Raw genomic sequence first — 144,179 nt, forward strand, 5'->3', positions numbered from 1 at the left:
CTTGTACTTCCTTAAAAAAGAAGACTAGATTCTTATATTTTGTTGGTTCTATAACTTTCAAGATATTGAGAATTTGAGTTTCATCCTTTCATCAATATTGAAGATCTTTGTTTAATCTTTCTAATAATACAAGTTTCAATATTTTCTGGGTTTTTGACTTTGATCACCATGTATTGTTGTGAGTAGTTTCCTTAGGATCTTGAGGATGGGTTAGGATGGATTGATCTTGTGGTTTGTGTGACTTGGTCAAGCTTGATTGTTGTAGATCTCTTCTAGGGTAGATGATCTTAATGCTGATTCTATATCTGAGAGGGTAGAGTCTGATTTCAAGCTTCTTAGCATCACACCAATGTTTAGGAAGCATAGATAAGGCTAGATCTAGAGCTTACCATTAGGCTTGCTAAGAGATTAGAGGTCTTGTTTGGTTTGAGATGTATTGCTTAATGCCTGCTTGTGTAGATTCTTTACTGTGTGAGAACAAGTCTAGAATTGCATAGGTTTGATTGTTTCTTGACCATGAGAGTGGGAGAAACTTGTCTTAGATTAATATGTCTAGAGGTTAGCTCAAAGTTTGCTTGAGATTTGTTGACCAAGTTAGATAACCACAATGATTAGTCCATCCCATGAATCCATCCTCAGGACCTTCTTTGTTTATTGAAATCTTATTCTTAATCCTGTTGCTTGCTTGTTGTTTGATTGGATTTAGCATTACTCTGTTTTTATTGCATTGCTCTGTTTCTGTGTCTAGTCTAGCTCAACCACCCACTCGACCTACACTCGGTCGAGTGCTGCTCGAGTTCATCCCCAGAACTCTGTGTCTATGATTTGTGTTTGTCTTGTTTCATTCCTGTTTCATTCCAGTTGCATACATTTAGTTTTCAGTTCAATAATTATCTTGCATTAGTTCATTAGTAGTAGTCTTTGTTTCTGTTCTTGCTTTATCACTGTTTCAATCATTCAGTTTCATTTGCATCTAGTTGTTAGTTCTTGTAGTTTATTTTCTGCATTTTACATTTTCTTCCTAGGATTGTTAGTGACAAACAATCTTTACATTTGTCTTAACTTAGATTCATATGCATATCTTAATTGTTCACAAACACTCATTTAGGATTGATACCTCTTGTACTGCAATAGCATAAGGGGAATTGAAACACCCATCCATCATTCCATTCATATCTCACCATTGCATACATCATCATTCACACCACAATATAAATCGTGTTTCAATTTGGCGCCGTTGCCCATTTGAGTGTGTTTTTGTGACATTTAGGATCCATATTAGTCTAAGATTAAGTTCTTTTATACGCTTGTGAGGTTGCTGTACTCGAATCTTCTGTTTCTGGGTTGAAGTTCCATTTCAGGTACCACTCGACCAGTCACTCGACCACCACTCGACCGAGTCGTGATCGAGCACCTGCTCGAGCCAGAAGCCGGATCTCTATAACCATCATTTTCCAGTCGACTTGACCTCCTACTTGAGCCTGTGCTCAGTCGCTTGCCTAGCAAAAATCGTTTGTGTCTGTTAATGCACACAAGGTCTAAAGGAAAGGACAATCTTCTTAGGCCTATTGACAACATCAACAACAAGACCAAGAGTTTAGGAGCTAAGCAAAGGAGAGTTGTTTAGCAACAACAAGAGGTTATAGTAGCTATGGATCACCAGGATCAGATTCAGAGACCAAGGAACATTGGTGCTGGAGATGCACCCAACACTCACAACCAAAGAGCTGGCATTGTGCCACCAACTGTTGCCAACAACAACTTTGAGATCAAGAGTGGATTGATCTCAATGATTCAGGCCAATAAATTCCATGGATTGCCTATGGAGGATCCACTAGATCATCTTGATGAGTTTGACAGAATCTGTGGTCTTACCAAGATCAATGGAGTAAGTGAAGATGGTTTCAAGCTTAGGTTGTTCCCTTTCTCACTTGGGGACAAGGCTCATTTATGGGAAAAGACTCTCCCTACTGGTGCAATCACTACTTGGGATGCATGCAAAAAGGCTTTCTTGACCAAGTTTTTCTCCAATGCTAGGACAGCAAGACTAAGGAATGAGATCTCTGGATTTGCTCAAAGGAGTAATGAAAGCTTTTGTGAAGCTTGGGAGAGATTCAAGGGATACCAAACTCAGTGTCCTCACCATGGTTTCAGTGTGGAGTCTTTGTTGAGCACATTGTATAGAGGAGTGCTTCCCAAGTTCAGAATGCTTCTTGACACAGCCTCCAATGGAAACTTCCTCAACAAGAATGTGGAAGAAGGCTGGGAGTTAGTAGAGAACCTTGCACAGTCTGATGGGAACTACAATGAGGACTATGACAGAACCATAAGGTCATCATCAACTGATCAAGAAGACAAGTACAAGAAGGATCTGAAAATGGTGAATGAAAAGCTTGATAGGATCTTGCTAAGTCAGCAAAAGTCTATTCACTTTGTTAGTGAAGAGGAGCCTCCAGCTCAAGAGGGAGAGAATGAGTTTGCTGAGTTATGCTATATGCAAAACCAAGGAGGTTTCAAGGGTTATAACCAAGGAGGGTTTAGGAACAATAATCTGTCCTATAGGAGCACAAATGTGGCCAACCCACAAGATCAAGTCTACCCTCCTCAACAGCCTCAACAGCACCAAAACTATGTCCCCAAACAACAGCAACAGGTGTTCCAGCCCCAGTTGTGTCCCCCACCAGGGTTTCAGACTAACCAAGGCCAGGAACAAGAACTTAGAGCCATGGTACAACAGCTGTTGATTGGTCAAACACAAGGGAAGATAGAGGAAGCCAAACAGTTTGCTGAGCTAAACCAAAGGCTCACATCTCAATACAATGATCTGAATATGAAGTTTGAGGGTCTGAATTCCAGAGTTAAGTACATGGAGAGTAACATAGCCTCTTCTTCAGCTCCAAAACCCAACCAACTCCCTGGAAAAGCTGTCCAAAATCCAAGGGAGTTCACAGCCAAAGCCATTCAGGTTCATGAGGAAGAAGCCACTGAGGACAGTGCAGTTCAAGTTTGGGGGAATTCATTAGTTACTGAAGCCCCAAGTGATGTTTGTAACAAGCAATTGGAACTCGCACCTGAGCTCGACCATGGACTCGAGCAGCCACTCGACCGAGTGCGTGCTCGAGTGGTCGATCAAGCTGGACAGTCCGCGACTGACAAACCTGGCAAGTACATTCCTCCTGCCTACAAGCCTCCACTACCTTTCCCAGGATGTTTCAAAGCACAAAAGATTAAGGAGCTTAGGGAAATCATTGAGAGAAAGGAGATGATGGCTAGGCAACAAGAAGAAGAGAGGGTTTTAAAGGAAGAAGCTGTGGTTGAGGAAGTGTTGGCCATACAAGAGATCACCATTGCTTACCAAGAAGAAGAGAGAGGACCTGCCTTGGAACAGTATGATCCATATCCTCTCTACAAAGACTTTTTGCTTGATTTGTCAAAGAAGAAGGCTGAAGCTCAAGATGAGAAGGATCTTGAGGACCTTGGAGGAGTTATCATTCCAATCAAGCTTAAGGATCCAGGTCCATTCTATCTGCCTTGCACACTTAGCTATCTTCACTACAACCAATGCCTTTGTGATTTGGGAGCTTCAACAAGTGTCATGCCATATTTCATAGCTCAAAAGCTTGGGAGAACTGACTTCAAATCTACTAGACTCCATGTGTGCCTAGCTGATGGGACAAATAGAGAGGTAGTTGGGAGGTTAGAGAATGTCCCAATCAAGATAGGAAGAGCAAGGATCCACACTGACTTTGTGGTGATAGAGATGGACAAGGAGCCTGAAGATCCAATCTTACTAGGGAGGCCATTCTTAGCTACTGTTGGAGCAGTTATTGATGTCAAGGAAGGTCTTGTGACCTTGAACATTACTAAAGATATAGTTATGAAGTTCAATATCTACAATCCAACCAACCTTTCCACCATTGATGACCAGCCTTTTACTATCAAGGACAAAGGTGGTCAAGAAGGGTTAAGTGATAAGGCAACTCCAAAAGCTGAGCTCCCACTTCAAGAGGATTCTGTGGAAAAGTTTAAGAGGTCAGTTCAAGAGTTGACTAGTATGGTTGAGGATTTCAAGTAAAGCTGAACAAGAGGTCTTTGAGGAAAGCAAGACCAAGGCTCAAAATCAAGAAGAAATATGGTTTGTGTGCTAAGGGTGAGGTGATCAAGGATCAACTTCACAGTGACCAAGAGGTTCCAGGGAGGATTTCATCACCTCCTTGGTATCTAGATCAAGTCTAAGAAGGAAATCAAAGTCAAGCTTAGTGACTTTAAACAAGCTCACTAGGGAGGAAGTCCCTAAGGTATCCCTTGTAAATATGGTTTAATTTGTTAGTAGTTTTGATGTGTTTTCTTTTATGTTTTTGTTGGACAGGCTTTTTATTAAGAATGTAGTTGGGTAAGAAGAGATTTGGACTTGGGCAAGAGGTTCGCAAGCCCACTCGACCAGGCCACGAGAAGTACTCGATCGAGCTGGGTAAGGATTAAGGCCCATTTGGTTTCCAAAGCTTCTAGAACGATCGAGTGGAGGGAGAAAAGGAAGAAAAATTTTGAAACTTCAAATTGGTCAAGGAGCTCGACCACGTGCTGGTCGAGTGTGGGGTCGAGTGGTAGCCAAAAAGCAGGTCAAAGATTCACATTTCAAATTTGAATGGTATGGACGCTCCACCCTTGTCTCCTTGACCCCTTAGCTTCTTTATATACTCCTAGCACGAGATCATACCTCTCACACTCTCTCATTTGCTCAAAATATCTAAATTCAAGCTTTAAAGTCTCTCTCAAGTTCATCTTTTGCTCAAAGCTTAGTTCTTTCTAGTTTTTGGGTCACTAACCTATTAACTTTAAGCTTTGAGTTTATTCCTCTCAGTTTTTGTTCAAAAATGTCTTCCAAGATCACTAAGAAGTCCAAGCAAGCAGCTGCAATCACTAAGGGTCGTCATGATGTTGATTTAGAATCAAGAGAGGATGCTGGAAGGTCCACTCGACGTCCCACTCGAGCATGTACTCGACCGAGTGGCCGTCCGAGTGATCGACCGAGCCAGCGTGCGAGTTCCAGAAACCCAGCTGTTGAGGAAGATCCTGAGAGAACTGAATCAGAGGAGGAAAGGGAGCCAACACTCAATGAGTTTATGAGGAGAGCAAGGGCCAAAGGAAAGAGGCCAGCTGTTGAGGTTGAACAAGAGGGGAGTGAAAGTGAGAGTGAGGAAGAAGAAAGTGAGGAAGAAGAACTAATGGATGATGGAGAAGCTGAGTCTTGTGGATTGTCAAAGAAGCAGCTTTATGATGCTTTCATGAGGATGGAGTTCTTGGGAACCAGATATCCACATAAGGAGACCATGGAGAAGCTTGCCATTGATGAAGATGTGGAGTGTCTCTTTGAGAAGAGCAGCCTTACCAAGTTCATGGGGCTTTGTATGGAGGGGTATAGAGAGGAAAGCTGTGAGTTCCTAGCCACTGTCAAGCTGCACACATATGTGAGGAAGGATGCTGTAGTAGGAGCTGGTCACATTTCTTTCACAATCAAAGGGAAGAAGCATGAGCTCTCAATGAAGAAGCTGGCTGATGTGTTTGGTTTTGAGGTTGGGAGCAATAGGAGCTTGATGGTTCCAAGAGAAGAACTGTATGCTGTGTGGGAAACCATTGGGGATAACAAGCTCTACTCATCCTCCAACTCCAAGAGCTCAAGGATTAGGAGCCCAGTCTGGAGGTACTACCACAAAGCTCTTGCCAACACCTTCTTTGCTAGGAAGGAAACTGGAAACATCAATGAGGGAGAGCTAAAGATGATTGACTTGGCTCTCAATGGAGTTCTTCTTCAAGCAAGGAATGGAACCATCATCCTTGGTAGCACTGTGGAGACTGATCTTGCAATGGTGCTGATAGACCATATGATATATTTGAGAAGTTGGGTAGGCAAGCTTGAAAACAAGGGTTCAAGAGGAGCACTTACCATTGGAGGCATCATTACTCCAATTCTTCAAGCTGCTAACATTCCACTTAGAGGAGAAGGGGTCTCACCAAGATGGATTGATTCCAGCTACCTAACCTCTACACTCATCCTAGCCAAAGAGATGCATCAAGGAAACCATATCTTTAACTTTGAGCTGCCAACAGTTGGGAAGAAACAAGTGATCCTACCAAACAAAGAGCTTACTACCATTCAAGAAGGAGCAAACATTGATTTTTGGCCAGCTGATGAGTACTTATTTGATGGAGTAGTACAGCCTAGAGTTGATGCAGCTGGAGATGTAGAAATGGGTGATGGAGAGGAGCAGTTCTACTTTGAGAACTATGAGCCCAATCCAAGGGATAGTAGAGGAGTGAGAGAGCATAGCAAGAGGTTGACATTGCTGCAAAAGTGGAACAAATGGCATGGGAAGAGGTTTGACAAGCTCAAGAAGAAGGTGACCAACATGGCTAAGTCCATTAGAGGCCTGAAGAAGGAAGTTGCTGACTTGAAGAGTGGAAACTCTTCACCAACTCCATCAAGCCCTTTGAGGAGGAGTGGCTCAACTAGAGCACTTTCAAGAGTTGCAAACCCTGTGGAACCAGCTAGGGCTTCAATGTATGAGCCAAATCAGAGGAAGAGGAGCTCAAGTACCCGAGAACAACAGTTTTCGAGGCACTCGACCGGGTCACTCGAGCACCCACTCGACCGAGCACCTTGGAGCCACTCGACCGAGTTCCAGCCTAGACCACCATTTGGCTTCCCACCTCCAGCTGCTTATCCAGGCTATCCAGGTTACCCCCCATACCACCCCAATACTTTATGGATCCAGCACAATACCATCAGTACCAGCAGTACCAGACTCAAGATATGGAGACTCGCGGTCCAGCTCGACCCCCCCACTCGGACATGCACTCGACCGAGTCACGGTCGATTGGCATTGTCGAGCTGCCCCAATCACCTTCCTCCAGTCACCAGCAGGACCCCAGCTACAACTTTGATAGTATGCAGGAGGATGTGGACAGCTTCTTCTCCAATCGTTGAGGTAACATTATCACCTTACCATTGTATATACCATAGCATTTCATATGTTGTGTTTTGTTTTAAGTCTTGAATCCTCAAGCAAATTTCTTTCACACAAGGGACTGTGTGATTTAAGTTTGGGGGAGGGTTTGAGATAGCATTTGATGTTGTGTTTTGTTTTCTTATTTCAAATTTTTATCATCATCATGTTAGCACTTGCATAATCATCTAAGGCATAGGAAAACCATAAAAATTTGAAATTTTTTTGCAAAAATCTTTATAAAAAAGGAGTGTTCATGTAGTTTGCATTGCATAATTAAGTATTTTGTTTATCATATAGGACTGTTTGCATTAGGGATCTATGATGAGTTTTTCCTTGTTAGCTTGGTTAATTCACTAGACTAGGATCAATGCCCAAGTTAATAGTACTTTGATGCTAGTTGAGTGGTTAGAAGCATAAGATTGAACCAAGCCTTGAATTCCTGAATTGCATTTGGTCTAAATTGAAGCATGTTGTGATTTGATGCCATTTCCTATCTATAAGAACCTAATATTGACTTTCAATTATCAATGTGTGCATTGCTTTAAACTCATGGATACCATATACATATTTGGATCATCTTCTTCCTTTTTACCACTCTTGTTGATCCAAGTAGCTGATTTCACTTTTAAATCAGTTTCCCTACCCCTAACCAAACCTTCTTTCAAGCCATGTTTATTCTTGTGTGTGTGAGGCCTATTTTTGGGATTGAGCTTGGTAGAAAGTGTTAGGTTTGAACTGACAAGAGTAAAACCTTGTGTAGTTCTAGTTTGCATTTTTCAAACTAGATAGGACTAGGTGGTTCACTTGTTGGGTTTGGGACTTGGCTGTCATGAAAAGAAAAGAGGAAAAAGAGAAAGAAAAGGTTAGAGTCTTTAGGAGGGGAATGTGTTTAAGTAAATTTAAAGTCTAGTGAAAGAATGGGAAGAATAAGGTTATCTAAGATGGTTCTAGTTAAAGAAAAGAAAAGAAAGCAAAGTGAAGTTTAGCAAAAAGCTTATATGTCTTAAGAATAAGAAGAAAAGAGAACCATAGCAATAAGAAAAAAATTCCCATTCCACTAGAAAGATCAATTAAGAAACCTCTCCTAAGACTTTAAAACCAAAAGAGAAAAGGGTGAAAAAGAAGAAAAGAAGTTAAAGGGTAGCACTAGGATCATTTGGGTTTAGATTGATAGGATAAACACTTTGGGTACCTTTGGGTAGACAAGGCTTTATTCTTGTATGTGTCTAAGTGTTCTTACCTTTAGCATTCTTCTAAAGCTCTATCCATTTTTTATGAGAGAACCTTGATATTGATAAGCCCTACACTAAAAAGAGACCATCATTGTCTCTAAACCTTTTACTGCCAAGCCAAATGAGTTTAAGCATTGCATAGAATTGATTCATGTTCTTGATTAATGAATGTTAAAGGAAATGGTTGATTTGAATGCATGTGGATGTCTAAGGCTCAAATCAGTGAAGGTTGTGATATGCTTGTCTAAAGTCTTTAAGTATAGCTCATCCAACTTGCATCATAGTACTAGTAACTTGGACATTGATTCTAGATAGTCTATTTGCAAGCTTTAGGAGCTGAGATCCCACTTTCAAACCTCATCTACCTTCTTATGTCTTGTTTATTTGCTTGAGGGCAAGCAAAGACTAAGTTTGGGGGTGTTGATGTTCATATATTTTACCATGTTTTCCCTTAGTTTATTCACATCTTTTGCATCTTTTGCTAGCCATTTTCATCATTATTGTGTAGCTTTAGGACTAATCATGCATTAGAGTTTAGTTGCATTGCATTTGCATCTTTTCATACATAAACAGGTGATTTTGGAGCTTAAGGAGCATGGAAACAATCCTGAGGAGAAGTGAAGCAATCTTGAAGGGAAAGCAAGAGAGTTAAGGCTGAAGAACCAAGGTCCAGAGTCCAACTCGACCAAGCACTCGACCGAGTGGGTAGATGGACTCGACCAAGTGGGTAGATGGACTCGACCGAGTGGAGTGTGCACGAGAGAAGCCAGCTCGACCATGGACTCGACCGAGCACTGGTCGAGTTGACCGAGCCGTTGACTACTTTGACTTTTTCTATTTTTAGGGCTTCCACCTCCTCACCTATATAAGGCCTTGTACCTGCAGCCACCAAAGAGTGCAACTTTTTTAGATATTCCCTAAACCTAGTTTTTACCTTTTTTAGTTTTATTCCTTTTGCATTTTTATTTTTAAGATCTTGTACTTCCTTAAAAAAGAAGACTAGATTCTTATATTTTGTTGGTTCTATAACTTTCAAGATATTGAGAATTTGAGTTTCATCCTTTCATCAATATTGAAGATCTTTGTTTAATCTTTCTAATAATGCAAGTTTCAATATTTTCTGGGTTTTTGACTTTGATCACCATGTATTGTTGTGAGTAGTTTCCTTAGGATCTTGAGGATGGGTTAGGATGGATTGATCTTGTGGTTTGTGTGACTTGGTCAAGCTTGATTGTTGTAGATCTCTTCTAGGGTAGATGATCTTAATGCTGATTCTATATCTGAGAGGGTAGAGTCTGATTTCAAGCTTCTTAGCATCACACCAATGTTTAGGAAGCATAGATAAGGCTAGATCTAGAGCTTACCATTAGGCTTGCTAAGAGATTAGAGGTCTTGTTTGGTTTGAGATGTATTGCTTAATGCCTGCTTGTGTAGATTCTTTACTGTGTGAGAACAAGTCTAGAATTGCATAGGTTTGATTGTTTCTTGACCATGAGAGTGGGAGAAACTTGTCTTAGATTAATATGTCTAGAGGTTAGCTCAAAGTTTGCTTGAGATTTGTTGACCAAGTTAGATAACCACAATGATTAGTCCATCCCATGAATCCATCCTCAGGACCTTCTTTGTTTATTGAAATCTTAGTCTTAATCTTGTTGCTTGCTTGTTGTTTGATTGGATTTAGCATTACTCTGTTTTTATTGCATTGCTCTGTTTCTGCGTCTAGTCTAGCTCGACCACCCACTCGACCTACACTCGGTCGAGTGCTGCTCGAGTTCATCCCCAGAACTCTGTGTCTATGATTTGTGTTTGTCTTGTTTCATTCCTGTTTCATTCCAGTTGCATACATTTAGTTTTCAGTTCAATAATTATCTTGCATTAGTTCATTAGTAGTAGTCTCTGTTTCTGTTCTTGCTTTATCACTGTTTCAATCATTCAGTTTCATTTGCATCTAGTTGTTAGTTCTTGTAGTTTATTTTCTGCATTTTACATTTTCTTCCTAGGATTGTTAGTGACAAACAATCTTTACATTTGTCTTAACTTAGATTCATATGCATATCTTAATTGTTCACAAACACTCATTTAGGATTGATACCTCTTGTACTGCAATAGCATAAGGGGAATTGAAACACCCATCCATCATTCCATTCATATCTCACCATTGCATACATCATCATTCACACCACAATATAAATCTTGTTTCAGCAATGTTTTCCCACTTCTCAGCGTAATTGCATTTGCAAACTCCTTGGGGTTCTGAACAGTTTTCCCTGGGAATTGGCCAGACTTTGGTGCAGAAGTAGAGGCAGATTGGCCTTCCATATACCTTATCTTTGAGTTCAGAGCTTCAAATTTGACGTTCAGGTCATTGTAGGAACATTCCATCCTCTGACTAAGGTCAGCAAACTTCTTAGCAGTATCCATAGAACCGCTAGCTTGACCCTGAAGAAGTTGTTGCATCATTTGCTTTATTTCTTGATCTGGGGATATAGTAGGCTGAACTGGTTGAGGGCGGAATCCTGGAGGTGGTCCTAAAAGAGCTTGGTAACCCTGTTGGAACTGTTGTTTTGGAGCGAATCCCAGATTGTAAGGCACAAAAGGTTTTTGTTGACCTTGTTGTTGTTGTGTTGGAGGGTACACCTGATCTTGCGGATTAGCGACGTTGTTGCTTCTGTAAGACAAATTTGGGTTTGCCTTGTATTGGTTGTAACCTTTGTTGTATCAACCTTGATTTTGGACATAACTGATCTCTTCAGACTGCTCACCCTCCCCATCTGGAACTTGGAAAGGGTCATCCTCAGATACAAAGTGGACACTCCTCTGCTGACTTAGCAGGATACGGTCGAGCTTCTCATTGACGTTCTTGAGGTCTTTCTTGTACTTCTCCTCAGAACTGGCGTCACCTCTAACTGTGCGGTCATAATCTTCGTTGTAGTTGCCGTCAGACTGGGCAAGATTCTCAACCAGATGCCAACCTTCATCTACGTCCTTGTTTAGGAAGTTACCGTTAGAAGCAGTGTCAAGTAGCATACGTATCTTTGGAAGGACACCACGGTAAAGAGTGCTCAGTAGTGACTCGTTGCTGAAACCATGGTGGGGACACTGGCTGTGGTAACCCTTGAAACGCTCCCAGGCTTCACATAATGATTCTGAGCTCTTCTGAGTGAAGCTAGAAATCTCATTCCTGAGACGTGCTGTTCTGGAATTGGAGAAGAACTTGGCCAAGAATGTTTTCTTGCAACCATCCCAGGTGGTGATTGATCCCTTGGAAAGGTTTTTCTCCCATTGATGAGCTTTGTCTTCCAGGGAGAATGGGAAGAGGCGTAACTTGTAACCATCTTCATTCACGCCGTTGATCTTGGTTAGACTGCACAGACGGTCGAACTTGTCCAAGTGGTCGAGTGGATACTCCATAGGCAACCCGTGAAACTTGTTTCCTTGGATCATGGAGATCAGACCACTCTTGATTTCGAAGTTGTTGTTCCACACGGCGGGAGGGACGATTCCAGCACGCTGAGTATGAGTGTTTGGTGCATCCCCAACACCAATGTTTCGCGGTCCCGGATGTGGTCCATTCGGTTGTTCCATTGTGACGGGTGCGGGACAATCAGTAAGTTGACGAGCTTGTCGTGGTCTTTGTAACCAGTTGATATCATCGATAACAGGAAGGAGGTTCTAATGTCCTCTTGATCTGGTGTGCATGCAACGTTGCAATCAACAGGTTCCTGAGATGCAAAACAAACAAGCAGACAACCAAAACAAGTCAGTACTCAGAATGATAAGTGTAATAGAACTTAATCTTCCAAAACGTGAAATCTTAAATGTAGCAAAATGAATCCCAAATGGCAACAACCCAAATTGATACTAGGATTTTTGTGTGTCTATCCTACTACTGGGGGACTTTAATTCTCCTACTACTGCTATATTCTGAGACTTTGTGGCTTGAGAGTATGGTTGGTATATCGACTTCGGATGACGATCCAGGGACGCGATGTAGGGTGGCAACTGATACTAGGATTTTTGTATGTCCTAGCAGGTTCAATTAACCTTATGCATTTGTAATACTTAAGGTGTCAATCCAGTTGGGAAACTTTACTATCACTCAAGATGCAATCAAGGTATCACAAGTCAAGCCAATTCAAAGATAGTGTTTTTATCTAACAATCCTTGACTGATCAGAATGCAAAACGGAAATGTGTTCTAGAACTAGAAACGAGAATGTATGACAAGAAGCGAAAATGAATGAAAACACAAACGAGTCTAAGCATGAACTAAAAAAGCAAGAAACAAAACAGTCTCAGGAATGTAATAATAATCAGAAAGAAAGAGGTCCTAAAGATGGGAGTAATTGATGTCGGTGGAGTATCCTAGTCTATAGAGTGTTTAACATGCAACAAGCAAACTATCCCTAAACAATGAACATCACCACTTAGCTAATTCAATCTCTTGACAGAAGCTACTCAGACTCAACCACTTCCAAACCTAGCTCTTGCTAGAGAAACATGATCAAGCGTGGCATGACAAACAAGTTCATTCACGTCAACAAACATCCTAGACAACTAATCTCTTAGGCTAGGAACGTAAGTCTCTGGCACTAGTTGGTCGGACATTTCATCGAACACCTTTTGGGTGCGGAAATGTCTAAGACCTAGTTCCAATTGATCAGAGAGAAACTAGTATTTCTAACTCTAGTCCAGAAAGGATCATACAAATCAAAGCTTAAACACCCTACATCCTAAGATCCTCCACCTAATCTATCCCATCCTCAAGAACTACTACACTACTCAGATCTGAAAATCATCATCAACAATACAAACTCAGAAAACATTAAACAAACATTCTTAGATAGATTAGAAAAATGAAGAACAACTTGTAGAAGAAATGAAATGAAAATACTGAATAAACTCAAAGGTGTCGGATTACAAGTCCCAGAACGTTTTTTGGTGGCTAGGTTAACCTTAAGGAAAAGAAACAATACGGGATAAAAGATAAGATGTCTCAGCAAAGACTTGACAAGATGTATATATAGTAGTCCAACATGGAAAGCCCTAAAATTAAAACGACAAGGTAAAGCGTCAGTTCGGTAATCTCCTGAAGCGTGTGAAACCAAACGTTTTTCTTCCTGATATGTGCGATCGAGTCCGTGAGCGTCGAATGGAATGCAATGTCATAATTGCTCGGATGGACACTGGGGAGCATGGCTCGGACGGATGCTGGGGAGCATGGCTCGGACGGACGCTGGGGAGCATGGCTCGGACGGACGCTGGGGAGCATGGCTCGGACGGATGCGCTGGGGAGCATGGCTCGGACGGATGCGCTGGGGAGCATGGCTCGGACGGATGCGCTTCCAGTGTCTTCTCAATACCTGAAATACCCTGAAATGCATAATGTATGCAAGGATGATGCAAGAACTACCTAGACATGCAAAATGCAAAGAAAAGACTAGAAAATGATCCAAACCAATGAGTTATCCTAGCTAAATAAATGATAAATATATGCTAAGGAGAGACAAAATATAGACATATCAGCAATCCGAGAGACGAATATTGGACTTCCTTATATATTATGGCATGCGGGCATAGGCCCGATGAGGAGCCAACATTATGGCATGCAGGCTTAGGCATGATGAGGAGCCAATAAAAACTCAAGGTTAAGGCCTATGAGTAAAGGAAAGTCCAAAAGTCGAGAGCAAATAATGCATGGAATGTGAGCCTATCGCCTAGAGGTGACCTTCGTAGGTCAGTCAGAGGAATGCGGGCCATGGAGACGGTTGCACGGGAGTCCTTGGCTGATGGTTATTCGAGATTCGAGGACGAATGTATGTTGGTGGGGAGAATTGTAACATTCGCAAACCAAAATGTGTATTTTGGGGATGAGTGTCGATCGACACCAATAGTGGTGTCGGTCGACACCAATGGTGGTGTCGGTCGACACCAATGGTGGTGTCGATCGACACCAATAAATTCTTCTTCGACCAGATTGACTTAATTGTCGATTTGGGTCGGTTTGGTTTAAGAAAAACCATTGAACTGAGATATTTAAGTGGATTGTTGACGAAAAAGGGTTTTGGAAATTGTTTTTGGTCGTCGTTTCATTGCTTTGAGAGAAAAAGAGAGAAAAGGAGTGTTCTTGAGGTTTTGGGAGAGATTGTGAGATTTCTTGGCTGTTCTTGGGAGATCTGAAGCTAGGAGTGTGTTAGCAGCTTGCTAGGAGGGTTGGATTCGTTGCTGTTGGTCAGAATCTTCCTGCAAAGAGGTGAATTCATGACCATGACTGATCTAAGCCTGAGATTTCCTTTGTCTTGCTTGTTTGGTGTTGTTTGTGGTGTTTTCTTGCTTGTTATGGTTGCTATAGGGTTCCTACGGATTCATATGGCTTTGGGATTAAGTTTTGGACGGATTGGAGGTGATGAGAAGCGAGATTCGACTCTCGGCTTCGAGCGGATCGCGGTTGCAGAGTTAGTGTCAATCGACACCAAGAGGGTGTCGGTCGACACCAGTGAGCAGCATCGATCGACACTGTGAGGCAGTGTCGATCGACACCAAGTGCCAGTGTCGGTCGACACTTGGCTGGTGTCGACCACCTCCCTTCCAGCGAGCTGATACTTGCTTTCTGGTTTGTATGTATTGTTTGTTGATTGTTTTGGACATTGTTATCTCAGTTGCTTGTGTGTATAGCCCTGTAGATGGGTGGATTGTCTCACTGAGTGTTTATCAAATACTCATGCATCTCAATTTGTGTTTGTTGTGCAGGTAAAGGCAAAGTGTGATCGTGGAATCAAGGCAATGAAGAGGATGATGTTCTAGTGGCTCGATTGGTTGTTGTCTGACTTGCTAGGTTGCTAGGTTGCTAGAGTTGGGTCAATAGAACATTGTTAGGTTACTGTTTTTATGATTCATGTTGTTTGGATTACTGGTGTAAAATATATGTTTTAATATTAGATATTTATTGGATATTGGTATTGACTATTTTCCGCTGTTTGGTTTGGTTGTCGTTAGGTGACTAGTGGGTATGGGACATTGTGTGGGTTTCTCACAATATTTGCATAACTCTCCCACTTGGAAGAGAGAAATTAAGTCTTACAGAGGGGAAATATATAAAGGAGAGGAACACAGTCAAAATTAAATTAAAGACGTAAACAAACCTTACTTTCAACAGGGAAAAGAAAAGATTAAGAGAAGGAAACCAAATGAGGATGTACAAGAAGGGATTGAAACAGAGGCAACGTCTATATGAGAGAGACATTCACAGAGCATAATATGATTTTGCACTCATTGTTATACCAAGAGGAACAAGGTTCTCATAGACAACCTGAAGACTATAACTCCATTAAAGTAAAGAATGTCTCCTATGACAAAAGCATAAAGACATAATAATAAAACATTTTTTATTTTGTATTGATATTTAGGTCTTTGCATAGAGGCAGAGCGTCTATTATATATGCATGATATGAAAGTTAAAAACTGCGTCAAATGGACAGCTGAAGAAAGAGATGTGTAGATAGAAAATGATGTTGAAAACGATCAAATTATGGAAATAGTATTTGTGATGTCCAAATTTGTTTGTTTTAGACCAAAGTCAAAATAATATTGCGACTCGAATAACTTTGAGATATATAGTAGTGGATAAATTACAATACTATGCTTGGATCTGCTCAAGTTCGGACCAATATTTGTTAAAACAAAATGTACTATTTATTTATTAGCTAAATCACAAAATATATTAATTTATTTGTCTCAACAACAGTTTCGTTAGAATTATAATGGTGTCCTAAAAAAATGTATTAGCATTCTGCAATTCCATTCAGTTAGGTTTTCAAATTTTTCGGATGACAAGCCTCTTGGATTTTATAAGATATGCACAACATACAACAACAATTATTATTTTCCGTCTAAACATTTATCTCGATATAAATTCAAGTAGTTTAAACAATCGACGCGTAGGCTCGTATGTGTTAACACAAGTTGCTGTTTTTTATAAAAAAAACTTATAAATTTCATCTGGATTGTCACCTAGTATTTTTAAGATATTGAAATGGTTATAAGTATATAAGTACATCACAAGTAACTGGAACTATTTACTAAGTATCCTCTACAATACCAACTACCATATGATACAACTTTTCACTGTAAAGTACACTTTCCAAACCCCATGGCGACGCATGAAATCATGGAGAAAGCCCCAACACTTCACCTTGTCTTACAAAACTTAACATCTCAAACAAATTCACCTCAATCAGCTAGAACCAACTTAATTATTATTATGATGAAAGGCACAATTTTTTTAGCCTTTTCTCTATACAAAGAAATTCATTTTTTTTTTGCCCATATAACATGTTTTTTAAGACATCTTTATACATAAATTGGCCTTTTCACATTTTAAAAGAAAAGAATAATGAAAATGTAACCTATTATATAGATCTAGTATTAATTTTGGTCGGATATTATACTTGTTTTTTATAAGTAAAATGGACCCTTGGGCAACTGCCCCTCTGTCCACCCTAGCTGAGCCCGCCATGTTACCTTATTGGATACCAATTGACCAGCTTAGCTTTCCTATGAAGAATGCTCTGTTTTTATGTCTGTTTTCTCTTGCAAATTGGCTTATATCTCAGTAAAATCTCTAAATTAGAGTCAACTTGTAACTAAAGGGTCACCTTAACTGTAAAGTAGTTTTCTTTTCTTTTACAAAAAAATACATCACAAATAACTACGATAACAGTCATATTATTTTTTAGGAAACTTTTTATTAATTATTTTTAAAAAATGATAAATAAATATTAATAAGAATTTTTCGTGGTATGATAAGATATGTTCAGATAAAAAAAAATACTTGACAAATTTTTAGGCTAGCTGTGTTTTTATGTTTTCTGTTGATCTGGATTACTTTAATTCTTGGTTTTCAAAAAAAAACGCCAAAACTCAATATTTTTTTTTTACTTCACAGACATAAAACTTTCACTATGGCCTTGTTCGGTTTCCAGTCGCTGGCGACTATTTTGGGCGACAATAAATCAACAAAAAGGCAGTAATTACTCTATTGATAAGCAGATAATCATTATTTCACAATGCAGTGATTCCATTCAGCGTCATCATAGAAAGGAATTAAGGTCCCTGTAAATTTGAGCGATCACAGCGACCCTCTAAACAGTTGCCGGCGACAGCTTTTCTCTCACCATCATACTGTTTTATTTTCTTTCACTTTCATTTTTTCACTCTATTGTCTTTTAAATGTGTGTCGCTGGTCGCTAATGTAGTAATAAGAAAAAGAACAAGGCTTATATATACAGGGAAGTCACAAGAAAATTGCTAACATTTACTACATGGACCGTTTTTTTGTGTGGATTCTTTGTTTTTTTTGCCTTCTTCTTCCGCTGGTGCGCCTTCATCTCATCTCCCAGTGGTCTTATGTTTTTTCAAATTTTTTATTGAGTATAAGTGCAATTGCTTGTGGAAACAGACTTAAAAGTACATCGTATCATATATTTGGTCATAATTTGAAGCCCACGTCAACTAAGATTAGTTCTTAACAAATCATAAAAAGTCTATACACGTACCAAAAACCTAAGGATGAAAAATTATACCATAAGTAACCTAATTAGTTCTCTACAAAACAATACCAAAGGTAGAAATTATTATTCGGGACTATTATTATCTCAAGAAAATCCAATAAATCGAATTAATCTATTACAAAAGAAGAAGTGAAAGGGTTTATAGGACTACAGGTGGGCTACACACAAAAGAAACGTGTGAATGAAGCCATCTTTCTAAATCTGAAAACCCTACAAAATATATCTTCATGACTCTGTTTCGGAGTAGTAGGGATGGTCGTCAAAATCATCTTCAAGAAGAAGAATAGTGTGGCAGACAGGGCAAGAATTACTCTTACTTAACCACCTGTAGATACTGTAACACCCGTCCCATCTTATTGGCCAAGACAACTTGTTATTCAAATGGTCCCGCCAAAATGCTTCTTTCTTAAAAATAAAACTCTTCAATCATAAAACTTGTTCCACAACTCACAAAGCTTTTAACCTGAGGGAAAAGATAAAAGGGTGAACATAATGACGACATTATAATCACATTCAACAATCAGTGCATAGCATAGAATCAGACTCCACATTCTTGACATACATCCAACAAGCATAGCGGTTTCACCATAATACTTAATCTAGCATATTCATAATATTACTTAAACCATATCTAAACACCAACACATTCATTGATACACACATTCATCATCAATATCACGAAACAAATCCCATGTTCGTCCAATCGCCATGTACGAAACAAATCCCATGTTCGTCCAATTACGAGGTATGAAACAAATCCCATGCTCCACCCATCACGAGGCACAAAACAAATCCCATGTTTGTGTCCCCAACACACAATCTCATTTCATATCACCACACAACGATCATCATGTTACACATCAACTCATCATATCATGTCATCATTGATTGTAATCATACATCTAATCATCATATAAAATCATACAATATCAAACAATAGACATATCCAATCACATAGTTTCCAAGTCTATACAAGCAATTCATGAAGAACATGCTTAGAAATAATCATTGTGTTTTCGCGATTACCACCCTCACCTTTGCCACTTAAATGTTGAAACTCAATTCTCCTTTCCTATGTCAGACCCATACATGCTGCAGGCCCATCCAACCTCAGTTTGCCAACCAAACATTACAATGTCACCATTTATTCTATACAAACGAGCCTCATAAACACACGGGTAAAACCACAACTAACCATTAAAATCACAATCCCACCGTTGAATATTTAGATTATAGTACCGTGAAGCTCCCCGCAAAATCTCAGCTCGATCAGGTAAGTTTTGGACTACCGAACGCTGTTCCAAATAGACAACCTCGAATCCGATTTCTAGAGTTGCAGGTTCGGACTGGTTCACATATTTCTTGCGCAGGAAGCAACGAACATAACTTCTTGAATATAACTCCGATCAGACTTCCGTCAATTCCTACGAGCTCATGGCTTGATGATGATCCCGCTAGTGTTTTAAGATTGATAAACCAATGTCAAATCCGGCGTCCGACGAGCCTCCAAAGTCGCCTCTTCAAACTGCTATTATATCCTTCTTAACTCTTTCTTGTTCTTCTTTTCTCCACCTTTCAGTTACTCCGGCTTTGCTCCTCTACCACCATCGAAGCTCGCAACAGTCACAGTAATGATTATTAGATCCATCACCTCCGCGACGTCTCCTTCTCTCTCTCTTCTCCTCACGGCCCCGTCTTTTCTTCTTCCTTTCTCTTTTTTTTCCACGATCTCTCTTGCTCTCCCATACTCTCTCACGTCATAGGTTCTTAGGTTTTAATTCTCCTTTGTGCGGCCATGAAGATATAAACGCACATACACACAAGCACCCAAAACCCTATGTAGTTTACTAGATTTTAGACTAATGGGCTTTCACATGGGTAGAAAAACAGACCGGCCCAATTACGTAAAATTGGGGATGTTACAGATACAGTAATCATGGGGACAATACGCCATCTGCTGAAAGTTTTGTACCTCCTCTGATATATCCTCCAAACAAATAGCAGATGTCTCATTGTCTTGAGTTAGGAAGAGGAGAAGATGCTCCAATGAATCTCTGTGTGACGTGAAGGTACATGTTAAACGGTGCTGGAACTCGCTGGTATGCGAAAGCAATCTCGGTACAGAGGCGACCGCATAAGAGATTGTCTTGGAAAGTTGAATGGAGAACATCTTGGATCTTGTGCGGATCAAAGCTAACGACGTTGTTTAAGATCAGGTGAGTGTCTGGGAACGGAGGACCATCATCTCTCTCACGCTTGAGATCTATCTCCACTGTTGTCGATGCAAACTCGGAGGGACACAGAAAGACGTCAATATCAACCGTGACTTCTGGAAACATTCTTGTTTTCGGAATTAGGGCAAGACAAGGACCTAGACGAGAGTTAGAGACTTGGAATTGTGAGTTTTGCTTACTTGCTGAGATGATCTTGTGGTTCTTCCCGATCTTATCACTTATATATAATTACTTTAGTGAATGCTTTAATGAATGTAAAAGAGATGTTCTTTCGAATTGCAAGTCTTTACTTTTAGTTGGAGGATGAAAACTAGATCGATGCATGGTGATGAGCATAGAAAAATATTTAAGGACTATAGCTTGAATCCTTCGCTTAGCTCAAAAGGTTATGAGTCTCATTTTTAACCTCTTCCTCCTACTTCCTTGCTGGAGGACTATACTTTGGAGGTCTGATAACTCTCTAATTTACATATTTTAAGCATCCTTTTTTGTCCATATTTTGCATTGTATTTACACTAACCTTAGCATTTCTATGTCATTTACTGTAGGAATCCACATTTAGGCCATTTAGGGTGTTGCATTCTTGCATTTGCACTTTTTGGATGAAAACAGGTGCTTTAGAGCCTAAAATGGGAAGAAACAAGGTCAATCCGAGCATGTACCCGAAGGAGCTATGGAGTAGGAAGAATAGTCTGAACCTCAACCCAATCGAAGAGGATCCAAGGGCAGGAAAGACTAACCCGAGGACATATCCGAAGAGCCACCCGAGCTCATCCTCGAGCACCTCATCGAGCAGACATCGGGCATGACTGGGAAGCTAGGGTTAATGGGTTTCCATATATAAACCCCCCTCTTCTTCGTCTCGCCCTAGCACGCCGCAGACCCTCAGAACAGAGAGCGAGAGCTTCTGAGAGAGAAACTGAGCGATTCAAACTCTTTCTACACTTTGTTAGGATTTAATTTTCATTTCTTTTTGCTATTCTTTTAGATTTCTATTATGTATTCTTCTACTCTATTTTTATTCTCAATACAATGCAATTTTCGTTTATTAATGTTTTTTCTGTTTTCTGCAATGAGATCTGAGTAGTGAAACAAAGTTTCTAGGGATGGGATAGACGATTTTGTGTTCTTAATCGGTTAGGATGTCCAAGCTTAGTTCTTTGTATTTTATAGATTCCCTTCTAGATTGGTATTCTTAATGCTATCAACAGACGGAGAGGTTGAGATTAGATCTAGGGCATTTTACCACCGAGAGGTGTAGATGAAATGCTTGAATAAATCAAAGCTAGAGATTTACCCACTTAGCCTAAGAGATTAGATGAGTAAGGGGTTTATTGACAATAATGAATCGGTTTGTATTGCATGTTTGGTCATGTTTCTCCAACGAGAGTTGGGTAGAGGAGTGATTAAGGTTGATTGTTTCTATCACGAGAGTGTTTTAACAAGATTTTAGAGATTCATTGTCTAGAGAATATTTGCTTGAGGCATGTAGGACATCCATATTGGCCAGGAACACTTAGGAGTCGATTACCCCATCCTTAGGAGCTTTCGCATTTTGATTGTTTACATTTTATTTCATAACTCGATCACTTACCCGAACAAGTACACGATCACCTGCTTCGAGTATACCTTCGAGCTGTTCTTGCTTTTCTTCTTTACTCGATCACTCCACCCGATCCTGTACTCGAATGCTTGCATCGAGTGCTTAGGTCATGTGGTTCTTGTTTATTTACTTTCTTTTAATTATTTTCGGATTGTTAGATCAAACCCCAACTATTGCTTGGCTTGACTTGCATAGTTCTGATCAATCTCATCTGCTAGCATATCAACCATTTGGATTGATAACTCTTTGTACTACAACTGCATAGAGAATTGATACCCTGGGTAAAAATCAAACTATCAATTTGGCGCCGTTGCCATTTGGTTGTATTTAATTTGCTACGTTTAAGATTTCAGCACTTGCTAGATCAAGTTCTATCTTACATTTTGGTTCGGTACTGACTTGTTCACCTTCGTGTTCGTTTGTTTTGCATTTCAGGTACAACCCGAGTACCCACCTGACCCGTCACTCGATCACCTGGATCGAGTTGACCCTCGTGTACTTACTCGGTCAACTGTTTGTGCATGCAAACACGATCCAAGGGTAGTAAACACGTGAGTCCTTTCATCGACAACATCGACAGACCTAGGCTGTTACGTCAACAACAAGTCCATCAACTGCAACCACCAACAATTGAGGAGGAAATGAATAATCAGAATGGTCCACCAGCTCCTCAAGAGAGGACTAACATAGGAGCAGAAGATGCTCCATCTACTCACACTCAAAGACAAGGCATTGTTCCGCCTGCTGTCCAGAACAACAACTTTGAGATCAAGAGTAGTCTCATCTAGATGATACAAAACAACAAGTTTCATGGATTGCCAATGGAGGACCCATTGGATCATCTAGATGAGTTTGATAGGCTCTGTAACCAAGATAAATCGAGTTCGTGAAGATGGATTCAAACTCCGGCTTTTCTCATTCTCTTTGGGAGACAAAGCACACATCTAAGAGAAATTACTCCCCAAGGAGTCCATCACCACCTGGGAAACATGCAAGAAGGCATTTCAAGCCAAATTCTTCTCCAACTCTAGAACTGCAAGGCTGCGAAATGATATCTTCAGCTTTGTTCAGAAGAGCAATGAGATGTTCAGTGAAGCTTGGGAACGTTTCAAGGGATACACTACAAGATGCCCTCATCATGGATTCAGCAATGCTTCATTGCTAAGTACACTATACCGAGGAGTGGTCCCTAAGATACGAATGTTGCTGGACACTGCAAGCAATGGTAACTTCCTCAACAAGGATGTCGATGAAGGTTGAGATCTAGTGGAGAACTTAGCTCAATCTGATGGCCATTACAATGAAGAATATGATCGCACTGTGCGATCTAGTGGCGAGGATGATGCCAAGTACAAGAGAGACATGAAAGCCCTCAATGACAAGCTGGATAAACTCCGGAACCAGCAGCAGCATGTCCATACCATCTCAGAGAAAGAGCAGTTTCTGCAACAAGATGGGGAGAATGCTCAACTAGTGGATGTGAACTACATCAACAACCAAGGAGGTTAAAACAAGGGGTACAACAACTACAAACCAAACCAGAATCTATCCTACCGTAACCCAAATGTTGCTAATCCTCAAGACCAAGTCTACCCATCCGCAATCAAAGGGAACCAAGGGCAGCAAAAACCTTTTGTCCAATACAATCAAGGCTATGCTCCTAGGAAGCAGTACTCTGGAAACTACCACCAACCAATTGCACCACCTGGTTTCCAACAACAGAAAGGTCCGCAAAACCTATCTCAAGAAGCTGACTTACACGGCCTGATTCAGCAAATGATACAGAGTCAAGCCTCAGCTGCAATGGATAATGCCAAACGATTCACGGAGATGAGCAACAAGATCGATTCAGGGTATAATTACCTAACTGCCAAGTATGACTCTCTCAACACTAAGCTGAGATACCTAGAAGGCCACCACAACAACCAACCACTTCCAAAGATAAACCAGCTTCCAGGTAAAGCTGTTCAATACCCAAAAGACTATGCAACCGCCCAAGCCATCTTTCTTGATGATGACTTTGAGGACTACCTCACTGAAGACAGTGATGTTCAAGATGGGGAGGCTATGGATCATTATGGGATGAATGAGTACCAGTACTAGAATCATGAACCGAAGAACCACCCGAAGTTACACCCGATGTCACACCCGATGACTGTGATCGGATGATTCATCGGGTAGACGTTCAGATGACAGATCAACCTCAATTGCCTGTAGCAGAGAAGGGGAACTAGAGGAAAGGTTCAAAGCTTCTCTTGACATCCAATTAGAAGCTCTTTCAGTGCATATGGCCAAGCAAAAAGCCCCACCTCCTAAGCTCTTGCCCCCACACGAACCTCGAGAGGCGACCATTCTTGATCCTTGGTATGATCCTTGATATGGAAAAGTGGAAGTTCCTACCGATTTCATGATCCTTGATATGGATAAGGAACCAGACAATCCACTGATCCTAGGAAGACCATTCTTGGCAACAATAGGAGCAATGATTGATGTGAAACAAGGGAAGATCAGCATTGAGCATGGAGAACATTTCAAAATGGAATTTGGCATCAAGAAGGGAATTAGGAAGCCAACCATTGATGGTCAAGCTTTTTCCACCCAGACTAAACAAAGAAAGGCCAAGCATCACAAGCATCCCATTTTTAACCTTTTCCTCCTACTTCCTTGCTAGAGAACTAGCAAGATTTAAGTTTGGGGGTCTGATAACTCTCTAATTTACATGTTTTAAGCATCATTTTTTGTCCATATTTTACATTGTATTTACACTAACATTAGCATTTTTAGGTCATTTACTATAGGAATCCACATTTAGGCCATTTAGGGTGTTGCATTCTTGCATTTGCACTTTTTGGATGAAAACAGGTGCTTTAGAGCCTAAAATGGGAAGAAACCAGGTCAATCCGAGCATGTACCCGAAAGAGCTATGGAGCAGGAAGAACAGTCCGAACCTCAACCCGATCGAAGAGGATCCAAGGACAGGAAAGACTAACCCGAGGACCTATCCGAAGAGCCACCCGAGCTCATCCTCGAGCACCTCATCGAGCAGACCCTCGGGCAGGACTGGGAAGCTAGGGTTAATGGGTTTCCATATATAAACCCCCCTCTTCTTTCTCTCACCCTAGCACGCCGCAAACCCTTAGAACAGAGAGCGAGAGCTTCAGGGAGAGAAACTGAGAGATTCAAACTCTTTCTACACTTTTGGGCTGATGAATAGAGAGCGAGAGCTACAGGCCAAGACACGCGGGAGAGTCTTGGCCTGTAGATTTGCTTATCAGCCCAGTGGAGCTGTATGACATTATCTTGGGGATGGACTGGTTGCATCGGCATATGGTTCATCTGGATTCTCATCGGGGGTAGAGTGGAGTTTGAGCGTTCAGGAGGGAAGTTGGTTTTTCAGGGGATTAGACCGACTTCGGGGAGTCTAGTGATCTCGACCATTGAGGCTGGGAAGATGATCGAGAAGGGCCGTGAGGCTTATCTGGTCACCATATCTATGCCAGAGTCAGTAGGGAAGTCTACAGTTAGCGGTATTCAGGTTGTGGAGGAGTTTGAGGATGTGTTCCAGTCATTGCATAGATTACCACCATCTCGGTCTGATCCTTTTACGATTGAACTGGAACTAGGGACAACGCCGTTATCCAAGGCTCCTTATAGGATGGCTCCAGCAGAGATGGCAGAGCTGAAGAAGCAGTTAAAGGATTTGTTGAACAAGAGATTCATCCGTCCTAGTGTATCACTGTGGCGGGTGCCAGTGTTATTCGTTAAGAAGAAGGATGAGAGTTTCCGCTTGTGTATTGATTATAGGGGTCTCAACCGGGTCACTGTGAAGAACAAATACCCTCTTCCAAGGATCGATGAGTTGTTGGGTCAGTTGAGAGGTGCTACTTGGTTCTCCAAGATAGATCTGGCGTCGGGTTATCATCAGATCCTGATAGATGAGGCAGATGTGAGGAAGACTGCTTTCAGGATGAGGTATGGGCATTATGATTTTGTAGTGATGCCGTTTGGGTTGACTAACGCACCACCAGCATTTATGAGATTGATGAACAGCGTGTTTCAGGAGTTTATGGACGTGTCTGTCATCATTTTCATCGACGATATCCTGGTTTATTCTAAGAGTCCTGAAGAGCATGCAGTGCATTTGAGGGCAGTTCTGGAGAAGCTGCGGGAGCAGAAATTGTTTGCTAAGTTGAGCAAGTGCAGTTTTTAGCAGCGTGAGATGGGTTTTCTGGGTGATATTGCGTCTGCAGATGGGGTTTCTGTAGATCCGGAGAAGATTCAGGCTATCAGGGATTGGCCTAGACCGCAGAGTGCCACATAGATCAGGAGTTTCCTTGGTCTGGCAGGTTACTATAGGAGGTTTGTGCAGGGGTTTGCGAGCAGAGCACGTCAGTTGACTAAGTTGACAGGGAAGGATGTTCCTTTTGTTTGGTCATAGGAGTGTGAGGAAGGCTTTGCAAGCCTCAAGGAGATGTTGACTACTACTCCAGTGCTGGCTTTGCCTGAGCAGGGAGAACCCTATGTGGTTTATATAGATGCATCAAGAGTTGGTTTGGGGTGTGTGTTGATGCAGCATGGGAAGGTGATTGCCTATGCTTCGCGGAAGTTGCGGAAGCATGAGGACAACTATCCTACTCTTAACTTGGAGATGGGTGCTGTAGTTTTTGCCCTGAAAATTTAGAGATCTTATCTTTATGGTGCAAAGGTACAAGTGTTTACAGATCAAAAGAGTCTGAAGTATATATTCACTCAGCCCGAGCTGAATTTGTGGCAGAGGCGGTGGATGGAGCTGGTGGGGGATTATGATTTGGATATAGCCTATCACCCTGGTAAGGCTAACTTGGTTGCAGATGCCTTGAGTCGGAAGCGCGCGGCTTCGGCTCAGGAGTAGGATATGGAGTCTCTGGTAGGAGAGATCAGTGCGTTGAGTCTGTGTGCTGTTTCACAGGACTCGTTGGGTTTGGTGGCAGCTGATAGAGCATATCTATTGAGCAGAGTGTGGTTGGCTCAGGAGAAGGATTTGGGGCTGGTGAATTCCTCAAAGGATGTTGATTCAGAGTATCAGGTTTCGGCTAATGGTACTATTTTTGTGCATGAGCGGATTTGTGTACCTAAGGATGAGGAGTTGAGGCAGGAGATCCTGAGGGAGGCTCATGCGAGCATGTTTTCTGTTCATCCGGGAGCGACTAAGATGTACCGTGATCTCAAGAGGTACTATCACTGGGTCGGGATGAAGAAGGACGTGGCTAGTTGGGTTGCGAGGTGCGATGTGTGTCAGCTAGTGAAGGCTGAGCATCAGGTACCAGGTGGATTGCTGAAGAGTCTTTCCATTCCAGAGTGGAAGTGGGATATGATTACTATGGACTTCATGGGTGGTTTGCCAGTGTCCAGGAAGTTTGATGCTATCTGGGTCATTGTGGACCTGTTGACAGTCGGCACATTTTCTGGCCATTAAGAAGACTGATGGAGCAGCGGTCTTGGCTAAGAATTATGTGAAGGAGATAGTCAGGTTGCGTTGGGTGCCAGCGAGCATTGTGTCTGATAGGGATTCCAAGTTCACTTTGGTGTTCTGGAGGGCATTTCAGGCAGAGATGGGCACTAAGGTGCATATGAGTACAGCTTATCATCCCCAGACAGATGGGCAGTCAGAGAGGACGATCCAGATGTTGGAGGATTTGCTGAGGATGTGTGTGCTGGATTGGGGTGGCCATTGGGCAGATCACTTGAGCTTGGTAGAGTTTGCTTACAACAACAGTTACTAGGCGAGTATCGGGATGGCTCCTTATGAGGCTTTGTATGGAAGGTCGTGTCGTACACCGTTATGCTGTACTCAGGTGGGGGAGAGGAGCATGTACGGGACAGATTTTGTTCAGGAGACCTCAGAGAATATTCGGGTTCTCAAGCTGAACATGAAGGAAGCTCAGGATCGGCATAGGAGTTATGCCGATAGGAGGAGGAGAGATCTTGAGTTTCAGGTTGGAGATAGAGTGTACCTCAAGATGGCCATGTTGCGGGGTCCGAACAGGTCATTAACTGAGACTAAGTTGAGTCCGAGGTATATGGGTCCGTTCAAAGTGATTGAGCGAGTTGGACCAGTGGCATATAGAATGGAGTTACCTGAGGTTATGCGAGCTTTCCATAAGGTTTTCCATAAGGTTTTCCAAATGTCTCTGTGAGGATGATCAGTTGTTGGCTAAGATTCCTGAGGATCTACAGCCCAACATGACTTTGGAGGCGAGACCAGTGAGGGTGCTCGGGAGGAGGATCAAGGAACTTCGGAAGAAGAAGATTCCTTTGATGGGAGTCCTATGGGACTGTGATGATAGTGAGGAGCAGAATTGGGAGCCAGAGGCGACGATGAAGGCAAGGTTCAAGAAGTGGTTCGAGAAGAAGGTCGCGACTTGAACTTGTCTGGCCTGGTCCCAGTTGTAGTCCGTGGCTGGAGCGGGAATGGAGTATTCCAGCCCATCTATCTTGTTTACTTGGTCGCTTAGGGGTGGTTGGTTGTGCGACTAAGTAACAAAATGAGGTGGTGCTCGGGGTACGAAATTTCCGTGACGCGGTGGTTTAAGGGAAAGTTTTCCTGAATTAGAAGTTTCTAACAAAGGAAAGTTTCCATAAGTGGAAAGTCTAAAAACTGGAAAGTTTTATGTGAGTTAGATTTTTTCCATTTTTTAGTGATTGTGAGCCTTGGAGGGGCTTTTGTGGCCTTTGTGGAGGTTGTTTAACTGTTGTATGGCCTTTGTGGCGGAGAGTTTAGTCATTGTGTGGCCTTTGTGGCGGGTTGTTTAGTCGTTGTGTGCCCTTTGTGGCGGGCTGTTTTAGCCATGTGTGGCCTTTGTGGCGGGCTGTTTAGCCATTGAGTGGCCTTTGTGGCAGGCTGTTTAGCCAGAGTTGCCTGTTTAGGCGGTCCTACGGGACGAGTGATCTTTGTGACGGTCCTTCGGGACGAGTGGTCTTTGTGACGGTCCTTCGGTACGAGTGGTGTTTGTGACGGTTCATCGGGACGAGTGGCCTTGGTGGCGGTCCTGTTTAGGATATTTGGTTGGCCTTTGTGGCGGTCCTGTTTAGGACATTTGTTTGGCCTTTGTGGCAGTCCTGTTTAGGACATTTGTTGTCCTTTGTGGCGGCCCATGGGGCAGTGAGATGATGCTTGTGTGGTCATGAGGTATTCCAGTGAGGGGATATGTGGCTGGTAGGGCATTGTGTTGTTTTACGCGAGCCACAGGAAGGAAACCTGGTTAGGGATATGACTCAGACGTGTTCAGAATTATTTGCTTGTGACTCTTGGGGGACTTCGGTTCTCCTAGTACTGATATACTCTAAGACTTTGTGGCTTGAGAGTATAGTTGGTATATCGACTTCGGATGACGATCCGGGGGCGCGCTGTAGGGTGGCAACCCGAGAGACGAGTATCGGACTTCCTTATATATTATGGCATGCAGGCTTAGGCCCAATGAGGAGCCAATATTATGGCATGCAGGCTTCGGTTTGAAGAGGAGTCAATAAAAACTCATGGTTTAGGCCTGTGAGTAAAGGAAAGTCCAAAAGACGAGAGCAAATAATACCTCGAACGTGAGTCTATCGCCTAGAGGTGACCTTTCGTAGATCGGTCGGAGGAGTGCAGGCCGTGGAGACGGTTGCACGGGAGTCCTTGGCTGATGGTTTTTTGATATTCGAGGACTAATCTATGTTGGTGGGGTTGAATTGTAACGCCCGCGAACCGAAACTCTGCGTTTTGGGGGTGGGTGTGGATCGACACCAAGGGTGGTGTCAGTCGACACCAAGGTTTTCTGGCTCGACCAGATTGAGTTTTTGATCGTTTTGGTTTGGTTTGGTTCTGGGAAACCATTGAACCGGGTTACTTAAGTGTTTGCGACGAAAAGAAGGGTTTTGGGAATGTCTTTGTCGCCGTTTTGTGGTTTTTGAGAGAAAAGGGTGAAAACTTTGTTCTAGAGCTTTTGAGAGAGATTGGTGAGATTCCTTGCTGTTTCTTGGGAGATCCAAGGCTAGGAAGGTGCTAGGAGGGTTGGATTCGTTGCTGTGGTTCAGAAACTTCCTGCAAAGAGGTGAGTGCATGACCATGGCTGAACTAAGCCTGTGATTCCTTGTTCTTGCTTGTTTGTTGCTGTTTTTGGGTGTTTTTCTTGTCGGGATTGATTTCTACAGGTTCCTACGGATGTATATGGATTGGGTTTTAAGTATTGGGCGATTTGGTGGAGTTTTGGGAGCGAGATTTGACTCTTGGCTTTGTGCGGATCGCGGTTGCGGAGGTAGTGTCGATCAACACCACTTGGTGTCGGTTGACACCAGTGAAGCGACATCGATCGACACTGTAGGGTAGTGTCGGTCGACACCAAGGACAGTGTCGGTCGACACTTGGCTGGTGTCGGTCGACACCTCCCTTCCAGCGAGATGATGTTTGTTTTCCTGGTTTGTATGTTTGTTTGTGTTGATTGTTTGGACAATGGAATTACAGTAGCTTGTGTGTATAGCTCAGTAGATCAGAGGATTGCCTCATTGAGTGTTTATCAAATACTCATGCATCTCAATTTGTGTTTGTGATGCAGGTAAAGGCAAAGTGTGATCGTGGAATCAAGGCAATGAAGAGGAGGATGTTCTAGGGACTCGATTGGTTATTGTCTGGCATTGCTAGGTTGCTAGAGTTGGGTCATTAGAAACATTGCTAGGTTTCTGGTTTTGTGTTTCCTGTTGTTTGGTATTCGGATATTGTTTATGTTATATCATTGGTTTATTATTGGTTATTTATTAGTTATTGGTATTTTGCTATTTTTCTGCTGTTGGTTGTGATTGTGGTTAGATGGCTAGTGGGTATGAGACCACTAGTTGTAGTTTAGTTATTATTTTATTTATTATTATTATTTATTATTTAAAAAAATAGATCAGGTCGTTTTAATTACAAACCTCTTGGATTTTATAAGATATGTACAACATAGAACAACAATTATTATTTTCCGTCTAAACATTTATCTCGATATAAATTCAAATAATTTAAACAATTGACGCGTAGGCTCGTATGTGTTAACACAAGTTGTTGTTTTTTATTAAAAAACTTAACAATTTCATCCGGATTGTCACCTAGTATTTTTAAGGGGGATTTTCAAAAATACCCCTTTTCCTATGTCACTTTTTAAAAATACCCTTTCATGTTGGTTATTTTCAAAAATACCTTTTTTCTATGAATAAAATCACTAAATTCTAATCTCTAAACTCCAAATACTAAACTCTAACCCCTCAAAACTATATCCTAAATGTAAAATGAGAACCCAAACCTAAAAAAAAATTCTAAAAATTAATTTAACACAATGAAATTATCTAAAAGAGGGTAAAAATAAAAATGTTCAAAAAAGAGGGTATTTTAAAAAAGAGATATCTAAAAAAGGTTTTTTTAACAAATTCTCTATTTGAGGGTAAGATATTGAAATGGTTATAAGTATATAAGTACATCACAAGTAACTGGACTATTTACTAAGTCTCCTCTACAATACCAACTACAGTAGGATACAACTTTTCACTATAAAGTACACTTTCCAAAGCCCATGGCGATGCATGACTTCATGGAGAAAGCCCCAACACTTCACTTTGTCTTATAAAACTTAACATCTCAAACAATTTCAGCTCAATCAGCTAGAACCAACGTAATTATTATTATGATGAAGGGCACAATTTTTTTAGCCTTTTATCAAATTTATACAAAGAAATTTAATTTTTTTATTGCCCATATAACATGTTTTTTAAGACATCTTTATACATAAATTGGCATTTTCACATTTAAAAAAAAAAGAATAATGAAAATGTACCCTATTATATAGATCTAGTATTAATTTTGGTCGGATATTATATTTATTTTTTATAAGTAAAATGGACCCTTGGGCAACTGCCCCTCTGTCCACCCTAGCTGAGCCGGGCATGTCACCTTATTGGATACCAATTGACCACCTTAGCTTTCCTATGAAGAATGCTCTGTTTTTATCTCTGTTTTCTCTTGCAAATTGGCTTATATCTCAGTACAATCTCTAAATTAGAGTCAACTTGTAACTAAAGGGTCACCTTAACTGTAAAGTAGTTTTTTTTTTATTTTACAAAAAAATACATCATAAATAACTACGATAAGATAGTGCAACACTCAAATTATTTTTTAGGAAACTTTTTATTAATTATTTTTAAGAAATCATTTGAAAAAATATTAATAAGAATTTTTTCGTGGTATGATAAGATATCTTCAGATAAAAATATATATATATATTTGACAAATTTTTAGGCTAGCTGTGTTTTTATATTTTCTGTTGATCTGGATTACTTTATTTCTTTGTTTTCAAAAAAAAAAAAAAAAAAAAAAAAAAAGCGAAAACTCAACTTTTTTTGTTTTACTTCACAGACATAAAACTTTCACTATGGCCCTGTTCGGTTTCCAGTTTTGGGAGACAATAAATCAACAAAAAGGCAGCAATTACTCTATTGAAAAGCAGATAATCATTCTTTCACAATGCAGCGATTCCATTCAGCGATTCCATCATAGAAAGTAATTAAGGTCCCTGGAAATTTGAGCGATCACAACGACCCTCTAAACAGTCGATGGCGACTGCTTTCCTCTCGCCATCATACTGTTTTATTTTCTCTCACCTCCATTTTTTCACTCTATTGCCTTTTCAAAATTTGTGTCGCTGGTCGCTAATGTAGTAATAAAAAAAGAACAGGGTTTGTATATACAGGGAAGTCACAATAAAATTTCTAACATTTACTACATGGACCGTTTTTTTTGGTGGACTCTTTGTTTTTTTGCCTTCTTCTTCCGCTGGTGCGCCTTCATCTCATCTCCCAGTGGTCTTATGTTTTTTCAAAAATTTTATTGAGTGGAAGTACAATTGCTTGTGGAAATTGACGTAAAAGCACATCGTAACATAATTTGAAGCCCACGTCAACTAAGATTAGTTCTTAACAAATCTTAAAAAGTCTATACACGTACCAAAAAACCTAGAAATTAGGCTTTATAAAATCTCCTCAAGCGGTACAAGGGTTTTCTAGTTTATTAGGAAGAGAAATTATACCATAAGTTGTTATCAAAAAGAAATTATACCATAAGTAACCTAATTAGTTGTCTACATGCAAACAATACCAAAGGTAGAAATTATTTTTGGGGACTATTATCTCAAGAAAATAAATCGAATTAATCTATTACAAGTGGGCTGCAAACAAAAGAAACGTGTGAATGAAGCCATCTTTCTAAATCTGAAAACCATACAAAATAAATCTTCATGACTCTGTTTCGCAGTAGTAGGGATGGTCGTCAAAATCATCTTCAAGAAGAAGAACAGTGTGGCAGACAGGGCAAGAATTACTCTTACTTAACCACCTGTAGATACAGTAATCATGAAACTCATGGGGACAATACGCCATCTGCTGAAAGTTTTGTACCTCCTCTGATATATCCTCCAAACAAATAGCACATGTCTCATTGTCTTGAGTAGGAAGAGGAGAAGATGCTCCAATGATTCTCTGTGTGACGTGAAGGTACATGTTAAACGGTGCTGGAACTCGCTGGGATGCGAAAGCAATCTCGGTACAGAGGTGACCGCATAAGAGATTATCTTGGAAAGTTGAATGGAGAACATCTTGGATCTTGTGCGGATCAAAGCTAACCACGTTGTTTAAGATCAGGTGAGTGTCTGGGAACGGAGGACCATCATCTCTCTCACGCTTGAGATCTATCTCCACTGTAGTCGATGCAGACTCGGAGTGACAAGGAAAGACGTCAATATCAACCGTGACTTCTGGAAACATTCTTGTTTTTGGAATTAGGGCAAGACAAGGACCTAGACGAGTGTTAGAGACTTGGAATTGTGAGTTTTGCTTACTTGCTGAGATGATCTTGTGGTTCTTCCCGATCTTATAACTTATATATAATTACTTTAGTCGGCGTAGGACTCTTGTATGGTTTGTTCTCAAATTGGAGAGACATTGAAGTTGCAGGTTTTTTAGCACGTGTTAAAAGGTTCTTAAGTGCTGCTCTGATTCAGATTCTCAAAAAAGGAATCAAGTTTGGTTTGTACAATCAAGGTGGAGTTTTGTGTTCCCTTTGTGGTGAAACAAAAATCTTATAGCCGAAGGGTTTTTACCGTGACAAATGTATAAAGTTTGGCTTTATAAAGAAAGTCTAAACTGAGTTTGGAATTAAACAGAGGATTGATTTTAAAGGTATTATCTATCTGAAAGTGTGTGCTCTTTGGCTTGATCATCTTTGCCTAGGTGGAGATTTGTGAAGATGAGTAAGAAAATGGTGATAAGACAAAATCAAAGAAAACCTCAAAATTAGGATCAACCATTGCAGGCATACATGTGCTGAACCTTGGGACCATCAGAACCACCACGCTAAAGAGAGGGTGAGATAGCGAAGTAGAAAAAATTGATTTTAACATTGAGAAATCGATTTTGACAGTAAAAAGTGACAATGATGTGTCCAGGTAGGCAAACAAAAAACTAATGTATATTAATGTTATAATTTTATTGGTTATATATTTTAACTGATCTGTCAACTTTTCCTTCAACTAAAAAGCTGAGGTGTCAATACTAGAGAAAAATACATCTTATTTTTATTGTATTGATAATTTATATATTAAGCAGTTACTAATAGTTCGTAAGATAACTTTAAGCTCCTAATCCTATATTCCGGTATTCTTTCATATTATATAAGTTTATAATCAATATATGGATAGGGTGATTCATTAAAATGTTCAAATAAAAACCATTAAAATGTTAAAAACTTAAGAACTATAATTTTTGTTATTTTATCCAAAAAAAGTTTATTGTATTAATCTATTCTGAACTTTTTCATATGGTTCTCCTAAATCTACATAGATTCCTTTCAGATATCGGGATAATTCCTATGCACACAAATTATCCCAATTTTTTTTTAAATAAATTATCCCAATTTATTTTCACCATAGATCTCATAGGAGTCACAAGTCTACTAGGAAACAAAATTTAAAATAATTATATGTTGCCGTGTAAGAAGAAATGCCACCAAATAAGCAAAAACAAGTGTGGATAAAACGTGTTCACCACCCGCCAATCAAATTTCATCAAAATCTCAATCTTTCTCATTACACATATCTCTAGATTACCAACCAATCAAAATCCATAATTTCCGGTTAGACTAAACCGGTTTTGACTCGATTTGATTCAGCCTCAAATCATATTCACAATCACAACGATCTCCTTCTTCCACATCACACAACCCCATCTCTCTCTCTGTCTCTGCCTCTCGATTCCTTGATCTCTCTCTTTTGGGTTTTGAGAGATTGAGATTTGGGTTTCAATGGCGGTCTCAAGTGCTTTCGTTGGTTGTCCAAAGCTTGAGACTTTATTGAATCACCACACTCTATCTTCTTCTTCTTCTTCGTCGTCTTCGTCTTCTGTTTCACAGACAACATTGGGTCTTAATGGGGTTCGTGCTCTTCCGAGGAACAATAGAACCAGACGAGGTTTGATTCAGAGAGCTCGTTGTGAGCTTGATTCTGCTGCGTCTAATGCAGCTAGCATCTCTGCCCTTGAACAGCTCAAGAACTCTGCAGCTGATAGTATGAGTTTCTCTTTCTTAGCCACTTAAAGTTTGAATCTTTTTGTGTGTCAATTTCAATTTGTCGAGTTATGGTTATGTTTTTGATCTGAAAGCAATGTTTTTTAAGTGATGTGAATGCAATTTTGTGGTTGTTAGGGTATACAAAGGAAAGAAGCAGTATTGTTGTGATTGGACTAAGTATTCACACAGCTCCTGTGGAGATGCGTGAGAAGCTTGCTATACCAGAAGCTGAATGGCCAAGAGCTATTGCTGAGTTGTGCGGTTTGAATCATATCGAAGAAGCTGCTGTGCTTAGTACCTGTAACCGTATGGAGATTTATGTCTTAGCTTTGTCTCAGCATCGTGGAGTGAAAGAAGTTACTGAATGGATGTCAAAGGTGTGACCTTTTTTTCTTCCCTATAGTGTTCTTCTTTGTGGTACTTTGGAGTGTGACTAATGCTTTGGAACATGTTAGTGTTGTAGTACTGCATTGAAGTTGTAATTTTGCGCTTTCTACTTTAGATTGATCATATCATCTGTAGTGACATTGATCTGTTCATATATTATATTGCTTGTCATGGTTGTGTTAACAGATTCTTTTTCTTTTGTCAGACGAGTGGGATCCCTGTTTCGGAGATTTGTCAACACCGTTTTCTGTTGTACAACAAGGATGCTACACAGCATATATTTGAAGTCTCAGCTGGACTTGACTCTCTTGTACTAGGAGAAGGTCAGATCCTTGCACAGGTGAAGCAAGTTGTTAAAGTTGGTCAAGGAGTGAATGGCTTTGGGAGGAATATCAGCGGACTGTTTAAACATGCGATAACTGTTGGGAAGCGTGTCAGGACAGAGACAAACATTGCTTCTGGGGCGGTTTCGGTCAGCTCAGCTGCTGTGGAACTTGCTCTGATGAAGCTTCCGCAATCTTCACAATCGTCCGCTAGGATGTGTGTAATTGGCGCAGGCAAAATGGGGAAGCTTGTGATAAAGCATTTGATGGCCAAGGGTTGTGCTAAAGTGGTGGTGGTCAACAGAAGTGAAGAGAGAGTTTCAGCTATCCGTGAGGAGATGTCTGGTATTGAGATTATATATCAACCTCTTGATGAGATGCTAGCTTGTGCTGCAGAAGCGGATGTCGTGTTTACCAGCACAGCCTCTGAGACGCCATTGTTCTTAAAGGAGCACGTAGAGAATCTTCCTCAAGCTTGTTCTGAGGTTGGAGGACTGAGGCTTTTTGTTGACATCTCTGTCCCGAGGAATGTGGGGTCTTGTGTTAATGAAGTAGAAACCGCACGGGTTTACAACGTGGACGATCTCAAGGAAGTTGTTGCTGCCAACAAAGAAGACAGGTTGAGGAAAGCAATGGAAGCTCAAACCATAATCACAGAGGAATCCACACAGTTTGAAGCATGGAGGGATTCACTGGAGACGGTTCCAACGATCAAGAAGTTAAGAGCTTATGCAGAGAGAATCAGAGTGGCGGAGCTCGAGAAGTGCATGTCCAAAATGGGAGATGACCTCAACAAGAAAACAACTAGAGCGGTTGATGACTTAAGCCGAGGCATCGTGAACAGGTTCTTGCATGGTCCAATGCAACATTTGAGATGTGACGGGAGTGACAGTAGAACACTGAGCGAGACCCTTGAGAATATGCATGCTTTGAACAGGATGTACGGGCTTGAGAAAGACATTTTGGAAGAGAAGATTAAGGCAATGGTGGGACAACAACAACAAAAGTAAAAGAGGATGTTCATCCCTTTTGACAGACAAGATTAGCTTCCGCAAACCTCCCCAAGTAAATTGCATAGATCCTAAAGCCATGGATCTATTTGATTCATTTAATTTTATGTGCAAGAGACTAACATTTCTATCGTCAAGTGTAAGTGTTGTGAAGCTAAAGCGAGCATGTTGCATGTTTTTTTGCTTCAGAGACACTCGGAGTGTAATGGTATTGATCCAAAAGTACCGTTACATATTTGTAATAATGTATAAACTTTGATTCGTGTGGTATAGAGAAATGTTTTCAGCCATCGTCTTATCTTGCTTGTGATGTTGCTTTCTTGACTGGTCTTTTATGCCAAGAATTTGATTCGTTTGAGATTTAATCAACGTATTGATGATCCAAATCTCACACTTATATTAGATAATATCACGTAAAACAAAATATCGTATGATTTATCAGATAAAAACAATCATTCTATCCGTGTTGTTTTCAGAAATAAAATTACTCTGATTTCATGTTAAAAAAAATCACAATATGGAAAGAACAGAGATTATTTGTGGACTCATTGGCTTTTTATTAGTAACATTACATAATCCAATAATGACATAAATCAATAATGACACATTTAGGAGTGGTCTCGATAAGATATGGATCCCATATAACAATTTTGCTTCAATTCAATAATAATAAAAAAGAAAACAAAAAACAGGAACAAACACACACATAAAAATAACAATGATAAGTTTAGCCATATTTGCTACCTTAAGCTTTATAAATTTAATGACTTATTGTTATAATATGAAAAAATGTTATCATATTTGTTATTTCAAAATCACGTATTGTCAGAAGTTTATAAGCTATTGAAAACTCAAACATAACTATCCAAACACATGTTAAAGTTCATAACTAATTAAGAACACAATTTGTCTTTTATCATCAACTTTAGAAATTAAGAACAAAAATATACATATCTTCTAAGTAGACATTTACCCTCTCAAAATCATGCGCATTTTAGGTACAAATGACATTTCAGATGTATTTGATATAATCTTTTTTTGTTTGAACTTGTTTTAAAATTTAGAATAATTAACTTTAACTCACATATAATATTATAGCCATAATTAACCATTATGTTGTTCACATATCCGACGAAAACATCACTTGGTTATAAAGCATCTTTGTAAATATACTCATCTAATTCCAACAATTGATAATTTCTCTTGGAAATACATTTGAGCATCTCTAATAGTTTAAAACCCAAAATGTAAAGAGCAAACTAATTTTTTTTGTGAGTAATATACATAGCAATAATATAATTAATATGATACTATTGGTTGCTATCTTGGTGAATAAATGATGTGATAAACATACAAATGAAATTTGAGAAATCATTGTTATAATTTAAAGTATATATTTGTTATTAACTTTTAATTTAGGGGCATTTACCATTTTTCTATGCCCATTTTTTAAAATACACTATGTTGATATCTATTTTCAAAAATATCTTTTTTTTCTGTACAAAATGATTAAATTACTCTATTTTTATTAACATTCTATATATATTGAACAAGATATTTGTAAAAAATGTTTTTTTTATCATAAAACTTATTTTAAAAAGAATCATATATCGAGTAACTCGTGTATCACACGGGTAATAATTATATATAAATTAACATCAATATATATTCTACATCATTATATAAGTAATTTGGCTTGCAATTTTTCTAGGTTAGCTTAACATAATTTATTACGCATAATAGTGCATGAGTCTTTGGCTTGGTGTAATTTTTTTTTTTTTGGCTTGTTGTAATATTACTAAAAGTATTTATATTCTAGAACTAAATTACCTAAATAACTAAGGATTTTTTATTTGTTGGAAACTAACCATGAGCCAAGTTTTAGAAAGAGTCAATTAACAATTTCACTTTTCTTTTTTTCTAGCATGTTGCATTTAGGGAGAGAAACATCCAATGCAAAAAGATACTTTCATGTAATTTTAAAAAAATAACGTGTAATATATAAAAATAATTTTTCATAATAAAATAAATAGCTATAATTTATTAAAATAATTTATTTTTTGAAAATAAAAAATGTGTTTATGAGAAAAGATAGCAAAGGTTTTGGAAATAATATTTTAGATATAGTTATTTCGTTTCTCTCTTTTTTTTGTCATCACATTAATTCAAGTCAAACAGAACCACAACAAAGTTTTTGGGACTTTTGGAATATTCCGAAGTTATACTCGTGTAATGGACAAAAGATATAAAAGGAAAGTTAGTAAAGTAAAAGAGTAATTAAAGAAAAGCAAGAAAAAGCTGGCCACGGGATCTCTATGATTCACCAATCATCAATGACCTCAAATCTTTCATTTTACATTTCCTCTGTTTCTCTTTCTCCTCTTCCTTCGATTCGTCGCCTCTCTTCTCTTCGTTGTTGCAGCTCTCCTCTTCCTTCTCACGGTAAGCCTCTCCTTGTCTCTTGATGATGTGAGACGCTAAAATCTTGACTTCATCATTATATAGTCAACGCTAAATTGGTTTTATGTTTCGCTGATCTGTTTTTCTTGTCTGATGAATAAAAAATTATAGATATGGAGGCTAAACCAAGCCAAGGTCTTTACCCACTACACCGTTGCAAAACTATACATCTGGTTTGTTTGTTCCCACAATTCGGATTAGGCTATGTTGTTGTTTCTCAGATTCTGATTGAGCTTCTTGTGTTTTAGGTGAGGCATGCTCAAGGGATTCACAATGTAGAAGGAGAGAAGAATCATGATGCTTACTTATCTGAGGATCTCTTTGATGCTCATCTTACACCTCTTGGATGGCAACAAGTAAGTCAATCTACCCATCATTGTTTATTGTTTTTATCATTATCACTAAAAAAATATGAATGATCTGTTGTTGTAATGCTACATATAGAGGTTTTTGTGGTTTTTTGAAAAAGGTTAGTAATGTGAACTCTGTTATTGTAGGTTGATAATTTGCAGAAACATGGTAAGGCAAGTGGGATTTCTAAAAGAATTGAGTTGGTTGTTGTGTCACCTCTCCTCAGGTAATATACTAAACCCGTAAAGGTAAAGCTTACTGATATGATTTTAATGATCTTTTCATATGGTTGGATTCTTACTTGAACATACTTCACGATTTATGTTCTGCTGTATAGCTTCTTTAAGGGTACCTTTATATTTTAACTCAATACTTGTTTTTCATTTAGGACATTACAAACTGCGGTTGGAACTTTCGGTGGGGAACGTGACAAAAATGGTGTTGATGCACCTCTGCTTATGGTGGCAGGTGCAGGAAACAGCGACCGCCCCGCTATATCAAGCTTAAATTGTCCACCGTTCATTGCGGTCGAATCCTGCCGTGAACATTTGGTATGTTTACTTTTCCATCTTTTGCATATAACTGACATTTTCTTGATATTAAACCATTTTCAATTTAATGTTCTTGTTTTGGTTTTAGGGTGTTCATCCTTGTGACAGAAGAAGCAATATCACCAAGTACCGTGAATTATTCCCTGCAATTGATTTTTCACTGGCAAGTACCGTAATCTTTACCTCGAACCAGCCTTTTCTTTTGTTTCACATTTTCACATATTCCATATACAGATAGAAACTGATGAAGATGTCTTGTGGAAGCCTAATGTTAGAGAGGAGAACAAAGAAATTGCGGCCAGAGGCGTGAAGTTCATGAACTGGTGAATATATACAGTTGTTGTTAACATCACTATGTGTCTGATGCTTTTATTTATAGTCTTGGTATGATCTTTTCTTTTGATTGATATATCAACTGAATTCAGGTTGAGTACAAGGAAAGAAAAAGAGATCGCGGTTGTTACTCATAGTGGGTTCTTGTATCAAACATTAAACTCATTTGGAAACGATTGTGATCCAGCTGTGAAAAACGAGATTTCTACAAAGTAAGAGTTCTTCCTGATCTCTCTTTGACCATTTGCCATTTATCTTAAAATTTGTCACTTTTGATTGTTACAGATTTGCCAACTGTGAGCTCCGTTCGATTGTTCTCGTAGATAAATGGTAAGTTTGTGTTTATATTAGCAAGTGCTCACATTTGATACATTCACAAAGTCTTATGCCTTCTTCTCTCTTTCGTTTGCAGTATGAATAGTTCAAACCCTTCAGTGACCAACTATCCCGGAAAAATACCTGCCGGAGAAGATCTTCCTAGTGATATTGCTGCTCACAAGTAGTTATTGAGACAAGAGTGTCGTACAAGTTAATGTGTTTTCATTGAGCATTTGTCCCCATTTCAATTTGATTTTTATGTTTACCAAATTAATTGCTACACGAAAGGCAGACTTCAGATGTTGTACACTATGCGAAAAAAATGATAATTTATCAAAAGTGAAATTTGAAATTATAGAAACGGGCATAGCATTCAACATAAAACCTTGGCATCACCACAAAAAAAAAGAAAAAAAAAACTGAAATTCAGAGTTCAAGAGATCACTTAGGGCATGTGCATCGATGTTTCTCACAAAAGTTTCTCACTTAAAAAAAAATATAGTATAATATTTTTTTTTTATTTTTTTTGGTAAGAAAACAGGGAAACCTCGATATTATTAAACTGAAACTAAAGTATTACATGAAACAAAACGTGAACGCGACGGTCCATCAATATCCGCTCTTAGCAGTGGAACAAGCTCCACTGGTAGAGTATCAAAAGAGTGAAAACCCAACGGTAAAGAGAATGCATAGTTTGCCAACCCGTTCGCAAGATAATTGGCCTCCCTATACACATGAGAAATTCGGACTATCCAGTCCTTTGAAAGCAAGCCATGGCACAATCATACCAGGAAAGACAACAGGTGAGACTCACAAATCCCCGATGTCAAAAACCCGACCACCAACTCCGAGTCTACTTCTAACTCCAACCGCATAGCCCTCTTCTCCCAAGCAATATGAAGACCATAATACACTCCCCAAAGTTCAGCTAGAGGCGCCGAACACCGTCCAATATTCAAAGCAAAGCCTGCACACCAATCCCCTGAACCATCGCGCAACACACCACCTGCAGTTGCTGGGCCCGGATTCCCATGTGAAGCACCGTCTGTATTAACCTTAAACCATCCACCTGTTGGTAGAACCCACCATATCTATCTCTCCACTCTATCCCGATTACCAGCGCAACTCCCAGCTACCGCAGTGGTCCGAGTTACCTCACTCGCCTGATCTTTAAGAAATCGAATTCTATACTTCCATAATCTGTTTTCTCCAAAAATATTACCACAACGCCACTTCCAACCCCACCAAACCGCAAGAGCAAAAATTGTAGCCCACGATCCCCTTTCACCCAAACCCCCATATATCCATTCAAGCAGCGATTGAGAAAAGAAAGCTGGAAGAAGACGAGTCCATATACCCGCCATAGCCGGACAATCACGGAGGATATGGAGAATGGACTCCACTCCACCTTTACAAATCTGACATATCGTTGTGTCACAAAGATGTCTTCTATACCTCTCCTCATTGGTCATAAGCACTTGGTTACCTACCAACCAGAGAAACACCCTCAGTCGTTCCGGTGCAACCACTTTCCACACCCGTTTATAGAACAAGTCGACATTCTGTGTTGGGACATCGTCTCTCGCCAACAGAGAATACGCAGACTTGACAGTGAACCTACCATCCAACGTGTCACTCCAGGACAACCTGTCCTTAGCCCCAGTCACACTATCAAGAACCATTGACACCAGCTCTAAACTCTGATTTGTAGTTACAAAGGGTGATATTCTTTGATAATCCCACCCGACTCCTTCTACTCATAAATCTCTGGCCGTTAAACCCTTGATAGCATCAGGAATCTCACCATGAACCATTTCCATAAGCGGTCTTCTTCACAACCACTTATCAGACCAAAACTTAATCTGTCTCCCGTTCCCGAGGATCCAACTCTATCCCTTGGGAACCACTTCACGCAACCCAATTCCCACACTCCGCCAAGTCAAAGACCAATTACTCTTAACGTTCATCCAGGAGTGGTCATGAATATCTCCTACTTTATACTTGCTCCTCACAACCTTGGCCCATAAACTCGATTGATCATGAATAAGTCTTCATCCGATTTTAGCTAACAACGCTTTGTTCATATCACAAGCTTTCCTGATCCCAAGACCGCCTTCTGCTTTCGGTAGGCAGACTTTTTCCCAAACTACCAAGTGTTGTTTTCTTTTCTCCAAAGTGCTTCCCCAAACAAAATCACGGAACATTCGATCCAACTGAGTCAAAGTACTCATCAGTATTTTAATTCTACTCATTGAATGTACATGAATGGAAGCGAGAACTGCCTTAGTTAACGTAATCCGTCCTGCAAAGCTTAGCATACGCCCCTTCCATCCAGATAGCCGTGAGGAGACCCGTTCAAGTACCTCTTTAAAAGTCTCTTTATTAATCCTTTTTTGGAGAACTGGCATCCCTAAATACTTGCCAAGTGCTCGTGATGCCTGAATGCCACTCACATCACTAATCAAACCACGCAACTCTCTCGAGACATTATTTGAAAAGAAGATTTTAGACTTTTCAAGGCTCAGTTTTTGTCCAGAAGCGTGACAAAACCTCTCTAGAAGACTACGTATCACTCGAACTTGTGACACCGATGCTTCAGCAAACAATATCCAGTCATCAGCAAAACAAATATGAGACAGCTTTGGACCTCCTCTTGACAAACTGATCGGTTTCCATTTCTTCTCCTCAATTGATCCTTCTATAAGATGACATAATCTCTCTAAGCACAGCACAAACAAATATGGAGATAAAGGGTCTCCTTGGTGCAACCCTCTAAACTACGTATCTACCCTTGAAACTTGACTTGGAGAAGGCATATGACAGGATTAGATGAGACTTTTTGGAGGATACACTTAATGCTGCTGGTCTCTCGGATTTATGGGTCAAATGGATAACGCAATGCGTGTCCAGACCATCAATGAGTTTGCATGGAGTGTACCGCTTCCTAGACCACAACCACATTATACGTACTAAGCCGACCAGGAATAAAGCTCGCTTGGGCAGGACCAACTAATTTAGTCATGACTCCCTTTAACCGTCCCACCATAGTCTTTGTAAGTATCTTAAATAAGACATTACAAAGACTTATAGGTCTAAACTGATTGATCCTTTCCGATTTCACCACTTTGGGAATCAGCACAACAAGCGCATCATTAGCAGATGGTGGTAATACTCCTGTTTCAAAAAACTCCATAGCAAACCGAATGACTGATTCACCAACCACATCCCAACACTTCTGGTAGAAACAGGTTGGAAACCATCCAATCCTGGGGCCTTAAACTTACCCATCTTACGTAATGCAGACTCCACCTCCAAACCCGTAAAGGGTCTATTCAAGTTCATTTTATCATCATACGACAAATTGACAAACCCCCTAACTGGAAGCTTTTCAACCACCGGCTCTACATCATCAAGCGGATAAAGCCTTTTAAAGTAAGCAATGGCTAAGCTTTCAAGCTCCAGTCCATTAGACACCCATTTCCCTTCCTCATCTTTCAACATGTCAATACGGTTTCCGCGCCGTCTAACGATCGTCGACGTGTGAAAATACTGAGTGTTCCTATCCCCGTGCAGTACCCACTTCTCCCTTGACTTTTGGAACCAAATAAGTTCCTCCTCTTCCAAAACTGAATCCAATTCTTTCGACAAGGCCATTTCTCTGTCCAATAACGCATCAGTCCGGTTCTGATCAATCAGCCCCTGCACTACCTGTATCTCCCTTACCAGCTTCTCTTTACGAGCTTGGACATCCCCAAACACCTCTTTTTTCCATCTCTTCAAGACTGTCCTTAGTTCCCGTAACACTTCTTGAGTTGTTAATTTCCTGTTCCAAGACGTAGACACCAGATCTTTAAACCCATGATGGCCTAACCAAGCTGCTTCGAAACGGAATGGACGTCTACTCGCATTAGTTCTCACTTCTAGTGACAATTGCAGAAACAATGGAGTGTGGTCCGAAGCCAGGAAAGGAAGATGCGTAACAGTAGCTTCCTGCCATCGCAAATGAGAGTGAGGGCAGCAGAGAATGCTATCCAATCTTTTTGCAACATAAGTATGTTCCACTCGGCCTCTCCTCCAAGTGTATAATATTTTTTATTATAAAAGTTTCTTATAAAAAATATAGTATAATATATTGGAGAAACTTTCTCCTTCAATTCAAAAAAATTTGATAATAAAAAATTATTATTTTATATTTTATAATTTTTTATTTTTATGAGAAACTTCACCAAAGACTAACTAATGCACATTGTCTAAGTCAGCACCCAAAAACCTAACATTCGTCAAACGAAACCATCCACAAAACTACCAAAACCAAGAGAAACGTACAATATTTTTATGCCGACCTAACAAGTATCATTCTCAATTCCTCGGCCATGAGCCACCATTTCTGCGACCATCTCACGCTTAAGAGCATAAACATAAGTAGAAACTGTATGAGTTTCTCAATATATTATTTTAATATTATTTAATACAATTTAATTTTTGATTTAAATTAAAAAAAAATAAATAAAACATAACCAATATACTGACATTTGTGAGATGAGTTTCTAGAAATGTTTTTATGGGCTTTCATGAGAACCGTATCTCTTCTCTCTCCTACTTTTTATTATTGTTATTTTAATATTATTGAAAACCTATGCGAGAAATTATGTAATAAACATTCACTTTAAATGATCTAAACTTAATATTGACAAGATGACATCTGAAGATGCATCCCGAGGTTGTCGACAATTCTTTGCAAGACAATAGGCCAGTAGGATGATATCCTCAACTTCATTTTGAATGCCTGCTAGAGCAAATGAACATGATATTTTCTTAGATGTAAAATCTTCACATTCCCAAATCCATCTATTTGGAAGTACTCATGATTTTCTGTGTCGTGTAGAACAACATGAATGAAGTTTTCTTCTGAATCCAATCCTTCTTCATGTACTCAGGGTTACAATTATACTCAGTCAATTTCTCCATTTCAAAGATTTTAATCACTTGATTCACAGATTGGTCTTTCATCTTAGATATTAGTTCCGCCTACTTGTTTGATATTACCTTCAATTTCTAGGAACGTAGCAGAGTACTTAGTAATGACAGATAAGCACACTTCTCGAATGTAGTCCCATATGTCCTTGATGAAATCGACCGGGTCATCATGTATTCCATCCACATATCGTGAAATAACAACCCCCAGGAATGATGATCTTGGAATAAAAAAACGCATTCACATTTATTTAAAACCTGGATTTCCACCGTCAAGAACTCAGCCACGTTCATTGCCATTTGTTCATCAGCTGGATATTCGAAAAAATCTCCATCAACAAGGATCTTTGTGAGAGATTCCTTGGCAGACTCCATCATTGCAATCAATGCTTTAGACATACTCAAATCTAGGACCCTTTATTTCTTAGTGCTTTCGATTTCAGGAAGACATGAGGTGATCATCGTCTTCCTTCCATGGCTGAAACTTGGTTGAAAGCCTTACCACAAAATAAATAAAAATATATTGTTGACTCCAGGAACTTGACGTTGATCTCTAACAACTTAACGTTGATCTCTAGCAACTTAACGTCGACCTCCATGACCAGGAACGATCAAAACAATAAGATAAAAATTTCTTTGAACTCTCTTTTGATTAATAGAAAATCTGTTTACAAGTTTCTTTTAAACAATTTTCTAATCTCTCAAAACTCTCTGTCTAAGATCCTTCTCAAATCTTAGGACTCTAAAGAAACCTCACAACCCTCTCTTAAGTTCTTAGCTCTTCTTTTTCTCAAAGCTAGAACTTAATGGTTAGGAAACTTTTCTCTTGTTTGTGCTAAAGCTTCCAATAAGCTTTCGCACCCTATTTATAGAACTAGGTCTACCTATTCTATTTCTAATAGGAATTGGAAAACTTCCTTTTTCTTTTTGGATTAGGAAATTTTCCTCTTACTTTATGTTTACATTCCTATTATAAACATGAAATCTTTTTCGAACTTCTAGAAACACCACATGCCTCCCAAGCCTCCGTGAAGTCTCTTGCTTCTGGATCCTTCCTCGTTATATGCCGCCATAAACACTTTCCTCATTTTGATGCTCTGCTCTTTGTACAAATGTTCTGTCCTTCTGAAGTAGCTTAACCACTTTGCTCAAACCTTGCATCTTCAAATTACACCTCCTAGTCACAGTTCTAAACCTGGACCAACCTGAGAGAATTAAAAGGTTCAGGAAAAAAATTAAATTTATAAGAGCCTTAAATCAAAAAGAGGAGAGCTCACGAAACAAGGTCTTCCTCTGCGACGATCCCCTCCACCATATCCATGTCCTCCATCACCAAGAGTTTCAATAGGTAGAGGATTCTGACTCCAACAAGCCTGAGGTACCATACATGTTCTTGGTTAATAGAACACTTTATACCGTATCGACCCTCTAAAGAGAAACTCGTGAAGTGAGGCTAACGTGTGGAGTACATGACAGGGTTCCCTTTCCAGTATCGGGTATTTTGGATTTCAGGTTTAAAGAAATGAAATCCGTTCAACTATATTAAGATTTGGGTTCGGTTCGGGTTAACATCTATTGGGTGTGATAATTTTGGGTTATATCCAGACTCTCGAAATATATTCTAGTTTGGCATTTTTTCTATTCCAACCAAAATAAAAAACCTGAATCCTCATTTCGATGACAAATAAATAAAAACAATCTAAAAAACTATTCTAAACAATGATGTATCAAACTAAACAAAACCGATTGTAGTAATCCAGTAATAACTCTAAAAATCTTCCCCGGTCTATAAATTACTTTATAAATAAAATATTACTCGACAAGAAAGGGGTGAATTGCCTCAAGTTAACATCATCTTCTGATCGCATAGATAAAAACGAACCACGTAATACAAGTTTTCAATGTGAGACAAAAGTCATCCCTAATAAAGTCCAAGACTCAAGTCACTTAACCACTCGGATCGAACGAGACTGACTTTTAAAGTAACAACCAAAACTTAAAAAGATAAATAACCAAAATAAACACCACCGAACAGAAAAAACACCTTCTTCATGTGTTAAGTCAATTGCTAATATTTTAGATGTCGTTATATAAATTGATGGGAGCTCATCATCAATCAAAACATTTAAGATTTATAATTGGAATGTTTGCAAAGATTTCTATTTACTGTTTTGTCTCTTCATAGCATAACTACGGATTGGACCCGCACGTACACGCGGAGTTAATTTTAAAAAAAATACTAAGTTTGCAATTAGATTTAGACTATGTTATGTACACGCGGAGCTACCGTATTTGTTAAAAATGTAATTAACATTCACAATCCAATTTTCTACCAATTTATTTTTCAATTATTTTCAGTTTAATTTAGAAAAAGAACGATAAGATTTAAGTACACTAAAAAATAAAAATAAAAAGATAAATTGTCTGTTTCGGAAACTCCTCTCGTCCTATATACGGGTATGTCATGTTTTTATCTTATAACCGTAGTTTTAATAATATTTTATTAATTTAAGAATGTATATTTTAGTCTAACAAATAATAAGGAAACAGGTAAAAAATTCCGATCTACTTCACATTTTATTTGTAAATATAATTATCTGGTAGCATTAATATATATATATATATATATATATTGGTTTACTTTCGTGCGGGGTATTTTTACAATACTGGGAACAAGGCTGGACATTCGGGTTTGGGTAACCCATTCGGGTATAGGTAAACGGGTCTAGAAAAATAGAAATAATCGGGTATTTTTATATATATGGATTCGGTTCGGTTTGGGTACAATCGAGTTCGGATCGGTTCGCGTTATAAATTTTAAAACCCGATTAGCACCCAAACTACCGGGTACCCGAAAATAAGTTTTTAAAAATAATTAAATTTAAATAAATTTAGCTAAATTTACAAATTTTTCAAGATATTTTGATTGTTTTTGATATTTATGTATAAAACTAAATGAAATATTCAAAATTATAATCATAATTTTAGGTAATAGTATTATTTTATTTTGGACAACAGGTAATAGTATTATATTGATGCTAAATATTATAAAAATGTTTATATGTTCGGGTTTGATGGGTACCAGGTATTATCTTACCCCTAAACCCAAACCCATAGTTATTGAAAAATATAACCCAATAGAATTTTATAGACAAACTCATATCCAACCTGAACCCGATTTTTCAGATCGGGTTCCAGATTGGATATTCGGGTACGGTTTTTATGTCCAGATCTAACTGGGAAGATCGTTTGTTTTACATATTAGGCTTGTTCGTTTGGCTGCCGCAGGTATCTGCGGCTGCGGCAGACGCAGGTATAGTTGTTCGTTTGTTTGTCGTAGGTACCTGCGTCATGACGCTGCGGCAACTGCGTTTAACATTTTTAAACGTTGTTTCGATTCAACGGTTAAAAACATAAACGCAGTCGCTGTCGCTGCCGCAGCCGCAACTGCCTGCGTCAACCAAACGAACAAGCCCAATGTCGATAGATCGTTTGTTTTTACTTTTTAAGTTATCTGGGCCGTATTATACAGCTTTTATTTCTTATGGGTCTGAATTAAAAGAAAAAAAAGAGAAATGAAATGAAAAAAAAAGGGTTCTCTTCTCCTCTGGAAATCGATTCCTCTATCGTCAGATTCCAACGGTAATAGCTCAAAATGACATAAATTTGTAATCCTAGATTAGGACCAAAGAGATTCCCATATTGAGCCCATGCTACTTGCTCGATCTTCACTCACCTTCTCCGTCCTCCACTCCTCCTCCACCTCTTCCACTACTCCTCACCATTTCAAATCCGCCACCACACTTACCGACGATGTATTTAAAATCTCCTTTTTTGCCGCGGATCTGTTCCGTTTTGTCAATGAAACCTACCTCTCCTCTGATCCACCGCTTTGTCTTCTCCTCCTCTCGCTAGTGTATAATGTTCAGAGGTCTCGAGATCTTCAATTTCGGAAAGCTAGGTAAATTGTCTTGCAATAACTTTTCCTTCTAACTTTATTTTTGAATGTTGTGTTAGATTTAGGAATCAGTTTTTCATGAGATGATTGAGTGAAATATTATATAATTTTTGAGTAAAATTAGTTATTCTAAATAATATACTGGATCTTCTTATTTGTTGGATTGTTATTGCTTACAATCTTTTTAGGCTTTATCATATGATTTTTTTTTTTTTTTTGCAGAAATGCTTTTGAGAAGCCAATTAGTTCCTAAGAAACTATCCTTCAAAATAGAAACTCAATTAATGATGGTTTCTTCGAATTGTCTCTTGTCAGCTGTATTTGTAATTACCCATCTTGTTTCGTCCATACTCTTATTTTATTCGTTCATCCATCACGTTAGCTATTGCGTCTGAAGCAAATCTGAGAATATACCAAACCCTCCACCCTACCCCTGTATATTGCTTCCACGGTAAACATCTCTTTCTCTGATTTCGTTTTTGTTGTTGTTGTTGATAGAGCTCTTTTTCTATTGCAAAGTTTGAGTAATTGCTATATCTTTGCTTCTCAATTTGTTAATTCATCTAGTCAATCTGTTCTGTTGTACGATCTCTTAGCTTACGTAGCTTGGAGTTGGACTTTGTAGTTGTGGAATCATGTCTTGTGTTAAAGAGAATTTAGACTTTGTGTTCTTGTTCCAAATGTTTTTTGTTTGTCTGGTTTTATTTATATATCTGGTGGTTTTATTTATTAAAAACTGTGTGCCTACAAATAAAGCTCGACTGATTGTATTCGTTTCTGTTTGATATTACTTTCTTTCAAAATAGAGAAGCTAACTGATAGAAAGGAAATATAGGGGAACTTAACTCGTTAGTCTTTTCATCTTTAGTCTTCTCATTTTTTTTTCTTTTGGGCAAACATCTTTACTCTCTCATAAGATATTGATTTAGTACATTCTGTCTTCAGTATAAATGGACATCAAGTTATAGAAATCATGTTCAGAAAGCTCAGCTTGTTAAGATGTGGTGCTGCCTTAAACTACTGACATTGTTTTCCCCCATTAACCTTTTGTTCATCTAAACTTTCTGGTTTATGATTTAAATTAGGAGGTGTATTTTCATCTCCAGTACTGCTATATAAGTGTTGCTTTGTTCAACTGTGAGTTAGCTTGACCATTGGAAATTTAAAGATTCAGACATTAAAGTGGAGTCTCTCAAATGTTATAAGCGTACCTTGTAAAATCCGAGAGCAAAATGCAAGTTTTTGGCTTGTAAAGAATAGGTCGATGTTTATGTTTGATTATACTTGAAGCTGAATTCTAACATTGCTACCCAATGAAAAAAAGAGTAGATAAATTAATTGGTGATACATATGTTTTAACATATAAATGAATGCGTATTTTATCATCTCAAAAATAAAACTAACGTTATATTGGTGTTGCCTTTGAGAACAAAAGGCAGAGGACCTTCTATTTTCTCCAGTGCTGTTATGGAAAATTGAAGTAACCTCAGATTTGGTTTGTGAACCTAAACAGACTAAAAGCAGAGTAAGTTAATTGAGGTTTTATTTTAATAATCTCATGTAAACATAAATTATGAAAAAGTGTTTGAATAAGCTCATGAACACAACATCGAGGAATAGCTCAATACCTAAATATGTATTACTTACCCTTTTCATATGGTGTTTATTTTGCAGAAGATAAGTGCTCGATCTTTGCTGGTGTTAGGTAGTGATACGTATGAGACTCTACATCCTCCTATCCTCTATCAGTACTGAAGGAAGATGAAGAAAGGCCCAAGTGGCTAAGAGTCCATCAAGTGGATCCCGTAGCTCCAAGAAGTAGTAGTGGGCCTTGGAGAGAGAGATTATCTAAAGTAAAGAATAAGAGTCACTATCCTTCTGCAGAGGACTGTAACGGATGTTTTGTGGGGACAAAGGTCTCAAGAGTAGTACTTATGTAGTAGGTTGGGGAAGGATTGTTTTTATCTATCTTTTGGGTGAAACATTGTAAGGGGGAGGGGGGAGACTCCATTAAACATTTCTCTTGGTTGTTACCGTTGTCTTTTATCAAAGAGTACTTTCTTATTATTGTCGTTTGTTCTGTTCGAGGTTTTCTTACATTCAAAACATATCAACTTGGTATCAGAGCAAGATCTGTCTTGGGAAACATTCAAAATGCCACCAGCAAAGAAAGTAGAGGAACTTGAGAAGGTCGTGGAGAGTATCCTGAAGGACATTTCAGTAGATATCTGTGCTAGAGAACGACGTTCAGGAGATCAAGAAACAACTAAGCAAACTGGATGTCATGGAGAAGCAAATGTCGAAGCTAGAAGTCCTAGAGCGTCTGGAGAAGCGGTTGTTGTGGGAAGAACGGAGAACGTGGGAAATGGAAACAAGGGTAAAAGACGAAACCCAGATCTCCGGCATAGACACGAGCCCAAAAGAAGTGGTGCAGCATCCATCAACTCGGAGCGCAACACCGGCGAGGGAAGAAACTCGGTCAAGGAGCGAGTCTCCAGAGAGGAAAGAGCCTCTGACTCGAAAACTCGAGCTACCACTCTTTGACGGAGAGGAAGATGCAGAGTGGTGGGTAACTCGAATGGAGCAGTACTTTGAGCTCAGCGAGTTTTCAGAGGAAGAGAAGCTCCGGGCGGTGAGGATGTGTTTCTCCAACGACGCTCTGTCGTGGTACCGTTGGGAACCGGTCGTGCGAGTTTTCAGAGGAACCGGTCGTGCAACAGGGGAGAAGTCGTTGTCACATGGTACTACATACGTGGGAGGAGGGTCAAATTCGTCTATTCCAAGGACCTCTTCCTCTCAAAAGACAAAAACGACGCAGTTTCGTTCATTTAGTGAAAAGAACCCTATGTTACAGACGAAACCCTTAGAGAATCGCCCTTTTCAGTATCGCCGGCTCACCGACGCGGAAGCGAACGAACGAAGGGCTAAAGGGTTGTGTTTCCGGTGTGATGAGAGGTATTACGCGGGTCACCGTTGTAGGTTGAAGGGTCTTCAGGGTCTGGTGGCCACCGTAGATGAAATCGAAGGAGAAGAAAATGAGGAAGAGGATGACTCTGCAGAAACGAAGGTCGAAGGACCAGAGTTCGCTGCTCTGTCCATCCACTCGGCAGTGGGGATATCATCCCCCCGGACCATGAAACTACGAGGAAGCATTCTCGGGAAAGAGGTGTTCGTGATGATAGACAGTGGGGCTACCCACAACTTTATATCCAGTACCATGGGTCAACGCTTGGGTATAGCTACTAAGGGGACAATAGGATATGGAGTTAGGATGGGAACAAGCTTGATGGTTAGAGGTAAGGGGGTGTGTCAGAATGTAGAATTGAACCTTCCAGGTTATGTGGTTGTCACTAGCTTCTTGCCACTGGAATTGGGAGAGGCAAACGTGATTTTGGGGATGCAATGGTTGGAAACTTTGGGAGATATGAAGGTGAACTGGAAGGAGCAGAGAATGGGGTTCCCAGTGGGAAACGGATGTGTAACATTGTATGGGGATCACAGCTTGAGGAACTCGTTAATCTCATTCAAAGCTCTGTGGAAAACGGTCCAAAGAGAGGGAGATGGCATCTTCATAGACTATGCCGAAATGCAAGCAGAGGGTAATGTTGGAGAAGAATTGACACCAGCAGAGTACCGTACACTGTTGGAGGAGTATGCACTAGTGTTCGCAGAACCACAAGGTTTGCCACCATCGAGAGGCAAGGAGCATGCCATTACTCTCAAACCAGGAGCTGAACCAGTGAATGTTAGGCCCTTCCGTTATCCACATGCCCAAAAAGAGGAGACTGAAAGGCAGATAGCGGTGATGTTAGCCGCGGGAATCATCAGGGAAAGCGGTAGTCCATTCTCCAGTCCGGTGTTGTTGATGAAGAAGAAAGATGGAAGTTGGAGATTTTGTGTAGATTATCGATTCCTCAACAAGGCTACTGTACCTGATAGCTATCCCATATCGATGATAGACCAGTTGTTAGACGAGTTACATGGAGCCAGAGTCTTCTCAAAGTTGGATTTACGATCCGGTTACCACCAAATCCTGGTCCGAGCAGAGGACGTACCAAAAACGGCATTTCGATCCCATGACGGCCACTATGAGTTCCTGGTAATGCCATTTGGGCTTACAAACGCCCCTGCTACATTCCAATCTTTGATGAACGACGTGTTCCGTCCCTTCCTCCGTAAGTTTGTACTAGTGTTCTTCGATGATATACTAGTATACAGCCGCTCAGGATGAGAACACCAAGAACATCTCAGGGAAGTTCTCAGTACTCTACAGCGACACAAGCTCTACGCCAACCAGAAGAAGTGTCAATTCGGGAGTGAAGAATTTGCTTACCTGGGTCATGTGATCTCATCAAAAGGGGTATCGGCGGATCCTAGCAAGATCAGTGCCATGGTTGAATGGGAAGCTCCAACGAACGTGAAGGCACTGAGAGGTTTCTTAGGACTCACCGGTTACTACAGAAAATTTGTTAAGGGGTATGGAGACATTGCTAGACCACTCACAGAGTTACTTAAGAAAAACCAGTTCGAGTGGAGTAAGCAGAGAGAAGAAGCTTTCAACAAGCTCAAAACCGCCATGACTACGGTTACGGTACTGTCACTGCCATATTTTAAAGAAGTATATGTGGTGGAGTCTGATGCTTCAGGCACAGGGCTTGAAGCAGTGTTGATGCAGAAGGGAAAACCCATTGCTTACTACAGCCAAACACTGACCGGCAAGCAAAAGCTTAAGTCCATATATGAAAGAGAGCTTATGGCTATTGTCTTTGTAATCCAGAAATGGCGACATTACTTGTTAAGAAGGAAGTTTCTGGTGAGGACGGATAAAAAAAGCCTAAAGTTCTTGTTGGAGCAGCGTGAAATCAATATGGAGTACCAGCGGTGGTTGACCAAGTTGCTGGGATTTGATTTTGATATTCACTACAAACCAGGCTTGGAGAACAAAGCTGCGGATGCTCTGTCTCGCAAAGAGGTGCTACCAGAGTTGTTTGCTCTCTCTGTTCCTGCAGCCATACAACTGGAAGAGATATGTGCAGAAGTGGACAGGGACCCGAACTGCAAAGCATCATCAACGACCTTCGAGAAGATGGAGGTTCGTATCCTGATTATTCTCTGGTCCAGGGGAGGCTTCTACGACAAGGGAGGTTGGTGATTCCTAAGTCATCTGCGATAACGGGACTGATCATGAGAGAATTCCATGATGGAAAGTTTGGCGGTCATGGTGGTGTGCTTAAAACACAAAAGAGGATTGGGGAGTTGTTTTATTGGGAGGGAATGATGACTGACATTAGGAAGCATGTAGCGGCGTGTCAAGTGTGTCAGCGTTACAAATATTCTACCTTGGCCCCGAATGGATTACTGCAACCTCTACCAATTCCTGAGAAAGTGTGGGAGGACATCTCCATGGATTTTATAGAAGGATTGTCAAAATCACGAGGCAACAATGCGATCTTGGTGGTGGCGGATCGGTTGTCTAAGTATGCTCATTTTCTGTTAATCAAGCATCCCTTCACTGCGACAGATGTGGCTAACTTGTTTATCCAGGAGGTATTGAGGTTACACGGCTTTCCTAAGTCCATAGTGTCGGATCAAGACAAGGTTTTCACCAGGCAGTTATGGAAAGAGTTGTTCCGCCTAGCAGGTACCAACTTATGCTTCAGCACGACTTACCACCCTCAATCCGATGGGCAAACAGAAGTCACCAACCGGGGATTGGAGACATATCTACGTTGTTTTGCTGGAGAACAACCCCGGACATGGGCTAAGTTCCTCTCATGGGCTGAGCTCTACTATAACTCCTCCTACCACTCAACCATCAAAATGACACCATTCCAAGCAGTGTATGGACGAGAGCCACCAACCTTGGTCAAATACGAGAACGGTTCCACCTCCAACGCTGACTTGGAATCGAAGTTGATGGAGCGAGATGCAGTGTTGAGCCTGATCTTAGAACACCTTCACAAAGCTCAACAGCGGATGAAGAAGAGAGCAGACATACATCGCACAAAGGTCAACTTCGAGGTGGGGGACCAAGTCTATCTCAAGATGCGTCCCTTTCGTCGTCGCTCACTGGCCCGGAGGATAAATGAGAAGTTGGCTGCACGTTTTTATGGTCCTTATCGGGTGGAGGCAAGAGTGGGAAAAGTTGCATATCGCCTGAAACTGCCGGAGGAAGCAAAAATATACCCTACATTTTATGTTTCCCAACTTAAGAAGGCGATCGAGGATCAGGTGGTTGCCACGACTGTACCAGTTCAGTTATTCGAGGATGGGGTACTAGAGGCTGAACCAGAGGCAGTGCTGGATCATCGCAAGAATCCTGTTTCAGGACAAGCTGAGGTTATGATCAAATGGAGAGAATTACCAGCTTATGAGTGTTCGTGGGAATGGGTCAGCTCAATGAAAGGACAATTCCCAATATTCGACCTTGAGGACAAGGTAAATTTCAAAGGGGGGGGGGTGTAATGATACGTATGAGACTCTACATCCTCCTATCCTCTATCAGTACCGAAGGAAGATGAAGAAAGGCTCAAGTGGCTAAGAGTCCATCAAGTGGATCCAGTAGCTCCAAGAAGTAGTAGTGGATCTTGGAGAGAAAAATTATCTAAAGTAAAGAATAAGAGTCACTATCCTTCTGCAGAGGATTGTAACGGATCTTTTGTGGGGACAGAGGTCTCAAGAGTAGTACTTATGTAGTAGGTTGGGGAAGGGTTGTTTTTATCTATCTTTTGGGTGAAACATTGTAAGGGGGAGGGGAGAGACTCCATTAAACATTTCTCTTGGTTGTTACCGTTGTCTTTTATCAAAGAGTACTTTCTTATTATTGTCGTTTGTTCTGTTCGAGGTTTTCTTACATTCAAAACGTATCAGGTAGCTTCAATCATTCCTGCTGTAATGTCTTTAAAACTCTATTAAATGTTGAAGTAAGAGAACAAAACCATTAGAATGATTATTATGACTAAGAGGAGCGGAACTTGGAAGTATTGAATTTGTTTACTCTTTTCTGGAGTTGAAGCAGATTCAAAATCTATTAGAGAAGAGTCTTGATTTTTAAGTAATATTATGTTTCTTGGTGTTGGTGTTATGAGCTACAGTGATGAGCAGTATTTATAGAGCTAAGAGGAGACTATAGGGTTTAAAGTGAGATTAGAGATATTCTTGTTGACCAAGCTAAATTATAGATATGATGGAGATAGTTTCGGGTAGTTTGTATAACTGCATGTGTGATTTTGAAAATATATGGAATTAGATTTTAGAAACTAATATTGCGATTATAATTATCTAGATATGGCGTCAAGATAGTTTGCTTTATTTTAAGAAGGTTAATTATGAATTTGATGAAATATGTTATTAGATATGGTTGTTTGAGGTTTGGGATGTTATATGGAGGTAATTTCGGGATTATATGATTAATGTAATCACTGATTTTGTGCAGTTTTAATGCCCAACAGAAAGAGTTGGTAGGTATTTAATATGATGTCGTCTGGATTTGCTTAAGAAAACACTATTTGGATACTCATGTAATATATCCAAGACCGGAATTGGGTAATCCCCAAACACTTAGATCCGCGAGTTTTGTTATGATATGATTATCTCTTTGCCCTCGATTTAGTTTTTTCTTTGTTCTTTTTTTTTGGACGTAGGGGTATTTCATGTCATACATGGTTTTATTGTTTTTTTTAAGCCTAAATGTGTTTTCCAATTAATAGTATAGATTAGTTTAAAACCAAGTTAAAAATATTAATGATGCCTATTGTGATATGAATGCTTAAAGCTAGCAAGTGGCATCAACGTTTATATAGTGGTTCCAAAAGTTGGTATTCTTGTTCTTGTAATAACAAAAATAAATAAAAGGAAAAGCAGAAATTATTCTTGGCCACTGATTCATTTTTAATTGTATAAAACTTCATCAATCAACAAACTCAATTCTTCCACATCCTCTCGGACCTCTCCTCTCCATTGTTATGGCAATATTCCTTCACAGAATCACAGTTACTTTCTCTTACGCTTACTATACTTGAAGTTTGTTTTAAATTTTAAATTTTATTTTTAAATTAAACGATTCAGAGTCAATGCTAAATGGTTTTGTTTCCCTTTATCCTTGTGTTATATAACTAATATTGAATTTATTGATTTCTTTTTTTTTTTGGGTACAAATTTAGATATGGAGGCTAAACCAAGCCAAGGCCTTTACCCACTACACCGTTGTAAAACCATACATCTGGTACGTGTTGTTACCGTTATTCTGATGTGGCTCTGTTTCTCAGATTCAGATTGAGCTCTTTTGTTTAGGTGAGGCATGCTCAAGGGGTTCACAATGTAGAAGGAGAGAAGAACTTTGATGCTTACTTATCTGAGGATTTCTTTGATGCCAATCTTACACCTCTCGGATGGCAACAAGTAAATTAGCATTAATTTAATTGGTTTCCATTAATTTAGTTTACTTTTTTAGCTATAGCTAGTTATGTAGTATGAAATATGAATCTGTACCGTTAATTTATAGTTTTATGCTTGTAGCTATAATCATGTACTCTGATATATTACAGGTTGATAATCTACACAAGCGTGTTAAGACAAGTGGGATATCCAAGAGGATTGAGTTGGTCGTTGTGTCTCCTCTCCTCAAGTAAAATACTAAACCCGTAAAGCTAAATCTGTTAGGCTTATTTGATATTTTCATGGATGAGACAAGTCGTTTATAAACAACATGCTAAGCGATTTATGCATGTGTTACGTTGCCATTTAGCTCATTTGAGAGTAGTTTGTGAATTCACCTCAATACTTGTTTTTGTTTTAGGACTTTGCAAACTGCCGTTGGAACTTTTAGTGGGGAATACAAAGATGGTGTTGATGCACCTCCGCTTATGATCGCAGGTGCAGGAAACAGCGATCGTCATGCTATTGGGAGCTTAAATTGTCCACCGTTCATTGCAGTTGAATCTTGCAGAGAGTATTTGGTATGGACAAGTAGCACTTAGCACTGAAACGGGTACGGACTCAGGAAACGGGGACGGGAACGGGGACCGAAAACGACAAACATAAAATTTATGGATACGGGGACGGCATGGGTATGTCAATAAAAATACCTATAGGATACAAATATATAAGAAACCACACATATATAAGACTCTACATAAAAAAAAATACAAGTGTGTATTACTATCCTCTATACTTGTGTATATGCCCAAGACTGATTCTAGCTTAAGTTTCATGGTTATCCATCAAACACTAAACTCTAAACATATTTGAAGTAAAAGAGATGAGGACTAAACAGAGGATATAGGAAACAATGAACATGTATAGTAATGTCAAATCTTAAGAAATCAAACTTAAATGATATTTCCTATTCTTTTATGTTTTATTTGGAAGAAAAATAAGTGAATAAGTCGTCGAAACGTTTCAGAAACGTTTCTGAAACCCTATTACCGCCGTCCCCAAAACTGCCGCCGTCCCTGCCCTGTTAGAAACGTCTCAGAGACGTTTTTTTGCCGTTTTGTCGAGAAGTCTCCGTACCCGGGACGTTTCCCATACGGGAGACGTCATCAAAATGCCGTCCCCATGCATCATACCGTATGATTACTTACCTTTTGCATTATCATTTTCTTGAGATTAAAACTTTGTTATGGTTGCAGGGTGTTCATCCTTGTGACAGAAGAAGCAATATCACCAAGTACCGCGAGTTATTTCCTGCAGTTGATTTTTCATTGGCGAGTACCTAGTTTGTAGAAAATCTAATCTTCTTTCTTTTGGACCGGGCTTGGTCTTTTTCTTATATTTTCACATTTTTACATATCTGTATACAGATAGAAACAGAGGAAGATGTTTTGTGGAAGCCTAAAATCAGAGAGGAGAACCAAGAACTTGCGGCCAGAGGCATGAGGTTCCTGAATTCGTGCTAATATATATTTTGTGTCAATGTTTTATTTTGACATAAAGAGTTTAAATTCATGATAATTTTGGCATGATTTTCTAAAGTCATAGCGGATTCTTGCAACAAACATTGAACTTATTTGGAAATGATTGTGATCCAACCGTGAAAAATGAGATTTCTGCTCAGTAATACTACTCTCTTTGTTTTACTGTTTCTACAACCGCGTATGAACATTTGGTATAAAAAATTTGTGTTTTCAATAACTCAATTTCTTCTGATTGTTGTAGTTATGCCAATTGTGAGATCCGTTCAGTTGTTCTGGTGGATAAATGGTAAGTTTGTTCAATCATCAAGCATTCATATATTTGATACATTTCACACATGCATGTGAGTCTTATTATTTGTTGTTGAAATGAAGCATGGACGGTTCGGATCCGCCAGTTACCAATTATCTTCGGGAGAAGATCTTCCTAGTGATATTGCTCAAATGCCGAGCCAAAAGTAGAGCCAGTGGAACGTTAAATGTTTTCACATTCTCCACACAAATTTGGAGAGGCAAAAGTGATGAGAGTTATGTTAAACCTTATCTGAATCTCGGAATTATTTATGCTATTAACAACCAAACTCAAACCGACCCAAACCAAACCCAATCCTACAATCCAACCATTCGGTTATGTTTCTTCTCAGCCCAAATGATTCGGTTCGGTTTGGTTTAAAACCGAACCGAACCAATAACCCAATGTGTTTCTTAAATTAATTAATAATATTATTGAAATTATAAATATGTGATCTTATCTACTACCACTTGCAATTAGTTTCAATTTTACTTTATTTTACTTTTCTAATAAAATTAACTAAATATAAATATAGATTTAATTATATATAATATTAGGTATTAATTTTAATTTTCTGTATTTTCTAATTTATTTGATTAATTAACTAATATAAAATCAAATCAATAAAATTTTGTTACATTAATTATTTTTTAATCCGAATTAAAACCGAACCAAACTAAATCCAAACCAAACCGAACCAAACATAAACCGACTCGAACACAAACCAAACCAAACTAACTTTGGTTGAGTTTGGTTAGAGTTTTACCAAAACCGAATAAACCAAACCGAACTAAACCCAAACCGAACCCGATCTTAAACCGAAATGCCCACCTTTCCTTAATAAAAGTTCTATATAATTTGTTTCCTTAATTTGTTTTGTTTTTTATTTTAATTTTGATTTATTTTTAAAAATATGATATAACATCCCTACTATTAAAAGAAAAGTTGTTTATAAAACTAACCTTAGTTTTGTAAAGAATTACATCCAAATGCCATTGGAGTTATGACAAAAAATGATCAAAACGAAAATTTTCTCCACTCAGAAACGGATAAACTCGCCGGTCAAAATGACCCGGTTATAATATTTCGGATCTTCTTCTTTAATCTGGACCATTGCTTCAGTTTGATCTTGGCCGTCAAAATTATAAAAAAAATATACGATCCTGATAAAAAAAAAGAATAAAATCATTAATGTTTAAATGGAGAGAATATCTATTTTCCTTTTCAGAAACCGTAATCAATTTAATATTTTCTAGATTTTATTATTTCAGAAATTTTAGGAAACAATAACAAACTATTTAATACCCAAAACCGAATTTAGATAACACAATATTGCCTATAAACATAATACTATACACATCCGATTACTTCATTTTTTTTGTTCTGAATTATGATGGTTGTTTTCTCTTCTTTTTCTTAATCCATATAGTCCTAAATTTCTTCTGATTTGTTTTAGTCCAATATAAAACTAAAAAATGCTATGTGTGTTTCTTCTCTTTACAACCAGCTTTGTTATGAGTTTTAGTCAACGTTTCGTTCGACCAAATATATGGGAGTTGATTTATTTTAATAATTTATTTTTACATGGAAAAAAAAATTTCATCGGTTTTTTATATTTTAGAAAAGTTAAGTTAGATTTGTTTGTGATACTTTTAAGATGAACTGTTTGTTTTTTCTTTTCAAAGGATTTTCAAGATAAAAAATATTGTGATGTTTCAAGTTTGAGCCATTATAATGTCCAATTTTTTTTCTTTTTTATTATTCTGCTATAAACTACGGTAATGTTAAAAAAAATATTATATATTGCTTTAATGTTTTTCTATCATTTATTTATTTTTTTAAAATTTGAAAAAAGTAAACTGTAGTATAAATATTTATATTATATTTGATTATACCAAATTTTAAGTTGGATTTTTAACATAAATTATTTGATTGCATGTCCTATAATTATGGTGTTAATTGGTATAAAATTCTATCATATGATTATGAGAGTTATCAAATAACAAACAAACTTGGTTACCAAGTATTAAAACAAATGTGATATTTTGACATATTTAAAATATATATTTCTGGAGGAATAAATTTACTATATTACTGGAATTATAAATTAATAAATTTTGTTCTATTTAAAATATACTAAAATAATACTTACTTATCCTTACTTACTAGATTGATACTTACTAAATTTTGATATATTTCAAACATATTATTTCTTAATTACTTACCCTACTAAATTTCAAACATCATAACGTTGCAGTTTCAATAATTTTTGAAAATTTAAATTAAATAGGATTAATTTTTTAAAATTTGGTAACAAACTTTTTTAAAAATCAAGGATATTTTAAAATTAATACTAATATATTCCCTTTTTTATCATCAATCTAACTTTTTAATCAAATTCAAATTTTTGAATTCGATTTTTGATTTGTACTTAGCTTATAATCAAAAATCTTTGAATATAGACTAATAATTAATATAAAAAGTTGATCTATAGCAAATCAAAATTATTAACTTTAATAATATATAATTTATTATATTCCAAGATTTCTCCACAAATTTAGCTATACATAAAAGAGAAATTAATTGTATTTGATTCAATAATAAATGTTACCACCATTAGCGGCTATATTAACAAAACCATTCCTTAAAATTAGTTATCAAAATCCAAAATCTCTGCATAAAAACGAAGGAACATAACAATTCAATCATAAATGTTGCGCATCTTCAGCGGCTATCAACTAATAAATCATTAAAAAAAGTTACCAAAATCGCGTAGAAACTAATTTGGAAAATTCATAATTGATTCATTACATGGTCTAAATATTTAAAATAAGGCAAATAATCGAAAAAAATCACAACACTTCCTATACTTAAGTTTTATTCTATGGCATATTCTTTACTTATACCATACCTAAACATTCAAAATTAAAACATAAATTTTTACCAAAATCGAATAAAAAGACGGACTGAAAATCTTTAATTATAAGATTTTTTAAATATACTATTAATATAATCGGAATTATATTAATGTTTATACACATAATTTCATATCAGAAAATGTAAATTAATTCTGATGAAAAGTCCAATCTATTTATGGTATTACGATGAGAAGTAGTGGACATGAGACATAAATGGGTTATTCGTATAATGGAAAATATTTTACTTTAAACTTCGAGAGAATTTCACTAACACTATAAACCTTTAAATTGATTTTACTAACACTTTGAAACTATAAAATGATTTTACTAACACTTTCAACCTTAAAAATAACTTTCATTTTTGTACCGCCATTTAAAATAACGGAATAGTAATATCCATCAACGCGAAATAGTTAAACTATGTTGGTTTAATTTAAATTTTAATTAGTTTTAGTTTTTATAAATAAATAAAAAGATACAAAATAAATTTGTGTTCATCTTCATTGTAGACAAAACTTTTACGACATTACTCTTCACATTATCAATCTTTTTAATAAATGCATCTCCACTGGATTCTGATTCAAATTGATTGACTTCTCATTAGAAACCAATGAATCTTCTACATATATTGTCATCTTCAATTTTACATTTGTCAGATGTTTTAACCTTACCTCTGATTCTTCATTTTTTTTGCTTTGATGTATTTTTAATTTTTTTTATCAATCGTCATAAATAATTAAATTAAATTAAATTAATTAAACAAGTACTTAAATCAAACCAGCATAGTTTAACTATTTCACGTTGACATATATTACTGCTCCGTCATCTTTCGGGGCGGTACAAACATGAAAGTTAGTTTTAAGGTTTAAAATGTTAGTGAAATCATTTTAAAGGTTTATAGTGTTAGTGAAAATATCTCAAGGTTTAAAGTGCTACTCAATGACACTTTGAAGGTTTAAAATGTGATTTACCCTATCAAGAATTATCTTAAGAAAGGTATTTTGAGAATTTTGGCTATTTTTAAAAATATTTTGAGAGTTTTTGAGAATTATAATTTCTACTAACTATATAAGGCGAGATGGGATGAGATTGGACGAGATTTCACATCCCGTAACAAAATTACTTTAAGATTTTCAACAAATACGGGCTGTGTTTAGTTATTATTGCAGATTACCAAAAAAAATTGTAAATTTTCCAGTTAGTGAAGATGATGATCATGTTTATTTTTGGTACAGGTTGCAGTATTCTACTTGTACACTAAAATATTGACCAAACACCGTAAAAGAGTAGCCAACTAATTTTTATGGAAAAATACTACTATTATACAGTTAGAAATAGTATATATACAATGAAACAGGTAAATTCGATGAAAAAAATATATTAAATATTTTTTTTAAAAAGGACATAAATTTTAGATAAAAGTACAAAAATTAAAGTGAAGTGACCTTAGTGCAGTGGCATGAGGTAAGTCCATTTGTAGAAGGCACCATCACACCCGGGATCGAGTCTCGGTTCCTAAAAATATAGGAATTTGGCTAATGGGCCGGCCAGTTGTGGCCCATTGGTTGAAACAAAAAAGTACAAAATAAAAAAATATAGGTAGATAAATTCAAGTGTCAAGCTTTCACAAAAAAGTACAAAATAAAAAAATATAGGTAGATAATATGCAACATGTAATTAACGACTTTAAAATGGGCACGTTAAAATTTTTTAAAAAATAATTATATAATTTTTGAAAATTATAATTTTTGGATAATTTTAACTAACTAGAAAAAAATATTCAACGGAGAAATCTGGTATCCCGACTAAATTTCTTACCCAATCACTTTTAGTAAATATTATTTGACGAGTAATTATTTAACAGAAAATGAACATAAGATAAAAAAATTCAGATGGATATGGGATGAGACGTGACGAAAGGGGATGGGTTAGGACGTGAGGGGGTAGGACAGGACTGGACGTATTTTGCTTTCTAAAGTAAATACGTTTTGGTTTAAATGTTTTAAAATTTACATGAAAAATAACGCACCTATGCTTAGCACCCGTGTTAATATTATTCGTAGTCATTTAACGAATTTAAAATTTGTATGAAATATTGTGTCCCGTGCTGTGGCACGGATTACTACCTTGAAACGAGTATTTTGGATATTTTTGAAAATATTTTGAGATTTTTTGAGAATTATAATTTCTACTAACTATATAAATTAAAGATACAAATGGAGAATACATGTATTTCATTTAAATTTCTTAGCCAAAATTTATTAATAATATTATTATATTGATAATTATTTAAGTCACACTTTAATATAAATCTAAAATAAAATAAAAAATTTCAATTAAACCATAAATAAAACACATTTAATCATATACATTTAACTCACACTTTAATATTAAAAAAAAAGCATTAACTATATTTCACCACTCAATTTTATTCAAAACACAATAAATTAGAATTAACTCTCATACATTTTAGTTTCCTAATTGTAACTCTCATCACTTCCCATCCTATAAATACTCATATTTTTAATTTTCTCATTCTCTTTCACTTTATCTTAGATATTATACACTTTTTTGTGTTTTTTTGTTGGTTGTTGTTGTATGTGTTAAAAAAAATGAAATATCGTTTTAAAAGCTTAATTCTATATTTTAATTTTAGAGACTATATGATATGTATCTTAATTTTTTTTTTGATTTTTTGAAGATTCATCTCTATTCTCTGCAAAACAAGCATTCTCAAAATCAACCGATTAAAACTTACAGACCATTTGTCCATATGTCAAAATCCAAATATTATCACTTAACGAGTCCATATTATAAATAACTTTTGTACATACAACTAGCCTAGATTTTAAAGTTAATTTTTTTTGCTCAACTGTAGCCCTACATTCCTCCTATCTCCAAGCTAAATTACCAAAAATTTCCAGAAAAAGTAGTAATGTCTAAACTATCCAATAACATGAACAACACATCCACTTCTGAATCCCAATAGTTCAAGAACCAACGCTTTATTGGGTGATTAATCACTTATTTAGAATAGATATATTTTATATGTAGGTTATACTATATTATAGGAAAAAAGATTGCTAGCTACACGAAGTATGCGAGAACGCATGATCACACATGCCAAGTATAATATTGTACTCCCAACTACACGAACTAGATGTATTGTATGACCACATGCATAAACTATATGATGTCATGTGGTTAATATCATAAACATACAATTCCGATACACTGGTTGACTTACTCCGGCATTGACCAAAATTGACCAAAAAAATATTCTAATTTTTTTTATGTATACTATTAAAAACCAAAAAATATAAATTGCTATATGAAATAGTTTATAGTTTTTTAAAAAAAATTAAGACATATTCTATATTATATAACCAAATATTTTGTTTACATCTTTAATGTATACATTCATATAATTAGTAATTTTTATTTTGAAGCTAAACTAATAGTCAACATTTTTACAGTCAAATATATATATATATATATATATATATATATTTTGAGAAATAAAGTCAAATATGTTATTTTGCAAAATATTTTTTTTGGATCTTCTATCTTCTATATATTAAAAATAAATATTGTGTGTTTTTGTTGTTTACAATCAAATATATTGCTTTATTTTTTGTGGAAAAAATGTATTTAAATAAATCAAATAATAAGTTGATGTTTTTAATTGCAATAGAAAAAATTAACTATTATAAGACTGGATAAATTAACATATATATACAATATATTTTCTATTGCAAAACTTAATAAAAGTGAAATGAAAAAGCCTTAATATTTTTTCAGATATTATAATAATTCTTAATAAAAGTGAATTATAAAAAATTTCAATAGTTCTAATGATTTTGATATGTATTGGGTTTGATTCTAAGTATTTTTGTTGTAGAAATATTTTTTGTGGTTGAGAATATTAAATAATATTAATTTTCTATTTAGATAAATTAAGTAAGAAGTTGATGTTTTTAAATTAATAATGTTAAAATAAGTAGTTTTCTTATTTGATTTATTACAACAAGATTATCAGGTTTGAACTTAAGTTTTAATATCTTATGAATGATTTTTATTTCAATTTTATTTAAGTTTTGAAATTGAAAAAAAGGTAACTATTATAAGACTAAATGAATGGAAAATATATATATATATATATATAATATATCTTTATTTTGGATCCATATATATTTTTAATTATTAAACACCATAAATGATTCCTAAATAATTAATTAATGTTTTTTTATTTTGGTTTCTAATACTAAAAACAAAAATGTTTTTGCCTATTTTTATTGGTCAACATCGGTCAATGCCTATGTTATATTCAGCTGCTATATTATATTCAGCTGCTACCATCAGCTAATTCCTATGTTTGACTCTAAAATACTACCAGAAAAAACAAATCAAAAATTGTTATCGAAGAATCTGATGAGAGTTTGGTGAGTAGGTGACAGTCTGATCGTGCCATGGAAGATGATGTGCCTAACACTCTCTCATTGAAGATACACAAAAAGATTTAATGTTTAAGCCTCTTTTCTCGTCAGCTTTGTTATGCTTTTTTATTTGATGGTTTGTTTTCCCTTGATTATAATATACACTTCAATAATTAACAAAAGTGTTTTGGTATTTCTCAGCATATAATAAACAAATTCCTCATATCTTTGTATTGTATTCTTATATATAAGGTTGAAGAAGATATCTGAGCTTTACGCACGCTGATACCACACAAACCAAGCTTACTACCCGTCCTACCAAGCTTAAATATTAAATTGTCACTCTATTTAAATTAATTTTTAATGCAAATCATCAGCCCAAACTTTTATGACTACTTTTAGTTTTAACTTCCAAAAATATTACAAATAAATATTACAATCTAAATTACAATAATTATAGTAGTCCCCATTTCTGAAATACAAATTAAGAGAATTATAATTATTTTTAAATTTCCAAAGCATATATTTGGGCTTATGATTTATTTACGTTAAAACTAAATTTGATAATTATATCCTAAATTATCAACAAAATCTTTCAAACAAAAATAAGGTCATCACCTATATAATTATGTGTTCTAATATCATACTTTAGACAATATATTATTTCCTCCCAAAAAGTTCTTATTAGCTATTAAATATTAATTCATGTGCTGATTAGGATAGAACAAATATATAGATGTGTCGTCATGGTTTACCATGCTTTAAACTCTTCGTATATATTGTGCGTATTTTTATAATTTTTTTTAAAGTAAATATGATCATTCTGTACATACGAGGAATGGATGACATTGAAATACTTAAAAGTATTTTTTTTTCCAACCTCATAAACGTATATTTTTATACATGGTCAACTCCCAAAATTATTTATATAGGCAAATAATATTTTATTATTTGGAAAAGAGAATGACTATCGGATATTCAACTAAATGGAGGATGAACTCAGTTGTTTTATTCCAAAAGTACATGTGTTTAATTTATAACGGTATATTAAGAAGATTTGTAGGTGTAGTAGTGATATGCTGTGAATTGGCAAGCATTTACCAATAATAACTACTTCGAAAAAAACAATTTCCAAATATAATATTAATCAAATTTGATTTACACCAAAAAATTCATCATGAATATATTGCAAGCTGGTTACATCACAACCTAATTGTAGAATAGAAATAGTATAAGCTTTAATACATTTTCTAATCTAAAAAAACGAGCCTGAATAATAAAATTATTTTAAACTATGAGAATGGTTTTTACTTCTTTGATCATTTAAAAAAGAGTGAACAAATATATTTATACAAAAGGTAATGAAAAGAATATAAAAACACATAATAAAAATAAAATTAAATAAAAACTAAAAGGGAATGCCCATTATCAAATAACAAAAAAAAGTTCATTTACGAAACAATTCAATTTATAGAAACAAAAATATTTAAAAACAACAAACAATAACCTGTGCAACGCACGGGACTCTACCTAGTATGTAGATAAATTTAAGCATCAATCTTTCACTTATTTGGATAAGGATTGACTATGCGACATGTAATTAACCACTTCGGAATGGACACTTTGAGAATTTTGGTGTTTTCGAAAACAATTATATAAGTTTTAAAAATTATAATTTTTAGGATTATTTCAACTAACTAAATAAAAAAAAATTCAAAGTAGAACTCTGGTATCCCGTCTAAATTTCTTATCCAATCTCTTTTAGTAAAGATTGTCTAACAAGTAATTTTTTAAAAGGAAACGAACCTAAGATAAAAAAATTCTGATCGATATAGGACGAGACCATAATGGATGAGACGATACAAGATGATACAAGATGAGATTGGACAAGAGGAGATGGGTTAAAACGTGAGGGGATACGATGGGATTGTGACGTGTTTCCCGTTCCAAAATAAACATGTCTAGGTTTTTTTTTTAATTTACATAAAAATAGCGCACATATACTATAGCACCCGAGTTAATAGCATTTAAAATTTAAAATTTATATGAAAATATTTTACCCGTGCTATAGCACGGGTTCCTACTGGTTAATTAAGAGGGGTGAAGGAGAATTGTTCACCCCTAGAGGTGAATCCAAATTTTTTTTCATAGGGACAATTCTTGGGTATCACCCCTAGGGGTGAACTTCTCCTATTCACTCCCTTTAAATTAAGGAAACAAATCTTAATTAAGAAAACTATAGAAAATTCTTAGGTTCACCCCTAGGGGTGAACCACTCTCATTCACTCCCTCTTAATTAACCAATCAGAATACAACAATATGTCATGTCATAATATATTGTAAAAATAAATCAAAAACTAAAATAAAAAGACAAAACAAATTATGTAGATCTTTATTAAGAAAACTATGTCGGTTTAGGTTTATAAAAGAGGATTAGGGTTTAAATTTGTAATTTTAAAAATTATATATTGGTTTGGGTTTATAAAAGAATGATTAGGATTTAGATTTAATAATTAAACAAAATTATATGTCGGTTTGGGTTTACAAAAGAGTGGTTAGAGTTTAGATTTTACAATTAAACAAAATTATATGTCGGTTTGGGTTTACAAAAGAGTGGTTAGGATTTAGATTTTACAGTTAAACGAAATTATATGTCGGTTTGAGTTTACAAAAGAGTGGTTAGGGTTTAGATTTTACAATTAAACAAAATTATATGTCGGTTTAGGTTTACGAAAGAGTGGTTAGGGTTTAGATATTACAATTAAACGAAATTATATGTCGGTTTGGGTTAACAAAAGAGTGGTTAGGGTTTAGATTTTACAATACGAAATTATATGTGGGTTTTAGTTTACAAAAGAAGAGTTAGAGTTTAGATTTTATAATTAAACAAATTTTATGTCGGTTTGGATTTACATAAGAGTGGTTAGAGTTTAGATTTTACAATTAAACAAAATTATACGTAAGTTTGAATTTATAAAAAATGGTTAGGCTTTAGATGTGATAATTAAAAATTATAATAAATATTAAAATTAGCAAATTTAAAATTGATTGATCTACAGAATTTGGGACAATTCTTGGGTACGTACAAGTCTTGAAATAGACTTCGCTTAGGCCTACCGTGAGTCGCAAGAGAACCCGAGCCGCCGCCACGGTTCAAAAAAAAATATGCAAACCGGTTCAGCAGCATAAACTCTCTCGGTTTTTCCGGTTTGGCCGTTTTCTCCCGTCTCAACAATACGGTGCTTTAAGATGGAGTGACTAACAAGTAAAGCCAGCATCCGATCCAACAAAGCCGGTGCCTGCGGATTGGTGGGTTTGGTTGGGAGACGAAGTGCAATGTCAGAAGACGAGAGCCACACGCCTTCATCTATAGCAGCAATTGTGTCGATGACGCCAAGCTCCAAGGCGGCTTTGAAAACCATGGGGAAGGCCACAGTGTACAAGATCTTCCCCATGGTTTCAAGCTCACTGTTTCTTTGTCAAATTGTTGGTCTTCCTTGATTAGACCCGGTTTAAGGGATGTGGTTAAGGGGTCTTGAGATGGTTTGCCATTGTTGAAAATTTGAGAAAGATAGGTAGCAATGCTGCAAACTTATAGAGATAGTAAGAGAAAGCTGAACGTTGTCGTTCACTCTTGCTATCATTTTATAGGAGAAGCCTCGAAGCTGTCTATCTCCACACACAAGATTATGCCGAGATATTTGTTTGCATGCGGATTAATAAAAGCATGCATAACCTAAATTTGTCTAAGAAAATTAAACTAATGTCTAGATTTTGTTTCCATCGAGTCTTGGAGTGGTAGCACGGATGGCAGATTCTCTGTGAAGTCTGTATATGCTCTCTTGACTCAGGACTCCCTTCCTGGACATCGATGGGGGAACATTTTTGAGCGGGTATGGAGAGTTACTTTTTTGAGCGGGTATGGAGAGTGACTGCTCCAGAGCGTGTGAAGACCTTTTTATGGCTTACCGGAAATCAGGCTCTGATGACAAATATGGAGAGATACCGTAGACATTTAAGTGATTCGAGTGTTTGTACTGTTTACAAAGGGGGGGGGGGGGGGGGGAGTCCATAATACATATACTGAGAGATTGTCCTGCGATAATGGGGTTTGCCAGAGATTGGTTCCTACACGATCCACGGTTGAGTTTTTTTCTAAATCGCTCCTTGAATGTTTATTTGCCAATCTAGGGAGTCGGAAGTTAATGGGTAACATTGAGTGGGCTACATTGTTCACTATGGTAGTTTGGTGGGGCTGGAAGTGGCGATGTGTTTAGTGAAAATCGAAAGTGCAGAGATAGGGTGAAGTTTGTGAAGGATGTGGCACGGGAGGTGCTGGCTGCTCAGTTTCAGCAGGGAGGCGAACAACGGCCTAGTCCACGGGTTGAGAGACTTATCTCGTGGAACTTTCCGTCGGTTGGTTGGATGAAGTTGAATACGGATGGAGCATCGCAGGGTAACCCGAGTTTGGCGACGGCTGGTGGAGTATTACGAGATAATGCAGGTCAGTGGTGTGCAGGTTTTGTGTTAAATATTGGGGTGTGCTTGACACCTCTCGCTGAACTGTGGGGAGTATATTATGGGTTGTATTTGGCTTGGGAGCATTGTGTGCTGTGTTTGGAGGTGGAGATAAACTCAGACATGGTGATCGGTTTTCTACGGACCCTGTGATTCACATCCGCTGTCCTTCCTAGTACAGTTGTGCTACGGCTTCATTTTGAGGGATTGGATAGTTCGCATCAAACATGTTTACAGCGAGACTAACCGTCTGTCAACGGGTTAGCGAACCACGCCTTTTCTTAACCTTTGGGATTTCAGAGTTTAGATACTTGTCCTGCTGTTGTGCACTCCATTCTTTTGGAGGACTTATCCGGGTTTGCGTGCCCGCGTAATGTTTGTGTTTAGTTTTGTGTTCTTCTTTTAATAATAATGTGGGAGACATTGTCTCCCCTCTCTTACCAAAAGAAAAAGATTTTGTTTCCATCGACTAATATCCAATAATTATGACGTCAAAGACGTACGCTAACATATATTAGTTACGTATATGATATGAGAAATTTCCTCGAAGAAAACTAAAAGTCTTTTTTTTTTTCAAACGCAACCTTGTTTTCATTCATCAGAACAGAAACCAAATACAAAGATAAGAGGAATATGAGATTCCAAAGTTTAAAATACAACAAGAAAGAGCACTACCCAATGCCAATATAAAAGAGATAAAGTGATAGAAACAGTTACTCGATAATGGTTTCTTGAGAGCTTTGAACCAAAAGCTATGACGCTTTTTGATACATATGAGATTAAGGATTATCAACAAGTCTTCCAAGAGCGAGTCAAAGGAGAACTGATTAGCCAAAGCCAAAAAACGAAATGGCGTTGGTGAAGGGGCCAAAGGAGCGCTTCTCGCCGGCACCAGAAGAACTACACGAGGTAGTGCTTTGACAAGGGTTTGAGCAAAGGTGATATTGCTCCATTGGTTGAGGTTGATTGCTAGAGTTGTCGAGGATTGAGAGTTGAGCTTAGACAAATCATAGCGTGTGGAAGTGGTGATGAGGGCATGTTGCTTGTACTCGTCATGAAAGCATGAAGGAGATGATACATTGGACAAGCTCAAGATCCTAGGTGAAGCTATTATAACCTGGATTCAGAATGGATAAGTGCAGGACCGTAATATAACATGTGGGTTCTCTCTCGCATGAAGTCCTCGGCGACTATGGAGATTAAGAAGTTCCACACAAAGTATGTAGCTGGTTTGCAGCAGAAAAAAATAAACCAGATTTGGGTTTTAAGCTTTTAGATGTGTGAGGGTATTTCCTGAAATAATAGTTTTGCATATGTGTGGTTTCGGTAATCAGGGCTAAGGATAATAAGGCCTGAAGAAACTTTGGTAACCACCTCTCCTTGAAGAGGGGATCATAATGCCGTTCTTCTTCATCCTTCTAAAAACATGAGAAGTAATCCTAAATGATTCTAAAGGCAAGGTTCTCAGATAATTGGGAGATGGGGACTTAAAACCTTTTTTTGTAAAGCTTAACCTCTCATGTTCAGATATCCTAGTGAATCTAATGGCAGGGTTCTCAGAGAAATTTTGGACAACCATAGGCAACAAAAGGGCGTTTTTTTCCGTTTGCAGTCTTCGAACAAAGGATAGTAAACGATACCTACATTGGCTAAGGATGGACAAGGGAAAAGTAAATACAGACCTGGGCTTTAGAATAAAACAGTTTGGATCACCTTTTTCAGACTGGGCTTCTGGTAGCTTAATGGGCCACAAGAGAATAGGCCCACCAGTTGGGAGACTGGGTTTCTTTTGGGTGGAAAAAAGTTGCTTGAGGAGCACCAGCTGTCGTACAAAGATGGAGGAGGATTTAGCTGTGAAGCAAACATCTCTAATGGAGGTAGGTCGGCGTTTGGCGGTGTAACCCGCCAAAGGCATTGGAGAAGAACCAAAGGCTGAATAATACCTCAGATATAGAGTTTATTGGTTCCACCATAGATGATTTTTGGGAAGAGATGATACAAGTTGGGGATGAAGAATGGAAATCGCCGGACACCATCTTCACCAAAGTTCTTAGGTTAGGTAAGGTTTGAAAGGGTTTCAAAAGGGGAAACAAAATAAACGATAAAGGAGAAAGAGCAAAAGGAGTATAGAGTAATGGAAAATAAAAAGAAAGAATTACTCAAATGTTATCCAAAAGTTGGTTTATTACTCATATCTATAAATTTTCTAAATATTACTCAAATGTTTAGTGTCCTGGGTGTAATTACAATTTACCCCTTAGGTTTAGTTTTTTGATTTTGAGTAAAAAAAAAAAATACACATCAGCAAATTAAAATACACATCATTTTCGATTTTCCACGTCACTAAACAGTTTTTTTTCAGAATCGACTTGCTTTTTCTTGTTTATGTCAAAGAGGAAAACAAACAGTTTCCACTGTTCATAGCCCAAAAAAAAAAGACACCTCTCTCTCGTCGTCTCTCGTTGATTTTGTTGTCATTGTTCTTGAGCGGACAAATAAAAAGAAAAGTCTTTTCGTTTGAATCCCACACATAGAGATCTAATTATTGTTTCCCGTTGGTAAAGGTTAAGACTTTGTTCTCTCTCTCGCTTCTTTGAGTCGTTTCATATTCCCTTTTAATTTTTTCAAGTTTTATGTAATTGGGTATTTCTCGTTTACTCTCTAATACTATAGGATTCTTGGTCTCAACTTGTAAACTATTCAACCCTAATGCCTTTTATTCACAAATTTGATTGAGAAGGGTTTTAAAGTAAGACAGTTTTGATGCTTGTTGCTTAAAATTTTGATTTTTATTTTCAGTTGGTGATACAGGAAGTGCTTTTATTCTTTATCAATTGGGTTTTTGGAGAAGCAATATGAGCTGTGTGATTGGATTGATTTTATTTAAACTAGTTGTGTTCTTCTCTTTTGTGAGCTTCGTGTCGTTTCATATTCTCAGTTAGTCTTTGCTGAACTTGTCGATTGAGGCTATTGGGGAGATTCTTGATGTGGACAGAACACTTTTGATTCACAGATTCATGCAAACTCTTCAACCTTAATGCTTTTTTCAAAGTTTTGGTTGAATAGTGATGACGAAGGGTTTTAAAGTGAGACACCTTTGGTTCTTGTTGCTTCAAGTTTTCATTTATATTGTCAATTGGGTTTTTGGGGAAGCAATATGAGCTGTGATTGAATTGAATAGCTCGATAAAGCTAGATTTTTTTAGACTGAGGATAGGTTTCTTGATTATTCCTAACAATTACATTAGCTATACATTTGGAGTCTTAAAACGACCCGACCCGTTTTTTTTTAAAATTAATAAATAATAAGTATAAATATAATATAAACTACAACTAATGGTCCCATACCCACTAGCCACCTATCCACAACCACAATCAACAGCGGATATAACAATACCAATAAATATCCAATAATAAAATAACCAATAATAATCCATAACAACAATCCAATAATCAAACATCATGAAACATGAAACCGGTAACCTAACAATGTTTCTAAGAACCAACTCTAGCAACCTAGCAACGCCAGACAACATACAATCGAGTCCTTAGAACATCAACCTCTTCATTTCCTTGATTCCACGATCACACTTTGCCTTTACCTGCACCACAAACACATATTGAGATGCATGAGTATTTGATAAACACTCAGTGAGGCAAGCAAAAATGATATCAATGTTCCAAACAATCAACAAACAAGACATACAAACCAGGAAATCAAACATCGTCTCGCTGGAAGGGAGGTGTCGACGGACACCAAGTGGTGTCGATCGACACTCCCTCTGCAATCGTGATCCGCTCAAAGCCGAGAGTCGAATCTCACTCCCAACCTCCTCCAAATTGCCCAATACTCATAACCCAAGCCAAATATGTCCATGGGAACCTGTATCAACCAATCTCAGCAAGAAAAACACACAAAACAACAACAAATAAGCAAAAACAATGAATCATAGGCTTAAATTAGCCATGGTCATGCACTCACTTCTTTGCAGGAAGATTCAGACCAACAGTAACGAATCCAACCTTCCTAGCAAGCTTCTAACTCTTTCCTAGCCTTGGATCTCTCAAGAACAGCAAGGAAATCTCCCAATCTCTCTCTAGAACAGCAAGGAAATCTCCCAATCTCTCTCTAGAACCTCAAAACACTTTTCTCTCTTTTGTTTTCTAAAAAACGGCGTGAGACAAAACAAAACACGACCTAGGTCGTTTTCTCCCTTGAAAATCTCCGTTCAATGGTTTTCCCTAAACCAAACCGGTCCAAATCGATAATTAAATCGAACTGGTCGAACCATAGAATATTGGTGTCGACCCATACCAACATGGTGTCGATTGACACCCATCTTAGAAAACCAATAATTGGTTCGTGGATGTTACAGTTCTCCCCCACCAACATAGATTCGTCCTCGAATCTCAAACAACCATCAGCCAAGGACTCCCGTGCAACCGTCTCCACGGCCCACACTCCTCCAACCGATCTACGAAAGGTCACCTTTAGGCGATAGACTCACGCTCCAGGCATTATTTGCTCTCGACTTTTGGACTTTCCTTTACTCAGAGGCCTAAACCTTGAGTTTTTATTGGCTCCTCATCAGGTCGAAGCCTGCATGCCATAATATTGGCTCCTCATCAGGCCGAAGCCTACATGCCATAATATATAAGGAAGTCCAATACTCGTCTCTCGGGTTGCCACCCTACAGCGCGCCCTCGGATCGTCATCCGAAGTTGATATACTAACCATACTCCCAAGCCACAAAGTCTCAGAATATGGCAGTACTATGAGAACCTAAGTCCCCCAAGAGTCGCGAGCAAATAATTCTGAACACGTCTGAGTCCTATCCCTATCCAGGGTCCCTTCTCGTGGCTCGCATAAGACATCTCAATGTCCTACCAACCACATATCCCCTCACTGGAATACCTCATGACCACACATGGATCATCTCACTGCCACAAGAGCCAAACAAATGTCCACAACAGGACCGCCACCAAGGCCAAACAAACGTCCTAAACAGGACCGTTACAAAGACCAAACAAATGTCCTTAACAAAACCGTCACAAAGACCAAAAAAATGTCCTAAACAGGACCGTCAAAAAGACCATCTGTCCCGAAGGACCGTCACACAGACCATATGTCCCGAAGGACCGCCTAAACAGGCACTCTGGCTAAACAGCCTGCCACAAAGGCCACACAATGTCTCGAAAGACCGCCACAAAGGCCACAAAATGACTAAAAAGTCCGCCGTTAAGGCCACACAAGCCCCTCCACGGCTTCCTCCACTAACATGGACAAATTTTAACTCACATAAAACTTTCCACTTTTACCACTTTCCACTTTTGGAAACTTCTATTTCAGGAAACTTTCCTCCAAAAACCCCGCCTCACGGAAACTTTGTACCCCGAGCACCATCTCATCTTGTTACTTAGTCGCACAACCAACCACCCCAAGCAACCAAGTAAACAAGAGAGATGAGCTGGAATACTCCATTCCCGCTCCAGCCATGGATTACAGATGGGACCAGGCTAGACAAGCTCAAGTCGCGGCTTGCTTCTCATACCACCTCTTAAACCTTGCCTTCATCCTCGCCTCAGGCTCCCAAGTCTGCTCCTCAACACCATCACAGTCCCAAAGGACTCTCATCAAAGGAATCTACTTCTTCCGAAGTTCTTTGATCCTCCTCTCGAGAACCCTCACTGGTCTCACCTCCAAAGTCATGTTAGGCTGAAGATACTCAAGAATCTTAGCTAACAACTGATCATCCTCACGGAGACACTTCCTCAACATAGAAACATGGAAAACTTTATGGAATGCACGCATAACCTCAGATAAATCAAGTCTATAAGCCACTGGTCCAACATGCTCAATCACTCTGAACGGACCCAAATACCTCGGACTCAACTTAGTCTCACTCAATGACCTGTTCGGACCCCGCAACATGGCCATCTTGAGGTACACTCTGCTTCCTACCTGAAACTCAAGATCTCTCCTCCTCCTATCGGCATAACTCCTCTGCTGATCTTGAGCCTCCTTCAAGTTCAGCTTGAGAACCCGAATCTTCTCTGAGGTCTCCTGAACAAAATCTGCCCCGTAAATGCTCCTTCTTCCCCACCTGAGTCCAGCATAACGGTGTACGACATGGCCTCCCATACAAAGCCTCATATGGAGCCATCTTAATACTTGCCTGATAACTATTGTTGTAAGCAAACTCTACCAAGCTCAAGTGATCTGCCCAATGGCCTCCCCAATCCAACACACACATCCTCAGCAAATCCTCCAGCGTCTGAATCGTCCTCTCTGACTGTCCATCTGTCTGGGGATGATAAGCTGTACTCATATGCACCTTAGTGCCCATCTCTTCCTGAAACGCTCTCGAGAACACCGAAGTGAACTTAGAATCCCTATCAGACACAATGCTCGCTAGCACCCCATGTAACCTGACTATCTCCTTCACATACTTCTTAGCCAAGACCGCTGCTCCATCAGTCTTCTTAATGGCCAGAAAATGTGCCGACTTAGTCACCCGGTCCACAATGACCCAAATAGCATCAAACATCCTGGACACTAGCAAACCTACCACGAAGTCCATAGCAATCATATCCCACTTCCACTCCGGAATGGGAAGACTCTTCAGTAACCCTCCTGGAACCTGATGCTCAGCCTTCACTAGCTGGCACACATCGCACCTCGCGACCCAACTAGCTACATCCTTCTTCATCCCGACCCAATGATAGTACCTCTTGAGATCACGGTACATCTTAGTCGCTCCTGGATGAATAGAAAACTTGCTCCCATGAGCCTCTCTCAGGATCTCCTGCCTCAACTCCTCATCCGTGGGCACACAAATCCGACCGTGCACCAAGATAGTACCATTACCTAAGACCTGATACTCTGAATCAACATCCTTTGAGGCATTCACCAGCCCCAAATCCCCCTCCTGAGCCAACCGCATTCTGCTCAGAAGATCTGCTCTATCAGCCGCCTCCAAACCCAACGGTTCTTGAGACAGAGCACACAAACTCAACGCACCGATCTCTCCTACCAGAGACTCCATCTCCTGCTCCTGAGCCAAAGCTACCCTCTTCCGACTCAGAGCATCTGCAACCAAGTTAGCCTTACCAGGATGATAAGCCATCTCCCAATCATAGTCTGCCACAAGCTCCATCCACTACTTCAGACTCTTATGATCTGTAAACATCTGTACCTTTGCACCATAAAGATAAGATTTCCAAATCTTCAGGGCAAAAACTACAGCATCCATTTCCAAGTCATGAGTAGGATAGTTGCCTTCATGCTTCCGCAACTGCCGCGAAGCATAGGCAATCACCTTCCCATGCTGCATCAAAACACACCCGAAACCAACTCTAGATGCATCTGTATAAACCGCATAGGGTTCTTCCTGCTCAGGCAAAGCCAACACTGGCGCAGTTGTCAACATCTCCTTTAGGCTTGCAAAGCCCTCCTCACACTCCTGTGACCAAACAAAAAGAACATCCTTCCCTGTTAACTTAGTCATAGGACGTGCTCTGCTCGCAAATCCCTGCACAAATCTCCTGTAGTATCCTGCCAGTCCAAGAAAACTCCTGATCTCTGTGGCATTCTGCGGTCTAGGCCAGTCTCTGATAGCCTGAATCTTCTCCGGATCTACAGAAACCCCGTCTGCAGACACAATATGACCCAGAAAGCCCATCTCACGCTGCCAAAATCTGCACTTGCTCAACTTAGCAAACAACTTCTGCTCCCGCAGCTTCTCCATAGCTGCCCTAAAATGTACTGCATGCTCCTCAGGACTCTTAGAATAGACCAGGATATCCTCGATGAAAATGATGACAGATACATCCAGAATCTCCGGAAACACACTGTTCATCAATCTTATAAACGCTGCTGGTGCGTTAGTCAACCCGGAAGGCATCACCACAAACTCATAATGCCCATACCTCATTCTGAATGCAGTCTTCCTCACATCTGCCTCATCTATCGGTATCTGATGATAACCCGGCGCCAGATCTACCTTGGAGAACCAAGTAGCACCCCTCAACTGATCCAACAACTCATCAATCCTGGGAAGAGGGTACTTGTTCTTCACAATGACCCGGTTCAACCCCCCGGTAATCAATACACAACCGGAAACTCCCATCCTTCTTCTTGACAAACAGCACCGGTGCTCCCCATAGTGATACACTGGGACGGATGAATCTCTTACTCAAAAAATCCTCTAGCTGCTTCTTCAGCTCTGTCATTTCTGCTGGAGCCATTCTGTAAGGAGCCTTGGATAACGGCATCGTCCATGGTTCCAGTTCAATCGTAAAAGGATCAAAATGAGATGGTGGTAACCCCTGCAATGACTGGAACACATCCTCAAACTCCTCTACAACCGGAATACCGCTAACCATAGACTTCTCCACTGACTCTGGCATAGATATGGTAACCAAATAAGCCTCACGGCCCTTCTCGATCATCTTCCCAGCCTGAATGGCCGAGATCACGAGACTCCCCGAAGTCGGTCTAATACCCTGAAAAACCAACTTCCCTCCTAGACGGTCAAACTCCACTCTACCCCGATAGCAATCCAAATGCACCATGTGCCGATGCAACCAATCCATCCCGAGAATCACATCATACAACTCTACTGGACTGATAAGCAAATCCGCTGGCCGTGACTCCCCTGCGATCTGAATATCAATTCCTCTGACTCATCCAATAACCCTCAGGAACTTGCCTCCCGCAACTCGGACAACTCCTGTACGCTCCCCGGGATCCCCTCTGATTCCCGCGCTCTCTGCACACTCCGGAGTAATGAAACTATGAGATGCTCCATAATCAAACATAACATGGGACTTAAACCCACCCACCAACAAGGTCCCTACACAAACCTCATATGTTGAGAACCTAACACTTGATCACAAGAAAACATAAAATCTGAACTTACTAAGAATTCACAAAGTTAAAGTACCATAAATTACACTTGTGATCGCCCCTGCACTGGTCCCACCAGTCTCTGCAGTCGTGTAAACCCGTGGCGCCTGCTCAATCCGTGCCACCTGCTGCCTTCCAGGCTGCACCTATTGCAATGCTACCACTGCCACCGGCTGCAACTTGGGACACATGGGCCTGATATGGCCCGGCTCCCTGCAATGATAGCATACACGAACCCCTGCCGTCGGAGCACTCCTCTTGGGACAACTAGAAATCCTGTGATCCTTGCTCCAACAACCGAAGCAACTCGCACCACTTGGCCTCTGCATAGCCTCCCACCTCCTCTTGGTTCCCTGCGTAGGCTTACCGCCCCTGCTAGAACCACCCTGCTGCTGAGCCCTACTAGGCTGAACTGCTAGACTAACCACCACTGACTGCGCCCGGATGTCCTCCTCAATCCCTGCTGCAGCCTCAACCAGCTTTGCACGCGTAGCATAACTACGCCCTCTACAGTGAACCCTCAAATCATCACGTAGGGCCCTCAAAAACCTCCTGATCCGAGCCTCCTCAGACTCCATAGCCCGACCCCCATAACATAGAAGTCGACTGAACTCCAAGTCCAGCTCCCGCACCGACCGCGTCCCCTGAGACAACTGAAAGAACTGCACCTCCAACCGGTCCAATGCCTCTCTCGGAAAGTACTTGCGGTTGAACTCCCCCACGAAGTCAGCCCAAGTCATCTCTCGCTGCACTCTCCTAGCAGCCACTGATCTCCACCATAACTCAGCATCACCAGTCAAATGGTGAACCCAGATGTTCACCCAAAACTCCTCAAGACATCTCAGAGTATGGAAGTTACGTTCCACACTCGTCATCCACACATCTGCGGCAGTAGGATCTGTACCACCCGAAAACTGTGCGGTTACGAGACCCTTCATCTCCTTGAGCATGGACAAATAACGTCCATATGCTCCTGCATCCGCAGCCACCACTGGTGGCACAACCTGAGCCTGAGCCGATATAACTGCTGGCAACCGCTCCAACAACTGTGCTAGCAAAGCCGTAAAGTCAGCACCATGGACTCTAACATCACCGGCCACTGGGACCCTAACATCACCGACCACTGGAGCATCAACACCCCCCCTCCAGCCACACTCATGGAATCCTCCTGGACACCCTGCGACTCGCCAACACCCTCAGCTGTCACACTCTGGTCCTCGGTCTCACTAACCACTGGGACTCTGCCCCTACCACGACCACGTCCGCGTCCACGACCACGACCAGCAACAGCACCACCTCTAGCCATCTGCACTACCATGAACAGAAGACTAAGCAAACAATTTATACTACAACACAGAAACATAAAATCACCGTGGAATCACACAGTAGGCTCGAAGAGGATGTTCTAGGACTCCATGCCACACACAATTGACTAACTCATATAATCAATCAAAGCATGAAATTCCCAAACATCTACAACACAAAGCCTAGTGAACCCAAACCTAGAACCGTAAGGGCTCTGATACCAAACTAAAACGACCCGACCCGTTTTTTTTTAAATTAATAAATAATAAATAGAAATATAATATAAACTACAACTAGTGGTCCCATATCCACTAGCCACCTATCCACAACCAAAATACACAACGAAAATAACAACACCAATAAATATCCAATAATAAAATAACCAATAATAATCCATAACAACAATCCAATACTCAAACATCATGAAACATGAAACCGGTAACCTAACAATGTTTCCAAGACCAAACTCTAGCAACCTAGCAACGCCAGACAACATACAATCGAGTCCCTAGAATATCCTCCTCTTCATCGCCTTGATTCCACGATCACACTTTACCTTTACCTGCACCACAAACACATATTGAGATGCATGAGTATTTGATAAACACTCAGTGAGGCAATCCTCCAATCTACTGGGCTATACACACAAGCAACAATGATATCAATGTTCCAAACAATCAACACACAAGACATACAAACAAGGAAATCAAACATCATCTCGCTGGAAGGGAGGTGTCGACCGACACTACCCCACAGTGTCGATCGACGCCCAATTTGCTGGTGTCGACCGACACCAAGTGGTGTCGATCGACACTCCCTCTGCAATCGCGATCCGCTCAAAGCCGAGAGTCAAATCTCGCTCCCAACCTCCTCCAAATCGCCCAATACTCATAACCCAAGCCAAATACGTTCATAGAAACCTGTAGCAACCAATCCCAGCAAGAAAAACACACAAAACAACAACAAACAAGCAATAACAAGGAAATCAAAGGCTTAGATTAGTCATGGTCATGCAGTCACCTCTTTGCAGGAAGATTCGGACCAACAACAACGAATCCAACCTTCCTAGCAAGCTTCTAACTCCTTCCTAGCCTTGGATCTCTCAAGAACAGCAAGGAAATCTCCCAATCTCTCTCTAGAACCTCAAACACTTTTTTCTCTTTTGTTTTCTCAAAAACGGCGTGAGACAAAACAAAACACGACCTAAGTTGTTTTCTCCCTTTAAAATCTCGGTTCAATGGTTTTCCCTAAACCAAACCGGTCCAAATCGATAATTAAATCGAAGTGGTCGAACTAGAGAATATTGGTGTCGACCGACACCACCATAGTGTCGATCGACACCCATCCCAGAAAACCAATAATTGGTTCGCGGATGTTACAAGTCTAAATGTTGTTTTGAGGTTTTGGAATTTGCAAATATTTATTAATTAGTTTTTGGTTTGCTTATTACTGTTTGCTTTTGTTTTGCAGGTTATCTTATTCTTAGGTGGATGATTTTGTTTACGTTTTATTTAAAAATGGCAGCTTCAAGCGGATCTGGTCTGGAAGGTCAGAAAAATGACCTCAGTTCTGGTGATCACTTGAGATCCTCCATTCTTATGTTGATATATGTTTTCTTTGTATTTACTGATTTTGGAAGTTTTATCTAGTTTCCATTTCTCTGTTTCCCTTTCTTTGAGTGTTTTACTTTTACGTTTTAAGTATAAATAAGGATGAGTTCGAGTTTGTGAGACTCAAGTTAGAGAGAGCTTATTGGTTTACAACTGAGGGAAAGGCTTTGAGCTTTGCTAATCAGATTTTCCAAGGAGTTTTTTTGTGTGATCGTTTTAATTTGAATAAGAAAGAGCTTTAACTCTATTTTTTATTCTTGAATTTATCAGCTATGGATGGGGGAATGTATATAGACATGGAGGAAGACATGGATCTAACGGAAGATGATTTCAGAAATGTCTCTGGCCAGTTTTCAGGGGAAACATCGAGAGTGGAGGTTAAGGATGCTGTCAATGTGAGTGTTGAAACCGTGAAAGTGGATGTTAGTTGTATCCTTATTTTTCTTTTTATGTTGGAGGTTGCTAATGCTTTCGTTTCTTAAACCTCTGCTTCGAGTATAGTTTTACTTTAGGATTGACATTATGAACATGCTTCTATCATCATATGCTCTGAGATTTGAATGCATGTGATTATGTATTCTTTCTTTGTTTTCCGTAATTACATTATGAACATGCTTCTATCATCATATGCTCTAAGGAAGATGATGACCATTACGATATTGACTCTTTTAGTGGATCGTCTGCTTACGAAGAGTTTCTTGACCAGAATCATATTTAAAATAGAATTCAAAAATTTTGTTTCCTATAAATTTTGTAAAGTGTTGCACATTATTATTATACCATCACGTTTACACTCTTTAAAGATAGTTCGTGACTATGCTCAGTTCGAGATGAATTGTACTTGGGTATGTAAAACATTGATTTGTCTATTTTCAAAGTTATGGCTGATTTACGGTTAAGTTACGGCTGAGTTATATACTTCACACGACTGAGTTAGCTTTTCTCACAATATATTATTCAAACTAATTAAAAAATTTGAATTCGAAATGCGAATAAAAGAAATTAAAGTATTTCTCAAACAATTGACTGATATGGCTGAGTTATCGACATAAATGGCTGACTTATGAAATATTTGTAAATTAGAATTATTATAACTCAAAATTAAAATATAGAATGAAACAATGAATATTACAATCATTATAAGCAATAAAAAGTAATAATTATAGACAAAGATTAATTTTTATTGTCTGATCAAAATGTGTAAAACATTCAAAACATGACATTTATGGGTTAGGGTTAGGGTTTGAGGTGTAGGGTTCATATTTCCAACATTATGGGTTTTAACATAACAGTTTGGTTTTTGTTATATTGTGTTTGGTTTAAGGTGGTAATTTGGATATACTAATATGATAACCATTTGAAAATTTAAAAAATTTTGAAATTACTTTTCTATTATTTCCGGTTATGGATCGGTTGGATGAATATATAACCATAAATAATCCAAATGTTATCCAAATTAACTTAATATAACCGATAGCAAGCCGAATATAACCGTAATTAACCGAAAAAATGGAAAAAAAATTTCCGGTTCGGCTTGGTTTGGTCGGTTGTTTAGTCATTCTAATTTGAGGGTTGGCTGAGTTATAGTTTATGATGACTGAGTTATCGTTTAGGGAAAACGTATTCATCTTTCTTTCCTGGGTCTTTTGTTATGTCAGATTCCTAATAAGTATTAAAACGTCTCTCAATGTCACAAAAAGTGTTGTTAGGGAAGCGCGAAAAATCACTAATTCTGCGCCTGCTCAAATCCACACGCATAATAAATTCATAAAGTGGGCTTTTTATCACAAGATATTATTCCAAATAATTAAATAATTATTATTCGAATTTAGAATTTTATTTTTCTAAAAGTATTTCTCCAACAATTGAATATTAAATTTATTATAACTCAAAATTTAATTTTAGAATGGAAATATGAATATTACTATCATTAAAACCAATAAAAAGGGATATTTATAGACTTAGAGTGATTTTTACACATTCTAATTTGAGGGTTGGCTGAGTTATCGTTATTCATGACTGAGTTATGTAAATAATTAAGATAAAGTGATGGCTGAGTTATTAAATATTGAGGTTGACTTATCGAACTTTATGGTTGAATTATCATTCCGTAATGGCTGAGATATCGAAATAATGACTGATTTATATTAATATGAAGGTACAACATAAACGAAATAAAAAAAAAACAAAAAACACAAAATCATAGTTCCGAGTTCATAGTTCATATAGAAGACGACACGGAAGTACAATGAAAATCACTTTTTGAAACCGACGTCATCTGAGCCAAATTCTTCAAACATATCGACCAAATCATTCCAAACTATGCTAGTCAGCATCTCGGGTTTATTGCCACCACTTGCCCATATCCTCTTGAGAGCACTAATCTGGGATCTGAATAACGTTCTAGCCACCAAATTAAACTGCGTCCAGACCGTTAAAGTGTGCTTTGGATCCCACGTGTATTTACGCTACAATTAAAGGAAAGAAACGATAAGAGTATAGAATAATATCAATATGGTGGTTTGTTTTAGTGATCTTACCGCGAGGAAGAGAAACCACCGTCTCTTAAAGTGAAAGGGAATCAAGCGGTACGTCGGCCACACATGGTGCCAGTTGTGTTGAAGTATTCCTCCAATCGCGATAGAGAGAACATGAAGGAACTTGAACCACGTAACAGTGGTTTTGTCAACCCAGGAACCCACACCAGGGTTTAGAACCAGAATATTCTCCAGACCAGTGGCGCAAATGATCGCTTCGACATCTCTAAAAAACTGTCCATCGATATGAGGAACAACTTCCATGTCGATAGGAAGATGTAACAGATAGACAGATCTTTGATTTAGGAGTAGATAAAGAGAAACGAAGAATGAGATGAAAGAGATTAAAGAGAGTCAGACATATGAATGAGGAGAATATAAAGAAAAAACAATAGGAAAACGAAAGCTCGCGTCTATTATTAGGTTTACTGATGGTTTCCCGCCAAAATATCGCTTTACGGCTGAGTTATAATCATTACGGAAAAACGAAAGGTCATGTGACGGCTGAGTTATAGTGAGTTATGGCTGAGTTTTCCCAAGAAACAATCTGAAAGTAAATGGATGATATATATGACTTTACGGCTGAGTTATAATATTTACAGGAAAACGAAAGGTCATGTGACGGCTGAGTTATAGTGAGTTATAGCTGAGTTATCACAAGAAACAATTTGAAAGTAAATGAATGATATATATGACTTGACGGTTGAGTTATAATATTTACGAGAAAACGAAAGGTCTCTTCGATTCATGTTACAGCTGAGTTATAGTGTTTTGTGGCTGAGTTATCACAATATGAAAGTAAATGGCTGATATATATGACTTTACGGCTGAGTTATAATATTTACGGGAATCTTTATTGGCTGATATATCGGAGTCGTCGAAAAAATCTTTAATGGCTGATATATCGGAGTCGTCGAAAAAATCAAATCAGCTTGAAAATTCATCGTCTTCTTCTTCGTCAGATCCTACTTCGACAACTTCTTCTTCTTCTTTGTTTTCTTTGTCAACGATCTTACCATAATCAAAACAAGTGCCTTCAAATCCTCCACCGTACACTTTGTATGTAGATTCTACTTTCGAGTCACTGCTTGGCCAAATCATACTTTCTCTAGCTCCACTAGTTTCTGTAGACTCTTTTGCCGAAAACTCTACACAAGAGACGTAGCTGATCGGTTTTCCATAGCCCCAAAAATCATTGCACCTGTCGATCATTGGAGACAATAACTGGTGGACTATCATGCGCCATTAGTTTCAGTGCCTTGTTCGAGAACATGTAGCTCAACTTTAGCTCATGGCTAAATGCGTCCAATCCGTAGTCTTCAAGAACAAGCTCCACAAGCTTGTCGTGTGTTGTGCCACTATTGATCTGCACAACTATACACCCTCTATCGTCGGTATTAAATACATATCTCTGTTTCTGTACCCAATTACCGGAAACAACTAGTACCGGAACTGGATCCATGAAAGAAAATGAAGAACAAGGAGAAGAAGAAGTATAAAGAACTAGGTGAAGAAGAAAAGTGAAGAAGAAGTATAAGAACAAGGTGAGGAAGAAGGTAAATAGTCCACTTATTTACCAGTTGAAGAACAAGAGTCGAACGACGTTTCAGATTTCCGGAAAAAAACAAGATGACATGGAATGCTGACATATATGCTGCGTCCGACGTGGCAAGCCAGCCATCAAACAATTAATAACTCAGTCTAAATAAAACTCAGCTATTAAACAAATTATAACTCAGTCACAACATGAAAAACATTACAGTAATTAAAAAGCAAAAAAATTACTGCCAAATTCAGCCGCTTCATCAACTGAAAATATGTAACTTAGCCGTATCGTTTAATAAGTCAGCCGTAACTGAATAACATTCTAGTAATTAATCTTTTGCTACTAATTCAGCCGTCGAATGGCTGAGTTGTTCAGTAAGTCAGTCTATCACGGCTGAGTTATAGTTTTTTACTATAACTCAGCCGTAACAACATCTCATAAGTCAGCCGTTTTTCATAACTCAGCCAGTCGGAAAATGGTAATTCAGCCGTGTCATAGTGATAACTCAGCCAAAATTTTGACAACTCAACCATCGGGTGAAAACTCAGCCGTAAGGATGGCTGAGTTAGAGCATATCTCAGCCAGATTTTAATAAGTGAGCCGTAACGTTTGGCTGAGTTATGCTCTAAGTCAGTCGTCTGCTCTTACTCAAATGTTTTTTCCATAACTTAGCCACAACATTTCTCTGTAACGCGTTACGGCTGAGTTATGGTTACAAGTCAGTGATTTCTGACGTGGCGTCTGACGTGGCAATGACATTTTTATAATAACGTTTTTTCCAGTAATATAAAACAAGGGCACGCTGGGTATTTTGAAAATACCCGAAATATTCTAGTAATAAAATCTTTTTTTGTAGATTTTGACAATATGATCTAAAATGGGTAACATTTGAGTAAATCAAAGACAAAAGAAATTTCTGACGCTGGTGAGCCATAGCTCCACCGGCACCTAAAATCATAGAAAGGAAAGAAGCTTCGATATTAGTGCCTGGGAACTTTCTTATTTTTATTTCTCTAATTCTTTCCGTTTTGTTTTCTTATCCCATCCAAAACAAGTCTTACAGCACTATTATATCATAAATTAACAAAAGCACAATAAGATTCTCATGATTTTATTTTTGAATAAGAATCGTTATTTTACAATTCTTAGTTTGCAACATAAGAATAATGTCCCAAATTAACATTTTTTACGAACCCAAAAAATTATAATCGTGTTTGTATGACTGTTCAATTTTTTTTGTTCACATAAGGCTGTGTAACTCTATAAATTGCAAAATATTAAATGAAAAAACGAACAAGGTTCATTTTTTATATTCATCAAACAAAAATAATATAACTAAAACTCGTGGAATTATAATTTTCAAAGAATGAAGCCGTCGAATTATAATTTTCAATAGAAACAAAAAAGTCGTGTAATCATAATTTTCTACCGGGGTGTGTATGACTGAAGAGAAAGACAATTTGTGCATGACTGAAGAGAAAGACAATGACATTCCAGAATTGTCGTGGTAGAAAATTCAGCCACCAGAATTGTCGTGCAAAAGACAAAAATAAGAGAAGTCTGGGATAAAACTCTTGAAATGTGGGACTTTATTATATGATGGAAATTATTAAGCTTTTGCTAGTCTAGGGATCGAATAGAGACGAAAAAAAGTTAAGATTTTATCAAAATAACTTTGATACGGTAGTAAAAAAAGTTAAGATTTTATCAAAATAACTTTGATACGGAAGTTTGGCATCACAAAGCATAAAGCATAGATCAACATTTTTTTTTGAAAATTATAATATAATAATAAAAATTATTGTCATAATTTTTTAAAAAATATTTGTTTGAAATAATATTTATTTTTAATATTACAATTGCTCTATAAATATATATATATATATATATATATATATATATATATATATCTTTTGTATACTAATTTTTTTAGAATATTATAATATGTAATTTGTTTGATGTATATTACAGTTTTATATTGTTTGTTTGTTATATTTGCATCATTATTTTGTGAAATATTTTGAAGTAGTAATTATAATATTGTAATTATGAAAAAATATAATTTATTAATTAATCAACCACATAAATTTAGTTTTACCAACCCGCAAATGTAGAAAATTAAAACATATTTTTTTTCTTCATAGATTGAGTAATATATATTCTTTTATCAAATTTCAAATCATTTACACGATCATCCAGCCGATCATGGACATAACTGAAAACCTTAGTTCTCGATCCCTGGAGGTTTTCAGGGATACCCAAGTAAGAACCCATGCCGGCTTCTTTAGGGATACCAATGACTGATTTTAACTGAGTTCTTATATCAGGCGAGACTTGCTTACCAAACATAATAGAAGACTTCTCCAGATTAACCTCTTTCCCCGAAGCTTTTCCATACTTCCCTATTATTGTCATAACCATACTACATTAAGTCGCCTCTGCTTTACAAAAAATCAGACTATCATCAACAAACAACAAATGCGAGATAGTAGGACACTCCCGAGCTACTGTGATACCAGTAATCTTATTCTCCCGTTCCGCCTTTTTAATATTAGCAATTAACACCTCTGAGGTCTTTCATTTTTTTGAATCAGGCAAATATTAGTCTCATTTAGACGAGGATCAACACAACCCGTTCAGAAAAACTCTTTCACCAAATTCACCAAATCCCCTTTTATTGACGGCCAAAACTGCTGGAAAAACAAGTTCGTCATGCCATCAGGACCTGGTGTCTTCTCCGGATGCATAGAAAATAGAGCTTTACGAACTTCGGATTCAGAGACGGTAAAGAAGTCATGATTAAATCAGTTGCGTTGGCTCTCCCAACTCATGTTATGTTATGTTATAAACTACCGCAGGAGATAACGTCTAAATTAACCAGTGCTATTGCACGGTTTTGGTGGAAGTCTAATGATAAGGCACGTGGTTTGCACTAGGTCGCTTGGGACAAAATGTGTAAGGATAAGTGTGAGGGTGGTCTGGGTTTCTGTGCCCTAGAACAATTTGATGATGCGATGTTAGCTAAGTAGTATTAGCGGTTAATTCAATGTCTGACATCCCTGATGGCTCGGGCAATACGGGGTAGATATTTCCAGAATAAACATCCCCTAATGGCCAAAAAAAAAATATTCTCCCTCGTTTGCTTGGCGGAGTATTTATTCAACAAAAGATTTGGTGGAACAAGGGGCAAGATGGCTGATACGCTCTGGTTGCAATATTTTGGTATGGCGAGATCCTTGAATACCGGATACTCAACCAAGACCAGCTAATGGCCGAGGGAAAAAGTTACATCCTAACTTAATGGTTAACCATTTGATTAATCCAATCACGAAGGAATGGCATTTGCCTATCCTAGAAGAATTCATGGATCCCGAGGATATTCAGATTATTCAGCGAATGGCCATCAATAAATCTATTATACCGGACATGTTGATTTGGCATTATACTAAATCAGGGAAGTACTCGGTCAAATCAGGGTATTGGTTTGCACAATAGTTAATTAGGGAAGTTGAGTATGGGCCGACGTGTTCGGCCCTTAGGGCCCATGCTTGGAAACTTGAAGTTCCCCCGAAGATTCAACATTTTTTTGGCAGATTGCTTCTGGTACGCTCCCTGTGTTGGAACGACTTGCTCATTGAGGGGTCCGGTGTGATTCCTTTTGTAAACATTGTGATTCTGCGACTGAAATTATAAATCATGCTCTTTTTTAGTGTCCTCATTCGCGTAGGATATGGGAACTGTGTTCGGTTTTGTTAATTCCCGATGGCTTTCCTTATGGATCAGTCTACTCGAATTTAGATTTTATTTTCTGGAAGGCGTCATCCCAGTCGGGTGTCTCGGATATCGGGTTCAGATTGCCTTGTGTTTTATGATCAATTTGAAAGGATAGGAATAAAAAAGTTTTTCGTGGTATAGCGGCGGAGCCAATTGATATTATTAATCAAGCAGGGAATGATAAACTGTTATGGGAGGAAGCCAAAGCCTTTTCTACGGGAGTCTTGGATCCTTCATCAACTAGGAAAATCCAGAAACCTTCTTCCCGTTGTTAGGTTGATGGATCTTGGAAGGGTTCAAACATTTGTACGGGCTTGGGTAGGTGGTATTGTAATACTGCGAATACGACATTACTTTTGGGAGCACAATGCCAGAGACAAAGTCCTTCATCCCTACACTCGGAGTTATATGCGTTGATTTGGGCTATGAAATTCCTCCTGGCGGCTGGTGTGGACTGTCAAACTTATGAGACGAACTGCGCAGAATTAGTGGCGATGGTGCAATCCCCAGACGAATGGCCCGCTTTCTCCAATCTGTTGGAAGATTTCAGCCTTCTCAGATCTTCCTTCCCATCCTTCACTCCTACCAGGATACCGCGTTCGTCAAACGAGAGAGTAGATTGTCTTGCTTGTTCTTCAAGATCTTTAGTTTCAGAAATTTCATAACTCTTACCCTCCGGTTTGGGTAACCAACCGTGGAGTTATTTTCTAATTATTAATATTTGGTTGAAAAAAAAAATTCAAATCACAACATACAGAAAAAGTCTACATATTTATTAATTATAAGTATTATATGATAATAAAAAACTGTTTGTAAATAAAATAAAAGAAAGATGAGAAGAGAATCATAAGTTAAAATCTTAACAAAATCTTCAAAATCTAGTTATTAAAAATTATTATATTGTCTACTTAGATATAAAATCTTAGTTTTCAAAATTTTAATTAGTTTCTATTTTAAAAAAATTTATACAATAGTTTTCGTCCATAATTAATTAGAAAAAAAAATAAGTTTTTTCTTTGAAAACTAATAATTATTTAAAATTAATGGTATGACATTGGAATTTTTTATACTTTATAAAGTTAGCTTTATATTTGTATTTCTTAATTAATATAGTAGGATTAACGTTATAAATAACAACAATCTTTTTTGCAAATGTCGGCACTAGTTGGAGGGATCCCTTTGTTTTGAGTGATATCGAGATTCAGAATTCGCTCTCCAGTTTGAGCTGACGTTTTTTCTGTTTTGTAACTCCTTTGTTTTGTAAAAGGTTCATTACGAAACCCATTTGGAAAGATAAAAAAAATTGAGATACAAAAGTAAAATCCCAAATGGGTTTGTACCATTGGAAAAAAAAACAAATTTAAAAACTCTTATAGAAAATTTTAATCTCAGTTTTTTCAAATTTTATATTAAAAATAAAGTAGTATAGGTTATTACCACCGAAGGTGGTCTTAGTAGTGTCTATAGGAAAACACTATAATAAAAGGATGAGTGCTTTAAAATCTTTACTTATTATTTTATTTTTTTCAATTTGGAGAGAATGAAAGGCTTCATACACCGGAAAAAAAACCCATTACAAACTAAAAAAACTCCTGAATGTGAAATACAAGGTAAAATAGTTTATAACTTTATTTTGATAAAACAAAGCTAAGATATAAATGGGTATTAATGGTAACAGCCATTAGGAACGACAAATCTGTCTGCGGACTAGATGTGAGTAATCTTACTTTTCGTTCGTATATTCTGGGATCTATTTGTGTAATTCCATAACACCATATGAATAGGCATGGCATATGATTTCACACCGGATAAAACCCGAATCAAAGGCTAGAGTCTCGATCTGGGGAAATGACCTCTCCTTACCACCTGAGCATTGCGTTAACATAAACATGTCCATACCAAACACAATTTTAGAATAGGGGTCGTTGATCTTTGGTTCCACCGGCGTAAGCATCTCGACGAGAATTACTTTTCCTTGTTCCGAAAGACTTCTCCAGCAATTTTTTAGAAGCTTTATGCAATCTTCGTCGTTCCAATCATGTAGTATCCACTGTAATTAATTTTTGTAGTTAGTATATGGTTGACAATGGAATTATATGTGTGTGTATATATATATATATATATATATATCTTTATCTTTGGCTTTTCCATAAAAGAAGTGATAATGTATTATGAACTTACTTTCATGATGATGGCATCTCCTTTTGGAATTTCTTTAAACATATCTCCTGAAACATGCTCCACTCCTATATATATAAGCGATTAATCTTATTCTTAAGTATTGAGAAAGATATTTCAAAAATATTAGTTATTAATTTCAAGTACAGTTTGTTGACTTTATCAGTTGGTGTAGTGTACCCGGATAAAGAGGAGCGTCAGTTAAAACCTTGGCTAAGTCGAAATTGATGCCCTTAATATGAGGATACTTGGAAGTCACTAAACCTATGACGTGTCCAAATCCTCCTCCAACATCCACTAAAGTGTTTACATCTTCGAATCCCTTGTACAGTTCTAGAACTCTATTCATGATCATGGTAGAAACTTCTGACATTCCCCGGTTAAACATTTCACCGAACCGTTTGTTTGAACCAATGTATTCAAAGATTCGCATGCCATGAGCAGAGGTGAATGCATCCTTTCCTTCTAATATCATATCTTTGAGATGTGTCCTGATTATTGTTGTTCATTAAAACGGGGTAATGAAAAGGTTAATGCAATTTATTTATTTATTTCTTCAACAAAAAGAAAGTTAATACAATTTATTTATAATCAAGAAGTTATTTGGCTTGTTTGTGAATAATGAAGTAGTATACGTACGTACCAAGTCTTGAAATAGACTTCGCTTAGGCCTACCATGAGCATAGTCGCAAGAGAACTGGAGCCGCCGCCACGGTTCGAGAAAAACATGCAAACCGGTTCAGCAGCATAAACTCTCTCGGTTTTTCCGGGTTGACCGCTTTCTCCCGTTTCAACCATACGGTACTTTAAGATCGAGTGACTAACAAGTAAAGCCAGCATCCGGTCCAATAAAACCGGTGCCTCGGGGTTGGTGGGTTTGGTTGGGAGACGAAGTGCAATCTCAGAAGACGAGAGCCATACGCCTTCCTCTACAGTAGCAATCGTGTCGATGACGCCAAGCTCCAAGGCCGTTTTGAAAACCATAGGGAAGCCCGCAGTGGACAAGATTATCCCTGCTTGCAAACTCACTGTTTCTTCGTCAAATTGTTGCTCTTTTTTTATTAGACCTTGTTTCAAGGAAGTGGTTAAGGGATCTTGAAGATGGTTTGCCATTGTTGTTTGTTGATAAACTGAGAAAGATAGGTAGCAAAGATATATAGATGGTAAGAGAAAGCTGAACGTTGTCCTTCACACTTGCTGCCATTTTATAGGGAGAGCCGTCCATAGATTAATGAGTATGAAAACCGATCAAAGATAAAATACCTCCGTTTAAACAAAACAAAAAAGTATAGTACAATTAACACATTGTCAATTTGTCATATACCAAAAATAAATGAACAAACAAACTTAAAAAACATAATAGTGAAATGATCCAATCTATCTTTTTCTTTTTAATACATTTTAGTTAATATTACAGCACATGTTATATCATAAATTAACAAAAACACAATATTCTCATGTATTTATTTTTGAATAAGAATCGTTATTTTACAACTCTTAGTTTGTAACATAAGAATAGTGTCCCAGACATTTTTTACGAACCCAAAAAATTATAATCGTTCTTGTATGGCTGTTCTATATTTTTTTTTTTTTGGTTCACAGAAGGCCGTGTAACTCTGTAAATTGCAAAATAATAAATGAAAAGAACAAACGGAAATAATATAACAGTGGAGTTATAATTTTTCAATAGAAAAAAAACAGTGGAGTTATAATTTTCAATAGAAAAAAGTTTGGAATTATAATTTTCTACCGGGGTGTGCGTGCATGACCGAAGAGAAAGACAATTTGTGCATGACAGAGAAGAGAAAGAGAATGACATTCCATAATTATCGTGATAGAAAATTCAGCCACCAATTGCAAACGTAAGTTGAATAGTTGATGCGTCATTTTAAATGAATAACATGAGATTTTAATAAATATTTGTAAATTATATAACCAATAACATATAATTTTGATAAGGATTTTAAAATCAATGATTGAATAACATGAGATTTTAACAAATATTTGTAAATTATATAACCAATAACACATAATTTTGATAAGGATTGATTTTAAAATATTGATTTTTGTTTAGATTTCCAAATCCATTAAAATCATAAAAACCAATAATCCCACCTAAGAGGGGGCATTCAACTTATATTTTATAAGATTTTAAAGTATTCTTAAAATCACTTGTTATTCAACTGTTGATTTTAAAAAATCTTATGAAATCCTATGTTATTCAACTTGATATTTATGTAAAATCATTTAAAATATTTCACAATCTCTTGTTATTCTATCAACCATTTATAAAACTCACATCAAATCTAGTGTTATTCAAAATATAACAACTTTACTAGAATAAAGATTTCAAATGATAGGGGGGGCGTTTTCTCGATGTCAGATTGATGGTTCATGGAAAGGTTCAGATCCTCTACAGGGTCTGGGGTGGTGGTATTGTAGTGATGAAGATTCGACGCTTCTTCTGGGAGCACGGAGTCAGAGGCGCGGTCCTACATCCTTACATGCAGAGCTACAAGCCTTGATCTGGGCTATGGAGTCACTATTGGCAGCGGGAGTTGTCTGCCAGAGCTTCGAGACAGATTGTGCAGAATTGGTGGCGATGGTGCAGACGCCTGATGATTGACCAGTTTTTTCGCCTCTGTTGGAGGAGTTATTTTTGCTCAGATCACGCTTTCCTTCCTTCTCCCTCACCAGGATCACTCGAGAGCTCAACGTAAGGGCAGATTGTCTAGCCCGTTCTTCGAGATCTTTACTTTCTGAAATTTCTTTTGTAAACTCTTTTCCTCCGGTTTAGGCAACCAATCTTGGAGTTATCTTTTAATTTAATTAATGTTTGGTTGAAAAAAAACATATTTCAAATGATTTTAGGAGAGTTTTTTTTACCTTTTTAATTGAAAAATATGACTACCAAAATCAGACCCCTACCAATGGAATTTTGAAGGATTTCATAAAAAAAAAATGCCATGACTTGATAAATTGCGATGAACCTGAAGCTACATTCTCCACCGGTGACAGCTCCTCAATCAATTTCGAAAACAGCTCTAGCCAAAAGCCCCCGCCGATCACCAGCTATCTGATGGAGATATATTGGTTGTTGTTTCTTAGCATTTTCCCTCTATTCAGCAATCTGATGGGGATATATTGATTACATTGATGCTCCATCAGTTTGCTGCTGATGAGTTGAGTTTCAGATATAGTGAGGGTTCGAAAGATGTGCTTTTACAGAAAGTGGCTTCTTTTGAGAATGAATCCATTGAGCGTTTGGAGAAGCAAGAGATTGCTTTCAAATTGGTAACCAATGTTTCGTGTAAAGTGAAACTTGATTCTAGGCTACACCTTCAGGTTAGATCCATTGCTAAGAGGCAGCTACAGTCAATGTCTGCGTTTCTCAACGTAATGCTTTTTCTTTGTTGTATTCTTCAGGCCGTTAACAACCAAACCATCGTTTTGGTCTCAACATTTGGCATGCTCAAATAAAGGTTGTTTTCATAATTTTGTTTTACAGTCAAGAAGGCAGGACTGGAACACACAAGACCCACTTCTGAAAACTAGGGTCAATGCCAAACGGTTTGTGTATCACACCGCAGCTCAAATAGAAATCAGTAGCCTTATGTCCCTTGAAACAGATGGAAAAAATGACTGATCCTGGACGCTCTTACATTGGCAATAGATACTGCATAGGCCTGCTTCACATCCCTGTGGTGGCAATTGAAGGCCTGCAAAGATTTGTTCATCTCTCTTCTTTCTACACTCATGTTTGGTATTACGCAACTTACGTATTCAATTATTACGATTCACAAAAACAAACCTACATGTTTACTCATTTCTTTACTCATTACTCTTTCAACTCAATTTTTTTTGTAATGGAATAGTTGTCCACGAAGGGGTCGAGGATGAATTGAGACTTTGGAGTCACATTTTTTCTTTGTAAAATATTCTAAAATCTCCCAAAGTTTAATAAGAAAAGTCTCACAGAATCATTGATCTATGTTTTCTAAAAAAATATAAAACTCTAAAAAATAATCAAATCTCTTTAGAAACTCACTCAAATCTTTCAAAACTCTAAAATATTGAAATCCTACCAAATCCTTTAAAATTCAAGTTCAATACCCCCTCATAAGTGTATTCAAATTGACATTTTAAGTGATTTGTATAAAATTTACAAATCTTATATTATTCAATTATGGATTTTAAAAAGTCTATTAAAATTCACGGTTATTGAACTGATGATTTAAAAATCTACTTTAAAATCTACTGTTATTCAAAACAGTTTGTGGATTTGTATTTTAATAGTTTTAGGGGGTGTCTTCTTTTTTTTTTTTTTTTCAAAAGGGGGTGTATTCAAAACAGGATTTTGGAGGATTTGGGATTTTTTTTAAATCCCCTATTATTCAACTAATGATTTAAAATCACATCTCAAATCCACTGTTATTGAATATGAAATTTGTTAAAAATCATTCAAAATCACTAACAATCCACTGTTATTCAATCAACAATTTGCAAAAATCATAACAAATCCACTGTTATTCAAAACCAAATTCTCTTTTTTTATAGAAAAACATAATAGTGATTGTGAGAGACTATGGGTACATTTTTGCATAGGTTTGCAAAGACTAAAAGTTTACAGAGGTAATGGTGAGTTTCTTTAAACTTTGATTCATTCACGGTAAGTTTTTACTCTTGTGACGGTGACGACGAAATCTTTGATTCATTCACGATGAATTTGGTAACGGTGATGAAATCTTTGAATCATACACGGTGAGTTTCTCTGTTCTTGTAATTCATTCATGGTGAATTTCTCTATTCTTAGATGATTAGGGTGGCGGTTTCGCTCATGTGAATACTCTGGTACGGAGTTATATTTCCTGAGCCACAATTTTGACTAGTTTGGGCTGTCTTTTTTTTGTGTGTTAATTATGGGCTTCACCTCTTGTTTTATTTTATTTTATTAGGGTTAGTTGTTAGGTATCTATACTCTTGAGATTAGGGTAAAAGCTTCATGATGCAGCATATTTTATGCTATATGAACACTTCTCGTTTCCGGACTTGAGAATCTCTTAAAAACCCACTTATAAGTCTCACCAAATCTCATCAAATCACAAACTATTTTTTTTTTCAAAAATAGAAAATAATAATAAATCCACCAAACTACCTTAAAAACTCACCGTAAATCTTCTAAAATCCAAAATATCATAAATCATCCAAAATCCTCTAAAAATCTATTTTGAATACACCCCCTTTAGGAATTTTGGAGGATTTGTTTAGTTAAAAATACATAAATCTAAATCTAATGGTTTTAGGTGGGATCTGAAAGAATTTTAACATAAATCATATCAACTTCGCTAAAATCTATCAAAATTCCAAATTTCCTAAATCCCACAAAATCTTAAAATCATAGTTTCAATACACCCTTAACTAACATGAAAATCGGGAATGGTATACTATGAGGGGGGTATTGAACTTGGTATTTTAAAGGATTTGATAAGATTTTAATATTTTAGAATTTTGAAAGAATTGAGTGAGTTTTTAGGAGATTTGATTATCTTTTAGAGTTTTTCTATTTTTTTTTTTAAAAATGTGTGATTCTTTGAGAATCTATTAGAATATACTTTGAGTGATTTTAGAATATTTTACAACACAAATATACATTTTTGTGTTCTTAAAAATATAACAACGTTTGCATCTTCTTAAGAACATAACATCTATATATTTTGAAGTAGCATAAACAAAATCAGATCAAGAGTTTGGAGCTATGCCCTCGGTTCGTTAACTGGAAATGGTTGCATGTTCTTAGTTCGTTAACCAGAAATGGCAGCCTCCCTCTATATCTGTGAATCATTTTTGATACAAAACGGTATGATTCTTGACAAATTAGTACCATTGTAGTCACCAAATTCAACCAACAGACAAAGCACCCTCCACATGACATTCTCAAAACTTCGTCCACCTTGTTAGTTGAAACCATTTTAGCAAAAGAAGTAGTTTTAGATCAACTAACACATACTCATAGTGTGAAGTGTACAACATGAATTAACCAATGACAATTTAATCACAAAATTGTGATGAAGTACTCTTTTGCAGGGACACCGTTATACTCTCCCTCGAGAAGGAGGATGAGATCACCAACAAATTTTCGTGGTTGAAATCGGCATCAGCGACTTCACCGGTGGAGAAGGTGGCTGGTGATCGGCGGGGGTTTAGGGCTATCAATAAGAATGTTGAGCTCTCCTTTTCTTCCCGTCAGAATTGAAAATGGATGCCCTCTACATTGTAATCACTAATTACTTGGCTTAATAGCATAACCCTCATCATTTAGACAAATGAGATCACATTTCTCTTTATACCCAATGCATCTGATAAGTTCGGGAACTGAGATATATCAGTAACATACCAAACTAAAGAAAGAACCTAATTGTCACATATAGGATAAAATGTCCCGCTCTGCATTTTTTCATGAGAAAATAGCATTCACACATACTTTTTCCAATTTTAATCACACTTACACCCACTTTTTGCTACACCTATACTTTCTACTTGTAAAATTTCGACATACCCCCTAACTAAACTCTAAGTCTCTTTACCTTTACTTATTTTCTTTCCTTCTCATTTTTTCTCTTTCTTTTTCCAATTAATCATTTTATTTTTATTTTTACTTTTTATTTTCCTTCGCATTTCTGTCTCTCTTTTCTTTTAGTATTCTTTTCCTTCAACCTTTGTTTTTTATTTTAATTACTATGTTTTAAGTTTAACTTGTAAATAAACATATTTTGCATCTTTCAATATTTTTTCTTTCCACAAAAAATAATAATTTATAAGTCTAATCTAAATCAAATACAATTGAATTAGTGTTTGTAGTCAAATCAATATTTTTTAAGTCCAGACTAAATTAATTAAATATTTGAGAAATTAATAAATTTATCTAACTAAATTTTCAATATAAAATAGACTTGTTTGTCCACATACTTTAAGCTTAAATTATATGTATAATGGATTAACAAAATATTGCATTCGAAAGTATTTATCCATTTGGATAAGTTTTAAGAAACTTTGATCTGTTATTATTACCCACAAATTCTATTGGTGTCCACATGATCACGAAAATATGGATTTGATGTTGTTGTTGTATCTTAAACCTTAAATCTCTAGAACCCACAAATTCGATTGGTATCAAGATGACCATGAATATATGGATTGTTGTTGTATCCTAAACCCTATATATCTAGAACCCATAAATTCTATTGGTATCCACATGACCACGACGAATATATGGATTTCATATTGTCGTTGTATCATAAATCCTAAATCTCTGCAACCCACAAATTCTATTGGTATCCACATGACCATGAATATATGGATTTAATGTTGTCGTTGTATTATAAATTATAAATCTCTAGAACCCACAAATTTTATTGTTATCCACATGACCATGAATATATGGATTTGATGTTGTCATTGTATCCTAAACCCTAAATCGAAGCCTTAAACCCTAACTCCTAAACCATAAACCCAAAATATTAACCCTGAATCCACATAAATCCTAAAACCTAAATCCTAAATTATAAAACTCTAAACGCTAAAGTATAACTCCAAATGTTCAGATAAAAATGGATAACATATAACTTATTCATATAAAATAGACAAAATATATCTTAAAATGTAGAAAAAAATGTAATCATAATAAATTTATATATAATTTATTGATAATAACTGCACAAATGATAATAAAGAGTAAAAAAAAAAAAGAGAGGGGGGGGGACCATGGACCAAAAAAACTCACTATTTGTCCAACAAAAGAGATACAAAGGCAAATTTTTCCCAAATTTTTTATAAACTTTGCAAAACACACACAAAAGTATAGGAAGGAAGAAAAGTATGTGTATATGTAAGACTTTCCACAAAAGTGGGTCTAACTGCTATTCTCTCTTAAAAGAATTGATTTGGCCACCTATGTCACCAAAGTGCACTTATCTTTTCGATCAAGGGTCCTGAGAGAACTCCACAGTTAAGCGTGTTTGAGCTGGAGTAGTCTCAAAATGGGTGATCTTCCGGGAAGTGACTGTCGGAACTGTGTGAGTGAGGACAAAAACACAGGGAAATATCATGTGGTGATTTGTAGAGACAGTAACAAGTCTTTAAAATCTCCCGGACATAGCAAACCGGCCATCGGATATGGATGGGATCACAGGCCTAGTGAGAGGATGTGAGGCTCATTAAAGAAGGTGGGCCCATTTACTGGGATTGGACAAGGGGTTCATTGAGAGGTGGCGATCGGGGCGTTACAAGTGGTATTAGAGCCGAACTGTAACATCCGCAAACCAAAACTCTGCATTTTGGGGATGGGTGTCGATCGACACCAAGTGTAGTGTCGATCAACACCATTAGTTTCTGGTTCGACCAGTTCGATTTAATTGTCGATTTTGGTCGGTTTAGTTTAAGGAAAACCATTGAACAATGATACTTAAGTGGGAGAACGACCTAGGTCGTGTTTTTGGTTGTTGTTACGCCGTTTATGACAGAGAGAAAATGAGAGAAACATTGTTCTTGAAGTTTTGTGAGATTTCAAGGTTTTTTTGGTGAGATCTTGCTGTGGGAGTGAAGATCCAAGGCTTGTGACGTGTTAGAAGCTTGCTAGGAAGGGTGGATTCGTCGTGGTTGGTCAAAAACTTCCTGCAAAGAGGTGAGTGCATGACCATGGGTGATCTAAGCCTGAGAGTCTTGCTTGTTTGGTGTTGTTTGTGGTGTTTTCTTGCTTGTTATGGTTTCTATAGGGTTCCTACGAATTCATATGGCTTTGGAATTGAGTATTAGACGGATTGGAGGAGATGGGAAGCGAGATTCGACTCTCGGCTTCGAGCGGTTCGCGATTGCAGAGTCAGTGTCGATCGACACCAGGAGGGTGTCGGTCGACACCAATGAGCAGCATCGGTCGATACTGTGGGGTAGTGTCGGTCGATACCAAGTGCCATTGTCGGTTGACACTTGGCTGGTGTCTGTCAACACCTCCCTTCCGGCGAGACTATGTTTGCTTCCTGGTTTGTATGCTTTGTTTGTTGATTGTTTTGGACATTGGTATCTCATTTGCTCGTGTGTATAGCCCATTAGATGGGAGGATTGCCTCACTGATTTTTTATTAAATACTCATGCATCTCAATTTGTGTTTGTGGTGCAGGTCAAGGCAAAGTGTGATCGTGGAATCAAGACAATGAAGAGGAGGATGGTCTAGGGACTCGATTGGTTGTTGTCTGGCATTGCTAGGGTGCTAAATTTGGGTCATTAGAACATTGCTAGGTTGTTGGTTCTATGTTTCCTGCTGTTGAATTAATGGATTTTTGCTATACTTTATATAATGCTTATTTAATTATTGGATATTTATTAGTGTAATGTTATGGTTTATGTTATACGTTGTTGTGTGATTGTGGTTAGGTGGCTAGTGGGTATGGGACCACTAGTTGTAGAGTATTTATTATTATTATTATTATTATTATTATTATTATTATTATTATTATTTATTTACTATTTATTAAATAAAAACGGGTAAGATCGTTTCGGTTTGGTATCAGAGCCCTTATGGTTCTAGGTTTGGGTTCACCAGGCTTTGTGTTGTAGATGTTTGGGATTTGCATGCTTGATTTGATTATGTGAGTTAGTTAATTGTGTGTGGTATGGAGTCCTAGAACATCCTCTTCGAGCCTACTATGTGATTCCACGGTGAGTGTATGTTTTTGTGTTATGTTTAAATTTCTTGCTTAGCCTTCTGTTCATGGTAGTGCAGATGGTTAGAGAGGATGCTGTTGCTGGTCGTGGTCGTGGACGCGTACAGGATCGTGGTAGGGGCAGAGGCCCAACAGTTAGTGATACTGTGGCCCAGAGTGTGACAACTAAGGGTGTTGGAGAGTCGCAGGGTGTCCAGGAGGATTCCATGAGTGTGGCCGGAGGGGGCGGTGTTGGTGCTCGAGTGGCCGGTGATGCTAGGGTCCCGGGTATGGGAGTTCTAGCAGGTGGAGTCCCTGGAGTTGATTTTGCGGCTTTGTTAGCACAGGTGTTGGAGCGGTTGCCAGTTGTGGTACCGGCTCAGGCTCAGGTAGTGCCACCAGTGGTGGCGGAGGAGCGGCAGCCAGTGGCTGCGGATATGGGAGCACATGGTCGTTATGTTTCTTTGATGAGGGAGATGCGTAGCTTTGATACTGCGCGGTTTTTGGATGGTACAGATCCTACTGCTGCAGATGCGTGGAGGACGAGTGTGAAACGTAACTTCCAGACGCTCAGATGTCCTGAGGAGTTTTGGGTGGACATAGGGGTCCACAATTTGATTGGTGATGCTCAGGTGTGGTGGAGATCAGTGGTTGCTAGGAGAGTGCAGAGGGAGATTACTTGGGCTGACTTCGTGGAGGAGTTCAATCGCAAGTACTTTTTGAGAGAGGCATTAGACCGGTTGGAGGTGCAGTTTCTTCAGTTATCTCAGGGGACACGGTCAGTGCGGGAGCTGGACTTAGAGTTCAGTCGACTTCTGTCTTATGGGGGTCGGGCTATGGAGTCTGAGGAGGCCCAAATCAGGAGGTTTATGAGGGCTCTTCGTGATGACTTGAGGCTCCATTGCAGAGGATGGAGTTATGCTACGCGTGCAGAGCTGGTGGAGACTGCAGCAGAGATTTAGGAGGACATCCGAGCACATAAAGTGACGTTTAGTCCAGCAGTGCAGCCTAGGAAGGTTCATCATCAGGGAGGTTCTAGCAAGGGCGGCAAGCCTGTGCAGGGAACCAAGAAGAAGTGGGAGGCTACGCAGAGACCGAGTGGTGCAGGGTGCTTTGGGTGTGGGAGCATGGATCACAAGGTAGCAAGCTATCCCCATAGGAGTGCTCCAACGGCAGCGGTTTGTGTATGATATAATTGCAGGGAGCCTGGGCACATCAAGCCCAAGTGTTCCAAGTTGCAGCAAATGGCAGTGGCAGTAGTGCAGCATGTGGTGCAGCCTGGAGTGCAACATGTGGTGCAGCCTATAGTGCAGCAGGTGGCCACGGGTGTACACGTCGGTTGAGACTGGTGGAACCATTACCGGGGCGATCACAGGTATAATTTATGGTACTTAAACTTTGTGATTTTCAGTAGGTTCAGATTTTATATTTCCCAGTGATAAAGTGTTAGGTTCATAACACATGAGGTTTCTGTAGGGACCTTGTCGGTGGGCGGGTTTAAGTCCCACGTTATGTTTGATTCTGGAGCTACTCATAGCTTCATTATCCCGGACTGTGCAGAGGGTGCGGATATCAGAGGGGATCTTGGAGAGCGTGCAGGAGTTGTCAGAGTTGCGGGAAGCAAGTTTCTGAGAGTCATTGGACGAGCTAGGGGAGTTAATATTCAGATCGCAGGAGAGTCGTGGCCAACAGATTTGCTTATCAGTCTAGTGGAGTTGTATGATGTTATTCTCGGGATGGATTGGTTGCATCGGCATATGGTACATTTGGATTACCATCGGGGTAGAGTGGAGTTTGAGCGTCTAGGAGGGAAGTTGGTTTTTGATAATATGATTTTCACCAGGGTATCAATTCCCTATGCAGTTGTAGTACAAATGGTTATCAATCTAAATGGTTGTTATGCTAGCAGATGAGATATGATCAGAACTATGCAAGTCGAGCCAAGCAATCAATGGTTTGATCTAACAATCCTAAAATAAACAAAAGAAAGCAAATAAACAAGAACCACACGGCCTAAGCACTCGATGAAAGCATTCGAGTACAGGATCAGGTGGGGTGATCGAGTAAACAAGATGAGTATGAACAGCTCGAAGGTGTACTTGAAGCAGGTGATCGTGTACCTGTTCGGGTAAGTGATTGAGTTATGAATGAAAATGTAAACAATCAAAATGCGAAAGCTCGTAAGGATGGGGTAATTGACTCCTAAGCGTTCCTGACCAATATGAATGTCCTACATGCCTCAAGCAAATATTCCCTAGACAATGAATCTCTAAAATCTTGTTAAAACACTCTCGTGATAGAAATAATCAAACTTGATCACTCCCCTACCCAACTCTTGTTGGAGAAATATGACCAAGCAGGAAATACAAACCGATTCATTATTGTCAATAAACTCCTTACACATCTAATCTCTTAGGCTAAGTGAGTAAATCTCTAGCATTGATTGATTCAGGCATATCATCTACACCTCTCGATGGTAAAACACCCTAGATCTAATCTCAACCTCTCGGTCTGTTGATAACATTAAGAACATCAATCTAGAAGGGAATTTATAAAACATTAACAACCAAGCTAAGACATCCTAACCGATCAAGAACACAAAATTGTCTATTACTCACATCTCATTGCGGAAAACATAAAAACATTGATAAACAAAAATTGTATTGTATTGAAAATAGAGTAAAGAGGAAGAGTATAGAATCGAAAATGCAAAAAAAAAAAATAACAAAATGAATCCTAACAAAGTGGAAAAAGTGTTTGAGTCGCTCAAGATCTCTCTCTGAAACTCTCGCTCTCTGGTTTGAGTGTCTACGGCGTGCTAGGGCGAGATGAAGAAGAGGGGGTTTATATATGGAAACCCATTAAACCTAGCTGCCCAGTCCTGCCCGAGGGTCTGCTCGAGGCGGTGCTCGAGGATGTGGTCGGGTTACTCCTCGGATAGGTCTTCGGGTTGTTCTTCCTGCCCTTGGATCCTCTTCGATCGGGTTGGTGTTTGGACTGTTCTTCCTGCTCCATGGCTCCTTCGGGTACATGCTCGGATTTGACCTTTGTTTCTCCCCATTTTAGGCTCTAAAGCACCTGTTTTCATCCAAAAAGTGCAAATGCAAGAATGCAACACCCTAAATGGCCGAAAAGTGGATTCCTACAGTAAATGACCTAAAAAATCCTAATGTTAGGGTAAATATTATGCAGAATATGGACAAAAAAAGATGCTTAAAACATGTAAATTAGAGAGTTATCAGACCCCCGAACTTAAATTTTGCTAGTCCTCTAGAAAGGAAGTAGGGGGATGAGGGTTAAAAATGGGACTCATAACCTTTTGAGCTAAGCGAAGGATTCAAGCTATATTTCTTAAAGATAGTTTAATGGTGCTAAGATCAATCAACATACTTACAAATATTTTTCTATGCTTATTACCATGCATCAATCTAGTTCAATCTCCAACTATTAGTAAAGACTTGCAATTCCAAAGAACATCTCTTTCACATTCATTAAAGTGTTTGGCGAATTCTTGCAAATGGAAAGTGAATCAAGCTCAACGGTTTCAAGGGTAAGGCTTTTTGGTGGGGAGGTTTCAAACAATATCTTTGGGTGGTTTTCTCTCAAAAGTTGGAATGCTAGACAGTTGTGAAAACTATCTAAGATTGAGAACAATTTGGGCATATAAAGTTTAACTCTTGATAATCTACCCTTTTCTCATTCACTTTCTTTTGTATCAAACCCCCTATAATAGAACTACCCACATCCTTGATTTTAACTTTTTTTTTTTATAATCCCTAAGGTTTAAACTTTAAACATCTAGCTCTCTTTCTCTTCTCTTTTTTTTTTATCTCTTTTTATTTCTTTGCTAAACTCCTAATAAAATTCCCATATTTTTTTTTCTTTTTCTAGGAGACTATAGCAAGATCTTTTTCTTTCTCTTTTTTTTTTTACTTAGAGACTCAGAGCTAATTAAACCGAAACTTAGGGAATTTCTTCTTAAATTTCTCTTTTATTCCTCAACCCAACCCCAAATAATCATGCTAACCACCTATCTTTCAAAACAGATTCTATTAGCTAGTCCAAATGATTCTAAGCTTAGATAAAACAAGAGCTAGTTCTTTGTCGTTCTCAATACTCTCAAGGTTTCACAACCTATAGCACAATAAAAAGGCCTCACTCAACAATTCAATACAAGGTTTGAAAGAAAAGTTTGGGTTCAAGGGTAGGGAAAAACAAATCGGGTTAAACGAAAAGATTGGTAAAAATGGAGTGTTAACCCGAGATTAGAGTTATCATGAGCAAGAATTCAAATTCCATAAGCAAGACAGCTTAAGTTCAGGTTAAGTCCAATAATATAGAGATGATGCAATGTTCAAGCAAGTTTCACACAAGTGCAGGAAGCTTTCAAAAGACAAGGTTTTAAACAAAGATGTTTTCATTTTTATTTTTTTTCAAAGATTGATCTAGCAACAATGAACTGTGATTAAGGGCTATAGCTTCAATCCTAAGGTTTGACTTTAATCAAGGTGGTTTTAATCATTGTCCCCTAAAATGTATATGCAACAGTCCTATATGAAGCAATCTAGACTCAATCCTAATATGAAAATGCAACTACATGAACACTCTTTTTATTATTATTATTATTATTATTATTATTATTATTTGGGTTTTTTATGTAAATAGATGCAGACTCAAATGAATAAAACTAGCATGCAAACATTTGAAATAAGAAAATTAAGAAAATAAAACACAATGTTATATACATTCTCAGACCCTACTCAAACTTAAATTACACAGTCCCTTGTGTAAATAAAAGTCTGGAAAAGAAATCTGAGAATCACACAAAATAGAACAAAATAAAATGCAATGGTATAAACAATGGTTTGGATGAAAGTGGTACCTCATGGGTTGGTGAAGAAGGAGGTTGTGGCAGCCTCCATGCTGGCCCAATGTGTACCCAGGATCGTCACCGGCTTCAGCAGGTGTCGGGGTTCGCTCATCAGAGAGCTCGGTTATGCGCACGGACGATCTGCTCGGACCAGTATCCGAGGGGTTGATCGGGTAAGGCGTTGCGTAGCTCATCGGGTAGGGCATCGGGTAGAACGACGGGTATGGTGGGAGAGGTCCGGAATGATCACCCGTATAGCCGCTTGTAGGGTGCATCGAGTAGGACATCTGATATGGCATCTGGTAAGACAGAGGGAAGGCACCTGAGTTGTCACCCGGATGTGTGCTCGATGGTGGCATCGGATAAGGCATCGTCTATCCCATCGGGTTAGGCGTCAGATAGGCATTTGAGTGACTTCTCCGCGATCTATCAGGTCTGGTGACATCCTCCTCTGCTTGGGGCTCGTAGGAGGATGCCTTGTGGGGCCCTGGAGGTGCTAACCCTCAGATTCCTCCCAATGGTCCGCTCCTCCCCATCCATGTGGGTGCATAAGCCGAAGTGGGAGCTGAGGCACAGCTTGCCTTGTCTTGCAGCTCCTTGATCTGTTATCCCATCACCTTCACTGAGCCAATGAGCTCTTTTACCTTCCTTGCCAAAAACTTGATTATCCTCTTCAACCACCCAATTCTTTTGTGGGCTTCCCTCACCCCAACGGGTTGCTTTTGAGAACAAACATACTCTTCAAAATCATAGTCTTTTGAGTTATCTCCCTGTCCTTGCTCTGCTTGCTCTCCCTCAGCTTCAGATTCTTCTTCAGGGTTGTACAACTCCTCCAATGGCGGTGTGAAGTCTATGTTGTCTCCTAGCCTGACTTTGGTGCACATGACGTTGGGCAGGATCATCTGAGTAGCTCCGACTGTTGGATGAACAAACATGAAGAGCAACATATCATTTGGCTTCTCATAAGCCAGGAATCTCGCCAGTGTCAGGTAATCGATGTCTAGCCATCTCGGTTCATGTACCACTCCCTTCAAAGGCACACCGCAGGCTATCAAAATTGGTGTGATCAATCCTCCTATGGAGATCTCTCCAGCTCCCTCTCTTCTCTCAGTTTCCATTGCCCAAGAATTTAGGTAAATGAACTGATCGAGCAGCACAAAGATCATGCTTATGTCCTCAACATCTCCTACTAGCGGTCTACCGTCCCTAGCATTGTCTAATACTCCACACAAGGCAATGTATAGCAGCTGGAGCTCATGATCATTCACATCTCGGTCTCCTTTCTAGCAAAAAGAGTGCAGGCGAGGGACTTGTGTAAATACCTCAAAACAGGGCTCCTTATTTGAGCAGATTTGGAGCTTGTTGACTTGTAGGGAAGCTTGTCTCCTATTGTCAGCTATAGGGACTTCATCTCCTCCTTGCTCACTTCCATTTCCTTGTAGGTAAGTCGGTATTCCTTGTTGCGCACGGAGAAAGTGATGAACCCGATCCCCCCCATCGAGTAGTAGGGTAGGGTGGTCTTCAAAGTAGTGTAACCGCAGTGTGGAGAGGAAATGAACTGTCTCCTCCTCATAAGCTTTGAGGTTGGTTCGCATCATCTTGCCCAGGTGGCACATGTCAAAAAGGAATTCGACATCTATAGTGATCCCCAACTGTTTCATCATCTCGCACTGGGGGTAGCGGGTATCAACAAAGCTCATCTTGCAGAGGACTTTGAATAGCTTGGCCGGAGTCTACACCTCTCTTAGCTTCAGCCTCCTCGATGCCAATCAGGTGCTTTCTCTCTGCTCCTCCTCTCGGTCATGTCCCTCCTCCTCCATGTCTCGATCTTCTTCTTCTGCTGCCCTCTCAGCTACCTTCTCAACCCTTTCAGAGACTGGTCTCTTTCCCCTCGCCACTGCAGCTCTGCCTCTCAACCTAGAGGATTGGATCTCCTCCGGTTCTCCTCCTTCTGTATTTGAATCGACCTCAATCGGGTTAGTAACGGTTCGCTCGGACGTACACAGCTCCCTACGTCGAGGAGATTGGCGGATTGCAACTGCTACTAGGTCGGGAGAGAGAACACGGGTATCTACCCGATCAGATGCTCGAGTGCTAGCTTGGGTGGATGGTCGGGCTGAGCATCGAGTTGGAGATACGAAACGTCTAGCCAACGGTTGGGAATGTGGAACGTCTCCTCTTCCTTGGGAATCGCGAGGTTTGACGGGATCACCTCCGGTTCTACCAACGGCGGAGGTTGATCTGCCCCCTTTCTTTTGGTAAGTCTTCATCTTTGGAGCCATTGTTGAATCCTTGAAAAGAGAAGAAGCTAAACTTCGAGATTAATAGGGTTAGTTTCCAAGAGATTAAAGGCTCTCGATTCCCTTGAGAGAAGAATATAAAGTAGGAAGGCAAAAAGCCTTTAGGGTTGAGAGACCTATCGATTTGTGCTGCTGAGGGAGAAGGATCCTAGTCACTTTAAATAGAAGAGTGCTAGCTACATGGGCTTCGCCGAGAGTGGGCTTGGGGTTGTGGAATTCGGACTCCGCTCGCCACCCGAGTAAGAACACGATCAGGCGCGTCGGGTACGGATTCGGGTAGAGCCTTGGGTTCCCCAAAATTCCTTTTTTCTTTTTCTCTTTTTTTTTTTATAAATATAAATATGTAAAAAATCTATAATAAGACAAAATAAATAAAATTAAAAAAATTAAAAAATAAAAGGATACCTTTGGGACTTCCTCCCAAGTGAGCTTGTTTTAAGTCACTAAGCTTGACTCTTCATGCTCTATAAGCACAAGTTTCAGGAGGGAGAGGTTCGGGAATCCTCTCCACTGTAGCTGGCTGATTTAATGGATTTTCCAGGTCTTGTCCAGGTTCCACAGAAAATGTAGTATTGACTTCTTTGTGGTGCTTGAATCTTCTTTGCTTTGTCTTGGTGGAAAAGACTTGACCATCAATGGTTGGACTTTAAATTCCTTTCTTTATGCCAAATTCCATTTTGAAGTGCTCTCCATGCTCAATTCTGATCTTCCATTGCTTCACATCAATCACTGCTCCTACAGTTGCCAAGAATGGTCTTCCTTGGATCAGCGGATCGTCTGGTTCCTTATCCATATCGAGGATCATGAAATCAGTAGGAACTTCCACTCTTCCAATCCTGAGAGGCAAGTTTTCTAGAATACCAATGGGGTGTCTGATTGTTCTATCAGCTAGAACCAAATACAGACTACTCAGTTTAAAACTGTTAAAACCCATCTTGTTGGCAACTGATAGTGGCATGATGCTGACTGAAAAGCTCCCAAATCGCACAAAAAGTTGTCGAAAATCCGAAGTCCTATTGAACATGGCAATGTAAAAGAGCCGGGATCCTCCAATTTTTCCTCAATTCGCAGTTCAGGATCAAAACACACTCCACTCCTCAAAATTGCATTCCCAATCTCCTTGACAGCTTCCTTAAACTCAATCTCCAGTTGAGCTGTCTCCTTGATGATGGGCAAGAGCTTAGGAGGTGGGGCTTTTCGCTTGGACATACGCTATGCAAGCGCCTCTAATTGGATGTCACGAGCAGCTTTGAACCTTTCCTCTAATTCTCCTTCTTCAACCGTAGGCAGTTGAGGTTGATCTGTCATCTGAACGTCTACCGGATGAATCATCCGGTGACCGCCATCGGGTTCAGCCTCGGGTGGTTCATCAGTTTGTGATTCTTGAACATGTACTCGATCAGTCTCCTCGGGTGAGGGATCGGGTTCATACTCGGATATGTAGTATTGATACTCATTCATCCCGTAGTGATCCATATCCTCCCCATCTTGAACATCGCTGTCCTCAGTGAGGTTGTCCTCAAAATCATCATCAAGAAAGATGGCTTGGGCAGTGGCATAATCTTTTGGGTTTTGAACAGCTTTACCTGGAAGCTGGTTTATTTTTGGAGGTGGTTGGGTGTTGTGGTGGCCTTCTAGGTATCTCAGCTTAGTGTCGAGAGAGTCATACTTTGCAGTTAGGTCATTATATCCAGAATCGATCTTGGTGCTCATCTCCGCGAATCGTTTGGCATTGGCCATTGCAGCTGAGGCTTGACTCTGTATCATCTGCTGAATTAGTCCGCGTAAATCAGCTTCTTGAGATAGGTTTTGCGGACCTTGCTGTAGTTGGAAACCAGGTGGTGCAATTGGGTGATTGTAATTACCAAAATACTGCTGCTTAGGAGCATAGCCTTGATTGTATTGAACAAAAGGCTTTTGCTGGCCTTGGTTCCCTTGGATTGCGGATGGGTAGACTTGGTCTTGAGGATTAGCAACGTTGGGGTTACGGTATGACAGGTTCTGGTTTGGTTTGTAGTTGTTGTACCCTTTGTTGTAACCTCCTTGGTTGTTGATGTAGTTTACATCCTGTAGCTGAGCATTCTCCGCACCTTGTTGCAGAAACTGGTCTTCCTCTGAGATTGCATGGACATGCTGCTGCTGGCTGAGGAGCTTATCCAATTTGTCATTGAGGGCTTTCATGTTTCTCTTGTACTTGGCATCATACTCTCCAGTAGATCGTACAGTGCGATCATACTCGTCATTGTAATGCCCATCAGATTGAGCCAAGTTCTCTACTAGATCCCAACCTTCATCGACATCCTTGTTGAGGAAGTTACCATTGCTTTCTGTGTCCAGTAACATCCGTATCTTAGGGACCACTCTGAAATGAAGCAAATGCTCCCAAGCTTCACTGAACATCTCATTGGTCTTCTGAACAAAGCTGGAGATGTCATTTCGCAGCCGTGCGGTTCTAGAGTTGGAGAAGAATTTGGCTAGGAATGCCTTTTTGCATGCGTCCCAAGTGGTGATGGACTCCTTGGGAAGTGATTTCTCCCAGATGTGTGCTTTGTCTCCCAAAGAGAATGGGAAAAGCTGGAGTTTGAATCCATCTTCACTTACTCCATTTATCTTGGTTAGGCTACAGAGCCTATCAAACTCATCTAGATGGTTCAATGGGTCCTCCATTGGCAATCCATGAAACTTATTGCTTTGTATCATCTGGATGAGACTACTCTTGATCTCAAAGTTGTTGTTTTGGACAGTAGGTGGGACAATGCCATGTCTTTGAGTGTGAGTAGATGGAGCATCTCCTGCTCCTATGTTGGTCCTCTCTTGAGGAGCTGGTAGACCATTCTGATTATTCATTTCCTCCTCAATTCTAGTTGGTTGTGGTTGTTGTACTTGTTGTTGACATAGTAGCCTTGGTCTGTCGATGTTGTCAATGAAACGACTCAAGTGTTGGCTACCCTTGGATCGTGTTTGCATGCACAATCAGTTGACCGAGTGAGTACACGAGTGTCTACTCGATCCAGGTGATCGAGTGACGGGTCGGGTGGGTACTCGGGTTGTACCTGAAATGCAAAACAATCAAACACGAAAGCAAACAAGTCAGTACCAAACCAAAGTGTAAAAAAGAACTTGATCTAGCAAGTGCTGAAATCTTAAACGTAGCAAATAAAATTCAACCAAATGGCAACGGCGCCAAATTGATAATAGGATTTTCACCCAGGGTATCAATTTCCTATGCAGTTGTAGTACAAAAGGTTATCAATCCAAATGGTTGTTATGCTAGCAGATGAGATATGATCATAACTATGCAAGTCAAGCCAAGCAATCAATGGTTTTATCTAACAATCCTAAAATAAACAAAAGAAAGCAAATAAACAAGAACCACACGACCTAAGCACTCGATGCAAGCATTCAAGTACAGGATCGGGTGGGGTGATCGAGTAAACAAGATGAGTATGAACAGCTCGAAGGTGTACTCGAAGCAGGTGATCGTGTACCTGTTCGGGTAAGTGATCGAGTTATGAATGAAAATGTAAACAATCAAAATGCGAAAGCTCCTAAGGATGGGGTAATCGACTCCTAAGCGTTCCTGACCAGTATGAATGTCCTACATGCCTCAAACAAATATTCCCTAGACAATGAATCTCTATAATCTTGTTAAATCACTCTCGTGACAGAAACAATCAACCTTGATCACTCCCCTACCCAACTCTCGTAGGAGAAACATGACCAAGCTGGCAATACAAACCGATTCATTATTGTCAATAAACTCCTTACACATCTAATCTCTTAGGCTAAGTGAGTAAATCTCTAGCATTGATTGATTCAAGCATTTTATCTACACCTCTCGATGGTAAAACACCCTAGATCTAATCTCAACCTCCCGGTTTGTTGATAGCATTAAGAACACCAATCTAGAAGGGAATTTATAAAACATAAACAACCAAGCTAAGACATCCTAACCGATCAAGAACACAAAATTTTCTATCCCATCCCTAGAAACTTTGTTTCACTACTCAGATCTCATTACGGAAAACATTAAAACATTGATAAACGAAAAATTGCATTGTATTGAAAATAGAGTAAAGAGGAAGAGTATAGAATCGAAAATGCAAAAGAAAATAACAAAATGAATCCTAACAAAGTGGAAAAAGTGTTTGAGTCGCTCAAGATCTCTCTTAGAAGTTCTCGCTCTCTGGTTTGAGTGTCTGCGGCGTGCTAGGGCGAGAGGAAGAAAAGGGGGGTTTATATATGGAAACCCATTAAACCTAGCTGCCCAGTCCTGCCCGAGGGTCTGCTCGAGGATGAGGAGTTGAGGTAGATGATCCTGAGGACGGTTCATGCGAGCATGTTTTCTATTCATCTAGGAGCGACTAAGATGTACCATGATCTCAAGAGGTACTATCACTGGGTCAGGATGAAGAAGGATGTAGCTAGTTGGGTCGCGAGGTGCGATGTGTGTCAGATAGTGAAGGTTGGGCTCCAGGTTCCAGGCGGGTTACTGAAGAGTATACCCTTTCCGGAGTGGAAGTGGGACATGATCACGATGGATTTTGTGGTAGGATGCCAGTGTCACGGACCTTTGATGCTATTTGGGTCATTATGGACCGGTTGACTAAGTCAGAACATTTTTTGGCCATTAAGAAGACTGATGAAGCAGCGGTCTTGGCTAAGAAATATGTGAAGGAGATAGTCAGGTTGCATGGGGTGCCAACAAGTATTGTGTCTGATAGGGATTCTAAGTTCACTTCGGTATTCTGGAGAGCATTTCAGGTAGAGATGGGCACAAAGGTGCATATGAGTACAGCTTATCATCCCCAGACTGATGGATAGTTAGAGAGGACAATCCAGATGCTGGAGGATTTGTTGAGGATGTGTGTGTTGGATTGGGGTAGCTATTGGGCAGATCACCTGAACCTCGTAGAGTTTGCTTACAACAACAGTTACCAGGCGAGTATTGGGATGGCTCCTTATGAGGAGTTGTATGGGAGGCCATGTCGTACACTGTTACGTTGGACTCAAGTAGGAGAGAGGAGCATGTATGGTGCTAGTTGTGTTCAAGAGACCTCAGAAAAGATTCTGGTTCTCAAGCTGAACATGAAGGAAGCTCAGGATAGGCAGAGGAGTTATGCTGATAAGAGAATGAGAGATCTTGAGTTTTAGGTAATTGACAGAGTGTACCTCAAGATGGTCATGTTGCGGAGTCCGAACAGGTAATTGACAGAGACTAAGTTGAGTCCGAGGTATATGGGTCCGGTAGCATATAGGCTGGAGTTGCATGAGGTTATGCGTGCGTTCCACAAGGTTTTCCATGTGTCTATGTTGCGGAAGTGTCTCCGTGAGGATGATCAGTTGTTGGCTAAGATTCCTGAGGATCCTCAGCCTAATATGACTTTGGATGCGAGACCAGTGAGGGTTCTCGATATTATGATCAAGGAACTTTGGAAGAAGAAGACTCCTTTGATGATAATCTGTTGGAACTGTGATGGTGTTGAGGAACAGACTTGGGAGCCAGAGGCGAGGATGAAGGCAAGGTTTACTTGACTTGAGCTTGTCTACTCTGGTCCCATCTGTAATTCGCGGCTGGAGCGGAAATGGAGTATTCCAGCCCATCTCTCTTGTTTACTTGAGGTTGTACGACTAAGTAACAAGATGAGGTAGTGTTTGGGGTACGAAATTTACGTGAGGCGGTGGTTTGAGAGAAAGTTTCATGAAATAGAAGTTTCTAAAAGTGAAAAGTTTCCAAAAGTGGAAAGTTCTAAAAGCGGAAAGTTTTATGGGGGTTAGAATTTGTCAACTTTTAGTGGTTGTGAGTCTTGAAGGGGCTTGTATGGCCTTCGTAGCGGACTTGTGAGTCATTGTGCCCGTGTGTGGCGGTCTTTTGAGACATTGTGTGGCCTTTGTGGCGGGATGTTTAACCAATTGTGTGGCCTTTCTGGCAGGCTGTTTAGCCGATTATGTGGCCTTTGTGGTAGGCTGTTTAGCCAATTTGCCTGTTTAGACGGTCCTTCGGGACATGTGGCCTGTTTAGGCAATCCTTCAGGATGAGTGGTCTTCGTGATGGTCCATCGGGATTTATGGTCTTCATGACGGTCCTCCGGAACAAGTGGTCTTCGTGACGGTCCTTTGGGACGAGTGGTCTTTGTGACGGTCCTTTGGGACAAATGGCCTTGGTGGCGGTCTTGTTTAGGACATTTGTTTGGCCTTTGTGGCAGTCATGTTTAGGACATTTCTTTGGCCTTGGTGGTGGTCCTGTTTAAGACATTTGTTGGCCTTTGTGGTGGTCCTTGTGGCATTTAGATGATCCTTGTGTGGTCATGAGGTATCCCAGTGGGGGGGGGGGGATATGTGGTTGGTAGGACATTGTGTTGTTTTACGCGAGCCACGGGAAGGAAACCTGGATAGGGATAGGGCTCAGACGTGTTTATAATTTTTTGCTCAAAACTCTTGGAGACTTTAGTTCTCCTAGTATTGCCATATTCTGAGACTTTGTGGCTTGAGAGTATGGTTGGTATATCGACTTCGGATGACGATCCGGGGGGGGCGCTGTAGGGTGGCAACCCGAGAGACGAATATTGGACTTCCCTATATATTATTGCATGTGGGCTTAGGCCCGATGAGGAGCCAACATTATGGAATGCAGGTTTCAGCCTGATGAGGAGCCAATAAAAACTCAAAATTTTATTGCTCCCAAATTTTTTTCTTTTTTTTCTTTTTTTTTTTTGAGCAAAGGTGTAAGCGAATACCGGGGTCATCGGTAATTTACCTACCCCTCGATTCCAAGCTTTGTGTGATCATTTGACTCAAGCGTAGAATAATGAGGTCACAAGTAATTTACCTATCTCTCTAAACTGATCAAAATCATCTCATCTTTTATTCTCTTTCTTTTTTTTCTGATCTCTCTTTTGAAAGTACTGAAGGGAAGAGAGAGGGGAGACATACTTTGAAAAATTGCACTGTCTTGTATGCCCGAAGAAGAAGTCTAGTCCACTGATTTCCAACCCCAAAGTAAGAGATTAAGCCCGGTTAAAATCCTGATAAAAGTTGAGACAATGTTAGATGAATCAGATATCCATTGAATAAGGGCTTTCAGGATTGTTGATAAGGCTCATAGTCTTTCTAAGCTTCAGTTCTGAGATCAAGCATAAACAAATAATCATTAGAGTGTTAGCCCAATAAGAGAAATCATTAATCAAGATCATAATTCCCAAAGACAAAAAGAAAAATTTTGAATTTGACTCAAACTTTATGGTTTTGACTGACACAACTGAAACTCAAAAACAAAAATGTAGTTAGTAGACAACCTCCCCCATACTTAAACAACATTGTCCCCAGTGTTATCAAGTAAGAGGAAAGCTAAAAGAAACAAAAATGTATGGAAATTGTAATGAAAAGATGAACTGATTCTCGGGTTACCCAGCGGTGTCGACCGACACCATTTCAGCTTCGATCGACACTCATCATGAATGGTGGTTTTTTTGGCCGTAACTCCTTGCTAGTTGAAGTTAGTTGTGTTGTTGGATCAATCCTTGGATGATTATCCTGTTAAGAGACACTCAAACACAAGTTAAAAGTAACATGGTAGATAGATAGTTCATAATTTCAAACAAAATTCAAACAAAAACTGACTCAATGCAAAAAGAAAAATGACTCAAAAGAAAAAGAAAAACCTAGAAGTGGGTTGCCTCCCACTAAGCGCTTGTTTTCAGTCATTAGCTTGACTGTTTTGAAGCTCAGGCATCCGGTTGATCAGAACATGGCAGTGAATGCCTCCGAGAAAAATGTCTTCTTCATCCAAGGTGGTGTATAAGCTTCAGGTGCATGAGGTATGCCAAGGATGTGAGGAACAGGACCAGGGCGGGATTTAGGGATGGGTTTGCTTCTCTTATGTCCTGCAAAATCATCAACAGAAGAAACAAGCGCTCTATGATAATTTTGTGGCTTGGTCAACTGCAAAACAGTTTTTGTATCTTTGAAATTCTTATTGATGATAGGAGGGAGATTAGGTGAAGAAGATGTGTACCTTGGCCTTACTTGTGGACTCTGGAGTGTGGAGTGGGGAGGTTTTTGTTTGGGAACAGGTTTCTGACTTGAAGCATAGAGAATGTCCTGCGAGCTCTCAGTTCTAGTCAAGTGTGGGCTCGTCGTAGAGGGGTAACGACCGATGCTGATAGGGTGTCGGTTAACACTGAGCCTGTTGCTCGTGTATTTGCTTCTTTGCAGCTTATCTCAGCAATCTTCTCAACAGAAAATGTCTGTCCATCAATGGTAGGAGCTCTCCTTATCTTATCCATCTCAAAGTTCATACTCAAACCTTCCACATTCAGTGCTATTTGTCCCTTCTGCACATCTATGATGGCAGCAGCTGTAGCCAAGAAAGATCTTCCTAAGATGAGAGGGTCCTTAGGCTCTTTATCATACTTCAGCACCACAAAGTCAGTGGGAATCATGAAGTTTTCAACCTTAATTAGAATATCCTCTAAAACACCTTCAAGAATTCTCTAAGATATATCAGTTAAGATAAGAGATAATCTAGTTGACTTGAATTCTGTCATCCCAAGTTTCACAGCAACATAATGTGGTATCAAGTTAATACTAGAGCCGAGATCACAGAGTGAGTGAGCAAACCGTTCTGCAGAGATAGTGCAATCAAGTACAAAGCTCCCAGGATCTGGTAATTTCTCTGCAGTCCTACACTGAATCATCACACTCACTTTCTTAGAGACAACCACTTCTTGCTTTCTCTCTTTCTTTTTCTGTGGAGGCTGGTTCAAAAGAATTGCACTGACATCTTTGGTAAGCAGAGCTCCTTCTTTAGGGCTCAAACCATTTGATACCATTCTCTTCACATAGCGCTTAAGTGGTGGTGAAAGTTTTACTGCATCAATCAAAGGCATCTCAATCATCACCTTGTCCATCATTGCCTTGCATCTAGCTTCCTCAAGCTCCTGCTTGGACCTTCTTGGCTTAGGAAAAGGGACCTTAGGCTTGTACACCCTCTCAACAGCTGTTGGAACCTGAGATTTTGTGTTTTCCGATTATGTCTGAGATGGGTGTCGACCGACACCCAGGTGGTGTCGATCGACACCATCATCTGAACCCAAGAATTTGGTTGATTTTTCTCCCTGTTCTGCAGAAACAATTGCACCAGCATCTTCATCTCTCACTGATATGGCATTGCAAGCATGCTTGGGTTTTGATTCAGTTCTTCCAGGAAGAAAACCCTCTTGCCTTTTAACAGACCCAGCACTCTGTGCCACTTGACTCTCCAATTGCTTAACATGTATATTCAGTGCATCAATCCTTCCAGTAAGCTCTCTGTAGACATTATCAATCTTCCCATTGAATGTCACAGTCAAATTCTCCTGACCTTGCAAAAGTTGCTAAAGCATGGCCTCCATTCTACTCTCCGAAGAAGTCTTAGGAGGTGGAGACTGATAGGATGAGTTCCCATAGGTTCTTGTATAACTGTTGTTCTGTTGCTACTTCTGGTAATCTGGGTTAGGAGTGCACCCTAAAGGCCTGTTGCCTTGCTGATTTCCAAACCGTTGCCCTTGATTGCCATAGACATAGTTCACATTCTCCTCTGTATTCTCTGGTTCTGGCTCAAATGCCTCAACTTCAGCAGCATTTTGGACTGACTTCTTACCCACTAGAAGATTATGAACTGAATCCAGCTTGGCATTGACAGAAGCTAATTGGTCTGAATCAAATCCTCCATGCAATCTCTTCCTTTCAATATCTGCTATTTTAGTGCTATTGCTGGAAGCCAAATTCTCAATCAAAGCTTCAGCATCTTCTGGAAATCTCTTCTTGAAGTTTCCATAGCTTGCAGCATCTAAGGCTAACTGATACTCCCAATCACATCCTCTAAAGAAGATACTTAACAATTGTACTCTTTGTAACGCCCGCGAACCAAAACTGTGCATTTTGGGGAAGGTGTCGATCGACACCAAGGGTGGGTGTCGGTCGACACCATTAATTTCTGGTTCGACCAGATCGAGTTTTGGTCCGGTTTGGTTTAAGGAAAACCATTGAACCGAGGTTTAAAAGGGGGAAAACGAACTAGGGTCGTGTTTTTGTTGTCTTACGCCGCTTGAGAGTGAGAGGAAGAGGAGAAAACAGTTCCTAAAGGTTCTTGAGAGAGTTTGTGAGATTTCAAGGTGTTTTTGGTGAGATCTTGTTGTGGGAGTGAAGATCCAGGGCCAGGAACGTGTTAGAAGGTTGCTGGGAGTGTAGGATTCGTTGCTGTTGGTCCAAATCTTCCTACAAAGAGGTGAGTGCATGACCATGGCTAATCTAAGCCTTTGATTTCATTGTTCTTGCTTGTGTGTTGTTGGTTGTGAGTTTTCTTGCTGGGGAATGCTTGCTACAGGTTTCTAAGGATGTTTCCGGCTTGGTTTTTGAGTATTGGACAAGTTGGTGGAGTTTGGGAGCGAGATTCGACTCTCGACTTTGCAGCGGAACGCAGTTGCAGGTGGAGTGTCGATCGACACCAAGTGGTGTTGGTCGTAACCAGCAAAATGGCATCGATCGACACTGTGGGGTAGTGTCGGTCGACACCAACGCCAGTGTCGATCGACATTTGGCTGGTGTTGGTCGACACCTCCCTTCCAGCGAGACGATGTTTGTTTTCCTGGTTTGTATGTTTTGTTTGTTGTTTGTTTGGAACATTAGAATCATTGTTGCTTGTGTGTATAGCCCAGTAGATGGGAGGATTGCCTCACTGAGTGTTTATCAAATACTCATGCATCTCAATATGTGTTTGTGGTGCAGGTAAAGGCAAAGTGTGATCGTCGAATCAAGGCGATGAAGAGGAGGATGTTCTAGGGACTCGATTGTATGTTTTCTGGCATTGCTAGGTTGCTAGAGTTGGGTTTTTAAGAACATTGTTAGGTTGTCGGTTTCATGTTTCCTGATGTTTGATTATTGGATTGTTGTTATAGATATTTATTGGTTATATTATTATTGGATATTTATTGATATTGCTATTTATGTTGTTGTCTGTGGTTGTGGATAGGTGGCTAGTGAGTATGAGACCACTAGTTGTAGTTTATATTATATTTATATTTATGACCTATTAATGAAAAAAAAAAAAAACGGGTCGAGTTGTTTCAGTTTGGTATCAAAGCCCTTACGGTTCTTGAGGATTATGGTCCAAAAGTGAGATGGTATAACTCGAAAACAGTGGTCTGAAAGTGAGATCGGTATGGCTCGAAGGTTGCGACCTAAGAGTAGGAAGTTGGGAGCAAGCAATGCCTAGGACGTGATTATAAACATAACGACTAAATGTAGACCTCGAGAGATTGACGGTGATTTAATCTCGGGGTTTCGATGTGTGACCAATGGGTCAAGGTTTTATGACCAGAGCAGCTATGAATGTTTGGCTGTTGCGCCAGGATTGTGAGGCCGGTGGTGCTGGAGTCCCGGGAAGGGGAGTTGCAGCAGGTTTGAACTGGGAAAAGCATGTTTGCCAGATACATAAGTTCACGAGAAACCTTCATGGCAGGATAAACTAATCGTTGCGACGATGCCGGATAAAGTTCATTGGAGATGGACAAGGTTGCTAGATTCAGGGTTTTGGTAAGCTTGTTGGGGAAAATAAGTCAAGTGGTTCGAGTTGGCGGCCTGCAAAGTATTTGATATGGCGAATCGGAGTATGTGAATGTATGGTACTTGTTTGTTTTATTATGATCGTATTGATGATTTGCTGTGGAGAATTGCTAAGCGGAAAGCCAATTTTGGATTAAGTTACCTTGTAAAAGTTTTTCCTAAGAGACAAGTTACTAGAGGTTCTTGTATGGACAAGGGATGTTGATATTCGGGTGGTGGTGAGTTGATGTCAGCATACTTGATTATTAGTCTAGTAGAGCTGAGGAAGTAAATAGAGGATTCTTTCATCTTATCACTTCACCGTGGGGGGCGTCGGTGGTGTTCGTCAAGTAGAAGGACGAGGTATGGGTTTATGAGTTTATGGTGTTACCGTTTGGGTTGACTAACACGCCAACAGCGTCTATGAGATTGATGAACAGCGTGTTTCAGGAGTTTCCGGACGTGTCTATCATCATTTTCATTGACGACATCCTGGTTTATTCTAAGAGTCCTGAGGAGCATGCAGTGCATTTGAGGGCAATTCTAGAGAAGCTGCGGGAGCAGAAGTTGTTCGCTAAGCTGAGCAAGTGTAGTTTCTGGGAGCGTGAGATGGGCTTTCTGGGTCATATTGTGTCTGAAGATGGGGTTTCTGTAGATCCGGAGAAGATTCAGGCTATCAAGGATTGACCTAGACCGCAGAATTCCAAGGAGATCAGGAGTTTTCTCGGGTTGGCAGGGTATTACATGAGATTCATGCAGCGGTTTGCGAGCAGAGCACGTCCTATGATTAAGTTGACGGGGAAGGATGTTCCTTTTGTTTGGTCAGAGGAGTGTGAGGAAGGCTTTGCAAGCCTGAAGGAGATGTTGACTATTGCTCCGGTGTTAGCTTTGCCTGAGCAGAGAGAACCCTATGTGGTTTATACAGATGCATCTAGAGTTGGTTTGGGGTGTGTTTTGATGCAGCATGGGAAGGTAATTGCCTACGCTTCGCGGTAGTTGCGGAAGCATGAAGGCAACTATCCTACTCATGATTTGGAGATGGGTGTTGTAGTTTTTGCCCTGAAGATTTGGAGATCTTATCTTTATGGTGCAAAGGTGCAGGTGTTTACAGATCATAAGAGCCTGAAGTATATATTCACTCAGCCCGAGCTGAACTTGAGGCAGAGGCGGTGGATGGAGCTGGTGGCGGATTATGATTTGGAGATAGCCAACCACCCTGGTAAGGCTAACTTGGTTGTAGATGCTCTGAGTCGGAAGAGGGTAGCTTCAGCTCAGGAGCAGGAGATGGAGTCTCTGGTAGGAGAGATCGGTCCGTTGAGTTTGTGTGTTGTGTCTCAGGAACCGTTGGATTTGGAGGCGGTTGATAGAGCAGATCTTCTGAGCAGAGTGCAGTTGGCTCTGGAGAAGGATTTGGGGCTGGTAAATGCCTCAAAGGATATGGATTCAGAGTATCAAGTCTTAGATAATGGTACTATCTTGGTGCACGGTCGGGTTTGTGTGCCCAAGGATGAGGAGTTGAGGCAGAAGATCCTGAGAGAGGCTCATGGGAGCAAGTTTTCTATTCATCCAGGGGCGACTAAGATGTACCGTGATCTCATGAGGTACTATCATTGGATCGGGATGAAGAAGGATGTAGCTAGTTGGGTCGCGAGGTGCGATGTGTGCCAGCTCGTGAAGGCTGAGCATTAGGTTCCAGGAGGGTTACTAAAGAGTCTTCCCATTCCAGAGTGGAAGTGGGATACGATTACTATGGACTTCGTGGTAGGTTTGCCAGGGTCCAGGACATTTGATGCTATTTGGGTCATTGTTGACCGGTTGACTAAGTCAGCACATTTTCTGGCCATTAAGAAGACTGATGGAGCAACGGTCTTGGCTAAGAAGTATGTGAAGGAGATAGTCAGTTTGCATAGGGTGCCAGCGAGCATTGTGTCTGATAGGGATTCTAAGTTCATGTCGGTGTTCTGGAGAGCGTTTCAGGCAGAGATGGGGACTAAGGTGCATATGAGTACAACTTATCATCCCCAGACAGATGGGCAGTCAGAGAGGACGATTCAGACGCTGGAGGATTTGCTGAGGATGTGTGTGTTGGATTGGGGTGGCTATTGGGCAAATCACCTGAACCTCGTAGAGTTTGCTTACACATGAAGGAAGCTCAGGATCGGCAGAGGAGTTACGCCGATAGGAGGAGGACAAATCTTGAGTTTCAGGTTGGTGACAGAGTGTACCTCAATATGGCCATATTGCGGGGTCCGAACAGGTCATTGACTAAGACTAAGTTGAGTCCGAGGTATATGGGTCCGTTCAGAGTGATTGAGTGTGTTGGACCAGTGGCTTATAGACTGGAGTTATCTGAGGTTATGCGTGCATTCCATAAGGTTTTCCATGTTTCTATGTTGAGGAAGTGTCTCCGTGAGGATGATCGGTTGTTAGTTAAGATTCCTGAGGATCTTCAGCCTAACATGACTTTGGAGGCGAGACCAGTGAGGGTTCTCGAGAGGAGGATCGAGGCACTTCGGAAGAAGAAGATTTCTTTGATGAGAGTCCTTTGGGACTGTGATGGTTTTGAGGAGCAGACTTGGGAGCTTGAGGCGAGGATGAAGGCAAGGTTTAAGAAGTGGTATGAGAAGCAAGCCGCGACATGAGCTTGTCTAGCCTGGTCCCATTTGTAATCCGTGGCTAGAGCGGGAATGGAGTATTCCAGCCCATCTCTCTTGTTTACTTGGTTGCTTGGGGTGGTTGGTTGTGCGACTAAGTAACAAGATAAGGTGGTGCTCGGGGTACAAAGTTTTCGTAAGGTGGGGTTTTTTGGAGGGAGGTTTCCTAAAGTGGAAAGTTTCCAAAAGTGGAAAGTGGTAAAAGTGGAAAGTTTTATGTGCGTTAAAAAAATTTTCTTTTTAGTGGGGGAAGCCGTGGAGTGGCTTGTGTGGCCTTAGTGGCGGATTTTTTAGTCATTGTGTGGCCTTAGTGGCGGTCTTTCGAGATATTGTGTGGCCTTTATGGCGGGTTGTTTAGCCATTGTGTGGCCTATATGGCGGGCTGTTTAGACATTGTGTGGCCTTTGTGGTGGGCTGTTTAGCTAGAGTGTGGCCTCTGTGGCGGGCTGTTTAGCCAGAGTGCCTGTTGTGGCGGTCCTTCGGGACAGATGGTCTTTGTGACGGTCCTTCGGGACGAGTGTCCTTGGTGGCGGTCCTTTTTAGGACATTTGTTTGGCCTTGGTGGCGGTCCTGTTTAGGACATTTTGTTGGCCTTGGTGACGGTCCTGTTTAGGACATTTGTTTGGCCTTGGTGGCGGTCCTGTTTAGGACATTTGTTTGGTCTTTGTGGCGGCCCGTTGGGCAGTGAGATGATCCTTGTGTGGTCATGAGGTATCCCAGTGAGGGGATATGTGGTTGGTAGGGCATCGTGTTGTTTTACGCGAGCCACGGGAAGGAAACTTGGATAGGGATAGGACTCAGACGTGTTCAGAATTGTTTGCTCGCGACTCTTGGGATACTTAGGTTCTCCTAGTACTGCCATATTCTGAGACTTTGTGGCTTAGGAGTATGGTTGGTATATCGACTTCGAATGACGATCTGGGGGCGCGCTGTAGGGTGACAACCCGAGAGACGAGTATTGGATTTTTCCTTATATATATTATGGCATGCGGGCCTTGGCCCGATGAGGAGCCAACATTATGGCATGCAGACTTGGGTCTTATGAGGAGCCAATAAAAACTCAAGGTTTAGGCCTATGAGTAAAGGAAAGTCCAAAATTAAAGAGCAAATAATGCCTTGAGCGTGAGTCTATCGCCTAGAGGTGACCTTTCGTAGCTCGGTCGGAGGAGTGTGGACCGTGGAGACGGTTTCAATGGAGTCCTTGGCTGATGGTTGTTTGAGATTCGAGGACGAATCTATATTGGTGGAAGAGAATTATAACGCCCGCGAACCAAAACTGTGCGTTTTGGGGGAGGGTGTCGATCGACACTAAGGGTGGGTGTCGGTCGACACCACTAATTTCTGGTTCGACCAGATCGAGTTTTTGATCGTTTTGGTCCGGTTTGGTTTAAGGAAAATCATTGAACCGAGGTTTAAAAGGGGGAAAACGACCTAGGGTCTTGTTTTTGTTGTCTTAAGCCGCTTGAGAATGAGAGGAAGAGGAGAAAACAGTTCCTAAAGGTTCTTGAGAGAGTTTGTGAGATTTCAAGGTATTTTTGGTGAGATCTTGCTGTGGGAGTGAAGATCCATGGCCAGGAACGTGTTAGAAGGTTGCTGGGAGTGTAGGATTCGTTACTGTTGGTCCAAATCTTCCTGCAAAGAGATGAGTGCATGACCATGACTAATCTAAGCCATTGATTTCCTTGTTCTTGCTTGTGTGTTGTTGTTTATTTGTTTTCTTGCTGGAGAATGGTTGCTACAGCTTTCTAAGGATGTTTCTGGCTTGGGTTATGAGTATTGGACGAGTTGGTGGAGTTTGGGAGTGAGATTTGACTCTCGACTTCGCAGCGGAATGCAGTTGTAGGTGGAGTGTCGATCGACTCCAAGTGGTGTCGGTCGACACCAGCAAACAGGCATCGATCGACATTGTGGGGTAGTGTTGGTCGACACCAATGCCAGTGTCGGTCGACACTTGGCTAGTGTCGGTCGACACCTCCCTTCCAGCGAGACGATGTTTGTTTTCCTGGTTTGTATGTTTTGTTTGTTGTTTGTTTGGAACATTGGAATCACTGTTGCTTGTGTGTATAGCCCAGTAGATGGGAGGATTGCCTCACTGAGTGTTTATCAAATACTCATGCATCTCAATATGTGTTTGTGGTGCAGGTAAAGGCAAAGTGTGATCGTCGAATCAAGGCGATGAAGAGGAGGATTCTAGGGACTTGATTGTATGTTGTCTGGCATTGCTAGGTTGCTAGAGTTGGGTTTTTAAGAACATTGTTAGGTTGTCGGTTTCATGTTTCTTGATGTTTGATTATTGGATTGTTGTTATGGATATTTATTGGTTATATTATTATTAGATATTTATTGATATTGCTATTTCCGCTGTTGTATGTGGTTGTGGATGGGTGGCTAGTGGGTATGGGACCACTAGTTGTAGTTTATATTATATTTATATTTATTACCTATTAATTAAAAAAAAATGGGTCGGATTGTTTCACTCTTGAAAAGCCATGGTGTGGACAATCCCTCTGATAAGCCTTGAATCTCACCCCAAGCTGCCTTGAAAGCTTCATCTGGTGTTTGCGTGAAAGAGGACAGCTTGACTCTCAGCTCATCAGACATTGCATCATAATAGAAATAGTTCAGGAAAGCCACCTTGATTTGTTGCCAAGATGTCAAAGATCCAGCTGGCAACTGCTTCAACCAATGAGATGCTTTTCCTGCAAGTGAGTATGGAAAAAGCTTGCAGTAGATGTAGTCTTCAGTTAATCCATTAGCTTTGATACTAGTTACAAGGTCTTCAAAGTGCTCAATGTGATCCAAAGGTTTCTCATGGGGCAGGTTATAGAAAGGTCTTTGCCCAACTAGCTGGAAGTAAGCATGCTTAAGCTCAAAATCATTCTTGGGGAATGGAGGAGGAACAATTGCAGAGCAGTTCTCATACATCAAATCAGCAATGTTGAAGTCTGCAATGGTCCTGATCAAGTCTCGGTTGTTCTCCTGTCTTCGAACCGGATTATTAACATGGTTTGCAGCTCCATGCCCGTCTGCAGGAATGGGGTGTCGATCGATACCCTGTTGGTGTCGATCGACACCATCGACAACAGCAGCTTGCTCGTCGCCAACAACAACTTCAACGATAACATTCCCTTCTGCATCAAGCTTTTGGCCCTGCTCATTGCACAAGTGGCCCTCTTGATCTCTCAAAGCACCATCCTCATCACGCATCAGAATTACTGTGTTAAACATCTTCAAGGATTTGGCTGCTTTTCGGTTTTCACGCTCAATTTTTCCCAACTCTTGATTTGTAAGCTTCATAATAGGACCAATCTTGTTGCTCCTTGTGTTAGGTTTATTTGGCATGTACCTGAAACACACAAGAGAAGAAAAACAAAAACGTGTTAGTTGAAAATAAAAAGAAAAATTTAGACAAAATCAAAAACTCAAATCTAATGGTAGATCAAAGAGTTCCCGGCAACAGCGCCAAAATTTGATAAGCTCAAATTAAACCCTAGAGATACTCTCTCAAATTAAGAGATCACTGCAGTACTTAGGGGTTTCTAAAACCTAAAAATACTATTTATATGTCCAAAAACACGTCAGGGACTTGTGTTGCAATTATGGAAAACTTCGGGCAAATTTGTATAACTTCCAAAACTTGGCTTCTCTCGCAAACAAAACAGGGTGTCGACCGACACCAAGGTGGTGCTGATCGGCACCATCACTCTGAATCGAATCCAACTTCTCTTCCTTGATGAATTGCTCCAAAATGATCCAAATCGCTTCAGTTTGCTCCATCCATGCTAAAATCCTAGAAAACCTGTAAAGCCTCAAAAACATCCTAGAGAACAAATCAAAAGACTCTAAAAGACTCCTTATATCATGGTTAAAAAACACATAAACCATGATATATCACCACAGTGGAAAATTTGTAAAGGTTGGTTGCCATGTCTAGTATGATGGTGGTTGTGTTCGGTATATAGAAGCAAAAGCGAGTGAGTTATTTAAACAAATGATGAATCATCTTCCAGTTAGTTTGTATGGTCAACGAGTATGGTATAAGTTGCCTTTTGAAGGACAAGAAGACCGGAAAGCAATGACAAATGGTGATGAAAATTTCAAGAAAATGTGTTTGGCATCAGCTTGGATCAAAAACTTTGATATCTTTGTGGAGCCTTATTGTGATGAAGATGAGGAAGAAGCCAATGAAGAAGAAAGATTTTGTGAAGATGAACAGTTTGAAGAAGAAGTAAGAGTGGAAAGAAATGTGGCTGGTTTTGTTGATTTAGATGATGAGTATGATGAGTATGTGACACCTGTGGAGTCTGGTGGTGAAGATGATGAGACTGATGAGTATGTTAGATATGTCAAAGGTAGTGGTGAGTTGAAGTTTTAGCAAGTGTTTGACAGCTTAGAGGCGTTCAAGAAAGCAATTGTGGATTATGTGTTGAAGACATAAAGAAATATAGAATATGTGCGATGGGATAAGGATAGATCATAACTTAAATGTGCAAGTGGATGTGCACATAAAGGAGAGGATCCAAATGCTGGTGAGGGACAAGAAACCGTAGAGCAAGATCAAAGAGAGACCGCAGATAAAGATCAAGTAGAAACTGCATATAAGGATCAAGGAGAGAATCCAGAAAATGAAGAAGAAGAGATCGAACCCTGTGCATGGCGAATTTATTGTTCTTATGAAACAAAATTGCAGAAGTGGACTGTAAAAGCCTTCAATGATGATCACAGCTGCAATGTTAGTGGTTATAGAAAGATTATTACTAAAGAGGTTATTGCTAGGTTTTTTTTGGATGAACTTTGAGAGAATCCGAAACTGATGCCTAAAACCATTCAAGCGGATATCCAGAAGCATTGGAATTTGTTCGCATCTGGTGACCAATGTAGGAAGGCAAAGGCAAGAGCATTGGAGATGATTCAAGAAGAGCATGATGAGCAATACTCAAGACTCAAAGACTATCGACTTGAGTTATTAGAGTAAGTCACTCCTTCTTTGGTTATTTTGTATATGTCCATCAGTTTGTGCTTTGTTAATTTTTGTGTTTTTCGTTTTTTGTAGTTCTAATATAGGATCAACTGTGGAGGTAGATACATTTGAAGGAGAAGGTGGAGGACTAGATGTCTTCTACAGATGTCAATATTCTCGTCTGCTTGGCTAGGATTAAGAAAACATGGTGTCAATATTCTCGTCCAATATTTGGCATTGATGGTTGCATTCTCAAATACAACACAAAAGGACAGTTGTTGGCTGCCGTTGGACGCGATTCAAATAATCAAATGTATCAACTTGCATGGGTTATTGTGGACAAAGAGAATAAAGACCACTGGAAGTGGTTCATTGGAAAGTTGCAGTCTTATTTGAATATGAGAGATGGTTCTGGCTTTACACTCATTTCAGACAGACATAAGGTAATTACAACATCTATAACTCTCATCTAGTTATTATTTTCTACAGAATAATTATTCTTTGATGATTTCAGGGTTTATTGAATGTTGTTTTTGAGCTATTGCCACAAGTTGAGTGTCGTATGTGTGCAAGACACATATATGCTAACCTAAACAAGAATCATTCACATAGGTCTGACATGAAAGCAAAGTTCTGGAAGGTTGCCAAGAGTTACAACAGCGCACAATATATCACACGCTTGGAGAAGTTGAAGATGTATGACATGAATGTCTACGAATTAGTGATGCAGAAGAATCCCAAAAACTGTAGTCTTGCCTATTTCAAGCCAACATCCTCTTGTGATGATGTAAGTAACAACATCAATGAGTTATTTAACAATGCCATTAAAGTTACAAGAGAGTTGCCATTGGTGGAAATGCTTGAAACTATCAGGAGAAGAGCAATGGTGCACATAGATATTAGAAGGAAAAAGGCAAATAATCACAAAGGTCAATATAGTATAAAGGCGATGGAGAGGGTGAAACTAGAGCAGAGGAAGATATTAAACTGTACAGCCATTCCTGCTGGTCCAGGTGAGTATGAGGTTAAGGAGAAGAAATCATCGTATAAGCTTCACATGGCCATGCGTTCTTGCACATGCTGGAAGTGGGAGATGTCAGGCATTTCTTGTCTGCATGATTTTAAGGTGATTTCAATCAAGAAACTCAAGGTAGAGGACTATATATCTTCTTGGTATTTGACTTCTAGGTGGAGGAATAAGTACAATGCACATATAGATGCAGTTAGAGGAACAAACCTTTGGCCTAAGTATGGTCAGACTGAGATACAACCACCACCAAGCTGGTAACTCAAGGTAGAAGCAGTGTCCCTAAAAGAATCAAGGAGAGGAATGAGTCACCACAAAAGAAGGGAAAAGAGCTTAAAGTTACCAGAGAATGGAGGATCATCCATTGTGGAAGATGTGGTGAGGCTGGCCATAACACAAGGGGCTGCAAGCAAAGTGGACCTTTGGATTATAGACATTCAAAAAAGTCTAAAGTGGTTGGAACAACAAGGTGTGCATCGGATCAAGTCAGCCATCTCAAAGTCAAGTTATTGATTGAATTCGCAGGTTATTAAGAAAAACGTCTCTGGGATGAATGAGTGTTTGGGATATTTTACGAACATTTAAGTTAATGTTTTGGTTCAAGTAATATTGGTCTATGTAAGAACCTTTAAGTTCATGTTTTGGTCTGGTGTAATAACCTTTAAGTTCATGTTTTGGTCTGTGTAAGAACCTTTACATCATGTTTTGGTTCCAGTATTTTGAACTAATCTCATTTCTTAAATATTGTCTCAAACACAAACACAACACCTTGCACATCTACCATGACATACATATTACAATACAAACACATAAACAAGAACCATCAACACAACACACACAACAATGTTCTTCAACCCACGCAATTCCATCTTGCATCCTTGAACCTATTTCTCAAAACCCTTAGCTCTTTCTCAAATCCGCAGACCACAGCTTCACATGAGTCTCCATTGCAAGAGTTTCCATTTCTGATTCGCATACTTGTAAACATTTTCTTAAGGTCCATGAAGCTTCTTCAAGATCATCAATTCTCAGAATCATATCTTCAATCTCTTCAAACCATTGATTCATCTGTCCACTTGAACAAGTGATCACGACTTTTCCGCAACATAATTAAAGAATATATTAAAATTTCTAGCTTAACTACCCAATAATACAACCATTACCTCATTTGCAAATGGACATGCATTAAAAAGTGTCCCTGGATTTTTCACAGTCTTTGATGTTCTCAAGAATGCATTCTCTCCACATCTACGTTTCCTCGGAATTCCTCTTCCTCTTTCACCCATTTTAGCTACAACTCCTTCGCTCCTCGATCTCTCAGTGTTTCTCTTTGTTTTAGTCTCTCAATTTTTCGATTTCTTTTCTGAAGGAAGGAAGAAGACGAACCCTAAATCGAAAAAACCCCCAATTCTTTAAACGACGTCGTTTAAGTTTAGTCTGTGTAAGAACGTGTGTTAGGTGCTAAAACGAAGTTGTTTTAATGATTACATGTAGTCCTAGTCATCATCTGTTGCACAATAATACCGTCTCACGATTTGGGGATTTCATCCGGATTTATATGATTGATATGGGATATTCAAATCTAACTAGAGTTTATGGGGGCACAAACATAATGGAAAGTTTCAGAAATGCATGGGATAAAGTAAATTCGAGGGAGAATGGACCGTTTTTCCACATGTCATCATATACCTGACATTTAATTATTTATTATAATTTATCATTAGAATTTAATATCGAAGATAAAGTTAAATTCACGCCATACCTATGGTTTCTTTTTATAATTAAATATTCTCGCTGCATGTTATTTTTGTCACACACTACTAGTTTGGTGTCTACTACGTTGTGCATGCATGTCTTACGTCAGAAATGCCTCTCTTGTTCTATACTTATCTTATATAACGTAAGATTACGTCAGGAATATATTGGTATAATTTAATATAAAAAATTAAAAAATTTTATTGCTAATTTTTTTACCATATCTTTAAAAGTTGTGAAATTTTGAGACAAAACCGCTTTGATGTGATCCTCCCAAGAAATCGACGCTCTAAGGTAGGTAGGATGATAAGGCGTGAGATAAACTCAAAAATCCTTATGCCCCAAACTCTCTTAAAACAAACCAAACAAAGCAAGGCGGTGGAACTTTAGATAGAAGCTTCGCGGAGACAGATGACAAGGCGTGAGACGAATCCCGAAAATCCTTGTGCCCTAGACTCTCTTGTAACAACTCTTCAATCCTCAGCTAATGAATGGCAACGTCAAGTGCGGCGGAATCACTTGATATACCGAAAACTCTTTGATGTAACCCACCAAGGAGAAAAAACAAGTTCTAAAAAGAACAAAGGAGTTAACCACTCTCAAATAAAAGATAAAAATTTTTTTGATTGAATTTTTTCTCAAATGAGGTTACATGTGTTTATATAGGGATAGAAAACTTGGTCACAAATCCAAGTATTGATTATTCTTGAAACTAAAAACATTAAAGATACTAAGTTGAATGACGACTCAAATCTTGGTGCATGTTTCCAAAGTGACTCTTGATGCATGTATCTCTTATTTTCGTCACTCTTCTTTGACCACAAAATAAAGTGATTATTTTGGGCTTTTTTGGGCTTGTATTAGGCTCAAAGTAGGCTGGACTTGATAGATATCATCCCCAATAGAAATTTCCATGCTTTCTTTGGCCATAAGTTCTTTAATTGACCCATTAAGTGTTTCCTTGATCTTCTCTCTCTTTGACTCCTTGATCCAAGTTGCTGATGAGAAACAACATGGACTATATGATTTCTTCACCATGGTCTTAGTAGAAACAGCTCATGGTTGCCAAACATAATTCTGGAAGCTCCTAACCCAATTAGACCTAAAACTCTTCATGTGAAGAACTAGATTGACCTCCTTTGGCAAATGAAGCGTAACTTTGTGATTTGTTGGCCAAATCTTGTTTTCTTGAACTTTTTGGAAACATACGAGATCCATTGACATCCTCCAACTGATTTCGTGTCGAAATTGATGCTGAGTTGGTATGTGAACACGATCTTTGGCTCAGACGCGAAACTGGAACTGGGATAGATCCACTGACTTGAAAACTTCATATCTTCGACATATGAACTTATCTTAATGTGATTCCAAATCTCCATGGTTCCGGAATGAATCAACATTCCAGAACAGTTTGGTTCATAGCTTGAATCCGCCATTGAATGCTCGTAGGTCCAAATCGCGTAGCCATGAGTTCACCTGATTTGTAAAATAAATAACTCCTTCATCCGAACTCTGATTGGACTGATTCCACTTCGAGATATGCTCTAAATGGGGTAAGAATGTATCCCAAATAGTTGTTTGGCTGGAAGAATTGATCTTCGACTTCGTTTGTGTTGAACTAGACTCAAGAGTCATCTTGGATTGTTTCATGATCATATCATACAAGAGGTTGGATGAAGTTGGACTTCATTTTGCATACTGCTTTGTCTTCTCCTCAATGTTTATTCTAGCTTTCTCATGGATCTGTTTGACAAGGTCAGCTTTCTTTTTTTATTCTAGCTTTCATTGATCTTCGACTTCGTTTTGCATACTGCTTTGTCTTCTCCTCAATGTTTATTCTAGCTTTCTCATGGATCTGTTTGACAAGGTCAGCTTTCTTTTTCCCATACAAGCTAACTCCTTCACTCAAAGGTAGAGGAGTTAGATCCAATGGAGATAAAGGATTAAAGCCATAAACAATTTGGAACGGAGAAAACTTAGTTGAAGAATGAAGTGATTGATTGTATGCAAACTCAACATGTGGTAAACATTCTTCCCAAGTTTTAATGTTTTTTTGATCAAAACTCTCAAGAGAGTTGACAAAGTTCTATTAACTACTTCAGTTTGACATCAGTTTGTGGATGACAAGTATTGGAGAATAGTAACTTAGTCCCTAGTTTAGACCAAAGCGTTTTCCAGAAGTAACTCAAAAATTTTGTATCCCTATCAGAAACAATTGACTTAGGCACTCCATGCAAACGAACAATTTCTTTGAAGAACAACTCAGCAACATGCAAAGCATTATCAGTTTTGTGACAAGGATGAAATGCACCATTTTTGAAAATCGATCAATAACCACAAAAAACTGAATCTTTACCAGTCCTAGTTCTAGGCAAACCAAGCACAAAATCCATAGAAATATCATGCCAAGGCTGAGTAGGAATAGGCAAGGGAGTGTACAAACCGTTGGGCTGTACCTTTGACTTAGATTGTTTGCAAGTGACACACCTTCCACATATCCTTTTGACATCTCTCTTCATGTTCGGCCAATGAAAATGATCTTGAATTACCTTAAGCGTTTTTGCTATTCCGAAATGACCCAGCAATCCTCCTCCGTGCGCTTCCCTAACAAGCACTTCTCGAAGAGAACAATTAGGCACACAAAAACGATTGTCATAGAAAAGGAACCCATCATGCCTATAGTATTTGCCAGCAGCAAACATTTCACAAGCTTTGTAAACATCTTAAAAGTCAGGATCCTTATCATACATCCCTTTAACTTGTTCGAATCCCATCAGTTTAATATCAAGAGTAGAGATTAGAGCATACCTTCGGGACAAGGCATCAGCAACAATGTTTTCCTTACCTTGTTTATACTTGATGACATAGGGAAATGTTTCTATGAACTCCACCCACCTAGCATGTCGTTTGTTGAGCTTTTGCTGACCCTTCAAATGTTTGAGGGACTCATGATCAGTGTGAATCACAAACTCTTTAGGCCATAGGTAGTGTTTCCATGTTTGCAGTGCTCGAACCAACGCGTATAGCTCCTTTTCGTATGTGGGATAGTTCAAGGTCGCTCCTCCAAGCTTCTCACTGAAGTATGCAATGGGTTTCTTGTCTTGCATCAAAACAGCTCCAATACCTACATCAGAAGCATCACACTCAATTTCAAAGGTTTTAAGGAAATTAGGCAAAGTTAAGAGTGGGGCGTTTGTAAGCTTCTCTTTCAAGGCCTGGAACGCTTCTTCTTGTGCTTTCTCCCATTTGAATCCAACATCCTTCTTGATGACTTCTGTAAGTGGTGCAGCTATAGTGCTAAAATCTTTCACAAAGTGCCTATAGAATCCAGCTAGTCCATGAAAGCACCTTACTTCTCCAACGGTCTTAGGACTTGGCCAATCTCTTATAGCTTTAACTTTCTTCTCATCAACTTTAATGCCATCTGCACTAACAACAAAACCTACAAACACAAGGTTATCCATACAAAAAGTGCATTTCTTAAAATTGGCAAACAACTTCTCCTCTTTAAGAGTTGTAAGAACCGCTTCTAGATGTTGAACATGTTCTTCTAGATTCTTGCTACAGACTAAGATATCATCAAAGTAAACTACAACAAAGATTCCAATGAATTTTCTCAAAACATGGTTCATTAACCTCATAAAAGTGTTGGGTGCATTTGTTAGCCCAAAAAGCATAACCAACCATTCATACAACCCATGCTTAGTTTTGAAAGCAGTTTTCCATTCATCACCCTCTTTCATGCGTATTTGGTGATATCCACTTTTGAGATCTATCTTAGAAAATACACAAGAACCATGCAGTTCGTCAAGCATATCATCAAGCCTAGGAATAGGATGACGATACTTTACCGTGATGTTGTTGATGGCTCTACAATCAACACACATGCGCCAAGTTCCATCCTTTTTGGGCACAAGTAGGACTGGGATCGTACATGGGCTCATGCTCTCTCTGATATGTCCCTTCTCCATGAGCTCATTAACTTGTCTTTGCAACTCCAAGGTCTCCACGGGATTAGTCCTATAAATTGGGCGGTTTGGCAGTGATGCACCAGGAACAAAGTCTATTTGGTGTTCAATACCACGGATAGGTGGTAAGCCTTTCGGATTGTCCTCCGGGAATACGTCCTCAAAATCCTCTCCTTTTCTCACAAAGAAATTTGAATGCCTCACGGGTTTTCTCTCACAGGCCTTTGACTTGGTTTTTCTCAAACTCTCGCTCTCTTTTTGGTGAATTGTGTTTGTGGGGTCGCTCATGGTGTTTGTTTCTTTTCTTTGCCTGAGAATCAACTGATCTTGGTAAACTTCATGAGGTGTCAATGGAACTAAGATGATCTTCTTGCCTTTGAACTCAAAAGAATATCGATTGGTGAAACCATCATGGCTTGTTCTCCGGTCAGATTGCCATGGTCTTCCCAAAAGAATATGACTTGCCTCCATAGGTAGAACATCGCACAAAACCTCATCCTCATATTTCCCAATGACAATAGGAACCTTTACTTGGATACTAACCTCCATCTCACCATCATCATTAAGCCATTGCAGCTTATATGGCTTTGGGTGCTTCTCCGTAGTTAGCCCATGCTTCTTAACCATTGTTTCACTCGCCACATTAGTACAACTCCCGCCATCAATTATCAGACAACATACCTTATCTCGGACATGGCACCTTGTATGAAATAAATTCTCTCTTTGCTCATGTTCCACAATCGCAGTTTGAACACTAAGTGATCTCCTTGCCACCAATATCTCGCCTTTTGCTGGAATTTTTTCAAGTTCTTCTAGTGAAGCAGAAACCACCTCTTCATTTTCTGATTCGAACTCTCCATTCTCCAAGAGAATCATTGTTCTTCTGTTGGAGCACTCATGTGCATAGTGTCCTCTCCCATGACACTTATAACACGTCACATCACGAGCTCGGGTTCTGGTAGCCTCAGCTTTGTCCTTGGTAACTTGACTGGCAACAATTAGCTTCGCTTCAGCCTTTGGAATAACAACTGACTTTTCTTCCTTCTGGTAACTTGTTTTTGGGTTAGATGAACCAGCACCATAAGTTATCCGCGTAGAACTTCTTCTTTTAAGTTGCTTTTCCACCAAGATTTCTTTATGTAACATCTCTTCAAGCTCCACATAATGTTCCATCTCAAGCCTATCTTGGACATCTTGTTTCAACCCACTCATGAATCTAGCCATAGTAGCTTCTCGGTCCTCAACCACATCAGCTCTTATCAAAAGAATCTCCATCTCTTGATAATAATCCTCCACACTTCGACTTCCCTGAGTCAGTCTCCTTAGCTTTTGATGCAGATCGCGATGGTAATGGCCCGGAACAAACCTTCTCCTCATGATAGCCTTCATCTCAGCCCAAGTCTCAATCGGATATTCGCCATTACGTCTTCGTGAAGTCACCAACTGATCCCACCAGCTAAGTGCATACTCACTAAACTCAACAGCCGCCATTCGCACCTTATTGATCTCAGAATAGTGTTGAAAATTGAAAACTTGTTCTACCTTCTTCTCCCACTCCAAGTAGACATCTGGATCATTCTTCCCAATAAATGGTGGAATTTTAAACTTCAGCCCTCCAATGTTATCATCATTTCTTTCTCTGCCTTCTCGCACACGTATTTGTCTCCTTCGGCCTCCTTGAGATGAGCTTCCACTATGACTGTAGTAGTCTTCAGCTGCTACATCTCTCGGCATTCTTAACTCCTCTCCTGCTCTCCTCTGTTGATTAGGCAAGTTTTGTGGTTGCCTTTGTTGTGCTTCTGCTTGAACTTCGTCCAACCTCTCATAGACTGCATTCATCTCAATCCTCATCATCCTCCGCATTTCTCCCAACAATGCTTCCATCTGGATATTTTGAAGTCTCCCGGGTTGTTCTACTTCATGGTTGTTATTTTCTCCGTCAGCCATATTTGAAGAAACCTGCAAGATAAACAACCTCACAAGTGTTTAATCTCAAGTGTTTCACTCACAAGTGTTTATTCTCAACTCTCAAAGTGTGTTCTAGTGACTTTCAAAGGTTCTAATAGAACAGAAACCAATCAAACCCAATGTGTTTTCCAAAACAATCGAAACAGAATCAAACTCAGCGAGATACCAAAAGATAAAATGGAACCGATTGATAGAAGTAGATTTTTTTTTTCTTTTTTTTTTTGAAATAGAACGAAACGATTTTTTTTTTTTTAAAAGAACAGAACTGTTTTTTTTTGAATAGAAAAGAACCTTTTTTCTTTCTTTTTTTTTTGTTTTGTTTTGTTTCTTTTCGTTTTTTTTCTTATGCTTTTTTTTCTTTTTTTACTTTTTTTTTTAAATAAAATAAATAGAAATAGAAGATGAAAAGATGAGAAAATGAAAATAAGAAGATGGAAAGATAGAAAGATGATAGATAGAAGATGAAAAGATAGAAAATGATAGGAACAAGATGAACGGTTAAAAGATGATAGAATGATAGAATACCAAACTCAAAGGTGTGCTCTAATACCACTTGATATGATTCAATAGCTCTGAGAAGAATTGATAGTTGTTTGGCTGGAAGAATTGATCTTTGACTTCGTTTGTGTTGAACAAGACTCAAGAGTCATCTTGGATGGTTTCATGATCATATCACGCTTTAAACTCATCAACAACGCGCACGGAATAAATGAATGAGTATATTTACGTACCTTTGGGGACAATATAACCAGCGAGGGTAGTATCTTCTCGGGCTACATGATGAAGCATGAACACATTAGCTGGGTGAAGCCGAAACGTTTCTCTGCTACAAGCTTTGATATAGTTGAGTTGGGGTATGTCTGATTCCTGCACAAGTCTGTCTTTACCAACTATCATGTCCAATTCATTTATGGCTTTCTCAAGAATCTCTGGGTGATTCAACATCTCCGCTATCGTCCACTCCACATTATTCATCGTATTGTCAATTGTTGCAATGTTGAATTCCTAAATACATATACATAAGAAAAAGATGTAAGGAATACTGCGAATTGCTATTTAGGTTTTGAGTTGATCCATAAATCCTCACAAAACCTAAGTTTATGTGTAAGAATTCGATGTGTGAACATGACTAACCTTGCACTGAGCCCTAATCTCATCAAACGTAAATAAAGGCATTCCTTGATCATCTTTTAACGGGATGAGGATATCGAGCCAGTCTTCTTCCATATCTTTTCCGCCTTTCTTCCTCCATAAATGTATTCTCTCTTGGATGATCGGGTCGTTACATTTGTTGATTATATGAACCGCTTCTCTTACATGAGCCTCCTCTTTATCTACGTTCCATCCTCTAGGAAAAGGGATGTAATTCGTTAAGTTAAAGCTGAATAAACAATCAAGAGCTCTTTCTCTTTCGGCCCAAGACCACCGTTCTCTGTCACTCCATCAAAATGCCTCTGGCCAAACATCATCCTCATCATCACGGCGTGGCAATAGGTTAAGATCGTATCCCTCACGTTAACCGGCTTCATCGTTGACCCTAGTCGGCATAGATTGTAGACATATGTGATCATATTATCCGCTTCTAGGTTTCTATAACCGATGGTTTTGCTCAATGTTGTCAAAGACATAAGTTTGGTGGTCATCACTTTCTTCATCAGCTTCCAGTTCTCTCCGTATGAAGATAATAATATGTTCTTATAGCCATGGCTGATGAGATCGCTCGCATACGACTCTGACCTGTGAGCGAGAATATCGTCTTTTTCCCTAATAAGCACTTCACCGGCAATCTTGCTTGAGGTTACGGTGATGGCGTGGAAATGGGCAAAGCGGAAGCAAGCTATCTCCGTTTGCATTTCTTCCATGACGCGGTGGATCCACAAGTGAGCCGGTTGGTTGGTGATCATTTGGACCATGTTCCCAATGATTGCCCATCCCCGTGGACCGGGAGGAAGCTGATCTTTTGGTTTCTTGGATCTTAAGAAACATTTAGCGAGAGCCAGGACTAGCGTAATAGAAAGTAAAACGAGTGTGAAACTAGATGGATTCGTGATGATACTCGTGGTTATGGTCAAAATGATTTTTTTTTGGGGAGTTGAGAAGAGGTTTCTGTTGTAGTAGTGGAGAAATCTTACTACAAAATGAGTAATAAGAACGTTCCCCTAACTATCTATTTATACATTTTAAGTTTTATATATAACCCGTATAAAATACTGTTGGTCTAGGAAAATCGTTATTCATTAATCAAGTTACCCTAGTCGGCAGGGTCTGTATCAATATCTGAAAAAAAAATATATATAAACAAAAAAAAAAGCAGAAAAGAGAAAAAATCAGGGTTTTCCAGCAGACTATTTGAGACACGAATAAAAAAAAAATTAATACATATCCTTCTATTAGTGGCTCAACTATATTAAAAATTTAGAATATAATTTTATAATTAAATTATTATTTTTTTGGTTTTAAATACATTTTTGTGGGTATCACCGATAATGATGCTTTAAGAAAAATTGACCTAGGTAGCTAGTAGCAGTAATTTATTTAATTATTAATATTACTGTCATGTAAGCTGGATATATATGTCCTATATTATGCGGTTAAAAGTAGGAAAAAGGATGTCCAATTACACGAGGTTATTGTTGTGTTTGGGTTCTGTTTGGATGTTGTGTTTGGGTTCTTTTTGGATATTAACACATTTTGATTTGGGTTTTAGTATGTTTGTTTAAAGGAAACCCTTATTCGGCGAAGCTTGTTTTTGGTACTTTGTTGTATACAGTTTAATCCTTGTACCATACTTTGGTTGTTATATTTCATCCTTGTGCCATCCAAACAAAAAGTTCTTTAAACCATCCGACTTTTGGTTCAATATGTTAAACGGACCAAATCCTACAAATCAACATCAATAACAACTACTTGACAAATCCAAGTACGATGAAATACATTACATAGTAATTAACTTAACCAAGTACGATGACTCCAATTGCACAAACAAGCAAGCCTGTCAAACCCGTGATAACGAGGCGTTGTCGAGACACAATTGCTTCCATATCATCAATCTTCTTCTTCTGCAACTGATTTCTCTCTAAATCCCCCTTCATCTCCATGATTGTCGTTGATAGTTGACTGATTATCTTATTCTTCTCATTAATTTCTGCTTGAGCTTCAACCAATGCTCTTCTCGGCCAGCCTTTCACTTCTTCTTCATCAACCCAACTAAAGTACTTATAGTGACCATTACCACCTTCCTACACAAACATCAAACAATTACTTCATCAACAAAGCTACTCACCTCAACATATATCGAAATTCAAGTGATACATACCTTGTACAGCTCACACCCGAGGAACCTTCGATTTGGATTTCTTGCCGTTTTTGAGATGAACATCTTCGCCGCCAATCCACAATCACAAACTTGCCCGACTCCAGACCTGCTCCTCATGCTACTAGACAATTCCGATGTTAATTCCATCTTCACTCCGAATTGAAGTTTCTCACACGATGAAGAACCCTAATATTCAATTTTTTGTCGATTTGGGAAAAATGGGAAATGTGATGGATCTGTTTTTTTTTTTAATTTAGAGAAAAAACCCATTAAAAATGGATCCGGGTCGGGTATTTTATTTTGGTTGTAGGTGCTCGGGTCGGGTTTTAGTTTTCCCCGATTATGGTTCTGATGAGTCAACGCCGGTCATTGCCGGGAGAAATGACCCGGTGAATCGAGATTTTATGTCCATGGTGTAAAACACATGACGTCACGTACTTGGTGCATGTGACCATGCCAAACATATATTTGATGTAGCTGGGCATACATTATTAAGCTTGAGATGTGTGGCCATGTATTGCGTCATACCTCGTTTAGCTGGACATCTTTTTTCCTTAAAAGTATTCTAATCTATGCTGTTACGATTTTGGTGAACTAGTCATAAAGCATCGAAGAAAATAATAATATTGAAACATGATTTTTTTATATACCGTAGTAGAATTTGTATCCGCGCACGCACGAGATTTTAATTTAAATTATTTCTTATCAATAGAAATTGTTGAGCTCAAATATAATTATTCCAACTTTTGAGTATAAATCTATATTAATATTAAACTTACTTTACTCAGTGATATACAACATATATATTTTTGAAGATAATATTTCTTTGTTATATCTATTTGCGATTTTACGTGAGATTTTAGTTAAAATTTTTATCAATAAGAATAATTGAATATAAATATAATTTGAAGATTAAAAGATAAATCTATATAAATGCCATACTTATTTTACTAATTTATATATAACATATATTGTCTAGTGTCGCAATAATATAGTCGACAATCTTCTGATCTTTTATCTTTAAAAGAGTTCATATTCCATGAAAACATAATTATAAAAATTCTAACATCAGTGTTGATTGTTGACCTAATTATAGAGACTATTTATACATATCGACATCCTACATTAAATATGAATATACAAAGTTTCATGAACAATTTTAGTGTTATGTCACTACAATAAGATTGTCCAAATAGATAAAATAAAGCGGACAACCTAGTTGAGTTAACGTCAATGTCAACAGTTTTACTCAAGAAATAAAGCCCTTTCACTCACGTTTTTGAACGATCATGAAACTTGGAAAACATATTTCTTGAGTAAATTTGGAAAATATTTTTTTTTCATTTACACTTTTGAAAACTATCCTTTTTATTATCCTTATAAAAATTATTTTAAAATATGTAAAATTACTAAAATAATCTTTCTTAAACAATATAATTAACAAAAAATAATAAATAATAATAATATTTTACCAATATTAAGTCATGTATTGTCATAGTGCGTATTTCTATGATTAATTACTATTGGAAACACATTAAATAGGTTAATTTGCGAGTCTTTTCAAAGAAAATCATTGAACTTAAAAAAAAATTGGTGATGTCGAATTGAAAAATATGTTTGGAGCGTTAAAATTTTATTTCTTTATATGATATGAAATTTTTTATATAACATATTTATTAGATATGATCTTTTAAAACTTTAATATATAAAATCAATAAACTATATTTCTGTTATATAATAAATTATAATAAAAATTATAACTAATATTATTTCTAAGTAATTTTATATTTGTGTTCTAATATAGTATGAAATTATTTATAAATATATTTATTAAGATATGATTTTTAAAACTTTAATATATAAAATCAATAAACTATATTTGTCTTATATAATAAACTATAATAAATATTATAACTAATATTATTTCTAAGTAATTTTATATTTGTGTTATAATATTTTAACTATAATAAATATTATTTCAATTTTTAAAAAAAGAATTTAAATTAGTTTTGACTTACAAAAAGTATAGGTTTAAATTTAAATCTGGACAAATTTTCATTTTACATATAAAAGATTGAAATTTTTACTAAAAATAGAAAATAGAGTATTTTTCAAAAAATAACTCAATGTAATCTTTCTATGTTTCGATTTGACTATTGTTTTAAATGTCTTTTGCTTGAATTTTATATAACTCCAACTTCATTCATTAATTAGTTCGCTTGAATTCTTTATTATTCAT

General features: G+C 38.7%; 7 protein-coding genes, 1 long non-coding RNA gene, 4 other non-coding genes and 5 pseudogenes across 13 annotated transcripts; 8 read left to right on the top strand and 9 right to left on the bottom strand.

Annotated features, from left to right (window-relative positions):
* Positions 1-2,044: 2,044 nt before the first annotated feature.
* Positions 2,045-2,151, bottom strand: LOC147941123 (small nucleolar RNA R71). The gene has a single exon (XR_015563055.1). It is a non-coding gene; the product is annotated as a small nucleolar RNA R71 (small nucleolar RNA).
* Positions 2,152-11,321: 9,170 nt separating this feature from the next.
* Positions 11,322-11,428, top strand: LOC147941124 (small nucleolar RNA R71). The gene has a single exon (XR_015562928.1). It is a non-coding gene; the product is annotated as a small nucleolar RNA R71 (small nucleolar RNA).
* A 6,604-nt stretch (positions 11,429-18,032) lies between these two features.
* LOC147941125 (uncharacterized) lies at positions 18,033-20,146 on the bottom strand (annotated as a pseudogene).
* A 2,536-nt stretch (positions 20,147-22,682) lies between these two features.
* Positions 22,683-22,789, bottom strand: LOC147941126 (small nucleolar RNA R71). Its single transcript, XR_015562961.1, has one exon. It is a non-coding gene; the product is annotated as a small nucleolar RNA R71 (small nucleolar RNA).
* A 10,007-nt stretch (positions 22,790-32,796) lies between these two features.
* LOC104704492 (uncharacterized) lies at positions 32,797-33,559 on the bottom strand. The gene has a single exon (XM_010420569.2). The coding sequence runs from the start codon at positions 33,444-33,446 to the stop codon at positions 32,919-32,921; it is 528 nt and encodes a 175-aa protein (XP_010418871.1). The 5' UTR covers positions 33,447-33,559; the 3' UTR covers positions 32,797-32,918.
* Positions 33,560-34,661: 1,102 nt separating this feature from the next.
* Positions 34,662-37,254, top strand: LOC104700849 (glutamyl-tRNA reductase 1, chloroplastic-like). The gene is made up of 3 exons (XM_010416445.2): positions 34,662-35,242; positions 35,380-35,621; positions 35,837-37,254. The coding sequence occupies exons 1-3, from the start codon at positions 34,981-34,983 to the stop codon at positions 36,962-36,964; spliced, it is 1,632 nt and encodes a 543-aa protein (XP_010414747.1). The 5' UTR covers positions 34,662-34,980; the 3' UTR covers positions 36,965-37,254.
* Positions 37,255-39,115: 1,861 nt separating this feature from the next.
* On the top strand, positions 39,116-41,332 carry LOC104700851 (phosphoglycerate mutase-like protein 2). The gene is made up of 10 exons (XM_010416446.3): positions 39,116-39,406; positions 39,536-39,597; positions 39,673-39,780; positions 39,922-40,001; positions 40,164-40,326; positions 40,415-40,489; positions 40,561-40,649; positions 40,752-40,871; positions 40,945-40,989; positions 41,072-41,332. Exons 1-10 carry the CDS (start codon positions 39,280-39,282, stop codon positions 41,160-41,162), a joined length of 960 nt encoding a protein of 319 aa, XP_010414748.1. The 5' UTR covers positions 39,116-39,279; the 3' UTR covers positions 41,163-41,332.
* An 8,126-nt stretch (positions 41,333-49,458) lies between these two features.
* LOC104700850 (uncharacterized) lies at positions 49,459-51,976 on the top strand. Of its 2 annotated transcripts, XR_753661.3 has the most exons (4): positions 49,489-49,912; positions 50,132-50,360; positions 51,345-51,434; positions 51,584-51,976. It is a non-coding gene; the product is annotated as an uncharacterized LOC104700850 (long non-coding RNA). The 2 variants fall into 2 exon arrangements; XR_015560893.1 differs by lacking the exon at positions 51,345-51,434 and having other exon boundaries at positions 49,459-49,912.
* Positions 51,977-52,193: 217 nt separating this feature from the next.
* Positions 52,194-55,061, top strand: LOC147941127 (uncharacterized). The gene is made up of 2 exons (XM_087458390.1): positions 52,194-54,092; positions 54,183-55,061. The coding sequence occupies exons 1-2, from the start codon at positions 52,194-52,196 to the stop codon at positions 55,059-55,061; spliced, it is 2,778 nt and encodes a 925-aa protein (XP_087314516.1).
* Positions 55,062-57,815: 2,754 nt separating this feature from the next.
* LOC104704493 (phosphoglycerate mutase-like protein 2) lies at positions 57,816-60,578 on the top strand. The gene is made up of 9 exons (XM_019227598.2): positions 57,816-57,900; positions 58,072-58,133; positions 58,202-58,309; positions 58,456-58,535; positions 58,707-58,866; positions 59,542-59,616; positions 59,713-59,789; positions 60,068-60,112; positions 60,199-60,578. The coding sequence occupies exons 2-9, from the start codon at positions 58,074-58,076 to the stop codon at positions 60,494-60,496; spliced, it is 903 nt and encodes a 300-aa protein (XP_019083143.2). The 5' UTR covers positions 57,816-57,900; positions 58,072-58,073; the 3' UTR covers positions 60,497-60,578.
* A 10,004-nt stretch (positions 60,579-70,582) lies between these two features.
* LOC147941128 (indole glucosinolate O-methyltransferase 5 pseudogene) lies at positions 70,583-70,924 on the bottom strand (annotated as a pseudogene).
* A 22,234-nt stretch (positions 70,925-93,158) lies between these two features.
* LOC104700852 (indole glucosinolate O-methyltransferase 4) lies at positions 93,159-95,148 on the bottom strand. Its single transcript, XM_010416447.3, has 4 exons — positions 94,488-95,148; positions 94,025-94,335; positions 93,848-93,912; positions 93,159-93,716 (listed from the first exon to the last, which is right to left on the bottom strand). Exons 1-4 carry the CDS (start codon positions 94,955-94,957, stop codon positions 93,417-93,419), a joined length of 1,146 nt encoding a protein of 381 aa, XP_010414749.2. The 5' UTR covers positions 94,958-95,148; the 3' UTR covers positions 93,159-93,416.
* Positions 95,149-127,430: 32,282 nt separating this feature from the next.
* Positions 127,431-127,538, top strand: LOC147941129 (small nucleolar RNA R71). Its single transcript, XR_015563007.1, has one exon. It is a non-coding gene; the product is annotated as a small nucleolar RNA R71 (small nucleolar RNA).
* Positions 127,539-128,937: 1,399 nt separating this feature from the next.
* LOC147941130 (uncharacterized) lies at positions 128,938-131,466 on the top strand (annotated as a pseudogene).
* A 173-nt stretch (positions 131,467-131,639) lies between these two features.
* On the bottom strand, positions 131,640-132,219 carry LOC104700853 (uncharacterized; annotated as a pseudogene).
* A 3,192-nt stretch (positions 132,220-135,411) lies between these two features.
* Positions 135,412-138,603, bottom strand: LOC104704496 (uncharacterized). The gene has a single exon (XM_010420571.2). It carries the CDS (start codon positions 138,601-138,603, stop codon positions 135,412-135,414), a length of 3,192 nt encoding a protein of 1,063 aa, XP_010418873.2.
* A 744-nt stretch (positions 138,604-139,347) lies between these two features.
* LOC104704498 (dihomomethionine N-hydroxylase-like) lies at positions 139,348-142,087 on the bottom strand (annotated as a pseudogene).
* Between the last annotated feature and the right edge of the window lie 2,092 nt (positions 142,088-144,179).

Source organism: Camelina sativa, chromosome 7 (genome assembly GCF_030686135.1).
Source record: "Camelina sativa cultivar CO46 ecotype springtype chromosome 7, ASM3068613v1".
Lineage (NCBI taxonomy): Eukaryota > Viridiplantae > Streptophyta > Magnoliopsida > Brassicales > Brassicaceae > Camelina > Camelina sativa.

Excerpts from the sequence above, each read along its gene's own strand:
- LOC104700851 (XM_010416446.3), top strand. The coding sequence starts at position 39,280 with ATGATTCACCAATCATCAATGACCTCAAATCTTTCATTTTACATTTCC. Across the intron at positions 39,598-39,672 it reads GTTGCAAAACTATACATCTG|GTGAGGCATGCTCAAGGGAT; the intron begins GTTTGTTTGTTC and ends CTTGTGTTTTAG. Across the intron at positions 39,781-39,921 it reads CACCTCTTGGATGGCAACAA|GTTGATAATTTGCAGAAACA; the intron begins GTAAGTCAATCT and ends CTGTTATTGTAG.
- LOC104700849 (XM_010416445.2), top strand. The coding sequence starts at position 34,981 with ATGGCGGTCTCAAGTGCTTTCGTTGGTTGTCCAAAGCTTGAGACTTTA. Across the intron at positions 35,243-35,379 it reads CAAGAACTCTGCAGCTGATA|GGTATACAAAGGAAAGAAGC; the intron begins GTATGAGTTTCT and ends TGTGGTTGTTAG. Across the intron at positions 35,622-35,836 it reads TTACTGAATGGATGTCAAAG|ACGAGTGGGATCCCTGTTTC; the intron begins GTGTGACCTTTT and ends TTCTTTTGTCAG.
- LOC147941127 (XM_087458390.1), top strand. The coding sequence starts at position 52,194 with ATGGAGAAGCAAATGTCGAAGCTAGAAGTCCTAGAGCGTCTGGAGAAG. Across the intron at positions 54,093-54,182 it reads GTCCCTTCCTCCGTAAGTTT|CGACACAAGCTCTACGCCAA; the intron begins GTACTAGTGTTC and ends AGTACTCTACAG.
- LOC104704492 (XM_010420569.2), bottom strand. The coding sequence starts at position 33,446 with ATGTTTCCAGAAGTCACGGTTGATATTGACGTCTTTCCTTGTCACTCC.
- LOC104704496 (XM_010420571.2), bottom strand. The coding sequence starts at position 138,603 with ATGGCTGACGGAGAAAATAACAACCATGAAGTAGAACAACCCGGGAGA.
- LOC104700852 (XM_010416447.3), bottom strand. The coding sequence starts at position 94,957 with ATGGCAAACCATCTTCAAGATCCCTTAACCACTTCCTTGAAACAAGGT. Across the intron at positions 93,913-94,024 it reads TGACGCTCCTCTTTATCCGG|GAGTGGAGCATGTTTCAGGA; the intron begins GTACACTACACC and ends TTATATATATAG. Across the intron at positions 93,717-93,847 it reads GAGATGCCATCATCATGAAA|TGGATACTACATGATTGGAA; the intron begins GTAAGTTCATAA and ends AATTAATTACAG.
- LOC104704493 (XM_019227598.2), top strand. The coding sequence starts at position 58,074 with ATGGAGGCTAAACCAAGCCAAGGCCTTTACCCACTACACCGTTGTAAA. Across the intron at positions 59,790-60,067 it reads CTTGCGGCCAGAGGCATGAG|TTATGCCAATTGTGAGATCC; the intron begins GTTCCTGAATTC and ends TGATTGTTGTAG. Across the intron at positions 60,113-60,198 it reads GTTGTTCTGGTGGATAAATG|CATGGACGGTTCGGATCCGC; the intron begins GTAAGTTTGTTC and ends GTTGAAATGAAG.